This window comes from Amia ocellicauda, chromosome 19, assembly GCF_036373705.1.
Source record: "Amia ocellicauda isolate fAmiCal2 chromosome 19, fAmiCal2.hap1, whole genome shotgun sequence".
Classification (NCBI taxonomy): domain Eukaryota; kingdom Metazoa; phylum Chordata; class Actinopteri; order Amiiformes; family Amiidae; genus Amia; species Amia ocellicauda.
This window is the reverse complement of record NC_089868.1, coordinates 24,767,618-24,911,796: the sequence shown is the minus strand read 5'-3', so window position 1 is coordinate 24,911,796 and position 144,179 is coordinate 24,767,618. Positions and strand designations below refer to the sequence as shown.

The window sequence follows — 144,179 nt, the reverse complement described above, 5'->3', positions numbered from 1 at the left end:
TGCATTAAGCGCTGAACTGTGTGACAAGCGAGAGACCAAATTAGACTGTGGACGCCCAGATGTGTTTAAAAAGCACTTTATTGGTTTTTAAAAACCTCCTGCCTGCTGCAGCCAAAGCGTTCTGTGCCTCCGAGTTAACCGAAAGGCCGATGTAGAAAAAAGGGAGAAAAATGCAAGACAATGAAACCCAATGAACAAAATAAAAATAATCATTATTTAAGCTTTCATCGATTCTGTCTGTATCAATATCCTTCCAGATTATTTCCCCAAACTGCACACTTGGGGCCCAGAAAAGCAGATCTCGATTCCAGCTTGCCCTCCGAAGCATAAAAAACCATTTGTCCGTAATAATAAAGGAGGCATGTTTGAGGAACCCACGGGAAATCAACACCACATTCCAGGGGCGAGTTTGCAATGATAGTGGCCTGCCAACTTATTATGAGACTACGCAGTGACACTAAAATAGCCCGGCACAGGAGTTACAAATCAAATGTGAAAGAATTGCGAGAGAAGAGAAAGGACCCCTGCAGAGAATATATGAATCTGTGGAGAAAGAATTAATAATAAAAATGTGCTTTGCCTAGTCGCTGTCCTGACTTGACCAAGTTCAACAGGTCACTAGCTTTAGGAAAGGACTTTTTAAAAGCTTTTATAAATAAACTTTAACCTGGCCTCCATGCCAGCAAACCAGCCATGTTTTTAAATCTTATTACTGGTTAAGAGAGTAAAGTGTTTACGACAGCTACACTAAGATTTTCAAATGCATCACTTAAATATTGATGGGTACCTAAAATATTGATATCGAAATGTTCAGACGTTCGGAAACCTTGCTTTTGTCAGGACGCTGTGTGTAATGTGCCGAGAGAAGTGGGGTAGGGTAAGGCAGCAGGCTCAGACTCTCACAGAGGCTAGTTAGGGGGCTAAAGTTAGGTCCCACTGTGTTTCGCTCACAAATATACAGACATCCGTAAGCTGAGTCCTGGAAGACGTTGCCAAAAAACTCAGGTGTCTGTGTGGAAAGGCAGTGCGTGACCCTCGAGTGCTCTCCGAGGAACAGTATCGGGTATTATGTGTGTCCCCTCTGGGGCAGCCCTCCCTGCTAATCCTGCTTTAGTCACTGTCTGGTTATGAGCATGTGTCGAGTGGTCTGTCCATTCATAACCCTCTCCCTGAAGAGTACGGTTCCCGCCGGGCATTCTGGGACGGTGTGGAGCGGAAATACAGTGCCTGGGATGGGCATAGAAGTGTTTTGGGTTTTAAACGGACACACAGGATGGCAGATTTGTTTTCGGACTCTGTTGCTTGTATTGCAGTGAGCTTCCAACATGGACTGTTGATTGGCAGCGTCAGATGTGCTCTGTTGGGTCTGTTTAGGATGGGAACCACAGAAGTTTACACAGTGCTGCACTTTTCTCTCCACGATCACACTCCTGTCATTTCACATTACTCAGTAATACAGCTGCAGTCCATTATTATGACTGGATATGACTATGATATATGTGTGTGTCTGTATTTGTTCCCCTTCATAAAAAATACAGTATTCTATTATACTGTCAGATGATAATACGTGGACGTTCGTCTTCAATGTGGTGTTAATTGTTTATGGAAAACGTTTTTGCAGGAGTCTTGAATTGATACCTTGTCTGTTTTTGATAGAGCCAGAGCTATGAAGCAGATACAGTGATGAAAATGGTGCAAGGGATTCAATGTGCTATTATTGTCCAGGGAAGGTCACCTAGTGCTGAGCTGAGCAAACTGCAGTTTTTCTGGAGAACCGACGGAGCCAGGGCCCTGTCTGCGAGTTAGATGTAGTTTTTTTTCTGCATACCCAATCACACCCAATCCCCTTTCTGCTGTTTATTGGTAATTACCTATTTGATAGTCCAATATTTGATTTGTACCCACCAGTTGACCACCCAGCCCATGCTAACTGCTTGCGGTCTTCATCTCCAAAGCTCAGAATTAAGATCTGTGGAGTTGTTACAGGAGCAGGAAGAGACTAATGAAATGTCATATGACTGATAAGACGATGAAGACCGCCGAAGGCTGCCGTTACACTGCATTATGACTTACAGGTTATTCTTATTTATGAGCCTGTGTGCTGCAGAGAAATGTCCAAACATTTTCAGCTTACCAGAAAAACAGGCAGATTAATAGCTGAAGGATCATTTCAGTAATGCTACAGACATTTGAGTCTCTACCATTTGTCCCTTGTGACTAAAGTGCGGATATATTTATAAGGTATATTGTGGTAAATCTCACCCCAGAGCATGTGTCTGAATTTATTAAAAGTGAATTATTCCAACCTGAGCTCAGTGAAAATCGGTATAATGGCCCAGACTGGAGATGCACACATTTTTACTGAGGGACTGTCTGTGTTCTGGAGTCTGAGTGGTTCCTGTTCAGCTCCGAATGGGATGGTGAGTCCATTGTTTCAGTGACTGCAGGTGTAATGTGGCCAGCCAGGGAAATGGTTTATTTCTGCCTACTGTCAGGAGGACTCCTAAAATCCTTCTCCAGGTGTGTTTTGTGTTTCACTGAAGAGATAAAGATAGAGAGAGAGAGAGATGGGGTTGGGGGGTTAGACATTGAGAATCTAGCTTCTGCTTTGCTCCTTGTCTTCTCACCGGACTGACCCGGGCTGTGCAAGAGTCAGGTTTTGAACAGTACTACACTTTCGATAATAACATGAAGGTGTGATATCCTTACTGAGTTATCCATCTCTAACAAAGATCTTGATATGTGTCTTGTTGAGAACACAAAAAATCATCTGGTTTGTGAGAGTACGCCACACCGCAGCTAGACCGTAACACAAAGGTGTCGGCACAGACTTTAATCTGACAGACGTTTTCGTGCAAAGATCTTCAGAAGTCTGCATTAACAAAGGTTTTCATTTTCTCAGGGAATTAGAGTCGCTTGCTTCCCCCATTCACTGTTCACCGAGCAGCTTCTGAGCACAAACGCGCTTTACAGGACTGCGGCTATTAAGGATGTATCAAAGGGTGTTACTTTAATCAATATTTAATGGCGAGAAGAACCCAGAGTCTTTAACTGCGGAACAACCAAAGCACTAACAGATAAAGAGGTCAGAAAATACAGTTGTAAGGCGAGTCAATTTTTAAATGATGCTTTCCGATGCAAATTTTTTTAAATTTTTATTCTATTACAAACTGGAGGAAAAAAAAAAATCAAACTCTTGCTCAAAGTCTTTCCCATTGTGGTGAAATTACCCCTTGTCTTCCACTCCCCAGCTGTAAACTTGTACTTTATTATTTCTTCAGCAGTGAGGAGAGAATAAAAATAAAAATCAATGGATCTTATCCTGCATCAGACTGACACCAGATTCGCTCTTTAGTCTTTCACTCTGCGAGGAAGGTCTTATTACCGAGACAAAGCACATAACTACCCTCCTGGCAGAGCCGTCAGGGAGAGCAGTCCCCGCGGTGCCGTGCTCCGTCATCACATTTCATGGGCCCGAGTTGAGCAGCTGCCTGTAACCCAGCGATCAGTGCGAGAGAAGACCACTCGCTGAAGTTTATCTTTCAAGTTGAGAATAACACCCAAAGGGGATTGTGGGAAGGGCGCCAGCACGTCAGATTCCCTGAATATATAATACCGAGGCAGCCGATTGGCCCAGTGTGCTGTAGCCAGGCAGGGTGTAGGTCTTGCTGCAAGTCGCATAGCGTCTCTTGTGCGTACTTTGGTATTCTGTACCTCAGGATAGTGAGTATTAGAGATCTGTGTTCTAGTGGCTGTGCCAGTGCCAGGAGACAGGTCCACGCTGGCTGATGCTTTTTAGCCACTCTGTCGGTCATACTGTCGACTATTATATATTCAATATTAATATAATATACATGTATTAAATATTGTAATATTGTAAACCACTTGCTTTGGATGAGGATTCTTGGGCCCTGTTGATAGTCTCCCTCGCGCTGGCTGAGGTACACAGTACCATAGTCCCCTTTCGGTGTTATTCTCTCTTTCAGATAATCATTATCTTTCAATTTGAGAATAACACCCCAATAATTGACTTAGCATTTCAAGCGAAGGAGGCTGTGTGCTGAGGTCGTTAAAGCAGGCGACAGGAGGGGTTGCCTGGCTGCGGCACACTTTGGTCTATTATATTCATGAAAATGGATGTGCCGGCGTAGTCCCCACAGTCCCCTTTGGGTGTTGTTCTTTCAGATAGCTGAAGTTGCATCCGCAATCTATCGATTTCCGCAGTGCTAGCACGCTGACAGGGACAGCCGCACATGACGGACGCACTGCTTCTCTAATGTTGCAGGAGACGGATACTGTAGAGGGAGGCCTTCAAAATTAAAGATCTAAGAGATTTCTTAAGTTGTCATCCAGCCCTAGAAAGCTTCTGAAATTCTGTTTCTAAATGTGCGTATATTCTCTCTCTCTCTCTTTCAAATATCATTGAACAACTGATTTCCTTGGCTTATCTCTGTCATATGCTGCCTAACGATACAGCATCATTGTTTAAGCATTTATGCTATTTTCTCACTCCAGCCACTTCACTGTTCTTCACGTAAGCGCAGAATATGTAATTTATTAATAAAATGTAAATCCTGCACGTAAGTCGCTAAGAGGGACGAGTGAGTGCCGTGTCTTCTCTTTCCTGTTTCCTTGCGTCTGAACAATTGATCTGAGAGGTGGTTTCAGGAGGTGGTCCTCCTGTTGCTCTCATGCCACCCACACATCTCTCGATTGCCAAAGAAACAAGTAATCAGGACCTTCCAAGAAGTCAGAGGCCAGGCGAAGATGAATCTTGTCCATTTCCTGTCGCACCAAGCGGGCGCGCTCAGAGACTTTTCTTCAGCAAGAAAAAGTATTGCTGGTGGTTTGTAATTCAAGAATTTGCATGAGGGATTTTCAGAGCTTCTTTAGATCTGTTTTTATATGGATTTGTCTTGAAAAAGTAGATGACATATATATTAGTAAATCTTTCCCCATTCGCCCATTTAACACTTCTTGCAGCAACAATGAGTCCATGTTTTTATTTTGACAAGAATGTTTAGTTTTTACTTGTTGGTTCAAATCTGAACTGATTTCCCTCAAGAGACGCTCAATATTGTTTGTACTTGTCTTTCTGCCTATGCCTGATTACAGTATTGTACACAAGTTTAGGAGCTCGTGGTTAATGGAAAATCCTGAACAGTTCATTGCCGTGAAAGGCTGTAACAGAGAGAAAATGTTGGGAGTTTATTGGAAATGGGTTTTACAAGATGTACACCGAGATGACAATGACCTTTAAAGGGGGCAGATGGATCTCGGAGATGCCCTTGAGATCGTGCCATCAGTCAATGCCTGCAATCTCGGGAGGATGTCTCCACAAAAGATAAGGAGGTCTCCCAGGAGATAGGAGTACTGATCCCATTGATTTCTGCATCACAGACCAATGGGCATCTCTCGAAAGAGTCGGGGTGATTATCTCTTCAGCAGGGAAGAAAGCTGTAAAATTCAATCGTGCCTGTGCTTTGGCTCGGTTGAGAATTCGGCTTCATTAAACTCAAGCCGCCGCTGGAGACCATGAGATGGCATGGCTCCATGAGGTGCAAGGTTTGCCTTGTTTATATTCACTGCTGGCAGTGCTATGTCCCGAACAAGCCTCTTGAATTTTGTTTACACAGTCATTGTCAGATCTGACACATACACAATATAGGCAAGAACCCCCTAAGTAGACATTTTGTCTTTCAGATTCTTAGAACAAATTATTTGCTTTATATGTGTAACGTTTTCTTTAAAAAATAAATCACATCGATGGCAAATGGACCCTGCTATCAGAAGTCTATCACAGTTTTCTTATTGGGAACAGTACATCCCAAAGAATCCTCCCTGATGTAAAAGCTAGAAGCCTTGATCAAAGTAAGAACTGTACACAAGATTTCAGCAATGAAATCAATTTCTGAACTGACAGGCCATGGGTTCTTATGCACTTTGATTACTGAGCTTAAGAGCTAAATGGATTTTCCATTATGGAAATACAAGGGTACTAAATCTAGCACTGACTAAAATAAAAATAAAATGACATCTTAAAGCAATTTCATGCCTTCCGAAAACATAAATGTTGTGATCGTGTAAATGGATCAGCTCGCAGAGTGTGTGCAGCTATCAGTATTCCCTAAATGGGTGCAGGACGCGTGGGGGAGAGAGAGACTTTGACATTCAATAGGGTGATCTAATTGTGTAGCAAATTATTTTTCCAAACGTCTTCTCTGAAGTGGTTTTCAAATCACTGTGGCGGTTTGGACACTTAAGATACACCGTGACTCGCTCTCCTTAAAGATGTAGGGACCATTAAAGATCTGAGATGAGAGGATGAAGCATCGGAAATCCGCTCCGCCAGCATTTCTTATGGGGCTCTGGGGCGTCATTTCACGCAATTGATATGAGCAGGGTCACATTTGTGTCTGCAATGCCCTTGGGGACCCCAGCGCCATTCTGTAATTACCTTTACAGCAGTAAAGCAGTCATAAAACCACTGTGCTTCAGGCGCTTTCCAGCTGACATGTTTTCCTTGCAGTTAATTTGAGGGGGTTAAAATAGCCTGTTCGATTGCACAGAAGTTGCAAGAAAATGTCTTTTATCCCGGCTTCTATCTCCTGTTTGTCATAGGTGGGTCAATAGCCTTCTTATAACTGAACCATCACTGTGGGCGGAAAAACCAAACCCTTCAGTGCCGATATTTTGCAGGGAGGAATCTGTTCCTTCGGAAGAAGATCCCCACACCTGGCACCAAACGGCAAACCCTGACATTGATGTATTGTGTTGGTCGGCGAGGATGAGGGAGGTTGTGTTTCACAAGGGCGTTACTGGTGTTTATCACTCAGAAGAGGAGCTTTAGATGCATTTCTTCTCAAGAGCAAAATAAAAATCCTGCGCTTCCTTCACACTATCACATTTACTTGCAATATTACGAGTTAAGAAATCAACTAGTAACATTTTAATACTAAAATGTAATGTTTATGTACATAAAGGTTAAAAAATATATATAATTGTGAGAAGATATTTGTTACTTGATAGAAGTATATGCTTTCCACTAAATCTTTAAAAGGGCAGACATGTGTTTGTACTCAGTGCTCACTTCCCGGTACCCTGTGTTTCATGCCAGTGCAAACTGCTCTGTTGTAACTCAGCAGTAAAGTGAAAACACGATTTGGACGAAGGGGGGAGCTGAGGTCAACTCTCATTAAGGAGATGAATCGAGAAAAGAAACACAAACAGAGGTGTGGTTTTCATTTAGCCAGACGTCTCCAGCAGGCCTGCAAATTTGCAATGGCCCTGAACAAAAAAAAAAAGCAATTTCTTCCCATCTACAGCCTGAGCTCCAGTTGAGGAGACAGTTAGCTTTCTGATGGAGATCTAGTAAACAGCAGTCTGAGTCTCATATCAGGTTTTCTCTGGTATTACTGTAATTTGCTTCCCACGGGGCATTACTGCTCAAACTGTGTGGCTGCGCAGCACACACTCCCTGTCGCAAAACCATTTAAACTGGAATAAATGCCAGATATTTTAAGCTAAAGACTGTGGTTACCTTTAAGAATAAAGCTGCACCAGTGCTGGGGTTGATAGAGGCACCGCTCACAGTTCTGCTTAATAGCCCGTGATGACACTTGAGTTTGCAGGCCCTGCTATTGCAGCCGCCTCCATAATAAAATCTCACCAGCAGAGCGAGAGGTAGAATGAGAGGTCGGCTTTGGAGCACATGAAGCAGATTCGCTGTATCGGGTTCAACTCCAGTCAATTCTAATTAAAGCATTTAAGAAAGAGCTTTCCTAATTATGTAAAAGCGTGGGCATCTTGCAGCTGAACATAAGGTCATCGAGGATACTGTTTAAAGACTGTGTGAATACACACACACACACACACACAATAGCGACACACAGAACAGTATAGTGTAGTGTACCGTGCTAAAATCAGTGCGGTATGGTGAACTGTGATAACAACATGGTACAATGTACTGTCCACATGATACTGCGATATCTAAATAAAACCGTATAATATGGTGTGAGCTCCTGTCCGGGCTCAGGGGTTTTCAAGGTGTGGTGGTTGAGTGTATTGCAGACGTGAGCGGACGGATCGCTCGGCTCATTTCTTGGATCTGTGTTGTTTCCAAGCAACGTCATGCAATAATGCCACCCTTGAAATAGATGACATTTTGAGGCCTTTAGTGACGAGAGCTTTGTTAGCTCTCCCTGCTTGTTTCCAGTCACGGTTAAGTGCCGAGGCCCATTACCTGTCCCCGTTTGTGTGCGGCCAGACTTCAGATGTTAAAAAGTTTGTATAAATGCTAAGATGTGTAACCTGCATGCTTAAACCATGAGCCTGGCATCACAGGACTTTGAATTTGATTTTTTTGTTTTTTAAATGATCTATTCTATGATCTTCTCTATTTCATTGATATACTTTTAGCCATCAAATTAAATGTATCGTATGAAAAACAAATAAATAAAATGCCAAGGGGGCTTTTTTCTAAAATGGTTTGTAGTTGTTGTTATGCACGGCAAAGACACTTAAAACTGAAAGTAATGAATCCTTGCCAGCTGATAATGAGATAAGTGAGAGAGGGAGAGAGAGAGGGAGAGAGAGAGAGAGGGAGGGAGGGAGAACAAACCTCAGAGAAGTTCAATTTTATATTAAGTCTAACTTCTCTATATTCCAAATAATATGATTAAAAAAATGATGTGCAGTTTCTTAGATTAAAGCTTTGGCTAACATTATGCAAATTGCAAAAGAAGAATGTCCCCATAAAAAAAATATAATTCCAGTTTGTTTATAAAACCTGTGGCTAATCTGATGGTTTACCAAACATTGTATTAACGGAAAGACAAAAGTGACTTTCCCCATGACACACATATAATCTACATCTAAAATTAGGTAAATAAGTGTATGGTAAATGAAGACCCCAAGGTTTTTCAGTCGTATGGAAAGTAGTACTTACAATTTGATGGTGAGCGATTTTAACAGTAATTACTTTTAATTGGTACCACATGTTTTGTTCAGAGAAAATTAACAGAACGCTCAACTGTGAGTGTTTTGTTTTCATGTCACAGACTTCGGAAAACACTGACAGTTAATAATATTCTTTATCCTATGTAGTGGTAAATAGTATATGGCACACTGATGGACAAAAGTCATCACAAAGAGTGACTTCGGTCTCACTACACACACAGCATTTTAGCGAACATACGTATACATCAAAATGGTTAAAACAACAAATTAAAAAGATATATAAAGGAGAATTTGGACACTCCCTGCCCAGCACAACAATACCATTATTTTGGATTGATGTAAAACCTTTTTGATTTCAGTACTTCCATCGAAATCATTTGTGCCATCTGCGTATTGTGCATTGCCACGGTCACTTCTGTACTGTGTTTTTCAAGACAATGTGTTGCCGAGGTGGGAACGTTGCGGCAGAGGCTTGGTTAAACTTATTTTACTGGCAAATAAAGGAGTCTTGATTAAAGTTATAGACTTTGTGGGGAAGCAATAAAAAGGCTAGGGTATATTGTCAAAAGTGTAGAATTGAGAACAAGGGCAGTGATGTTCAGACTGTACAATGCACTAGTTAGAGCTCATCTGGATACTGTGGACAGTTCTGGGCTCCACACTTCAAGAAAGATATCGCTGCTCTAGAGGCAGTTCAGAGGAGAGCAACCAGACTTATTCCAGGTCTGAAGGGAATGTCCTACTGAGAGACTGAGGACCTGAACCTTTTCACCCTGGAACAGAGGAGACTACGTGGGGACTTGATCCAAGTCTTCAAAATCATGAAAGGCATCGACCACATCAAACCAGAGGAGCTTTTCCAGATCAGAAGGGACACACGCACCCGGGGACACAAATGGAAATTGGGCTTCAAGGCATTCGAGACAGAAAACAGGAGACACTTCTTCACACAGAGAGGCGTCACAATCTGAACAAACTCCCCAGCGATGTGGCTGAAGAGACAATTTGGGAACATTCAAAAACAGACTGGATAGGATCCTTGATCACTCAGTTATTAATGGACACCAAACGAGCACGATGGGGTGAATGGGCTCCTCTCGACTGGACACTGTCTTATGTTCTTAAGCAATCTTAAAGTGAAAACACAGTTTGGTTTCCATTTATCTACTGAAACAGTGAAAGAACATCCCCACATGTATTGAATTCATTGATGCCTTTTGACAATTTAATCAAGTTATAATTAGTCAGTTTTGCCAATTAAAAATTGAATTATTGCTAATGAATGCAATGCCATATGCTCACTGGATATGCAAATGCCTAGCAGCTCAAGAAAGATTGCACATAGTGAAAAAGGGTAAATTGATTGAATTACATTTAAAAACAAGTTCAATGTGTTCATAGTGAATAAGCAGATGACTGAGCCGGTGTTTTCTATTTGTTTGTTTGAAGCATGAAACGGATCATCTGTATCAGCCATGTTTGTCTCCTGTTTCTCCGCGTAACCTGGCGATTTATTTTTCAGTTTCTTTCCACATTAAAACCAGACAATATTCACAACATTTTGAAGTGAATCCTACTGGAGAACAGAACCGTAATAACGGCGAGTGATTCATGATTGAAAAATGTATTCTTTCTTTCATTATGTCTTCATTGAGGCATACTTGAGAAAATTTGAGAAGTTGCGTACGCTCATTAATGAGAACCACATCGAGGACATTTCTAAACTTGATACATTATTACACTGATTACATTTCCTTTCATCTCTCTCCCAGTAGGATGCTGATGTTTTCATGTTGCTCTTCATCTCGCAAACACTCAATGAAATCGTCCAGTGCACCGAAACGCCAGCGCACACTTATACGCTTGATAATAGATCGTGCTCTTCCTGACCTCTGTCAACAAACTACAGTGGGACGAGTTCACCGTACACACACAGACGTTTCTCTCCATCACTCTCTGGTTCTTTAAAATCTCCAGGTTTTGGAGCTCTTTTAACGGGAGAACGCAGTATAGTAAAATGTGCTGCTTTTCTCAGGTAGACTTTCCTATCAGGGGAAATTGAGTTCTGCTTTTTCCAGTCAGAAGCCGAACAAGTGCCTGATACCATCCTTTCTTCTGGGGAGAACCAATTTCTTCAGAATAGTGGAAATAGACTCAGTTTGCCTCTTTCAATAAATCTCATTGGCCCAGAGTAAGGCCTAGGAGTATTTCATTTAATAAATAAGTCTTGACTGGCAGCTATTAATTGTCATTCTCCCCTTCAGCTGCCCAGAAACTGCTAATCATTGATAAGTGGCGACTTAAGCTGTGTTATGTCCCCACAAATGCCCCCTTCTGGATTTGTCGATAACCCTGAAGGTCGCCCTATTGAGACAAACAGCTATCCGCCCAGAAAAAGCCAGAGTTGAGTAAAAGAAAGACACTTAAAAATAACTCGAGAGTTTATTTTACTTACAACAAGGACTGTTTGGCAGAGTAGGCATTCAAATAAATAAAGAAACCTAAACAGAACACAACAATAGATTGCCTATCTTTAGACAAACTGTAAAAATACCAAAACCTGAAAGAAAAGTCTTCCGGGACTGTCTGACCTACTCTACCTTTTCCTAACAAAATAACATAACAAACAACAAAGGCCATAAAGGTTACAAATGATTGTACCTGGTGTCTTCCTGTGCCACTCAAACCACTCAATTGGCACAGCTTCTTACGCAGCCCTCTGAATTTACACCTTCTTTACAATTCGGCTATTTTCTGTGCTTGAACGATGAACAAAGCCAGGATGCTTTAATTAGCGTTCTTCAATTAAAATCAAAAGCCCTCCCTCAGATCGGTCTTGGCATATCTTATTAGCCGTGGCACCTGCACAGATGTTAGCACGAGTGCGCATTATCCCCGCTCGGCTGTGATTCCTGCTCCGTGCCGTTCTCCGAGGTGATGTTGAACGCTGTGGGGGATCCTCGCCGGAAAAAGAGGGGCCTTTTCGAGCGTACATCTGCCACAGCCAGGCGGGGAGGAGCGAAGTCTGGTGTCACTTCCCATTGCTGCTTAGTGCGCACATCCCGAAATTAAATGCAAAAGCGCCCTGGGATGCTTACAAATGAAGACGATCGACTACAGATGTGGAGGAGGAGGAATCTGGTCCCTGGAATCAAAGGCCTCAGTTCCACCGTGGTGCTGCCTAAAGGCACGGAGAGGGAGAGCGGTGTTTGAAGTGTGGAGGTGGTGGTGGGCCAGGGGGTGGTTGGCTGCGCTCCGAAAGGATCTCCATCTGCCTTTTCAGGTTCTGCAGATATGAAATGTCCCCCCAAGGAGGCGCTGGAAGAGCACCTGTGACTCCCTGTGATTGAAATAGTTTCTCGCTGCATCTTCCTCGGTTTGCGGTTCTGCGTTCTGCCATCCTCTGTTGTCATGTGTGGTTGGAGGCGATCATTGCCCAGCTAACAAAGCTTTGAAAAGAGGAATTTCGAAACGCTCTCAGTGCAGCGTAGACTTGTCATACCTGATCAATGAGCTTCGGCGCCCTGTGCCACCCACATTTTCTTAACCCTTTACACATCCTGGCCATAGGTATTAGGGTCTCTCTTACAGAGGATGTTGGCAGTGCACTGGGGTGTTTAGGTGTCTTAAACATAAGAAACATAAGAGCTGGAATGTGTTAGATTTGGGTCCTGACAGAAACGGGTCCTGTCAGCTGCAGGAAACAAAGACAGACTCAATCATCCAAGACACGCACTATATTACTGTAACAGATTAAGACCGAAGAAACTGCCAAAGTGTGAATATATAAATGTCAGTCATTATATTTCATTTTGATATGGATTTGGTTCACAGATTCTGTACAAAGAGATCAAATAAAAGCAACTGCGTGCATCTGGAAAATAAGAAATCAAATACATTTTACACAAATTAAGCAATAGAAATATGGAATGAAGAAGCTTGTTTTTAGTTGTTGTCTTTTACTTTGATGGAATATGAGCCGATGCCTCACGTTATTTGTGGCCTGTCTTCGTGCGAACCCTCTGCACTCACATCACTTGTCAGCTATGTAAATATTTGATGGAGCTGTTCAAGCCAGTTATGGTCTTGACGATCAGGCTTGGCTCTGTGCGACTGAGGGAGCAGTGTCCTGTGAACAACACAACTAATGACTAAGTTTCATTTTTGAAAGTATGATTCCTTGGGGAGTCCTGAGTGGCACATCAGGTAAAAGCACTCGGGGCGCGGGGTGTTCTCTGGAACGGACGACCTAAGCAGCCTACACCATCGGTCTTGAGTTCCCAGAAGGCAGTGCACATCAGCTGAGCACCCCTGGGCCTGGGTGGGTAAAACGTGATGCTTCCAGATGTCCTTTTAGAACAAACACTGCACAGAATGTATTATTTTGAGTAGAAAATAAGACAAAAGACATGTAAGGAAGAGTAATGGTTTACGGCAGTCACTATGCTAATAAATATCACACACATGCATCCACCTATCACCACATGTAATCTCCTTTCCTTTTTTGGTTTTAATTCCTCCAAGACATATTCTAAAAACATCTGTAAACATCTTTTCTGGAGCAGTGTTATAAACCTCCGGATTGCAGCCCCAACACAGGAGAGCAAACCAAATCACAAAGAACACACCCCCACTTGTATATCAGATTACGCAGTACAGTATCACTAGAGGGAAAAAGATAGTGATTTAGTATTGACCTCCTTACACTTCCAGTAGGCTGAAAAAAAAAGAAGAGACAGAAAAATAAAATATCATCTATAAGTGCCCACAATAAAACCAGTTCTGAAATGAGAAGAGCAAAATACCTTCGGGTCTCTCGGCAGGGGACTCGAGAGTGAAGCCGTATCGAGCTGTTTCCCCATTTTCCCATTCAGATCAAACAGAATACGAAAACACTTTACACACGTGTCATCCCGAGATGTGGGGGGCCTTTGGCCGGACTCATGTTCCCACCTCCTTCATTAAAGCGGCGATATTGTGTTCCACTGCTCTCCAGACTTTCGCAAAATATCAACAAACGAGTAGATAAATCTATAAAATGAGCAACGCTCCTTGTCTCGTCAACCGTTTTCTCATCAGACGCATATGTCTGCACTGAACATGGAGCAAATTAAATCTCGATGAAGTTCCGTGCCATGCCAAAACAAGGAATGTGTTCAATTAAAATTAATCGCACGATGGGAGCGTCAACATAGGCAAGCACGGTTTAATACAATCGAGGTTGTAATGTCGCTTCGCCTTTTCATAGGCAGCGAATCTAATGTAATTTTAATCACAAAACAGCATGAGTTCCATGGGAGGAAACGCCATATAATGTTGGCCATTATAATTGGATCTTTCTTCTCCTTCCTGTATCGTGCATTTCCCTTTGTTCAGCAGTCACCCTGTATCTAATCACGGGGAACGCAGAGCACCGCCAGATGCTGCAATTGAAACAATATTGAGGCTTTTCGATGCATAATTTCAGAGCAGTGAGGAAGCTCCCGCTGGTTCTTCGTGTCCTTATCACAGGACATAAACCGTTTTCTGTGCCGAACGCGTTCTGCGCTGCCTGTCAGCTTTTGAAAAGTTGTAATTTGTGCCTTGGGACTGGGATGTGTAACTAATATTTACTGTCAACCAATGTAACACAACAGGCCAACGTGGTAATGTGGCGCTCAATGATAGCCCTGCAGGCTCATGGGAATCCACTGCAAACCCACTGTCCTGCTGCGTTTTGTGTGCCAGACGAGTTCCCAGTTACTTTTTAAACTGTTTCGCTCACAAAATGGTTTGGCTGAACATGCAGAGATCCATTTTAGAGGGGAGAGGACAGCTCTTTGACACTTGTATGGCAGGAAAGTGTAGCAACACGTGGCTCAGTGCAGGAACCAGCAGGACTGATGCTCACAGGACAAGATGTGCCCGAGGTGCGTATGACTGCTGGTGATGGCGAGAACAGAGGCTGGACATTTCTAATTTCTGGGAGAAAGTGAATCAACTGCAAAGGGAGAATGTTTAAAACGCAGTGCGTCTGTTGATTCGATGTATAGCCCAGCTTGCATTACTCATGTGATGACACCTTCACAGTCCGCCCCTCCACAGCGGTGCCGAGAGAAATCGTGGGATTGATGGATTGTAATGCAACACTTTTTTTGTGACTAAATGTTTATTTTTTATTTTTGACAGAAATATAAACGGCACAGACTGGAATGTACGTTTTTCATGTGGGAGGACTCCTGCAGTAATTATGTGCACCAATCGAAAAAATCTAAATGAAAAACACAGCCTAACTTATAAATTAGACAAGGGAATACACTTTCAGACCAATTATCGCCCAGCAACAGCAGTTGACAAACATTAAACAGAGAAACAAAGAAACAAATAATAAAAAAAAAACTACAACTACAACTAAATAAACTACCAGCCCTGACAGAAGTCGACAGATGCGGAGTATGAATTTCTGTGATCATAGAAGTGGTGAAGAATATTGCGTTGTTGATGTTCTGCCTCATTTAAAATCACCGTTTTGAATATATTTCGTATTATTATTCTGTAACTCGGCTTTGATCTGCTACCGCCCGCAATAAGAGGACAGCAGGATCTTGTCGACGATGAGAAACTGACGAACAGTTTGTGTTTCACCGCCATCGCTGTCTCGTTAGTTTCGTCTTACGGTACCTATTGTGTTGACAGTGTCAGAGTTTGATTTAAATTCTCAAGCATTAGTTTTATTAGATAAATCAAGACAGGTATGGACTGTATGTGCCAGGATTATATTCAATATATTCCTGATTTTACACTGTGAATTGAATTGATATTATATGTATGTATATGTATGCAAATCAATCAATCATTGTAATGTACTGGCAACTGCTCTGCCCTAAATATCCCACATTGCCCCCTTCACTCAAAGCTGCATCATTCAGAACACATGCAGAGACAAATCTGACTGATCTTCTTGCAGTGACAGTGCCGTATGCTGGGTAAGCAAGGATGGTATTAAGACATATAAACACTGTGCCACTGCCCTTGTGAGCTGAAGTCGCATCTAGCAAAGTGTGGGGGCCCAAGTCAGAGTCGTTGCACAAAGGCCCCCACCGCAGAGTACACAAGGTGGATAGAAGATTATTCACGTGCGGGACTTCTCTTCTCCGCTTTATTTTAAGCCATAAAATAATAATGGGATGTCAGCGGGGGGAGAGATCACACACAAGCGAGCAGGAGAGAGACGCAGCACGCGGTGAGCCTTGAACATCCAGTCAACAGCACAGAGACGCAGCCTGAAAGAACAGGGCCATTACCAGGTCTGATCTGATTATGCTTAGATTACTGCCACTAACAGGTTTAGAGCATTATAGGCAATTTATCTAATGGAGCCGAAGCCTGGGATGTGAAGGGGCTGAAGTCGAGCCTGGGATGGAGGCGCGGTTGGCTGGGGATGGGCCAAGGAAATACAATTAAGACTAATTCAGTGTAATAGTTTTTCAGATATCGTGCGCGCTCAGTGGGAGAGTGGGTGGGGGCCTGCAACGCTGTGGTGATGAATACGAGTTCATGCCGCCGTCCAACACTGTCCTCACTCTGAGAACACCAGATTCTTAAAACATCTGCCTTCCCGACTGTCTCCGATAAGTGCCTTCTTATCAGTTTCAAAGCCGCTTCTCCTGGCTAATGCAGTGCATTAAGACACTAATTGCTAACGGATCAGCCAATTTAAGCTAAATGAATGTCGAGGTCAAGGTCTCCCTTCTTTGGCCACGTCACGGCTGACACACGCTCTTTATTCCTCGCACGGAGTTAATTTCAGTGTGTTTAATCTCCATGTAACGGGAAAGATGTGAGATAGTGATGGCATGTGACAAAAGTGTATCCAGGTCAGATACTGCAGAGTCAAACGTGAAGCCTGGTGACCTCGATTTATCTCCACTTGGTCCAGAAGATGAAGAAAGGGAGAAAAAGCGAATGAATAAACGATCAGGGGGTGTAACATTATATGGCATGTGCCGTGTGTTCCTCCCTCATTATCATTGGCAGCCTCTGACTGAGCAATAGTGCTAAAAATAGAGCCAAGCTCCAGGGATGGCAAGTGACTTTTGCGTCGGATTGCGTCTCTCTGAATGGGAAGTGACTGAACAGAAATGAGAACAGCCTTAAGCGTCCCTTCAGAGCCAAAGACGTGCTCGGCCGAGCCCAGGCGTTGGGGGTGATGACTGCTCTGTGACGGGCCTTCTGTGGGGCAGCCGGAAGCAAGCGGTGCTCCAGACAAGCGGCTTCGTGCGGGGCGGTGCACTGAGCACACATATAGCGTGGTCCGTGATCGCACGAGACCTGTCGCAAAGCAGTACGACTCGACATTAGTACGTCACTAATCTGCCAGAAAATAATTAATAATAATTATATGTGTGTGTATAAACAAACAATTTGGATTAAAAATAAGACTTAAATGTCAGGTGTTCTATAATTCAAGTATCCAATCTGTTTTTCTTCCAGTGACCCTTTGTGTATCGGGCATAAAAATACCCAGAATGAGTCGACTCAAGTTTGCTGCTCATTACAGCCTCGGCTCTGGCTATTAGTGTTAATGGGAGTAAAATTGCCCAGCTTGCCGCTCCTTTCCCTGGGCTTATTCAGGAGATGCTGCGTGGGAAGATTAATGCAGGCTGTGTTTCTCTCTCCTGCTTCAAAGTTTGTGTCAAACCTGCTTGAAAAATGCTGAACTCCTGGACTTGAAAACAACAGTAAAAATAGCAGTGAGTCACATCCTGTTCTGAAGTGTGACTAATTCAGCAGGGGCCGCTGTCAGCGTTAGTGTCTTGCCGTCACGTGGCGTTTTGAAAGTCCAGTCTCGGCTGTGTGCGGCGGGGCTGGCGGCGTTAATGTCCCCGTTACGGTGATGTCACTTCTCGGCTGCTCGAGATTTGCATATGTCCGCTAGAATAGGGTGTTGAGTTGGGGGGAAAAACGAAACTGGGTTCTGTAGGCTGCTGGTCGCGTTCTATTGAAGCTCCACAAGATCAAATAAGATTGCGTTCTTCATTAACCCCTTGGAAAATCTATCGCTTTGCTGCCCTCGTTCCCATTTGAATTAGCAGGTTTGCTCAGCTGCTGTGTAGGAGAGACACACGCAGCCAGCTTCCTATGGACATTCGCTGCTCTGAGAGTTATTGATTCTGGCTGCGTTCCCTCACCACTCAGTAGCTTCTCGCAGGCGATGACATCACCAAGAAAAACACAGGCGGTCCCGTCTAATGCACTCAGCCCAGGGGCTTGCAACTTTGCCAGCCGTCCCTGCGCTCTCCATTAAATTCATGGCTTCCAATAATCTCGAGCTGCTTTGGGCCCTTTACGAGGGGAGTGACCCGTTGTTAGCGGTTGCCCTGTATTTCACCGCTGTCTCAAAATGTGCCTTCCCTCTCGGTGCTGTCAGAGCCAGCTTGTACGTGATCCAGGGGTTATATTAAAATGCAATTTTGGGTAATTGTAAAACTTAGTCCCAGGTGTGCCATCACTTCATTTTAGACTCTTCATTCGTGATCTGGATTGAGCCCTGCAGGGGGATAGTACCATTCAGATACACTTCTTTGTAAAGAGAAGTCTTGAATGATAAATGATCTCTCTTTTTTTAAATCACTTTTTAAATGTATTTATTAATTTTGTTTCTGATGAGTGGAAAACCCAAAGATCTAATTCCCCAAGTCTTAGAACTACAAATGACCCCTCTATTGCACCGAATGTCTCTAAAGTTTTACAGGTTCCCCCAGGTACATTACACATCATTGCCACCACGTGCGTTTTTTGATCGGAGAATCTCACCCGGACGTTTGGAAACACGCCCTATCACATGTTCTGAAGGAGGGGGCGGGAAAGTGATTTGATTAAAGACAAAGGAATCGAATGCCCCAGTTTCCCCGTATCGCAGACATCATTGAGACACATCTTTCCGACTGCACCGGTTCTTTTAAGACTGAATCGCAGCAGTTGTGACACAATATCCCCACTGAGGTCTGCCTTTGACAATGGGTTTGTGTACAATATTACCCCAGATAGTCTTCTATGTGGCAGACTGGATCATGTGCGTCTCGCCACAATGCCGCACTGATTACAAAGAAAAGCGATTGAATTGTGTTTGCATCGCGTCCGTAAGCTGCCAGGAGAGTTGAAAGCCTGATGTGTTTCTAGATATCTCTGGTGGCCTGTGAAGCTCAACGGGGGCACAGAAACTCACACTTTGATGCACTCTTACAGAGCATGGGATCTGATCCGTCTCTGTTTTTAAAGGCCTAGGCTGGCTTACAGTATTCAGTAGGGTGTGCATTGACTTGCTTCAGTGGCTTCATAATGGAAATGTTCCTGTATCTTATAATTCGTGCAGACAGGCATTTTTTATTTACGCCGGGCACAAATCATCGGCTACACACACTGCCGCCACGGAGGAGAACCTCCCAGGGCAACAGGGCGGTCAGCATCAGAGGGAAATGTGGGTGGGGAAGGAATGTATACATATTTATGACATAGGTATTTTCAAATTTTAGTGCTATCTGTGCAGAGTATTGAATTTCAGAAACTGCAAACATATTACACACGACATGTTGTGTGTATTGAGACATGGCCCGGGGGAATGTGTACCAGCATCGAATTTGGCCCTGTCCTGATTCTAAATTTTGCATTCCTGTCCGGGAAAGTCTTATTTTTTTCCGCACAATACTGCCAAGTTCCTGATGAATCGTGCTTATTTATTGTATTCCTCATTCCTCTGATCTTCATACAATAGAGCTCATTGTACACTGAATCTACTATTTGAGACGTGTGGTGACATCATCACAATCCCACGAAGTACAAACCTCATAACCTGCGGGGCCAGGCATTTTGGGCAGTGTCGCTTGGGTGGAAGTTCAAATTCAGGGTCTGGCTGTTTCTGTGACATGCAGACTGAGCTAGGAAAGACAATCCAAACTGACTGAGCAATCTCAGTGATTTATATTCCTCCTGAAACCCAGTGATGGCTCCTGAACTGTGCTGAACTGTGCTAATACAGGTACAAATACCATCAATTTAAACATGCCGTACTACCGAGGGCTCTCTTTGATTTTCCAGCACGCCTGCGTTTAGCCGATGTTGTTATTCGGGATGTCTGCCAAGATGCCTTCAGCAATCTGTGCAGGGCTCGGATACGCAGCCAGCTGCATACAAAGTGCTCTGCTATCGGCTCCCTTTAAAAAAAAAACACGATTTGTCACCAGTTTTGAAAAGAAATGAAAATAAATCTGATTTGTGCAGGAGAGGCGGGTTGTATAGAGAAGCAGGGCGTGCGGAAACATGAGAGGGAAGCTGTGTTTCTCTGACACGCTGGGATGTTTCTCATCATCTGCTTGACTGTGGAACGAATCGATTTATCTATCTATCGATCTATCTATCTCTATCTAGAGAGAGAGAGAGAGGGAGGCACTTGTGGTTATGCTGTCGGACCCATTTCCAACTCTTCAACGTATTTCACAGTTTCATGTTTACACTTTTCGCTTTTCTGTGTATAATCAAAAGCACATGTTCCCTGTGGCATGTTTGTGTGGTCCACATCATTTCCAGATTTTATATGCTCTTGGTCTGGTAGATAATACATTTGTACGGGTCTCTGTTCTCAGAGCGTCGTATGCGAGGGGCAATATGTTTTCCTAACAGATGCATGTCAGATAAAGTCATTTTAAAGCCAGTCTTGTTCCGAATCTTTGAATTAGGGGTTTGCTTCAGGGTAACCTATCATTTGGGAGACCGTAATCGTATACCAATGTTGAACACAAACATCAGCCACAGCTAACCAACGTACAGAGATCTTTAGCACATTTCCATTTTCTCCCTTTTTTGTCCCTTGCATTTCCCAGTTCCTTGTCTCTGATAGATATGCACACAGCAGGTGTGATACGTTAAATCAGGCTGATTAGACTGGGACTGCTCTTTCGGAGGGTTTAGTTTGTATCGATTACAGCTTAACTGCTTTTCAGCTCAGGATATTGATTTCTGCCACTTTGGAGTTGCATAAGCATTTAATGGTGTGCCTGGCTGTACTGGTCCCGGGTCTAAATGAATTACACACTTGATCTCTAGGCTGTGTCCTGTGACCCGATTCATTTAAAAATGCAGCAATTAACATTCTCACTGACGTGTAGGGCTTTATGAAATCCATTTTATTATTTTGAAATTTTTGTATTTTTCCTGATTACGGATTGTTCTGTTTAAAAAAAAAAAAACAGGGTGTGGGGTGGGGGAGTTAATGCGTTTGATAAGTTTGTACGTTCAAGCCCCCATTTTTATTCATATAGCTGTGGGAAACAGAGAAACATTAAGATATGAGCAGATGGACCTTACTTCCCCACAGAACAGGATTTTAAATGCCCATTGAAAGCCCAATACCCTAAAAGACTCTAACTATCCATAAACTATGTTATAATACCTTTCTAATATATAGGCTAATGCATTGTTTTGCGCTATGAATATAAGACAATTGCATTTGAAACAATTTTTTTGCTGCAAGAAACAACAATCAAGACTTCATCATTGACATCACAAGTGGATCACAAAAGATGCCAAAATAAGGCTATTTATTAAAGTTACATTTTTGAAAAAGTAAAAAGGATTTTCTCCGATCATCAGATCATTCTGTGATTGGGGCTCACTTCATCCTGACAGCTTTTTCGATTAAATCAAAACTTTGACCCACCCACAAATAGCAAACTACAAACCTGTACATCATAGCGGTTACATTTCTGATTAAGTGTCATCTTACTAAAAATGAAACCACAACTGAGTACAGTTCTGTAGTTTTCTATTAGAGGGTGAGAAAGAACCCACAGTCTACAAAATGAGCAGAAAACTCTTAACAACAAAACAAAAAGCCTGGAAAGAAGAGGGACAGACATTGGCTGTATTTGAAACCACATACTATCCATACTACACACCAACATTTCAACATTACTGACATGTTGGTATGTAGTACGTGTAAAGTATGTGGTTTCGAATACTGTCTTCAGTGCACCGCTGCCCTCCTCGCCAGCTGCAGAGAAGCAGCTGCGCAAAAATAAGTTTGTATTTCTAAGACATTATTGATTAATTTTGCTGAACTCTATTTAAATTATTAATTAATTATGTTCGTCACTGTTCAGATACATTGTAGTAGTAGTAGTAGTAGTAGTAGTAATAATAATGGTATTATTATTAATTACATGTATACAATCGTTTTCAATGTCCCATTACAACAATCTCTTTCAACAGACTGTGGTGGCGTCAAATTCAACCTGTGAGCGTCATGTTTTGTTTGTATGAATGTAAATTCTCATATAATGAAATATGATTTAATAGGATTTATTTGGCCACATGCTGTGTGTCCTTTCTTTATGTATGTATTGTATGACTGTACAGGATGAAAATGTTGATTCTTATCCTACAAACACCCACCACTTTTTCTTGCTAAGCCTCCCCTTTCAGAAATGCTTAGAGCATCAACAACAGTCCCAGGTCCTCACTTCTGTGCAGAGGCAGTAAGACGTCGCTCTGATTACTTCTAAATAGAGTCATTTAAGAGGGAGTTTGGACGCTGTTATGAATGATTGAAACGCAGCCGTGACTGTGGATGTTGGGTGTTTGACGGTGTGTCTTGCACGCTAGGCCGTGTATCGCAGTGCTGCACTGGAAGTGGTCTTCTGTTCATACGCTTGTGTTTAAATTAATTGGAAAGACGGTTACAGCAGTTGGAGGTGTGGTGAGCTGCCCATACTACTGCCCTGCTGCCAAGCTCTTTATTGCCTTCACTTCACTTCACTGACACACAAACACATTCTCTGACCAGGTACATGTTTCAGATTGGATTTTGTTTCCTTCACTCAAAGAACACATTTTCCCCATCAGCAAATAACCATGAATACAAGATTGCTCAACTATCTGAATTATTGAAAAGTTCTGCCCCTGGTTTGCCCCCTCTCCGTTCTGAGAACACTGAGAGGGATTATTCTGCACCATTTATTTTACCGTGACAATATAATATTTCCAAATGATGGCACTTGTTTTATTGGCTTTTTGCGTGCCGTGCCTGATTATTTTACAATGGAAGTAGAACTGATATGGATGGTTTGTCTAAGGATGTGAGGTAAGCAGGAATAATACATTAAACAAGCAAATAAATGAATACATACATAAACAAAGCCTCAATCTTTCAGTATTAAAGATGAAAACTTGCTACCAATGCAAATATCTGTAGCCATAAGGACTGATCTGTGCAGACCTGGGGTTTGCCTTGACGCTTGACATTTCCTATCAGTGTCCCAGTTTACCCTAAGTCGGATCAGTCCCTGGCCACACAGGGGAGTTAATTTGCTTTATATGATCGCTAATTAGTGTCTAGCACAGGCCTTTGAAACGTGAATGCAGATTTGGCTTGATAGCTCTTCTACTGAATTGGCTATTATGCAGCTACACATACTTCAGAAACTGTTTTGCAGAATTACCATGTGCACTGAAACACACACACACACACACACACACACACACACACACACACAGTCACCAGCAATAACACTGTTCACCTCCTCCTTCTCCCCAGAAGATAGCAAGTTTAACATCTTTAAGTCTGTGGGAAGCGCACACACTAACGATGTCCATCCTACCCCCTCCTAAGCCCTGTAACTGGAAGTTTGCACATGAAACACGCACTGTTCAGTCCATCCCATTAGCTGCAGCATTATTCCTCACACGCATCAACGCGTCCCACTCGGGCCCGTCCCTGCGCGCTGTACTCGGGGGTCCCGCCGTGGACGCCGCCGCGCACCCAGTCCGGCGCACACGGTCCGGCGCACACGCTGCGGCAGGCGAGCGGCTACACTGTAACACGCGGGCGCGGGGCGGGCTCTGTGACGTCACCCGTATAAAGGCGGCTCGAGCCGGCAGCGCGAGCGCTCGGGGTCTGTCTGCGCGGACCCGACACGGCACGAGCACTGCGAGCGCTGCAGCTGGCAGGAGTGGGCAGGAGTGGGCAGGAGTGGGCAGGAGTGGCATTCATCAGAGACCACAGCAGCGAGGTGAGTTGGAGTGGCAGCCGCTGCCCTGCTGGGAGTTGCCGCAGAAGTTGGCTGCTGTGATTCCCCAGTCTGGGGCTCGATGATGCGTGTATTCCCACGTCGTGTCTCGTTAAAAGCGCGAGTGCGGTGTATCATCATCATCATCATCATCATATGCACAAAAACGAGACATGTCAGTATATGTCGCACTTATGTAAAGCTTTATAATTGATTGCATGTCTATACATCTATGATGCATTGAGAGCTGTCTTTAAAACTTGCGTGGATTTTTAGAAGCACATGTTTATTCCATTCAACATCATGTGCTGTAGCAGAGATAATCATGAATATAATAGAACAGCAACTATACTGTGCATTGAAAGGTAATGTTTGAATATATATATATATATATATATATATATATATATATATATATATATATATATGTGTGTGTGTGTGTTATATGCATGTTTTATTTTGTTCTGCAACATCTATAGAAGTTTGCGGCTGCAGCAGTGCCTTTCTTAGAATAAACCAATTCAGTTAGCAGTAGTCATAATAATAATGATAATCTTTTCAAGCGTCCTGGTGTGAATCGAGTGGATGCTCCAGAGCTTGAGGACCGAACGAGGAGCTGGGATTCGTATGATTTGCATCGGCTGCATTTCAGTGATCAGATGGCCACACCTGTGAGGGACCTGTGAGGATGCTGTAAAACACGTTGCCTTACCATCTGTGGGAAGAACCCTGCAGAATCTAGTGCCAATCTGAGCACTGACTGTAGGTCACAAAAACTGGTACCCTTCTCTCTCTCTTGGTCGTAACATCCTCACCGGTTTCCGACACACACTGCCGAGCAGCTCTCCGTTCGCTCGAGGGGAATGTGCTGTGACCGTATTGCTTTCAGTGCTCTCTTTCAGTCACCACTCGCTCGGTTCAGCTCTTGGCCATGAGGCCGACCAGTTGTGTGTGTTCTCCAGAAACTGCACAATTCTGAGCTTCGCAAAGGAGTCAAAGGAGAGAAAGAGAAAGAAGGAAATAAATAAACAGCCCCTGCACTCGGACCTCTGCTATAGCATGGTGTTGGATCCCCATATGGCGACTTGACCGCTGTATGCAGACCATCGTTGCCTTTTGCACTGTCAATCACTGGGACTAGCTGTGGGAGGCAGGCCATCATTCCCGGGCGTCTCTGAAGCTCATGTGATCTCCACATCATGGGCTCTGAGGGATTCCACTACCGGGCACTGTTCGAGTACAAGAAGGAGCGGGGGGACGACATCTCCCTGCAGCTCGGCGACATCCTGACGGTCAGCAGGGCGGCCCTGGCGGCGGCCGAGTACCAGGAGGGCGACGAGAGGAGCCCCAGGGGGTGGCTGAATGGGGTCAACGAGAGGACGAAGGAGAAGGGTGACTTCCCAGGCACGTTCGTGGAGTTTGTGGGACCGGTGCGCGCGGCGCCACCGGCAGTGAAGCCCAGGCCAAGGCCGGTGCCCCCCACGCCAGGAGGGTCCCAAACCCCTGGGGCAGGGAGTGAGTATTGGCATTTTCATATATGTTGTTGTCACGTGCTTAAATTATCAATAAACCATATACAGAGATTGATATATCAGCTACATGTTTAAGATTTTCCCATTTCTTGGACACTGGAGGCCAACCGTATGTGGTTATACTTTTACCAGTTCACACAGATATAAATGATAATAATACTTTAAAGACAAAGCGAGCTCCTGCAGTCGATCTTTCTTTTGCTCTGTAGGGCGTCGTTATGAGTTGAGTCTGAGCACATCTCATTAAATGGACCGGGAGCGTGGCCAGCTTTACCAGAGCCACACGGTCACTTAATGCGTTAATGGCAGTGAATCAAAGACCGTGCCTGGGAGAGAGATGCTGTATTCTGGTCACCGCTGTGTCCTCACTGTCCCGGAGACGCAAACCACGCTAAACCGTGAGAGAATGCTTCTGCCCTCGACCTTAAACCTCTTTCTCGAGTGATTAAAGATTAAGAGATGAACAAGAACGTGTATTGTTTATCGGTGCCCTTCACGTCTGATTCCAGCATCCGACACATTCGATGTTGAGACTTTCTTGGCATTCATTGGGGTGGGAAGGGTCCTGAGGCTGTGTGTGGGGAGAAAAGAAAAAAAACACCATATGTTTCAAGTGTGTTCACAAGACAGCTGAGTCAGTAGCGAATGCAAAGCCTGTCAGAGATTTAGGGGAGACGAGGAAATGAAGGAGGTGTATGAACAGGGGAGAGTAGGACACTGTTGCGCAACACGGAGAAGCTTTTGATCAGATCCGTGTTTCAGAGGGATGAGCACAGAGATCCCGAGTCTGGGGTCTGGCAGCGGTTCGCAGAGGCGTGGCGAACTCTCAGATGGATTTCTCCTGCTGGGCAAGGATTGCAAACTGGAGCCGAGTCTCCTCTCAAGATGGCTGAGCAGCGCTCGAGGCGTAGCTGCTTTGGATCTGTAATTGTCTGGCTGTGTCGGCTTTTATTTTTACACTTGGGACAGGGAGTTGTTTCCTTTTATTTAGTTATTTACGGGTGTCTTCATTTATTTATATGTGAAAACCTCTCTGAGCAGTGCTTTGATGACACTGCCCGAAACCAGTTAGTATTGGCTACGGAAAAGTCCAGTAAGAATACCAGCAATTGATAAGAAATGCATAAAATGGCAGTTAAAACCATAAAAAACAGCTCCTGTCAAGTGCAGCAGAAAGTCACACACACACTGAATTCACTGGGAATTTGAACGCTTCTCGTGCAGCTGCTGCCTCTTCTGACGCTGCGTGTTTTGGAAAGCGTGTCGTCGATCGGATCGGCGAACTTGGTGGGACCGTTTTAAACGCACCACCCTTTTATGAGCCGCTGCGGTCTCTCTGCTGCTGGCTGCCCAGAGTGTCCTCCAGCCTGCGCCTGTGCTCGGAGGGCTGTGGGCCGGAGAGGCGGGGGGGAACAGTACTGTCTTATATAATGTGCTGCTAATGTGACATTGAGCTCTTTATGAAAGTAGGCTTTCTCTCCAAGAACGCCGATCAGCTCCATTTATTGACTTAATCTCCAAAAAATCTGGCACGCTGTCCTGACGGGTTTGGGAATGACACAAGGCAGCAAATGCTAAGCACGAAAAGCTGTTTTTGTCGGGAGAGAGAAGTCCAGATGGCTGCGTATCTGAGGGCAATACGCGTCGAAACGGCCTTTGACGAGTACAAAATAATTGCCACTTTGAACTTGTACAGCTTTGGTTTCAGAAAATGTTTTTCCTCTAATGAATTCTTGAGTGTTGCTGTTCTAGTGGAATAGCTATGAATAAGAGCTGCGATGTTGTGATGGGATATTTGTGCAGCAGAAGGAACAATTATGCCATTCAATATGCATTTTAAAATTGTATATTCAAATAATCTCCCTACTTATGAATATTTATCATCAACCAAGTAATTCTGGTGAGGTTGCCTTGCCTGCCGTGCTCAACACTGAGAGTTCTCCCTGTTTCTGGGGACCTGCAGGTTTTGTAAGTTTAGTCAATAATTGATTCAATAGTTTAAGTGATTTTGCTGCTCGGGGTGGAACAAACCAAGCAGAAGACTGTAGTCCTGGGGTCCCAGAGAGGCTCCCTCTGCTGTTCGGACTGCCTCGTTGCCTCTTGTGCGCTTGTTTTGGCGATATGGTGGCGATGTTTGGAGACTGCAGAACTGCTGTAAATAAACAGATCCCTGCAGAGAGAGGTTTCTTCATCGACGCACGCGTTCTTGGCTGTTTGCAGGCAGCCTCTCGGTCAGGTCTGTCTCTCACATGAGACTGAGACGTTGACAGCCTGGTCCTGAAAGAGCCACAGTCCCGCAGGGCTTCGAAAATGCCTCTCAGTACATGATAAAATAATGTTGCACCGTGTTAATTATTGATCAGTTAATGCAGATAAGAGACACTAGACCAGAGGGGGTCAGATGGGAGTCTGGTCGCTCTATTCTCGATGTCTCAGACAGTTCGCTCACTTTTGTGTGTGTGTTTTTCTGTAACAACTTAAGGTTTCAGAAGTTTCTCCAAAAGGTGCATTGAACCAGGCTATGTGATTTTGCTGTTGGTACTTCTCTCCTGTCACCCTCTCCTGTAAGTACTGTGGGACACACCCTGATCAGCTGACAGGTGTCAGTTCTCTCTGATTCGTCTCTAAACTAAATCCACAGGAGAGACACTCAACGTACTGGCTGATCATTTATCAAAGGACTAACTATGAATTCCAAAAACACACGTGTAATGTCTTCTGTGTTGTTGACACGATGGAGTTATAGCTTGGCCTTGACAAGGTCTGTCTTCTGTCAAAGTGTTTTGTAGCTGTACATGATTTTCTGGGAAACCCTGGTGTGCTGCACTGTATGAAAACAACACATTTGTCCCGTGCCAACACACCGTGGCCAATCAGACTGACTTTGTTTAGTGAAAAGGAAAGCACAGGCACAATTGTGCCTCGGACTTCAAGCGCTTATTAAAAGTGTCCCATTCACACATCTGGAGTTGTTTGTACACATGTTTATAGTTGTTTGGATTGAACTTGTTAGATTTCACTTACACCACAACAGTGTCTGCATTCAATTTAAACCCTATTAAATTTCACAAAATCATCATCCGCAGGATCCTTTGTCGATCCTAGTGGATGCGTCCAGCTGTTACACTCTACGGAGTATCTCTTCCAGGCTCCTCCAGCACATTCGATATAGAGAGATAGATAGATAGAAAGATAGATAAATATAGGGGTGGGACGATTAACATCTGCCTGTACCATTACTGCTGTGCTCCATTAAAGCTCAGGGCTCTGGGCGGGTCAGGCTGCTCTCTGGCAGAACATCCGTTGGCTCCGAAAGCCATTACTCTGCTGCGGCTGGAAATGCGGTCGGATGATTTCACATATTTAACCTTGAAGAATTGGATTAGTCGAGAAATATATTTCCATCTATCACTTAAAAGTTACTAATGCAATCGCGCAGCACTGGATTTAGCTGGATTTAGTCGTGAGTCAGTAATTTCCCTGTTTGGAGACTCAGCCACGTTCCTCGGGGGATTATGGTGTCTGAGGAGGCTCTTGTTCTCCCCGTGGCTCGCTGCACCCACCGACTGAGCAAAAGTGCAGTGTGAGGATAATGCCTGGTGAACCCGCGGCAAAATGTACAAATATCAGGGTTGCAAGTCCGTAAAACCGTGAGAACGGATTACGGAAGTCGTTGTAAACGCACAATAGTGTCAGACTCTACATCACACTTACACACACACTTCTATCTATATGTAGTTGTAATTCATTGTTACACATGTATAGTTTTTGCTGTCTTCCCTGCATTCAATTGAGTACTGGCATTTCACGGCTACGCTGGGATGTCTAAGTGACACGCACTCCAAAGTACATCTAGGTAATATTTCATGCAAAGAGCAAACACCAGCTCCATACATTTTTAAGATAGTCTTGCTGCAGAATTGTATCTTTGCAGAGTAACTGTATTGTGCTTTATGTGCACTTTAGCAGTTTAATGTGTTGTCTGCCCAGTATGTAAAATTGTAGAATCACGGATCCTTTTTGTTGCTGCCAGGAAGACCGTCCTTAAATTATACTGCGTTTCTGTAAGAGTATCTTAGAGGTTTGCCAGGAGTTTAAGGAATTATCCAGCAGCAGATCGGGTACAGTATAACAATATATACCTTCTCAAAACCAGACCACCCTGGGTAAAGCCACACAGGGATTAAATGTCATCTGTGTTTGCTGTTCATTGCATTGTTTCTCTCGTGGCACTTAAATTACTTCATTTGCCTCGAGTCGGTCCACAGAGTCCGTTCCAGCGGATAAATATCGGACTGCGCCAGGAATGCTCCTGCGATAAATCTCACCGTTCTTGGATTGAAACGCAGTGGCTTAGAACTGCGCTTTTAAAAGCCAGTTAAGACCTGTTTTTCTGTATCCCTTCCAATAATTTTATGCCTCCTTTAGAGAGTTGAAAATACTTTCACTGTGATTTTTTATACTCCTTGTAACGTTGTGCAGAGCTCCAATATCCATTTTGGGGATCCTTAATTGGCTTATATACCATGTCAACCAAGCCAATGGAATGAAGGATATGAAGGATTGAAAAATGTTTTTTATTATAATGTGTGGTGCTGTTCTAAAACAGTTTAGATCATGTAGATGCAAGGTAAAATTTTGTGAATTGTGTATTTCATTTTATCAAGCTTTATTATGGTTTTGGTGTAGACTAGCCCCACAAAGATGAATCTGTTCTCTAGTTGTTAGACACCTTTTGGTTTCTGTACAGCGTTTGGGCACAACAGTATACGTCAGACTGCAAGCTGGCTACACAAAGTTGTGCGCTGATGATTTAAGTGAGAGTCAATAGCAGTAATGCATGTAGAACAATAAATACCTCTTTAAAACCAATAAATGTGTTCTTTACTAAGGTGACGATGGCAAGAGATTAAGGTCACATTGCAGCTGGCTGGCTTTTCATGAGTCACGAGGTGAACATAAAGATCACATCTGAACAAAATGAACACGAGAGAGAGAGAGAGAGAGAGAGATGTGCAGGGGGCATGTTATTTGTGAACGTTGGGAGCCAGTCAACATTCCTGGTGGCGAGGGTGTTGGGTCTTTCTCCTGTTAGCCCGAACCAAGCTGTCTGGTACCTCACTTGACTGCACCAGGCGCCCGGGATGTGAGCCCCTGTCCTGAATGGGATCATTGTACTGGGGGATGAATGGAGGGCTTGAAGAGTGGAGAGTGGAGGGTTGGGGGGGCTTGCTGGGCACTGCGAAGAAGACCAGACCAGGCAGTTGGGGGTAACAGTTGGCACAACTGTCAGTCTGGGGTAGAGAGAGAGAGAGAGAGAGAGAGAGAGAGAGAAAACAAGAGCTTGTGTTTGCCTCCGAGGGGATGAGAATAAATCTCAAGTCCTCTGGCTAACAGGCTTGTAAAAGTGTCAGCGGAGCTATCCACGGCGGGGGCAACATCTCCAGACAGTTTATGTTTAATACGTTGTCTCCCCCCTCGGAGGAGCCTCGTGCATTCTTTGTCCATAATGTTCAGCGAAGGACAGACAAGGGAAGCTGGCCAATTTTAAACATCTACCAGTGTCCCTTGGCACAGAGAGCTTTTTTCTTGTCTGTTTGCTCTGTATTGCTGCGTTGGGTTTCTTAAGAACCAAATTGCCCATCTTGGAGGAGGTGGCAGAAAGCACTCTGGGTATTCTGCAACTGTGAGAATTTACATCACATGGAATTCTTCTGAGATCCAGAGAAAACAGGACTTCAAAGCGCTCCGGATTTGGGTTTGCCTCCCTCAGTAGCATGGCAGCGGGTCTAGGCTTTGCCCTCAAGTCAGACACATCGCTCAACCATTGATCTCCTGCCTAGGCAGCACATATGCAGTGTCTTCAGTAACTGATTAAGCAGATGCTTGCCCTGCCAGCTCCTGGAATAATTGATCACGACGCTAGAAAGTCTGCTGTTGTTGATGTAACTGCGCAGGCACGCGTCGTCCTATTCCTCCTCTTCCCAAAAACATCTGGGAATATCTCCTCTCACACCTGCAGTACAACACTTGTTCCTTCCAAGTTTTTCGAAAGCAGATGTGCCTAATTGGCTCGGTCACCTAATATCTGGCTGATTAACAACGCTACACTTTTGGGGAAAGATCACATTTTCGTGGAATAAAAAGTAATCTGATGTTATAATAACAGAGAGCGATGGTTTCTATGGAACCGCCCCCCCTCCCAAGTACATCACTCTCCTGCAGTCTTTAAACCAAATAATGTGTCTTTGATTTTCCAATAAACGAGGGTCCGCTCTTCTGGTTTTTTGTACCTGAATTATTTAACTGGACTGATTACTTGCTTAATGAGTACAAGTTGAACCGACCATCCATTTAAAGCAGTGTATAAAACCAGGCTGCACCACATTCCTGCAGACTCTCTCTGCCCCAGCGCGTACGTAGTGAATAGCCGAGTTCCCGGCACCTTCGCAGACCTCCTACATGAATCAAGGTTTGTCCCAGTCCCAGTTTAATTTACTGCGTGGTCTCGGCCTGGGACTGAGGGTGACCTGTTGTATCGGAAAATCAAAGCAGCGGATCTGCAGCGACAGTTCCGCTTACTCAGTCGAATGTACCAGGACAAACATAAATAAGACTGAGGGGTAATCCATTATGGTGGGAGATACTTTTCCCTGCAATGCCGATAAACATTCCCCGAAGGTCAGCGATTTTGCAACAGAAGACTTTATTCACGGCGCGATGGTAATCAGAGATCTTTCTCCCGAGTCTCCAGCCACCGCCGTTACTGTTCCTGAGCTATTTGTGTCCGTCCCACAGGTGCACAATCACGCGATGAGCGGAGCTGCTGTCGGGGGTGATCTGTGTCCTTGTCGGCATTACCGGGCAAATTGCGGAAAACCTGAAAGCCCCCAGCCAGCGCTCGCCGGATCACTTCCACTTTCTAAGAGAGAGTCTGATATTACATTACTGTGGTCTCTAGACTCGGGGTCTTGCATAGGTTTTTTTTCCTGCTCGTTCTGTGCCGCAATCTATCGTGGTGATAAATTCAAGCAGGGTGGTGAACGAAATCGGAAATAAATAAATGTTTTCGCTGACCAAAGTCCATTGTCTGTTAGTATCCAGAATACCCGAATCTTTACCCGAGAGTTTAGCAGAGCAGGATCATGCCTTACCTTCTTTCAGAGTTGCTCATTTTTCCTTTATCATTTGGTATTTGTAATATATTTACACTCCATGGTTCACTAACCAATGTATTGTGAATATGTCAATCCTAATATCACTCCAGTGCAAATGCCAACTAACATCAGGTGTGATACCATGCTCTGAAATACTTACCGGAGTAAACAAATCGTAATTCAGGCTGCCGTGATGCAGGGTGTCTGGATTCTGTGTGAGGATTTGATTGTGCGTGTTTTTTAAAAACCCAAGAGCGTTTACCCTCGTTAAACTAGCAGAAGGCAAACTACTTTTGCTGAGAAAATGGCTGTTCATTTGGATGGCAATCCTGCTTTTTGGAACATGTAATTAAATATAAAAAGAAAGTGTGGAGAGATAAGTCATGTTTATTGCAAACAAAAATGACTTCTGGGCAAGAGCCGGGCGGAACATTTTTATGCAGGGATCTACGGGTCGGTGCCTCTGCAGTACAATTAGCTGCCACTCCCTCCTAGCTTCTAGCTCCTCTCAGTTTTTCCACTCATTAAGTTGGATATAAAAGCACAGAATGTTTTTTATTAATGTTTTTCAGGGATCGCTCTGAACTGCTTTTGACCTGCGCCTCAGGTTTGGCCCTCCATTGTGCAGCCCTCGAAAGAGGCTCGGCACAAACCCCTTTTCTCTCAAGATATTTCTTGGCCGGTTAATCAGAGTTTTAAAAACAAAAAACAGTTTGTGCTGTATGGCACTCATTTCAGCTGGACAGGAAATAAGTGGGGAAAATTGGAAGAGTGGATGAACTTTCCTTTGGCATTTTTCTGACTATCGCCAGATAAAGTTAGGTCCACAAATATTTGGACAGTGACACAATTGTCATCATTTTGGCTCTGTACGTCACCACGATGAATTGGAAAGGAAACAATCAATATGTGTTTTAAGTGTAGAATTTCATCTTTAATGTGAGGGTATGGTGTGGGAGTTACACCCATTTTTATATGTGGTCCCCCAATTTTAGGGGCTCAAAAGTAATGGACAAACTAACATAATCATGAATTAAATTGTGAGTTTCAATACTTGGTTGCAAATCCTTTGCAGTGAATGACTGCCTGAAGTCTGAACCCATAGACATCAGCAGATGCTGGGTTTCATCCCTGGTGATGCTCTGCCAGGCCTGCACTGCAGTGTCTTAAGTTCCTACTTTTGAGCCCCTAAAATTGGGGGGACCAAATATAAAAATGGGTGTAATTCCTACATCGTTCACCCAATTTGGATGTAACTACCCTCAAATTAAAGATGAAAGTCTACACTTGAAGCGCATCTTGATTGTTTCCTTTCAAATCCATTGTGATGGTGTACAGAGCCAAAATGATGACAATTGTGTCACTGTCCAAATATTTATGGACCTAACTGTATATCCTTGAAGAAATCCAAAGTTACGTCTATCTTGGATGACACATCAGCGCAGATGGAGATATTCTGGAAGAAATCGGAAGAAGAGAAATGGGATGGAGTGCATTTGGAAGAAACGGCAAGTTGTTGAGAGGAAATTTGCCTGAAGAGAAAAGTATTTGTCTTCCGCTAGACGGTAGATTTCCTCAACATTTCTCCAAAATGAACTCCATCCATGATGATTATGATTTGTTGTGCAAGGTAGACTTCATATTTAAATGGTTTTGCTTGTGTTTGTTCTTCAGTAAGGTACAGTAGAGATAAAAATACTTTGTAGTCACCGAATCATTTCTACAGGAACCAGTAGGATGGGTTGGGCTGGTAAGCATTACATTGAATCAAATGGCAGAGATAACACCATTGAACACAATTTGAGGAAGAGCATTGGATTGGCATTGAAATCTCTATGAGAAGATGTTGCTTTCATGCAGACTTGTTGAGCAGAACACACAGAGCCTTCAGTATGTCCGAGTCTGCTCTCGTAGCTGTTTAGGACGAGTGCAGATGAGAGAGAAATGAGAACATCTCAGAGCTCCTGTGACTGTGGGGGCACTTGTAAGCACTTGTTCCTCTCGTGATGGTGTGCTGGCGGTTGCGACACAGGAGGAAGAGTCGGCGAGGGCCGCTGTGACCGCAGCATCGCTGGTGACCGCAGGGACACGGGCCTGCAGCGCTGGTTTCTTTGTGGAGGACCAGACCAAACCCTGGGAATCTGCTGCTCCACACTCCCGCCCAAGGTCTGCACCACCAGGAAATTCCAAGCAGTTCGCTGAAAATCATGCGGGTTTGGTGGCCTGGGCCAGATGCGAGGGGCAGGGTTAGTCTTTCAGTTAATGTCGTTTGTTGTTGTTGTTTCTGTGAATCCGTTCTACAGAGCACGGATTGTTCTGGACTCGGCTCAGATTCTTGTGTGTTCTCTTGCGAACATCACGCTTCCCGTCCTCGTCTCCGCTCTCGATTCCCCCGATCCTCATCCCCTCGCGTGCCACCCGTCGCAGAGTTGAAGGCCGTGGAAAAGCAAAAGACTGACATTTAAGAGCAATTTCCTAATGACAGGCTGAAGCAGGGCTGCGGAGAGCTACACAAGTCCAAGTAATGATGGTGTTTGTCAGACGACCAAACACACAAAGTGGGATTACTGCATTTCTCCATCATTTGTGTTGACGGAAAAGACAACGCCGGTAATTACCGTGGCAGTAGCATTTAAGCAGAAAGAATATATATACAGGTATGTTTATTCTGAGGTAGAATAAGAGAACCGAGCCTTAATGAAATGAGCAGCTTTGACAGGGAGATGAATGTAAAAGCCACCCACAGCACGCAGCCGACCCTGGCACAGACGCGTTTTGTTTACAAGGGCGTGGTTGTGTTGTGGGTGGACTGGACAATTTCACTGCTACAGGAGCCTTGTTTTAATCCTGCATAACGGTGCTCTGCAGAACAACACCTATCCTTACTTGACAGTCTCTTTGCAGTTTACCGTATCGCTGTCACCGTCTGTGGTACAAACCAAAACAATGCTGCGCTGAGTTATGCAAGAGACCCCCCCGCCCCCGCTGCGGCACTTGTGTTGCTTGCGCTGCTGTTTTGATGCAAAGCTTCTCTGGAGTTTTTTTAAGTTTACAGCCGAGTCTGGGCACAGCCTCATTACCAGGCAGAGCTGTCAGACTGCGTTTCAGGATTCATGAATCATCCCAGGTGGCTTTCTCTCTCTCTGTCTTTTAATTAGACCCGGTCATCCCCTGCATTCGTTTGCAGTTTTATTTGTTGATTTATTTTAATAGGGGTGGGGGGAGTTGAGCTGACACTTTGTGCATGCATGTTTTTAAGAGGACGGGAGGTTAAAATAAACCACAGAGCGACGGGTGTCTGTCGTCGGGTGTAAATCTCAATCTGCGCTGAACGTTGTGTGTTTTTGTGGGTGCACCGCTTGGGGGGGCAGTGTACGAACATCTAAGAGGGCTTGTCTACAACAGACGAATGTGTATTTGATCCTGTGGGAGGATTAACACCAAAACCTCTGTCAAGTTGGCACACGTGAAGACGAGACCTCTCAAGTGTGATGGGGAGGACTGGGTGTTGCATTTCAGAGGTGGAGACGGGTTGTGGTTTTTATTGGCTCATACCAGGGAGTAATTTGACTTTTCAAGGGCCACAGTCGGGAATAATTTCCCAGATGCCGCTTCTAAGCAGGGCAGAGATAAGTATTTCACAGCCGAGGAAGGTTGTCACTTCAATCGGACACGCTACAGCGGGTCCTGCATGCGAACGGCCCTCGGAGGAATGGGAATCTATAGGAGCCAGCGCCGGCAGCGGTACCTCTCTCCTCCTCGGCTCTCTCCGCCAAGCGCGGGATGAAATCTGTTATCGTTTTCCAGCTCTGTGGTTAATAGCCTGCGATGCCAGCAGTCGTCAGCTCAGCTCGGCGTGTCCGGGAATAGATTTCCAGCACATTACCGGGATAAAGATCAAAAACAACAAACCCTGACAATGAAGGCTTAGGGATCTCTGCTGGCATCGGAGCTTCACTCTGTTGAGGAGGGATGCTCGTCCTCAGGGTTGACAGAGATTGATTAGGGTTTCCTTAAGGAGTAGGAGTCACATTATTAAAAATGATCTGGCCGTGAGGTAAAACTCTAAGCTTTAATCCAGTTGCCAATCGCAAATAACAACTAATGCCAGCACACAATGTTGGGTCTATTCTGGAAGTTAAAACCCTCTGGAAAACTAGTGGCGGCCAAGTCAAAGATCAGATCTAATCAAGCCCTTTATCTAAATGAAAGGCATGTGCTGCTGATTGGCCAGACATCATGCTTGTCTTCTCTGAGATTGCTGGTAGCATCCGACAGTAATTGGACAATTCAGCTCTGAGGGGAGATGCACAGCCGTATGAAAACAGCCATTGTGAGCGCAGAACAATCTGGCAGGCAGAGCGGAGTGTATCAACAATACAGTGTTTCTGTTGTGTACAACCACGATTGTGGGATGGTTATGAGGGGTTAATTGTGACTCCTGAATCGTGAATTGTGAGGCCTGGGCAGCGAGCGCAGTCGGCCGAGCAGAGTGATTCAGCGCTTTGCATTCCAGTTGCATTGAGGTTTAAGTAATGAGCCGTTAACAGTTTTCAGGAAGAGCTGCAAAGAGCAAGAAAGGTCTCTTTTTATTTTGTAGGTTTCTGAATACGTTACTGGTCGCGGGGGTGGAAGCATGAATTCGCGATAATGCAAGGCTTGATTGCTGTGTACATTCTCCTTGTAATGATAGTGGTTAGTTGCTCAGGGAAATAATAAACGCCTACAAACCAGGCCTGATTTAAGTGTTATGCATTCCGTGGGTCGATTCACCCGAGATTCGCCGAGCAGTGGTCCTAATTGACAGTTTTTGTAATTGGAAGATGTACTGGAATGCTTCAGTTTGTGCGAACGTGCCCTCCCTGGCGCCCACACACGTGTAGCTGGGAGTCATTCGGCTGTCTGGGATAGAAGCACTTTCCCTCCAACTGTCTGCCGTCAGGGACACAGGGAGCTACAGGCTTCCATCAAGACATCAGTATATGCTTGAACCAAAGTGGGGAACTCTTTCAACTGCTATTGTAATTGGAATATCTCCCTTATCTCATTAAACGTGAACCACTTTAAACAACCAGTCGTATTATTCTCCGTGTACCGGTTTCTGTGATGTGGCGACAGTGTGATGCAATTAATCAATATCTTCCACACGCAAGGTTAGATCTGGCAACGAGCCGATGCAGTACTGTACCTCGACACTCGCGGATTCGCAAAGCCCTCTCTCCTCCAGGCACGCGTGGCACACAGTGCTTAAGTGTTTAGTGCTTAAGCAGGGATGTACACACTGTTTCGGCACGTTAATACCTCATTAGTTAATGCTCCTTAAGGTGACAATTGCCTCGTCAGCTAAGCCTAGAGTGCAGATCTATTCCTGAAAAGCGCTGAGCCAAGGAACTTCTCTCGGCCTGCCCTTGGCTCGGGAAGTCTTTAAACAGGGGGACACTAAGTGGAAGGCATCTGTGTCAACTATCATCTTCCATCTAACTACAGCGTATAGTGTAGATCCAGAGGCCTGATCAATTTTCCTGTTGGCACACTGAGCAGGGTGCTATGTTAAAAGGAGCCCCTTGAAACCGAGACGAATGCGACGGCCACAGGATCTTAACCAAGGGAACCACTGGTGCTTCTTGGCACAGCACTGCCCAACAGTAGTCCGGTTTTCCCATTCTCCCGTCTCCCTCCGACCCGCCACCCTTCCTTAATTCTATCCGTCTCTTTACTCACAGTTATCACATTAGCGGTAATCCTTCCTGGCTCGTCTGTATAATAACCCTCTCTCCGGTATTGATCAACGGCAGTTCGTGGTCCGCCGAGACCCCTGCGAAAGCACGTTCATTGTCTGACTGGGTTTATGAATTATTAAAACCCCCCAAATTCCAAAGAGATGCTGTGCTGTAATCTTTTTCCACGTTGAGTTTATCTATTATGTTTATAATGGAAAAATGTGCCCAAGCACCCCCCCACCCCGATGTTGCCGCCCCGTCCAAACGCTGCCAGTTACGCCTCTGTGTTCCCACAGTGAACTGAGCAATTACCGAGCCCCTGATTTTAATGTAAAATTCATTAACCAGGTGCCACCAACATGCCCTGATTATTCGGCTTGCTGAATATTTTCCAGTTCTCCGCCTGCACTTAAAGAAAGCGGTTTCATTACGCGGCGCAATTAACGTCCAGATGAATGATGCAGGATCTGAAACTGCATTTGCTTTGTACGAATTCGTTTTTAAAAAGGCACCTTGAGTTTGCCGTGGCAGGTAGAGGCCCAAGGACATCTTTGTGTTGTCTTAAAATAAATTCTGCAGAATACAGGGGAGGGGAGAGAGGGGGAGATGAGGCAGTTGGAGGTCAAAAGTCAGGTCTAGGGTCAAATCTTTCTCTTATGAATGCTATTATTAGTATTTGGAGGGGTTGGGTAATTGATCTGAGGTCATCACAGTCACACACTGCCCCAGAAACAGACAATTAAACAAATGAAAATACATTGTAGCATTTTCGTGTCTTGTTTTTACTGTTTTACCGACATAGATTGTGTAGTTTTCTTTCTCCTCAGACTGCATATGGAGCGGCTTACTAACAGACTGACTACAGACGTCTGTGAAAGCAACATTTCCTCTTGGATTTCTGCTAATCCACTCACACATCACTCGCCAGGCCAGTGATTACAGCGCCCAGACATGACAGCATTGCCAATCCAGTGCCTTGTGAGATATCCCATAATTCCTACTGTACGGTCAAACAGCTGCTCTTTTGGGGTTTTATTAGTTTAGCCATTAGTTTGGTACCAGAGTTGGTTTCCCGGTGAGTAACTCGTTAAAAACCCCAATCTGTTAATGATGGAGAGTATTGAAATTAAATCCCAGACTCTACAGTAAAATATGTCATTTTGTGTGTATTTTCTGTTTGATTACATAGCAACACTTTAACACGTGCTCTATGAATAGAAGTCGTAGTCGTCTTCTCAGCAGTAGAAGTCATAATAATTACACTGATGCTTTAGAAGCCCAGCTGGTCCATTTAAACTTACAAATATATAACGAGCAAATACCTCCAGAGGTTTGGGAGATTTGTGAGATAATCTTTTGCTTACAGATTAAGTTTTCTGTGAACGGTACAGGAATGCCAGGTAGAGTTGGAATTTACATGCAGATTAGGGTTTCCACTCTCTGCATTATGATTAATATTTTTTTGCCGAGCTGAATGTTATTGCAGACAAAGAGAGAAGGAGAGACACAAAGTCTGAGTCTGTGATCGTTGGAGACCTTTCATTATCTGTTTAATATTTTTCTGTCAATATTTAACCCTTGACCTGATTTGATTCCTAATGTGTAATTTGGTCACCAGGCTCTTTTTATGTACTTGTGCTCCAGTCGGCGCTGTGACCATATTGCGTTCTTCTGGTCCATCTGGGCGCACAGACCCCCCAGGAGCTGCCGTACCTGCGAGCCACAGACGCAGCCGCAGCAAAGCATTAAATTAAGAGGGAATTCTGCGGAAGGTCCCTGCGTGGCTGCAGAGTACAGACCGGCCCGCTGGGAAATCCGGTTTCCTTTGTGGGGGAACACGAATGCTCGCCTGGCATCCCATATCGGAAGTATAGAATTAAACGCCGGTATTAATTTGCGAAGATTAAACGTAGTTGTGTCGTGTCCACAGGGAGCCGTGTTCAGGATGTGTTCATGCTTGAAGAACACCGTGTATCACAAAGTGAACAAAGAGATGCCACGTTAAATGCGTTCGCCATATGCACGGGTGGAACGTACACGGAAATTTTATCTCCTCTGGCTTTTTTCGTATTGAGGTCAGAATGATAAAGGTACCTGGAACCCAGCGAAGGGTTTTAAACATCGTTGTGGTTAGAAGTGACACTGGGAAAGAGCTGCGCAACCTCTGTATGCTTTATCCGTCTTTATTCTGGGCCTGAACGGGGCCATTACGAATTGAACCCACATCAGACTTCCACTAATTGGCGAGGTGGGGACCGTGCAGTGTCTCCTTTGGATTCGGCTGGGAGCGCCGCCCGGAGCGATCTGTGGATGAGTGCGCCAGCAGTGGCGACGCTGAATACATTATTACCCTACAGGCGGTCTGGCTGCAGCTCAGAGAGACCAAGGGAATCGGCACGGCTTTGAACTATGGAGAGGTGTCTTCTCCTGGTGCAGAGGAAACCTGGTACCATTCTCCGTGGTGCTGCAATTTTTCTTAATGGTAGAATAACTGCATGGACTATTTATTAGCTTATTTGTCTAATATCTAATATGATCTCTCTGAGTGTGGTATAGCTTCCCCTTGTTTTTGATGCCTTGTGCTGTTCAAGCAATGCTCCGAAACTAGAGACTGTCAATTTCCGCCTTTTCGTTCCGTCCTTTCTGCTGTGACTCATGTAAGCTTGTCATTTATTCATATGTTTTGCCAAATCAACAAGAAGAGTGAAACCCCACTGGGGGCAAGACGCCAATACTGAATTATTCCAAAACAAAACGTATGAATTAGATGAACTAATTAAACTGTAAACACACGAGAAACGGAACCCGTGGGAGAACTTAGTGACTTCTATTTCTCCCTGGCTCTCTCTCTCTCTCGTTGTCACCGGATCGTTTTCCCGACTACGTTGCATGCCGCACACAATGGCCGAAACTCTTCTGTCAGCGCGACTCTAAGCTGCTCGGCGGTCAGGTACGCGCCGTTTATTCCCCTGGAGCGTGACTCATAAGAGCGCTTTGAAAGGGCTTTGCAAAATCTCATATGCAAGTCAGTAGTTTGGCTGGGGGATTAGCAGGAAGGCGTTGGAGCCTCATTCCTGGAAAAACTGCTAAATAGATAAGGAATAAAGGCAATGTCATAATGGGATTATTGAAGGCCACTACACCTGCTATCTCCCCTCCATAGTTGTTTAAAAGTATTTGAATCGTTGTGACAGATATCCCCTCATATTAAACATTCTTTTTAAATGCATTCATAGGTTATTTACACACACACGCTATATATACCTGAGAATGTCACAGCCTTAGGGTATGTTTTTTTAAATATTGTTTTTCCTGTTGCATTCTGGGAGCATCACTCTAACCTCCGTGCTAACAGAGTGCCTGTCAACAGTCGAGTACGAGTAGGCATAATTACCAGTTTGCTTTCCAAAGAATTACATCTCTGAAACACGTTTTCGAAATCGAATCCCCACTGCCGGGTTTCTTTCATAGAGCTCTTTTTTTCTTCTCTCTCCTTTCCTCCTCTCCAGAGCTCCCATTTTCTCCACCTCTTCTGAAAATAGCTGTAAAAGTTTAAAGGTGTGCTACTAGCGGAGAGACTGCAGGCGAGGAGGAGAGCAATTACGCTGTAAAACCAGATACCTCTGGGAAGAGCAGATGTACCTTCCTCCCTAATTGCACAGCCGTGTCTTCAAGAGCTGGCAGTGAGTGGGGCTGGCGCTATAAAAAGCACAGAGGGCAGGGAATTGGAAAGGGTGTCGTTATAAATTGGGTGAAGAGGGACAGTTGTGGCTTATTTGGCACCGTACGAACTGGAGCACTTTTTCTAAACATTTTAAAGGCCACTCTCCTACTATGTCCTATTAATTACCTGTGTGTCTTCTGTTCAGAGGAGGCAATAAAAACACAGCGCGGAACGTGACATCACAGGCTGTCCGAGTTCACCTTTGATATATTTATTGCTGAGATAATTAGTTTTATTATCTGTTAATAAGCCAGTCATCTTATCAACATTTAATTGCTTCTCAGCAGCCCCCCCTTTTAGAAAATCTTCCTTATAGCAATGAGGATTACATGTAATAATGTCTAATGAGATGCAAACTGGATTTATGTCAGATATTATTTTCAGAAGATGGTTAATGCATCTCAGAGCAGCAATCGGCTTATTACCCAGCTATCTGGGCTTGTTTACAGTTGGGCACTGGAGAGACGCCAAGAAAAACATAAATAAAATAATGTTGATCATTTTTTTAATTAAATGAGAAAAAATGAACTGGTGATTATTTTCCCCATTTTTTATTTTTAAACCGATATCCAACAACCCTCTGGGCCGTCTGCACGGTCGGTCCTCTGAAACGCGCCGAGAAGCCGTGCTCTTCTCTCGGCCCTATGAACCCGGGGTGCGAACCGTGCAGCTGTCGGGGGGGTAGGAGGAGCGGCGCGGCTGACTAGACCGCTGACACCTGCAGGCACCCAACCAGACACGGGGTTTTCTGGGTCATTCTCCTGCTCTGGAAGCGGACTGTGGAAGTGGGACCGTGCCGAGCCTGTGGGTGATTTGTTGGGAGACGGCTGCTGTGGAACAATGTTACTAATAGTGGATGTTGATTAATTAATTAACCAATTCCCAGCCCCCATGGGACATTGAGTGCATCAAACGCCAGGGGAGAGTATGAAGGAAAAAAAACACGAGTGATATAAAGAAGATGGGAATAAGCTCTCTAGTGGAAGTGACTCATGTGCCGCCGACTCCTGTTGGGATGCTTGTTTGTACTCCGGTTACTGAAGCACGCCACGCTGGGCCGATCGCCAGGCTCCTGGAAAGACATCTGTGGCTGAATTCATTACCTCATTTTTAAATATCCTCCCTCAGTCCTCTCTGCCCGCCTCCCACTGGGAGCGTGTCCTCGGCAGGAGCAGACCGCTCTCATCAGCGTCCTTCTCTCTGTGCGCCGTACGACAACACCACCGACGCGAGATCCGTAACTTACCAACGGCACGTTTTGGACCTCGGAGAGATTAATGGCTATTATGCGGTGATATCAGGGGTTTATGTACAGAGCAGAGCTGTGTGTGACCACAGTGTAGCACTGGCATGATCTCATACAAATTGCACTGCAGCACATGCAGATAACACGTATGTCCCTGAACAGCACTGCCTGTATATAGAGGCACAATTAGGCTTTGGTGCTAATTTGTGGAGTTTATAGGCAAAATGGGGAAAACACCAACAGGAATTCTAACGATGAAGATCTATAAACAATAACAAAGACAGTATAGATACTGCTGCTAATTATAATAGCAACTCCACGAGAACGCTCCATGAATTCCCCGCAGAGCCCCTCGACTCCCTCCATTCTCCAGAAGACAAAGGCCCCGGCCAGCCGTTGTGTCCCATCTCCTCCGCGCTGCCAGATTGCTGCCACTGAAAGCAGACGAGGCACCTGTTGCACTTTTGCAGCTGCTTTATTTTCAGAGGAGGGACGCACACGAAAAACCCTGCTCTGTGTATCCCTGCCATTCCTCCCTTTTGGGTGGATCCACTGTGGATTTGCACACAAGATCAGTCCACGACCGGACTACAGTGTTGGCCGGTAAACCACTCTACCACGGAGAAGTCTAGTGTAGTCTTTCTGAAAAACCTGAAATGTCTCTCTTATGAGCAGTTCTAGGATTTTATCTGAATTTATCGAATTTTGAATCATACGGAGATGACGGACACGGGAGACGACAGAAATGCTTTTATCTGCTTGATAAATAGTCTCTCAGTTCTATAAGCCTTGACTTTCCGCTTTCACACAAGTTTTGAATTATTGACTAGACCTGTCCACGGCTCCGAAGTGTTCAAGAAGACAAAATGCCTATTGATCCCGGCTGGCGAGAATAGAGATGTTGTTTTTTTTTACTCCATCTGCTTATTAATCCTCAGGGGTGAAAAGTAATTGTGTAACTCTGTTGCATCCTGATTTTGTTTTCTTCAAGCATCTTTTGTGTGCCATATTCACGAGAAAGGGATGTTTCTGATCTTAATGTTTTACAAGCTTCTCTATTATGTAAGAGGGTTACTGTTTCAAAGCAGAAGGCATTATTTGTGCATGCCTTATGCATTATTAAGCTGCTTTCAGTATTCTTATTGAAATAATGAGAGCAACGCTTTCCTTTTCTCCAAAGACTTATAACTAACCTAACAAAATAAGCATGCATTATTCAAAACGCTTTGGATTACAGCATCCAAGAAAACAAAGAAGAGTTAAGATTTTCTTCAAGTAGGATTTAATATTCAAACTCCAAGTAGTGGCGTTGAAAAGATCATGCCTCTTCACACACACGTGTATCCATTCACACACACACACACTGAGACGCATAGTTGCGTACACACACCACTTTTGTAAAAGTTGTGCTGGCAGAACATTTAGTCAAAAACAACAGCTGCCCCGAGCCACATGATTTGTTTTTTGGAAAGGCAGTTTGCCGAACCAGCCAACTCCCTGCTCTCATGTGTGTGTGGACAGGGAGACGACAACAAACAAACAGCGCCCTCCTGTGCTCTGCTGTAGCTCGGCTCTGCCCCAGCCAGTTTGCCTAGGTGCCTCGTCTTAGTTTGAGGATGCACGTGGTAGATATTTTCCTACGTGTCGAGGATAGATAGCCATGCACTCGGTTTGGGAAATGACCAGACGGTAAGATAATTATAGAGACTGGCACGGAGCTCGTATCTGAGCCGAGGCGGTCCATATGTGGGGGATATCTTTTAAATCTGCTGTCCTCTGTAAGCCATGACTTTTGCAGCCGCGCCATCACTGTGTACGACCTGACTGCAGCGGGTCTGAGGGATCCAATCAGCAGATAGCGCGGAGAGGGAAGCGAGAGGGGCTGGGGGGAAGAGGAGGTTTTGCTTTCATCGACTCCACGCCAGTATCCAGCAGGCATGATTAGAGACTTCACACTCCTGGCCGTGAGTACCTTGGTGAGGTTTTTATTTCAAACCCAGAACGACCCCCCAGAGACCCGAAGCGTTTTCCTGCTTCACACGGGCGAATATGCAGATCCGTCCCGGCTTTCGTGGGAGGAATCTAAGGCGTCTCCTCTGGGCTCTCGAAAAGACCTCTCTGTCTCGCCCCGGGAGGGGTGCGCCGAACCACACGGCTCCCCCAACGCTGCGTTTCATCATCCCCTCTCCTTGTCTGCCCACCTGCCGGGCTCCCGGTCTCTCGGCACCGTGCCGGAGAATCCCGTTGGCTACCTGACAGTCATTTTTCTTACGCCAAGCACAGCAGTCATGTGAAATAGGTCACTGCCGCCGAAGAAAGAGGGAAAACTAATGAACACATCCTCCCGGCTTCTCAAGGTCTTTCTCTCTCTCCGTCTCTCTCCGGCTCTGCCTCCCTCCTTCCCCATTTATCTATTTTGTTTAATCTCGCTTTCTGGATTTGAGAGGGACCTCGGGGACCCCTGCTCAGGGTGTCACTGCAGATCGCTCTCTATGATATTAATAGATTTGGTTTCCTAAATCATGAGTTCCCGATGCGTGGCTCAGAACGAGGCCACCTCCAGCCCGGCATCTCTGAACCAGCGAGCGGCTTCCTTCCCTCGTTAACGTCTGATCTTTGATGCACTCGACGCTTAAACGGACGATCTCGCAGCTTTGTTAGGAGCTTCCCCTCTCGCGAACCCCGGTGACGGATTGATCATTAGAGAGCTTAATGATCATCTACTTCTTGCCAAGTTTTTTCCCCCCTGCCCCATGCAGCTGGTTTACCCCCTCCCGCCCCACCGGGGTAAAGCACACCAAGAGGCTGCAGACTCCAGAGGACATCCGAACACAACCTGTTCTCAGGCAGGTGTTTGTGACCCCGCTAATGTGGGTTATGTCTTCCATCAGTGGAGAGTCAGCTGGCAGGAAACACGGGACCCGGGGGTTAATGGATAAGCACGGGCCCGGCTCTGACAGGATCCCGGTCTTTTAAAGTGGACTCGTGGACTAGTGAGACATCCCAGAACAATCACCTGGGCTGACGGATGTGTTTTGTGAAAGATGATGGAGTCTCCCCTTTGACACTCGATACACACATTGCACAGTGCGAATATAAATGTGCCGCAACATCACAACACAATATCAGCTCCAATTGTTTTACACAGCCTCGTATTTGGCCACATAGTGTGTCCACTTAATAGATTTCCACTACACCACTGATGATGATTATAATAATAATAATAATGGCATGGCAGATATTAGTGGTAAAGGACGCAGTGATGTCTGGTGATTGGCATTCAGTCAAACCCTGTCCCTCGCCTTCCCGTTCTCTCCTGTTATCGCTGCCGCGCCATCAGTAGAAGAGACCTATTAATTTCCGAATCGTTCTCTTCTGTTGTGAGAGATCATTATATGCTAATAAGAATGCTCATCTGGAGGGTTTTTAATATAAACGGTCTTATTCCTGCTGATTAGGGTTCGCATACAGGCTCCCGACTCGCAACGCAAACACTGCAACGTTTAATTAATGTCAATATTTATTATGTCGGAGAGGGGGAGAGAGAGAGGAAGTGTAGGAACTATTTCATCTCTACAGCAACATTTTATCGTGCTCACATTATGCCAATTTAAATTTAATCTCGGGGTAGGTTTGTGTTTGTTTCCCAGGGCTGACGGTACGTGTTTCGTGTTTAAACTGTGGCATCCAGACGCTGGCTGTTGATGGTTCATTTCTCTCCTAAGAACATAAGACAGTGTCCAATCGAGAGGAGCCCATTCGCCCCATTGTGCTCGTTTGGTGTCCATTAATAACTAAGTGATCAAGGATCCTATCCAGTCTGTTTTTGAATGTTCCCACATTGTCTCTTCAGCCACATCGCTGGGGAGTTTGTTCAGATTGTGACGCCTCTCTGTGTGAAGAAGTGTCTCCTGTTTTCTGTCTTGAATGCCTTGAAGCCCAATTTCCATTTGTGTCCCCGGGTGCGTGTGTCCCTGCTGATCTGGAAAAGCTCCTCTGGTTTGATGTGCTCGATGCCCTTCATGATTTTGAAGACTTGGATCAAGTCCCCATGTAGTCTCCTCTGTTCCAGGGTGAGAAGGTTCAGTTCCCTCAGTCTCATCAAACATACCTCCCCTGGTTGTACAAGGTATCGTTCTCCAGCTTCACGACAATGGTGTGAGATCCTATTAAATCTGTGTATCTGTCGGAACGCATCCGTCACCAACCAAACATCGAATGCCTCAAACGGGTTCAAAAAGTCTAGTCTTGGGCAGTCCGCTAGTCTCCATGGTTGCCGTATCACAGTACTGCAGAGCCAGCCAGCTATAGAAACAGGTTAAAACATCGAAATTAAATCGCTTAACGTTCCCTAATAAAGGAAGGCCAGCAGACTCTTTTAGCGGGACAGATGTCGAGAAGAGTGTCACCTTAGTTGTGTGACAAGGATGGCAAGAATCCAAAATGCTTTGCTGTCAATTCGCTAATGTGCTTTGCCCATCCAAAATTGTTTAGGTGGTTATGGTTATTATGGTTCCAAACACAAGTTTTGTTTTTACTGAAAGGTGGTAAGATGGTGTGCATGTGTGTGTGTGTGTGTGTGTGTGAGTCTCTGCGTGTGTGTGTTTGTTCAAGATCACGCCAAGAACAGAGATGCGAATCCAGCCCACTCAGACTCCAGATATTCTGAAGCAGCGTCTCCACAAAGGGTGTCTGTAATCACCCTGTAATTAACTAAGTGTCTTCTGCATATCCCAACCAACAAAACCCATTTTAATTAATTAATGAGGAGCTTGAAGCACAACGCATATATTTCTCCTGGGTGGGGGGGAGGTTACATTTGAGGAACCCAGATCAGAGGGATAATTAGATTTGGAGGCTATGACAGCAAATGCCTTCACCAAAGAGTTAGCAGTTGAAGCTTGATTGCGCTAATAATTACCGCAATGTTGCAGATTCGGCTGCATGCAGACTTTATTGTCAATTAAAACAATTAAAAGCATGCCGCTTTGAGTGGACAGAGATCAGACAAAAGGAGAAGGAAGTTCGTTGTGAATGCATTTCTATAAAACTGGCTACTGATAGAAGAAAACAAACACACAAAAAGGATTGTGGGAGGATAGGACTGGCGGTTTAAATGGTTCCTCACGGGCTGCAAACAGCTGGTGGAAAAGTGATGTAAAACACAGAAATTACTTAAAAATTGCTTTACAGACCTGCACTGCATTCCCTTCCCAAATATTCTACAAACACGGCTAAATTATACAGCAGCTCTCAGCGGCCGTGGGACTGAAGGATATCAAGCTGTATTGGAGGATGGCTACATATGGCAGGCATCCCTCTGAGACATACCTGCACAGAAGAGCCATCTTGAAAGTGATGTCAATTCTACCACAATTTTCCAGGCCATTGCCTCGCCTGAAAACCCTTTACAAATGATTAATTCCCTTCATCTGGTAGGGGGTGAAATCACAGGGTCTCAACAGGGCAGTGTGTTGTATCTGATTCAGTTTTTATTAAGGACGGCCATGTGGAGTATCATGCTTTATCCCAGATGTAGCATAAGGCCGTATAATTCGTTTGTGGATTTTTGCATGTATGGAATCTCGAATTTGAATTTGGGTTCTTCATAAAGCAGAAGATGCATCAGATACAACGTCCACGTAGTGTCTAGAGAAAGAGTGAGAGGGTAGTGTGATTTCTGTATCACTGATATTCTTGTCCTTGCCAAATTGAGCACAAGCTTCTGTTTCTCTGTTCATGACTGCAAAGTTTGTGTCATATCAGAACATAAGAAGAACATAAGAAAGTGTCCAGTCAAGAGAAGTCCATTTGCCCCATCCTGCTCGTTTGATGTCCATTAATAACTCAGTGATCAAGGATCCTATCCAGTCTGTTTTTGAATGTTCCCAAATTGTCTCTTCAGCCACATCGCTGGGGAGTTTGTTCAGATTGTGACGCCTCTCTGTGTGAAGAAGTGTCTCCTGTTTTCCTGAAAAATGCACTTGATGTTTCAGATGCGTCTCAGGAGATACGTTGGCTGACCAGGGTGACACTTTTGCTCTCTCTTCCTCACTCTGCTAGTTTGACCCTCTTGGGTGTCTCGTACACCGACTATGGAGTCGCCCCCCACCAGCTTCGTCTGAATAATCTGGGATTCGAACAGGAATGTATTTTATGGAAATTGTAAGAATACTGGTGCCCACCCAACAGCGGTGTCTTTCCCGTGAGGCGTGGGTGGAGGAGGATGACACCATGCTTTTCCCATGGGCCGCCATTTTGACAGAATAGACACGGTCGCACTCTCCTTCACATGCCAAAGAGCCAGGACTGTCCTCTCGGGAGCGGGGGGTCGGAGCGCAGCTGAGCACCAGAACCTCCCTGCAGTAAGAGAGTGCGGGAGATTAGCATAATCTTCTGTCTCCGAGTCTGAGATGCATTCCCAATCCCCTCACACTCGCACCTCTTCATTTTCATATTCATATTCGTGGACAGTGGCTTCACTACCTTTGGGCTTTCATCAGCGGGAGAGCCTGGAGGACTGCGTGTCTGATCTGACGGAGGGAAGTGGCTTGGGAACGTAGGCGCCGTGACCTTGGCCACCAGGGACATGCGTGCACAAACACACACACGCACGTACAGACAATCTCACATGCATGCATGTACACACACACGCACGCCAGTTTTAAGGGTAACATATTCACAATCTGGGAGCATGCCCAGATCTGTTCCTGGAAGGCCAGTCCGCAGCCAGAAATGTGCAATAATATTCCAATTCCGACGATGATTTTCTGTTGTGTGCATGTAACTGCACCTTCCAGGCAGTAATTAAATGAATTCGGCTTAAAGAAGTCCCTGAAGGAGTGATTCGAAGATCTAGCACAGAAAATAATAATAATCCGGCTGGCAAACGGGGCTCCTCTCTGTGAGGCAGCCGGGTTTGGGTTTGTTGTCTTTTGGAAGCTAAAATTCGCAGGTGAGATTTAATTCATAATATTAGTTTTTGATGAAACCCTTCCCAAATCCCATAATAGAGTCCGGCTGCTCAGGTTGAAATGAATCCATGAAAGGAGCTGCGCTTGTCACATTTACCTGTTTCAATTGGTAAAACGTAAAACGCTAAATACCTCCTGAGGATGGATTTGATGTTTTTTTTAAGCAGACCTATTTTAATGTATTTCTGCTGATTGGTTGCTTCATTGTTTCAATTGAAAGCGATTTGATTTTTTCATTTATTTATGGTACTTGCTGTATTGTCTTCAGCAAGATCTTTTCCCGCTTTCAGCCTCTGTGAAGTGGCTCCATTGTGCTCCCTGCGTTTCGTTTGCGCTGGATTGTAATTATCCTGTGTGCTTAGATAGCGTGTTGGAGCCCATGACTGCCTATGTCTAATCCTTTTCATTTAAATTCATTCTCTTTGTTGCTTCTCGATTGTTCCCTCTGAGCTCTGCAGAGAGGTCACACAACAAGCAGGCGAATATAGTCTACTGGACTTGACTATATAGCCTGCCATGCCACATCAGAATGAGCCAGCTTTGACGTTTGAGATGTTGAGACCGCGACAAAACACCAAGCACATAACGGAGCACGCACCACAAAACTGGAGAGTGACACTGTTTCCAGGTAGTGCTTATACGAATACTGCAGGTGAAATATACCCTTTTAAAAATAATTCTGCGGCTGTAAAAGACCCTTATTATGCCCCTCATACGGCTGAGCTATCCCAGCGCTCTATTCAGACCTCTCCTCGTCACTTCCCTACAGTTCGCATCCCTTACAGCTGCCAGCGCTGCGGATAAACCAGAGAGCGGATGACCTACTTATTCCGGGAGAGTCGTTCCCCCGTCATCTGCTGCGTTAGAGACCCTATCGCTACATCTTTTCCCGAAAGCTGGAAATCTATCTGCACAATTAGCTGTGTGCAAAAAAAACAGTTCAAGTGAATAATATAAACTGCTAATCTTAATATTTGCTTTTTTATTTGTTTGATGGCGATCAATTACGCGGCTCTTTTGTACTGCGCGTGTCTGCAGGCCAGACTCCTGATTTAACCTCATTTAAAAGGCTGATTTGGTGACCTATTTATTTAATCGCAATTGATTTTCAGTTTTCATTAGTTTGGCGTTTCTGTTGTTCTCTGTCCTGAGGCGGTCAGCTGACACGGCCAGTTACGGACTGAAGAAAGCAGGCCTGGTTTAATGGCAGTGCATTCTGGGAGCAGCCCTCTGCTACTCTCAGCTGAACTTCCCTGGTGTGTCGGCGTTGTGCTGATCTGTGTCGGAGGCGTCTCTGTGATTGTTGACAAGAACCAGGTTTTTCGTGGCGTTTCTCCGTTTACAGTTTCGCTGCCTACATTGAGACACCATGACCTTTTCCTGATGGGTCTTCAAGTGTTGCTGGGCACTGAACTTGTCAAGTCGGTTCACAGCTTTGTGTAATGAACAATTGTATGTGTGGGCCTGGCCAACCTCAGTGAATTGTTTTGCTATATAGGTGAGAGGGGGAAGAGCAGAGGCAACAACTAGGGTGTTTGAAATAATCCCTTCATGTCAAAAACCAATTAATCAATCAGTCAGTTAATTGTATAAGGAGTAAGGAGTTTGCTCAGTGTTCTCCATAGTTGTGAGAGTTTAGAAGAACAGACCACTATTAGATCTGAAAACACAAAACACAATCTATATTTTCTGGAAATATCTATCTATCTATATCTATATTGTGTGTGTGTGTGTGTGATTTTTTCTCTTGGTTATGACTAATCTGTGTTATTAGTTGGAAATTCATGATTGGCTTTCCCCTCTGAGTAGCCAGAAGACGAGATTCAAATGAAAAATTGTAAAAGACAGAAAATCTATTTCCGTTCCTTTTTCCATGTGAATAAAACTGAAACCTGCGAGACGTATTGATGAGTCAGCACTGTGCACGTTCGTAAAATAAATTCAGAAAACGTCAATACATTCAATCTGTGAAGGAGGGGGATCTGAGACCGAGACCGAGAGGTTCCCCGTCAGGACAGATTCAGTTGCGAAACGAAGAGCGTTTAGGGCGTCTCCGCTTAATGCACAAAGACAGCGATCAGTCAGTGTCTGTGTCACACAGGCCTCCTGCGCAGAGAAATCCGTCTGTGAGCCTCCGCAGCTCCGTGTGGATTACCTCAGCCACCTGGGAGAAATAATAATAACCTTGCACAGCAGTGCAAGATAAAAAGGAAATAATTAAAAAACAATAGACATGGCTGGAGGCTAATGTCACGCAGAACGAGGATGTTTAATGGGATTTCAGTCTCTGTTTAGAGCGAGGATCAGCTTCGAGGGTACAAAGGTCTTCCCCTTCTCACCGATGTTATAATTTTAGCGGCAATGTAAAACACAGTGTCGGTGGCCCCAACTCACCGAGGAGCAGCTCTGTGTGACGCCCGCAGGACGCAGCTGGGGCCCGTTAGTCACAGATTCACTTCTGGTCTGAAATGATCGGTGGTAAATGATGTCATGCAGCCAGGTCACAGTTTCAGAGATCGTCCCGCACTGAATGTAAACTCTGGGCACAACTTAATGAGCGCCAGTGCGTTAATGAGGTTGAATATCCTGAAGTAAACAACCTCAGATGCCTTTCATGTCTGGGAGTTTATTCTCTTTATTAATGAACGTTGAGCATCAGCATAAGGTTGACCTGCATCAACGCACAACATCAACATGCGGCAGCTCAGCAACGTACAGAGACGGTTTCTTGGAGGCACTGAAGACTTAACAATATTTGTTTGTCTATATATAGACTATATAAAAAGGTATACCAGTCCCAGGCGATCACTGTTACTTTTAACTTGTGTTTTCCATGTGTGTTAGTGGGCAACTGCAGTTTCTGCTCATGTTTCTTCAGCCCCTTTGTATCAGCTTGCGTTGTGTGTCTGTGTGCGGCTGCAGCTGCGTCTAACTCCTAGCTTCATGCATGCGCCCGCCGTTACATAACCGCATCCCGGGCACACGGCTGAACTGGTCAACTCAGATGACATTTGTTTCTCTCTCCCTGTTATATAAGTCTGCAAAGACACGGAGCAGCTCGGCGACTCATCCTTTATTAATAGAGTGCTGGCTTACATTTAGATTTTTGTTAACTACGCCAAGCAGACGCAAATAGTTTCAGTCTGCTTTTCATCTCAGCCTTTTTAATTAAACATGCTTCAATTAACGACCGCCCCATGCCATGTGCAGCGCGGCGCGTGCGTTCGGCGCCCTTTCATTTGCAGACGCGGAAGTCCGGGGACGGTCCATTATTTAAGACGCAAACACGGTAACTCCCACAACACTGAATGAGAGAGGAGTGCCAAGGTGCTGGGTTTCTGGGAAAGTCCTGCTCTTGGCTCCTGTGCCAGGTTTTGACTTTGGCACCTACCTACCTACCTGACACAGGAGCCAAGAGATCTCGATCGGGAGAAACCGCGATCCTCGGGCTCAGTTAATTTCTTTTTTGGGGGTATTCTTTCCGTTCGCTCTTTTCTCTTGCTTTCTTATTTGATCCGACCACAACAGCAGCAGAGTTCAGCCAAAGGCTTCTCAACACATTCGCAGCAGACCCACGGACGACCTCTCACTGCAGCAGAGAGCCAGCTGGCCAGGGAACGAGCGAGTCTGCGGTGCCAGGATGAGAGAGCTCTCTCAGTGGTCTCTCTCTGAACTCGGGGCACGACCGCCAGGCCCCTCGGCACACAGTCCGCTTTACACAACTGACTACCCTCGGGGTTTTGGCGTTCTGTAGCCGATGAGAGAGAGGTTTTTGTATACTTAAGAACATAAGAACGTAAGACAGTGTCCAGTCGAGAGGAGCCCATTCGCCCCATCGTGCTCGTTTGGTGTCCATTAATAACTAAGTGATCAAGGATCCTATCCAGTCTGTTTTTGAATGTTCCCAAATTGTCTCTTCAGCCACATCGCTAGGGAGTTTGTTCAGATTGTGACGCCTCTCTGTGTGAAGAAGTGTCTCCTGTTTTCTGTCTCGAATGCCTTGAAGCCCAATTTCCATTTGTGTCCCGGGTGCGTGTGTCCCTGCTGATCTGGAAAAGCTCCTCTGGTTTGATGTGCTCGATGCCTTTCATGATTTTGAAGACTTGGATCAAGTCCCCACGTAGTCTCCTCTGTTCCAGGTTAAAAGGTTCAGGTCCTCAGTCTCTCAGTAGGACATTCCCTTCAGACCTGGAATAAGTCTGGTTGCTCTCCTCTGAACTGCCTCTAGAGCAGCGATATCTTTCTTGAAGTGTGGAGCCCAGAACTGTCCACAGTATCCAGATGAGCTCTAACTAGTGCATTGCACAGTCCTTGTTTGCCCCAGTAACAAATCTGTCAATTTTGTGGCATTATCCCTTCGAGGGATTCATTATTTGATTTGGCAGAGGTATTGTGTATCATTCACTATTTTCAAGATACCATTTAGTCCATGATTTATAAAAATGCAGGCTTGAACACACTAGGGGAGTACAAATCTGCCATGAATAAACCTGGCATTTTTGCGTTTGTGTATTCCCTCTTTACCTGTAGACGAAGCAACAAGCATGCTTTAGCGGTGTGATTAGATTACTGGTATCATTTTTTATCCATTTAGATATCGTCAGGTGTGGAATAAAACGGATCTGCCTTGCGAACTAAATAAATAAACAAACAAATACAATTTACGTCCTGTGCCGAGCTGAGGGGCGAACAATAGCTCAGAGTCAGACTCAGGAGTCTCGGGTTGTTGTGTTACTTACATTAATACTGCTGCTCGGCGGGGGAGCACAAATAGCCGACGCGGGAGCAGTCAGCAGTCTGAGGTGATCAAATAAATCAGATCTGATTTCAGCAGAAGCGGAGTGGGGGATGGGGGGGTTTTGCTTGTTCACAGGAAGGCCGGGGAGCTGCGTTCCCTCGCGGTGTGAAGATGTGAGAAGTTGTGTAGGGATGCGGGGGTGCGGGGGGATTGCTGGAAGGCGGAGGGTGGGAGTTGTAGGACAGCCGGGGTCGTTTATCTTCCCGGGCTCTGTCACGCACAGGGTCGCAGGTTAAAGAGTATTTATTGACAGGAGAGACAGTGGGGAGGCGGCCGGAAACCGTACTTTCAGTTTAATCAAATTAGGGTCGATTGAGCCTCTCTGTGCGGCTCCGGTGTGCCATCGATTAGCTGTGTCAGGTCCGGGAGGAGACGTGATGGAGGGAGCCTGACCTCTTGTCCTCCTGCTCACACCCCCACACCCCGCACTGCACCCCTGGGGCAGACGGAGATCATGTCGGGAGACCTCAGAGTTAAGAGAGCACTTGGACCACAGTCCTCTGCACCAGCCTGGCTGGCTCCACACAGCGCTGAAGGACGGCCGAGCTTCAGTCTTGGTGTTAGATGTTCCAGGGGAGACATTTCTGCATGTATGGATGGATGGAGATTGTATGACGTAATTAAACGTAAAGACGAGCATATTGCCAGAGCAGTTAGTGTGTCGTTCTGGAGGCAATGAGGAAGAGTCTTCACTCCTTCCGGGCATGGGACGTTCAGTCGCTCACAGGGTACCAGGAAGAAGGCACACATTTTTTACCCACAGTTCCTTGGTGCAATTTGATCTGCAGCATCAGAGAACTGAGTGGGAGACGCTCTCTGCTGCAGTCCTGCAAACAAAGGAAAATACATCTCTGCTCTGTCCGGCAGTTTTCTCCACAAACCCTCCATGGCCTTTGTGATCGTCACAGAGACCGACGGTGCCCCCTGGTGAGAGTCTGCCGAACTGCAGCCCTTTTTAAAGTGGCCGGCTGTAACACATGGATGGTGGCAGTATTAATCAGGATGCAGTTATTCTGATGCACCCTGGAGCAACTGTCACGACTTTCCTGCACTGGAAATATGATGAATATATAATAAACACATCCATAATAAATTCCTCTTCTTGTTCATTAAAGCCAAGAATTAAGCGCCCTGAAGTGAGAAGGCAGACGAGATCATAATGATGACGATGATTTGAGTTGTAAAACAAAGCTTCTGTGTGCGACGCGAGGATCGCCTTGATCTGAGATTTTTATATGTTTTTATTACATTTGAGGGAAGACGTTGATGAAAGACATTACTTACATTCACAGGTGTTGCTTCCCTTTAGAAGCAGTATTTAGGTTTAATTTGTTGATGCAGATGGGACACACACACACACAAACAGATTCACACACATGCACACAGAGACACACATACACACACGAACAGAGATTCACACACGCATGCACACACATACACATGCACACAGAGACGCACCCCATGCACACATACACACAGATATACACACACACGCATGCACACACACACACATGCACATAGAGATGCACACACAGACACACACACACACGCACACACAGACAGGCATACACACATGCACACAGACGCACAAGCACACACACCTCAGTACCCGACACACGTGCACTTCGGGTGAAGCTTAACTACTCCCTGGCAAATTGAAAGGCTAAAGCGCACACGTCATAAACCTGTGGCCTTTCAGACCCCTGATCAATAAATCATTTTCAGGCGACGCGGCTCATTTTAAAGCAGTGCGTTATGTGTGTGTGCGAGCGAGTGTTTGTGATGCAGACCGCCAGAACGCCTCTTGATAGCCTGCCCCCGAGCCCCTCACACTAAATAGCTTCCTGCTAAAATGCTGATCCCCTCAATACCGCGCCGCCATCGTGCGCAGGAGAGCGTTCCCTCGGCATGAAAGACCCAGAAATTGGTTTCTGTCTTCTTAATAGAAGGGGATCAGATCTAAAAAGCTCAAGTATTCTCCTTAAGTGACAAGGGGTGTTGGAGCAGGCGTGGGGTTTTATGGAGGGTTTTATTTACCCTCGGCTGAGGTGGTCAGGTACCATCACAGGACTGTCACTAGAACAGTGTGTTTGGTTTCTTCTGGAAAGGCTCGACAAGACTGAACTTTTGAGATCTCTATCTACGGCTAAGTTAACAGTTAATGGCGTAAATTGCATGCAAATCGAACGCAGTGGGGGGTACAGAAAGGGCAAGAGCTAACTGTCCCGGCTAAACACCCAGGACTGAGACAGAAAGACAGCATAAGAGGCCCCCAGTGAGAGGCGCTTTTGTTCTCTTGACTACTTCACTGTTTTTCCGAATAAAAAGATCCTGAAGTGAAAGGCGCTGCACTGGTATTAACACGCAGCCCTGGTGTGCATTTAATCTGCTAATTAAATACCTGGTGTGTCTCTGTTCTCCTCTCTTCACTTCACTGAAAACCATCCTTAACCTAAAACCCTGTCTGATCGGCTTTTGTTTTGTCCTTGTGCTGCATTTTCACGATTGAGTTTTTTGTCGCTCGGTGGTATACATGTCACTCAAACAAAAAGGGAATATATGGATAGATAAATAATTTGTGTGGCAACAAAGGGGACCAGCAGGCAAATTAAAATTCCTTTTCTTCTCCGGGCTGTTTTCACATTCATAACCTATTCTCCGTTCTGTATGAAGCCAGAAAGGATGTGGTTTTTGCAATTATGTGTGCAGCGTGTTTTTTGAATACCAATGTGTGTCCGTTACACGTGTAATCCTCGCAGAGTTGCTCGGCGCATCCGGGAGTCTTTGTGTCACCTGCATCAAAGGCAGCCCAGTGTTTACTCGCACAGTTTCATGTAGTCAATACCTTTTTCTTGTTGCATTTTATATTTGGATTTATATTTGCATATTAAGCTCTGGGATGTCGTAATTCAATACCCATTTTGAATACAAATCTGAAGTATTGTTGCAGGAATAAATATATATATTTCTTAATCTACTTAAGCGTCCGTCTCTGCAACCCAGTTCAGCAGATTAATCTGCATATGGTTTCATAGTTATTATAAGAAAGTCTAACCCGATGTCACTCTTATTAGCACAGTTTGGGACCAAATGTGAATGTACAGGTCCCTTAATTAGATATCCACTGTGCACGTAATTTACACAAACGAACGAGGCAATCGTGCTCGAACATTGGGTGGGAAAAACACACAGAAGTTACCAGTAATGACAGTGCTGTATCATATGAGAACATGTCACTCATACAAGACACTGGCCCTCGGCAAAATGGAGTCTAAATATTGGGGCCATTGAGCAACTTGTGCATATTTACATACATGCAAACAAGGACGACAACTGTGTACGTGCAAAGATGACAGCTGCTCTCAGAGTTCAGGGTCTGCAAATATTTAATGATCATATATCATTAATCATCATATATTTGCTGAGACAATTTGTCATTATTTTCCCAGTGCAAATGTTATGTAGATAAAATAAATACATTAATATATATATATATATATGCATTTATATTAATTTGCAATCACCATTAATACGTTTCCACCAGTAAATGAGAGAAAACTGAACAGCGTGTCCAAGTACAAGCACTGTACATGTGTTGTGGGAGTCAGTGTGTGTCTGTGTTGCTCTCTGATTGTGGTTCAGCCACAGTTCACTGGCACAGCTGTGCGTTTAATAGCCAGGAGGAACCTCGACTCTCTGAGCCGCCGCGGTCAAGGTCTTTGCCTGAGGTTCCTGCTACTTCTCAGGAGTTACGTCCCAGAAATGAACCACTGCCTTCAAATTCCAACACAGTAGCAGTCTTCGCCGATCACGAAAATTTCATATGCATGCCTACAATTTGAAATACAAATCTTACTTAATTAGGATTTGATAAAGGAAACTCAACTAAAGGGAGAATGGGGGGTGTTTTCTCGGAGCAAAGGACAGCAAAGCAAAGCTCAGTAAGGCAATGCATCTGAGTGTGCCTGCTCCCGGTGCTAATGTAATGCCCCGCAGCGCTGTGGTGACTCACGCCCGTCCTATCGCCCGAGAACACGTTGCTGCGCCGCCCTGCGCTCCATGTGGGAAGACGGGTTTGTGAATCCAGCTTTACACGCCGTAAATTGTGCCTTTCATGCCGGATTGCATAAAGGGGACGTCTGTGAAGGCAGTGTCCACAGGCGGGCACAATACTGCCGCTGCACACCGCTTTAAATCCCATCCACTCCTCTGCCAGTTATTTCAGTACTGGCATTGTTGTGTAGATGTAGAACAGTGTGTGTTAGTGTTCAATCCTTGCATAAAGGGGGCTGGGAACTGACTTCGTTTAATAATAATTATAAAACTTATCCACAGAATTCGTCAGGCAATCTTCACAGCATTCATTGCTAACAGACGCCCGATTTTCTGGCTGGCTGAATGTATTACTTAAACGTATAATGAATCCAGTTATGGATGCTATTGTGTTTTTTAGTGGGATTGTTGGTTTGAAAGGATTTATTTACCCCTGAAAAGTGAAGCATCCATAGAAGTGGAATATTGCATAATATTCTAAACTGATCCTAATCTTCTAATCTGCTCTGTGATCTCGCCCCTTGTCTCTGTGAGGGGTTTATGTTTCCTACGTTAGCTCCGTACTCCGAGCAGATCAGTGTCACACATCAGAGCAGCGCCGTGTCTGTCGTGTGTGTTTGTACTGTGTGTGCTCGTACTCGACAGCTCTGCTTCCTCCGGGGATGGATGGGGGGAGGGGAGAAGGTTGGAGGGAGGAGTAGAGGGGGGTTACACACCATGCAGTTAATCAGGCACGTTGGTGTTAGTAGTGGGATTTTCTAATCTCTGTTCTTTCCATCTCCTGGCAGCGTCCTTGGGGCAGGCTGATCTCCCGGAGCCACTACCCCTCCCGGACCTCGTTCCCACCACCGTGATGAGACTCATCGAGGCCATAGAGACACAGGGTAGGTGTTCTGCTCCTCTGTCAAGTGCCAGAGCGTGAGCAATCGAGCGCATGCCAGCCAAAACCCCTCACACAGATTGGAGCCTCTGTGTACGGTCTCAGATTACTTGTTTTAGGTGGCTTTTTTTATTTTGAAAGGATTAAGAAGCCATGAATTGTATTAGGAAAACAGAAAAAGAAAATAAGAAAAGAGAACCTTACTGTTTCAATGTGATCTTGTGCCAAACCTGCAAACTGCTTTGCTATTGCTCTGCGGTCCATGATTATAAGAGATTTTCTGCCAGATATGCAATAAAATTCTTCCACCAGATTGTCTTTGAGGCTGATATCTTTTTGTTTGTTCTCCTCCTTTAGGTTGGGAGAGCGAGACCCTCTACAAAGCCCCTCTAAGCACCTCTGGCCACCTGGAGCTCAGACAGGCCCTAGAGACAGGTGAGTCTCACAAAGATGCCCCGGCATTTCTCGCCTTCTAGGCCTCTTTCAAAGTTCAGCAAAATGGTTGCTGCTTTTTTGTGAACCATGGATGTTATTTTGTTTTTGTGTACATGCCCACATCATTTAGTTTTCATAATTATTCATAGTCGTGAGGTGTTTTGTGATGCTGAGGTTAAGGAAGAATCCTGGAGTTGCGTTCAAAGCAGACCTATTTTAAGAACACATGGGAGACTCTAACACCAGCTGTGCGTATGAGTTAGATGTGACTTTCAAAAGTAAAAGTTGGGAATCCTTGGTTCAACTTTGCCGTGAAGTTCATGTAAAGTACCACAAGGGAGTGCTGTGGATCAACAGTTTGTAGACGCACTTTTAGGCACAGCCGTTGTGAAGCCAGTGTTCGGGTCCAAATTTACAAAAGGGTATTCATTATGTTACTTCTAATGGAATGATGTATCAGCATGTATATAACACGTAACATACACGTCGAGAGCAGAATGGTTCTCCGCTGAAATGGATGTCTGTATTGTTGTAAAGCCCATATTCTCACCAGAAACAATGTCCCGCTGTTTCTCCGCCACCATCCATATTCACGCAGGAACTTCTCGAGTGGCTTGATGACAGTAATTGAACTGTTCCGTTCCGTCGGTATCTGATAAGGAGGCTGAGACTCCAAACCGCGGCTCCTAAACAACCGAACGACAGTCCCATTAGGACAGGCGCTGGAGCTCATCATCGAAGGGCTACGATTACAGCTCGACACGCGTGTACGCAGGAGGAGTGCACGCAACTTAACATCTCGGTGTTAAAACAGTACTGGTTTACTCTTGACGAATGCACTAGCCATCCCCTCGGACCACTTGGCTGTTTCTGCACCACGTGTTTTTATTTTACCCCGGCACCCGAGACGAAACAATCTGGCATAATAATATAATGCGCTTCCGAAGCCGAAAATAGTCCATCGATCACGAGAGCATGGATGCAGGTCTGGAGAGGAGATGAAGAGAAACAGAGGACGACAGTGCCTGGATGTCAGAAATGGTCGTTTAAACATCCGCCGAATTATTGTCCGTTACGTAAACCATTCTCTCTCTTGGCGAGCTTTCGGTGTCTGGCCTGGGCTCTGGGGTTCCTCAGGTGGTGAAGCACGATTCGCTTGATGTTTCGAATACAGAAAAAAGTAAGAGTCGGGGGAATCTTGTGATCTTGTACTTTGCATCACCTACACCTGCAGATGACCAACATCCCAATCAAGTGCAGCCCTTAGACAAGCAGAAGCCCATGGACCAACCTGTGAACAATTATTGGTTGTCTGATCCCTATGTAGACAACACAACTAACACAGCTACTCTACAAACATTTTACTTTCACAGCTCTCCATAAAACTGTGTTGTGCAGGACCTAAAACAACAAGAAACAAGAAACTAAAAGAGGGAATATACATATATATATCAGTTTTACAATGTTTACAAGTGACTTTCAGCAGGACAACTGGTAGGATCTCTTGTGATGCTGGGAATGAAAGAGTGTGTGATTTTCGAATGAGAAAGATGTGGCTGCAGCTGCACAGAGGGCTGATCAGGACCTGGCCGGACTGCCTGCCTGTCTGCCTGTAGAAAAAAACTGCACAGAATTTCCGCACCGCGTCTCACAGTCAAAGCACAGCGTGTTTATTATTATTATTATTGTGTTGCTGCTGTTGTTGTCATTTCTCTTTCGTTTTTCTCAATTGTGCTGCGCTCAGCACAAAAACAAAAGAAGAAAACGATGCTCAACCTCAGCACCCCCCCCCCCCCCCGCAATAATCGGTGCTGATTGGCCACAGGTGATGTCATCGCATGTGCAATAGTCAATAACCTATTAGAGCTATAGATTTTACAATCATCTGGGGAAAATGCACTTTTGCTGCCAAAGCTGATTTTTATTACAGTAATTCACTGAGCGCTGCGATTAATAGACAGGGGCGTTTGTCACGAAGCTAATGTAATCTCAGAGCCGAACGTGACGGACTGTGAATCTGCACCGCGGGAGCGAGGGGTGGCCTCCTGTCAGGACGGGGGCTTTGTTCCTCTCCGCTTGCACTGTTTGTGTTATTTAATAATTTGTGTCAGCTCTGAAAAACGTTTTGCTTTATCTCCCGGAGCCTGAAGTGCTTTTTGTTTCTTCTTGAGCGCACTTTAAAACCTTCCACTAAAAGCTCTCTGGACTCGGGGGTGACTTGAAGACTTATTTCGGTCGACGTCGAGGTTTTAATAAATTACTTATAAATCTGCTTAAGGCTGTTAATGGCTTTTTAACTAAACAGATTTGGAAGGTTTGCTGAGGTTATATATAGACATAAGACAGAGATCTGTGTGTGTGTAGATAGATAGATTGAAAGAACAGTGTTTATATTATCAGCAGAACCCGTAGCCTTTCCATGCTATTCAGTATGCAAGACTGCTCTCTTACAATGAAGATATTAAGGAAGCTTTCCTTAGCAGTGAGTAGCTATAGGGCTGAAGGGTTTGTAGAGGCGTTTAACTGACAATGGTATTATAGCATCGGATGCATTACAGTGTTTTCTTAAGTGGCCAATGTGTGAAGACACTTTTTTATATATAGATTCATATAATGTCTATTTGCCACCTACTAGAGCTGTGTGGGTCTCTATTGCTATCCCAGTTATATCTGGAAGTGATGAAAGAAGCTGACAGGTCTGATTTCAGGCTGCAAGGGGTCAAATTGTCTGTCTGTCTCACCCTCACTTTCTCTCTCTCTCTCTCTGTCATTCACATGTGTCATGAGCTCTTGGCTGTCCAAGCCACTCGTAATCCGACACCGAATCCGACAGCGTTCATTGCTCTGTGAACCCCCCTCTGTTTCCTTGGCTTGACACTGGGTTTAAAACAACAAACACAGAAACCCCAGTAAAATGTTTCACCCGGCACCTCCACGCCCTCCACGATGCTCGAGAGCACGGCTGTGCCCCTGTCCAGTCACACGCTCGACCCGGCTGACCTGTTCGAGACCTGTGGGAGATCGAGGACACGTCTCCACAGCATGTCGGCGGAAAACCACCTTGTTACAGTGCTGGTTACTGGTTCTGCGAATAGCCCTTGCTGAACGTCAGTCAGAGAGGCTAAATGTCAGAAGATTCCCAAGACAGAAGTAACTCTGTTCTTCACTTGTCTTTGATTCATTTTCTCATTATCCTCTCCCATCACAAGGCTGACCACTGCAGCTGGCGCCAGGGAGGACACGGGTCAGAGATGAGGGTGAGGGTGTTCCACAGCGGCCAGGGTGGAGACGGCCGACACTGCGGCTCTGACGGTCTCTGTGGTTTCTGCGAGGAAAGAGAGCCTGTGAACCAGAGATATCTTTCGCTTCGTTGACTGTAATCGGCACGTCTGCCTGGCACCCTTCCCCCTGCCGGGCCGGGGAACACAACCGCACCGCGGAGAACGCAACGGCCGAGGCTATTCATGTCATGAGAACCAACATGCTTTCCTCTTATTCTTAAGAGGAACACATACGTGCATGTGTAATCTAACGTCCCTCTGCTCACATGAGACGTCTGTGCGTGTGCCAGACCAGAGCTCTTGAGGTGAAGTTACCGGCACGTATAAATACGTCTGCTGACCCTCACAAACTGTAAACCTGTCACCTGATGGGCGTCTGTGTTCTGTGGATGCCAGTCGTCCGCGGGGCTCAGCTGCCACCTATTACTGACTCCGTCTGCTGTCTGGTTATGTGCGTGCCCCTATTAAAAGAACCAAAACAAAAACCCCTCCCAGAGAAGCAGAAACGCACCCTGCACGATCACGCAGGCGGCCACTCTGAAGCGCTTGACGACAGGCCTGATTTAGAGCGCAGAAATGCAGACTGGGGGCGGGCGGGGGGCAGTCTCTCGGAACCCAGTCTGTCTCGGCAGGTTCTACTGAAATAACCGCCGCGGATCGTGTTTCGGCACTGCTCCCCCGTCTCTCTCATGCACACACACTGACCCGGGCGATTGGATCAGGTGATCAGGCTGCTCCCGTTGTGCTTCAGTGTCACGGCCACGAGACCATCCCCTGATGCACCCCGGGGGGAAGCCCTGACAGGGGAGGGGCCCGGGGAAGGCGTGGTTCTGCCAAACATCACCAAAATAATCAAAAAAGAAGTCCTTTGCATCCATCGAATTATTTTCTTTCATGATATGTAATGATTGATGTATAGTTTTTTTTATTTGTAACCAAGATAAATACAGTCACATGTTTGTGCAGATCACAGAGATGAGAGAGACAATACCAACGTTACCAACAGCTCATTCCTTTCGCAGTCTTTTCTGTTTCTATTGTAGCTTCATTACCGGGGTCTGATTGTGTTAGTAGGTGTAATTATTGATTCAGTTTTTACACTGCATTGTTCTCATTATTATAATTTTTATCATTAACAGTTTGGTTGATGAAGGAGTGAAATTGATCCTAATGAGCAGAACGGTGCATTCAGATATTGTTTTAAAGCCCCTTCGGACCCTCTCCCTCGAACGTCAAGCCCGGCCCGTCGCCATGAATTAGCATCTCAGACACGTGCGTGTTTACAAAACCAAGACTCCCAAGTGTGCACATTTTATCACTGTAATTGTGTTTTTTTCCTTCTTCTGTGAAGGAAAGTGTGCCTTCAATAACTGGTAAGGATTATTAAAAGACAAAATGAAATGAGGTTTAAATTGATACATTAAGCAATTTATTCCTGTGTTATTAACTATGCATTTGGCTGGGAGGATTTGGGGGGAATGTTCATTAATAAATAAACATGAAGAATGAGGGGCTGTTCCCGTTTTGATTAAAATATCAGTGATAAAGGAGCGTCCTTCGCCGTGCTGCTGAAACATGTTGATTTGCTTTTCGTGTGTTACTAATGAGTGAAATTAAAGATCAGTTTAATTGGAATTAAAAAAAGGCACAAAGGGCGGATCCAGTTTCTCCAAGCTTTGATTAGTGTGGCAGTAGCTGCTGTACGCCACATGTTGTATCATAACGAAGCCCACGGTGCGATAGTGCTGCTCCCGAGAGGAGACACCCGATATCAGGGTTTGAACGTACAGCTGCGGAGCTGAAAAAGCAGCGAGAGTCTCAGAGACGTTATTAAATACTTTCATATGCATTAGGACAATATTACAGTGTCACCTCAGGCAAAGTATCGGTTGTTGTTCAGTTAAATTTTTCTGCGGAGCCCGAGTTTATTGAATTTCCTGCGCAGCCGTGCGATAATTACCCCAGCGTCAATTATTTGTGAATCATGTTATTAATAGAACGTGTAACAGATGTTTTTACTGATAGATGTCATTGCATTTCCATAGGCTAGCCTCAAAGTGGACGTGTCGGTCCTTTTGTTTGTTTGGCTGCCTGCTGTGATGCCTCTGACAGAACCTGTAACATCTACAGCAGGTATTAACCCTCTCAGGGCTGGAGAAGAGAGGTGGATATCCAAACAGATGCCAAAACCATAAAAACATACATAGCTTACACTTCCATGACTCTCTCTCCACGGCCCGGCTGTGTTTCCAGCTCCACTCTGCCGGGACGAACAGCCGAGCACGTCTTGACTGTGCACTGCCAGATATAAAGCCACACCAAGGTCAGAGTGAAGGAAAAAAAACAACGCAGGCGTGTATAAGTGAGGGCTAATGTTCGGTCCTGTAAACAAAACAAGATTAATGACGGCTGCGTGTCACATGCTCGCCTGCGAGAGTGAGTGAGAAAGCCCAGGATCTGTCCTAGGCACCGAGCTGAATTATTCATCTGAAGCCAGTCTCATTTATCTCCTTTCTGATTTTATTTTATTTTCCTGCTCAGCTGGGACTTCAGCCAGTAGGCTTTTGGTTTGGACCGGAGTCTGCGGCTCAGGCTGCCAGCGGTGTTATTACTGGGAGGATGGGGGGTCGGGGCCGTGCATGAGCCGGACTAGACTCCTCTGCTCAGAGGGAAGGGTAAGGGGTGGTTACTCTGCCCATCAGTGGCTTCACGAATAGGGCCCGCAAATATCAATCGCACCGCCTCGGCCTGGACACGCACGTTCTTCACAGGAAAGGCCCGTTTATCCCTTGAAGTCGTTTGCACGAAGCCGAGCGTTTCTTAATCTGCAGGAGAGATCTCACCCGGTGACTTTGCAATCTGTAGTCAAATGAAAAAGACCGGCCGGGGCATCTGTCAAGATGCGCCCACGGTAAACCCGGCGCCGCAGAAAGATAAATCCATTAGGGGAGCCAAGGGCAATGGCACACGTTTCGAACAGGGGGGGGATGCTATGTAGATAAATAGATAAACCGAGGGGGATCAATACTGTATGCAGGGGAGATCGGTGTATAAATTGACAGTGAATTAAATTGACAGCTATATAAATGGATTAAATAAAAGGCGGATGACAGGGGCATGTAGCCAGATTGACAGGATGGAGGACTGTCAATATAGAGGGGAGTTTCTGAAAGACAACTATCAATACGCCGCCCGGGGGGCTGAAGAGATTGATCACCAGATAACTAGAAATACAGGGCTAGTAAAATGTGTGCATTGATTACATGGACAGATGGACAACAGATAGATAGATAACTTTATTTAACAAATCCAAAAAGCAGTTAACATCTTGAAACTTTTTACACCAAACCATATACACCAAAACAGTGAATAGAAAACAACAGACAAGAGAGATCGACAGATTCATTACAAACATCTGTACAGAGATTAATAACAAAGATGGAAAGATGGGAAGCAGGGCCTGATGTGAACGAGACAAATAAAGAGAAATTACAAGATTGGATAGACAGATCGATAGACCCGCTTCTATGTAAGAGTGAGAGAAGGATGGACAGGGAAGCGGAGGGGCGGGGAGGACTGTACGATGCTGTTGTAGGGAATTCATTCGAAACTTGCTGAATGTCACAGAGACCAGGATTTTCCCAGCAGGAACCAAGTTCATCCCTCCATCTGTGTTCAACAATCGGCAGACCAGCCGCAGCCGCTGGCCGAGGGACACACTTGACCCCGGGCTCCTCTCGGCCTGACCTCTCTGCCGCCTGGCTGACCCCCGTGACATCAGGGTGACGGATTAGCAGCCCCCTCTAATCCTTCTGGGAGATTAAACAGCTGCCGGTCATTGGCTGCCCCATCCTCAATGAGACGAGACGGCCCAGCCTTCCGAGTTCGGACGGGCTAAGTCGGCCCTGGCTCTGAATTACAATTGATTTGGGGATTCCCCCTACGAAGCGACAAGCATCTTATCGGGGCCCCCGGCTGAGAGTTCCCGTCTCCCTCTCCGCCCCCGCCTGAGGCAGCAGATTACATTCGTTAGACAATGGGGTTCCCTGATGTCAGGTTTATGGGAGAAGTGCTTTCCCATAATGCTTCACCGCTGAGGGAGGCTGATGGACAGTGTTGTAGAGAGCGATGTTTCTGGTGAATCATGCACAGAACACATTCCCTTTGCAACCGAATTCACATAAGTCAAGTGTTACGTAACCCAGGGAGTGCCAGTTTACTTCTAGTTATCAATATGCAATATCAATCTGTCAAAACTATTTGCACCGTTGCAGACCATGCAAGAGAGACGTTCAGCTGTTAGTCATAGCTATAATCGCAGGTGTGTAGCATAACATTGGACACTCTCCACTGTGTTAAACAATCATACGTACCGCAGAAAAGCCAAACGAGAGAAAAGGAAAACACACACACACACACACACACACATACAAGTCAGCATCATTAATAGTCCTATTATCAGGCCCAGTAGGAGGTCTGCTGAGGTATGGAGAGTTGAAGCTCAATCACGGGCTTCGTGCGTGGTGTCAGCACATTCCCCTGTCCGCCACACCTGCGCCGGGGCGAGCAACACCGAGGAGAGCCGCGCGCCTGACCCCGCACCGTAGTGCAGCTGCGGCAGCCCGGCGACTCCCCGGTGAGTAATTGTATCGGACAGGGATAGGGTCGTAACCGCGGCTTAATGAGCTTCTGATCTCTCAGCGCTTGACGAGTGGAAAGTTTATTAAACAATTAATCAGGAGTGAATCAATGTCATTAACGGGATGCCGCTCTGGGGCCAGACACACGGAGGGGAAGGAGAGGCGGAGAGAGAGCAGTGAGGTTTGAGGACGAAGGGAAGACGGGGCTCGGAGGACAGGCACGGCCGGCCGGCGCGGACAGTTTTACTGAGCCTCCGGCAGGTTCTCTACTTCCTGGCCGTGCTTATCAGTGATGGCACATGACCAGGGCTTGTTATGTCTGGAGAGAACTGTGTTTTGGTATCTGGGAAATGATTTGACTGTCCCCGTAAGATAATTCCACTGTTGCCTCCCCTCAGCTGATCCCTGGAGCTCAGAACGACACTTTATTTATATGTAGTGAGAAAAAAACAATACCTTCCATGCCGAGCTTTCGAAATGAAAAGACATTTGACCTCACTTGAAAGCAGAGTATAATCCGAACTGCCTTTTTACTCCATTATTGTTTTGCTTCCTGGTCTTTGAAGGTTGTTCCTCGGCCGTCTCTGCCAGCAGAATAAAACGTTAACACAACCGCACGGCTGGAGGGCGGACACTGACGGAAATGTAATGCAATAAAGAATAATGTAATCATTGGAATGTAATATACCGGGGGAGGTGGAACGCTTTGTTGGCCCCTTTATTCTAAATACACTTGACATTCGTGACAATCTAACCAAGTCTCTGGTTCTCTTTCAGCTCCCTCCACCGTGGAACTGGATCAGTACGAGCCCCCGGTGTTGGCAGAGGCCTTGCGGACCTATATCCAGGACCTGCCCTCTCCTATCATTCCCGCCGGCATCTACAGTGAACTGGTCTACACTGCCCAGGGTGAGTCAGCTCTGCAGGTCCATCAGAGACTATTGTCCTGGAGAGGTACATGCACATGAACAGCCAGTACTGGCAGGACTCAGACCGCCAAGTCTGCTGGTCCGGTGTAGAAGACTCGATTAGGCTGTTTTGTGGTTTGGTTTGGTTTAAAGACAACGAAAGGCTTTTATAGTGCATAATAAATCCATATTTGTGATATAATTTAAATGAGTGTGTCTTTGCAATTCTGGGTATTGCCCTGACTGAAAAACAGCCCCATTGTTTTGGAGAACATAAGAGCGCACTGTCGTCCGAAGACACACACACAAGTTGCTGTCTCAAAAGGAATGGTATGTGCTTTCGTTCGCCTCTTGCGTCAGACCGCCATCTTTTCCTATCATCCCGCTGTCCTGCTCAGTAATAAAGGAAAGTAAAGTAAACAGAGTTTTTATTGCCTTGTTTTGGACGCCCTCCAGTTTAATATCGTGCTCCGGAGCTCCGCGCGAGAAGTTCTCGGGTCTGACATCGCCGGCTTGTTAAAGAGCAGCCGGATACATATTTTATCACCGCTGGGCAATGTCTCACTCTGGGGCTGCTCTCGGCCGGCAGTGTGGAAGTGTCTGCCTCCTGCCAGGCTGGGAACGGGGGGGATGGGGGGCTGAGGTTACTGCTCGGGTGTTCGTCAGTAAGAACTGTCTGCCTACAATCCTTCAAACGTTTAAATTAGTTTAGTTCAGTTTTCCTCAGGTTTCTCTTGTGATTCGGGCGATTAGATTTAAAGAGTGACAGAATAAAGCAGGGCTCCCACCCCTGAAGGCAGCTGTAGTCCTTTCTTTATCGAATTATGATGGACAGAGAGATTCACTTCACGGGCTGAGAGGCACCTTGGCCTTGACCTCTTAATCTCGGTCTCGGTCTTGGAGGAAATGGGCAGGATGCCATCAAAGAAACATCTCTCGCACAACAGTGTTTCCCACTGCTGTCAAAGTGCATATTTTCTCATTCTTTCTATCTGTTTAGTATTTTATTTCCTTTACTTATTAATATTACCCCTGCTCTCTGTTTTGTCTTCTTCTCATTACTGTCTCCCTCTTCTTGGGAAGTCAGGTTACTCTTACAGTATCTGCAGCCGGAGTCTAGACGTCTTTAAATATAAAACGGGCCTCTGCCGAGGATCTCAGGGAGCCAAATGGTGCTCTTTCTCTACACACACTCGGCTTACAAAGGCCCATCTGGCGAGCCGGGCAGCGCAGGGAAAATGCGAGGAATGTTGTGCGGTGCTGGGAGCCGGGTGCTGGGGGAGGCAGCTGGGATGGTAGAGTTCAATGCTCTGCCCTATTGAAAGGAGGTCAGGCCTCATCAATACCGGCCGGGGGAGCCCTGGCGGGGGGTGTGCCTGTGAACGTGGGCAGGCAGAGCGAGATGAAGGTCAACGCGCTGACCGTGATTAGACCAGGTCTGGGGGAACATGCACTGTCAGCAATCCATCACCGTCACCGGGCCTCCGCTGACCTCCGACCCGGAGACACTTATCTTATATCAGCATGGAAACAGGCCGCTCCTGAATTGCTGGAGTCACAGGGGGTAATTCTTTAAGTCCTAACAAACTAATTAGACCTGCAAATCATTGAGAAATAAAATCATCACAAACCGAAAGAAAAACTCTGTCAAATATACAGACGGGTGACAAATGAAAGGAAAAACCAACATAAAGTGTCTCAGTAAGGTGTTGGGCACCACGAGCCCCAGAACAGCTTCAGTGCTCTTGGCACAGATTCTCTGGACTCTACCGGAGGGATGAAAATTCTTCCAAAAGATATTCCCTCATTTGGGGTTTTGATGATGGTGGTGGAGAGCGCTGTCTAACACGTCGGTCCAAAATCTCCCATAGGTGTTCAGTTTGGTTGAGATCTGGTGATTGTGAAGGCCATAGCATATGATTCACATCATTTTCATCCTCATCACACCATTCAGTGACCCTCGTGCCCTGTGGATGGGGGCACTGTCATCCTGGAAGAGACCACTCCCATCAGGAGAGAAATGTGTCACCATAGGATTAAAGGTGATCACTCAGAATAACTGTGTCATGATTTGCAGTGACCCTTCCCTATAAGGAGACAAGTGGACCCAAACCATGCCAGGAAAATGCCCCCCACAGCACAACAGAGTCTCCGGACCCCCTCACTGTAGGGGTCCAGCAGTCAGGCCTGTCCCGTTCTCTTGGTGTCCCACACATGCACTCGCCCACTTGTCCAGAACACGAGCCAGTTGAGCGTCTGTGTGAACTGCTCAGCATTTGTATACATGCACAGAGCATGATTGGATGTTAATTGTTTAATTGTATTATGCAGTGTACCTGTTTGGAGGCGTCTGCATTCGTTATGTTCCTCCACTCATTTATTCAGGTTTTTCCTTTAATTTGTCACCCTTCACCCGAGAGCCCCGTGTCTGTCTGTGGAGACAGATCCCTGGAAGCGGCGCTAAACCAGGCGTTGTGACCGGGCTTCCCCCCCCCACGCCGGGTCTGTTTGCGCCGATCACATCGCGCTGACGGTGCAGTTTCACCTCGAACACACGGCCACGGCAGCAGCAGCGCATTTCATCACAAACTGGCAAACGTCCCTGCCTGTCTTCTGAACCGCGGCCAAAGCCCACATTTGCCTTGTAATGATGGACGGCCTCTGGAAAGTTAACACACTGACAGACAAAGCGTAACAAAGCAAATAAAGCCGACAAACAAGCAGAGGCCGTGATCTGTTTTCCCTTCGTTACTTGGCAACGTAATCTCAAAATTAAACAGGTACCTACGCTCAGTTGTACTTTTTAAACTTTTTATTATTGGCAACTTCAAATGCTATCTTTACAGGGAAATATTAGTCTTGTTAGACATAACTTTATTCAGGACAGGGAATCCGTTTAAGGGTGGCCTGGTTGTGTTTTTTTGTGAGCTGATGCACAGGGGGTTGTGGTCCGATAACCTGCCCCTCTCTCAAAGTGTCAATGATGGTTGAGGGGAAACATAACCTCCGTCTCTCCATGTCTTTCAGAGACCCAGAGCATGGAGGAGTGCGGGCAACAGCTCAAGAGAATCCTGGAGTCTCCCAGCGTCCCTCAGCCCAACCACCTGCTCCTGCTGCACCTGACCAGACACCTCTGCCGGGTGACTCAGAGCGGGGCTCAGAGCCAGGCGACGGCAAGGCTTGTGGCCCAGGCCTTCAGTGAGGTCCTCTTCAAGCACTCGCTCTCCAGGTAGGGGCTTCCCTGTTCATCTGTGGGTTCGTCGTGGTCCAGGAAATGAGCCCAGGGTGGAAATGTCAACACCAGGACAAGTTGGGATTAATTCATGCCCGAGTAACATTATTATTTAAGAGGCAAAGCAGTGAGACATATCTGAAGTGTGACTCTAAATTGAGTCAATGCAGTCACACAGATGTCAGAAAACATGTCAGCGACCTCGTACGACCCTGGTGTCTGGTTTTAGGAGTTTTAAACCTCTCCACCAAGTCACTGTGCTACTTATATTGAGCACATTTTGAGTATAGCGCCCATGATACAATACCCACTTCGCTCAGACCACACACAGACAGGCATTGACTGCAGGCGTGTCCAGAGGTCATACACCCACGTCTGCACAGAACACGAGGTTAGCAGCGTCTGTTTCGGCGCCGTTTACTTTGCAGTGTCTGTAAATAAATTAAAAACTGTTAATGACTCAGAACGGGAAATATTTATTTAAAGGGCTCCGGCAGAGCGGTTATTGTTTCGGCTTTATTATTTAGATGTCCCGGGACATTTGCATAACTATACCAGTACAGGAACGTTTCCCCCGGAGAGAGAGTTTGATTCGTATGATCCCCTCGACTCCTGTCTCTGTGCCTGAAAGCAGATGTAGAAGCACAAGAACACCGAATACCCATAATCCCACTTAAAACCTGAGCTTCAGGACTTGTGAGAAAGAAAGCCCAACCTGATTTGAATTCTGTTCTCGGAGCAGACGACTGCCCTACATCACTGTCAGCTCTCTCCCGGGTCACACAGGTGTCCCCAAATACCGCAAGCCAGTAATGATGTTAATTGGGATTTGGCTGAACGCACGCCTGGAGGATGATGGGAGGCAATTCTTCCGGAAAACGCTGAGTCTTCGGAATACTTCCACTGAAAATAAATAGATAAAATAACTCTGTATATTAGTTATTTATTGTTCTGGGGGTGAGTAGGGGGTAGCAGTAACCAAAGCATCTGTATATCTGATTCTGGCATCTGCTCACAGATTTCCTCCTCGGTACAAATGTCTTTGCCTTCCTTCACTTGCACAATATCCCGGGGGCTAGTCCAGCTGTTTCTTGAAGGATCCCAGAGAGTCTGTGTCAGGGAACAGCTGGACGAGATCCTGGGATCGCAGAGCCAGTGGTAAACAAAGCAAGCGTGACGGTCTGGACAGTCTCGTCTCGTCTGTCATCTTTCTCGTGTTCTTTTGATGTTGATCTTGTGCAAGAGAACTGCCTGCCAAGGGGGGGATAAAGCAAGTCAGGTGGGCAGATACTGAATGTTGATGCCCCAGTGCAGTGTGGGTAACTTGATTTGTCTTGTGTCCCTCTGGCAGCTAAACAATTGTAGTGGCCTTTGTGTTTTTACTAATCCAGTGTTTTGGATCTAGGTGGAGCCACCAAAGGAAAAAAAAAAAATGTGTATGTCAAACAATGAGTCAGTCAGAGGTGTTTCACAAGACCCAAACACATACCTTAAATACCACGGGACGAGGGAAAATAAAAAAGACAAACAGCGACTTACAACCGAGCAAACCGAGATGGTTTCCAGTTTCACGCTCGTAAACCCCCCTGGCCGCCTCCGTTGTGAGTTCCCTCGGCTCAGTTAGAGATACATTTGCCATCGTAAAATAAAATGTATAGCTTTTATATACAGAAGAGGAAAATAAACTCCTTTCCATATGAGAAATGCCTATTCAAGCATCGTAATTTGGTCGTTTTATTGATGCACTATTTCGAATTCTAATTATTGGCGGTTGCCCCACCCATCCCCGTCTCTCACTGTGAAAAAGCAAACTTTACACTAGGATTCCTTCATTGATTTTCATCTAGAAAAATACACGCAGAATCCCAGTTGTACTATATTTAGACATGCATCCTGCAGGAATTTTACTGCACCGTCTACTGTGCTCCCTTTTAAACATTTCGCCTGGTAGGTCTGCATTCTTTCTGTGTTTATGCTTCACCGTGAGGCCCCTCTGTCAGGTAACGACTGCACTGGTGCCTCAGTACCCAGACTTTACCACCGAGGGCCTCTATAGCACTGCTCCTCAACGTCCCCCCTCTCTCTGTTCGCAGCGCCGACGTGAACCCGGAGCACCACCTGCGGATCGTGGAGGCGCTCATCGCGGCCGGGGGCCTGGCGGAGATACAGGCGGCTCCAGGTAGGGCCCCACAAGGTTTATCATTCCCTTTGCTTCTGCTGCTGCTGGAGGCCCTGGCACTGGGCCATGGGGTGAGGGCATCTCCGAGGTCCCTAGGATGCTGTCAGGGAAGATGTCCCTCTCGGCATGACTACACATCCTCTCAAACTCTCCGGTGCGTTTCGGTTGTCCGTGCCGAGCGAGAGCAGCATGGCAGAAGGAGCTGTCATTTCTTAATTGTTTAGTTTTTTGTCGTGTGCAAGAGATGCATCTGTCTCACGTGGGGTCTCGTTTTTTAAAGCGGTCCTGACCGGAGAGTTAAGTTTTCATCATAGCAGGTAAAGTTTACTCAGATATGCAACTCTTTTGAAAGTGAAAAGGTGTTGCGCTCTCTGAGGCTGACGTGAAAACGGGAGACGGGCGCCAAGACACCCCCGCAGTAATTCCATCGCCCGCTGCTGTAAATGGAAATCGCGGCTTTAATAGAAACCTGTGATGCGCCCTGGGTTTTCGGTAACCGGAGTTCTTAGTCATACGGGCAGGAAACAAGGTATTAATGCGTCTCTCCATTTCAGTCTCCGGGGGTGCAGAGAGGTGAAGTCAGCAGTCGCTAAATTTAGATGAACTATTCTCAGGCAGAGTCCCCCGTCTCTCGTTTAAACCCCGCAGGCGGCCGGGGAAGTTTCTGGAAGTTTATTCTCGCTGGCCGGAGGGTCGGGCGGCCGTCACTTGAGGTGGGGAGGAGTGAGAGGAGAGTAACTTACTGCTGTGGGTGCGAGGAGTGAGAAATCTCCACAGTCAAGGACAGTTTTCATTTGTAAGACTCCTCAGGGTCTTGGCACAGCAGCGGGATAATGAATTGTTGCCTCTCTGTGAGACGTATTGGCAGTAGGGGTTTGTTATAGGTCTATTTTGTGGTTTAATGAATAGAATTGGAAAGGAGCCCGAAGTTTTGCTCCATAGTTTATTTTGTTCAGATGTTTCTCTCTGGGAAAACGAGCAGACCTGTTTTCCAGAACTAGCTTTACAACAACAGCAAGAACATATAAAAACAGTGATAATAAAATACAAATCTGTGTGAATGCACTGTACATGACAGCGGTTTGTAGAAATGCTGTGGTCCTTTTGTTGTTTTTGTTGGGTAACAATTGCAGGAAATTCACCTCAATAGCTCTCTCGTGAGTCTCTAACATGAAATCTGAGACCATTCATTTATCACCTAACATACAAACATATAAACCCTGTGTCCTGTGAAAACCAGTGTACCTGGACGATGTACAATAGTTGAGTGCTGGGATCAGTTCCTGAGACTGTGTCACACACGCGGGGTGAGAGGCAGTAAATCCAGGGGCAAGTTCTTGTGTCGGAGACCGTCCCGCTGGTGTGATCGAGTGTTATGGCAGCAGTGATGACCGCTGGAGGTTGTGAATTAATGGAGCGGTACGGGAGGGCACGACAACACCCCATAACTTAGGCGCAATCAGGCAGTGTCAAGAGGTTGTGTACAGATTCATTTATAGACCGGGCTTGGCACAGTAACCTGGCCCGTGTGCTGGCAACCCCTGTGTGCCAGGGAACGAGCGCCTAGACCAGCCATTTAAATGCATCTTGAGTGCTGCTCAACGCTGGCACCGTACATACAGGGCTCCTCTTGTGGAGCTGTGGTTTGTAGGATTGCGTGCAGCTAGGGCAGGAAAAAGCTTGAGACAAACTCCAGCCCTGGCACATGACTCTCTCTGTCAGCGTTTGCCAGATCGTCTTTATTTGCTAAAACAAATACTTCCATTAATTTCTGTGTGAGAACTGTCTGTCTACTTGCATTGAGGAGAGAGAGAGATACTGTTTAAAGTATGACAAATACTCTTCACCAAAGAGCGTCCAACGCACGCTGGGAGCACGGACAGCTAGGCTCGTCTCCAAGGCCCTTCCTCGGGACTTTTAATTCAGAGATACAGACCCGGCTGGAGAGAAAGAAAATGGCACCGCCGCCCGAGCGCTCGCTGCCGTGACTGAATTATTGACTCTGGAACATAAATCAATCATAAAAGAGTATTTAGCCGGAGTCTGCGGTGTGTCGTGGCCAGCTGCCCAGCCGAAATGAGCCGCGCTTCCCCAGGGGCCAGGTGACTAATTATGTGCGTGAACCTATTAATTGAAAGTGTATTAGTCAAAGTAGATTAATGACTGTGGGAGACAATGCCCTGCCCAGCTGCCGGAGGCTCGCGTTCCTCAAAGACGGGCACTTTGTGTCGGCAGTGTGACATAGACGCGCTCCACTGTCACTCGTCTCTCCCCGTGACATCGTCTCCTTGTCCGGCACTATAAATCATCTGCTGCCGCGGCATTTAATTAGCCGTCACTGTCTGCCGGACGGTTTTTGGGGGTCCTGAGCACAGAGCGTCCATGCCTGTACCTCCCACAATGCCCTTAGCCCAGACCCCGTTGCCCCATAGTCTGTTGGGCGTCTCCTGTTTGTGAAGGTATCTCTAAGGAAGATGGAGTCAATCTAGGGTGGGCAGTTCTTACACAGTAGGACTCAAACTCAGAGTGTCAGTTGTTGGCAGATTATCTTTGTGTGTGCTTCCTTGTTTTTATTTCTTATATTTGACCCTGTGCTCTAGAGTTTGACAGACCTATTTCAGTATCTGGTGTTGACTATTCCTGGAAAACCTGCGGACAAGTCTGTTCTGTAGGATCGCCGTCTGAGTGCTGGGTATATGTGATGCGTTCACTTCACCAGCATGGCTCCTGTGGTTGGGGAATTAAACACACAGTTTCTTCCTTAGCCGAACACTAGCAGGCGGACGAGCCATCAATAAGGTTGATGCAATAAAGTGTAAAGCGCTTGTTTCTTCCTTTCCCATACTCCTCTTTTCATTTTGTTATTTTTTATCTCTCCCCAGAGTCGTCAAACCCGTGCCCACGGACTTCCATATTTATTGGAATGCCGGAGGCCGTTTATTTTACATTTAAACTAAGCCAACCTAGGAAAGTATGTTGGTAACGCATTGCATTAACAGGGAGATCTTCTGGGGTTATGTTTGACTTCTTTTCTCTCCTCGGATGACTGCGCCTGTCAGAGTGTGATGGATTTATTGTGGCTCAAAGCCATTAGCATTTGCTGGGGAGAAAAAAAAAAACTTAAAAACCCTCAAGCAACTTTAAGAGAGGCATCTCATGCAAATGCGATGACATCATCCGTTTCTCCTGGTGCTATTTTTAGCACTCTTAATTTACCGGGCTCTGCTTTATTATCTCATGCTGAGTCTTTCATCCCGGCCTGTTCTGCATCTCAATCGACGAGAGACAGAGCGGGGACCTCAGCTGAGCCGTCGCCCCACTTCTTGCATCACCCCGGCCTGCGTGAGAGGCTCGGTGATTTAATAAATAAGTCATGAATCGACGAGGGAACGAATGAATGAATGCATAAATAAACAAATATAAAAGCACAGTGAAAATAGATCCTGCATTGAAGTGAAGGTTTGCAGTTATTTGACAGAATGGCACTCCTGTTAGGCGTCTAAGGCCGTGAATTGTTCTGTTCTTTGATATCAGCTTTGCTATTTATACAGTGGTCCTCTCTGTTATCCTCCAGGTGACTCAGCACTTTTGCGTGCCCCTCGCTCACACATCCATCTCAGTGGCAGCAGACTCGGCCGATCCCTGCTGCGTTTTTGCCTATCGAAACCCCGGCCCCGGCCGATGTCACGACTCTGCTGCGCTCGTGACATTTGCTACGTGCCTGCCGTGTGGGATAGTGCATTTCATTTCGTGCGTCAAGTTGTGTTTGAAAGACAAAGGTGGCGTAGGAGAATGGATCGTGCCAATAATACGTTAATTGAATTTATTCAGGACTGAAGGACTCGTATAATCACTTCTTGCTGTGCTCCTCTTTTAATGAGGAATAATCTGCTGTGGGCTTGAAGGATGCCGGTGGACGTGGGAACGCGGAGAAGAAAGGCGCTATTCACGTTGTGGTGGTGATCCTCCATTTCAGAGGTTCTCGTCCCTCTGCTTCACACGTCTTGAGACCCTTTGATGTAATTTTGTTATATTTTGAGTTCAGATAGGGTTCATCCGAGTGGCTGAGATTGTGTCCAACACGTGAAATACTGTCAGACTTTGATGAACCCCACGGGCACAAACTGGGAACAAACTGTGTGATTTGTGGGTAAACGGGAAGTGAGTCAGGAAGGTGTAGACCACAACTGGTTTGAACGTTTTATTTTTACTATATCAAATGCCTCACTCACTGTGCCCCTGGCGGCTGGAGCGCAGTTTGGATCTCCTCCAGGTGATACGATTAAATACATCTGAAGTCTAATTTACATGATTAAATTCAGTCATTACTGTATCGGCTTCTCAACTGGGGAGAAAAAAAAAAAGTGTCCTAAACCCTAAATGAAATACTATCGCTTCCAATTAATTAAACTCAATAAATGTAAAAACTAAATCATCGAGAACCTGATGTTTCCAAGCTGCCAAACTTGTACAAACTTGCACACACAAGGTAAGAAACTCTCTCCCACGCGCTCCAATCTGCCAGTACCCAGGTCGTCTATTCCTTTCTTTCTTGGTCCTGCTTCCCTAAACCCGTCAACTTAACACCCCTGTGTATCTAGACGGATCGTTACGGAGTGAAACCCATTAGCTGTAAAACAAACACGTGCACAACCAGAGTGGCGCAATACGACACTTTTAGGATTGATTTTCTCACAAAGGGGACAGGGGAGCCACCGGGAGCTGAGAGACGCGAGAGGGGATTTGGGATGTCTGGCTATGTGGTATGGAGGCGTGGCCGGTCTTTTAAGTTCCTCCACTGGTCCCTTTGTCTCTTTTGGGCCCCCGTGTGTTATTCAGTATCTGTGTAAGTATTGTTTCAAGTGTTGTCCACTTTTTAAGTATCCGTCTGTACCCTCCCCACTTTGCCAGCGTTTCTGCACAATTCTCACCCGACTCCCCCTGTCACTCGCTGCCCTCCCCCAGGGTGATCCCCCGTCGCCCACGCTCAGCCTCGGTGTGAGGGGTCTCCCACGGGCCGGGGGGTAGCGGCTGGGCAACGATGACTGTGAGGGTATCGTCTGTCTCTCGTCACACGGCCGCCGCTTTCCAAACCGAAACCTGATCGCCGATCCCTTCGCGTGGAAAGGCTGCTGATTTTGATCCGGATCTTTATTTTTCTTTGCTGTTCTGTTCTTTGTCTCAGAAAATATAAAATATAAATATATATGCAGGTTCAATAAGAGGAAAATGATTGAATGTATTTGGAGAGACATCTTAGACTTTATGAGCCCTTTAAATAAAAGTGGCATTTCTGAGAGAGAGAGAGCGAGAGAGATGCTTCTTTCTTTGTACTATTTTTAAAATGTCTGAATGTCTTTGATTGATACCCTAATTAACAGAGAAGTACTGATCTCATTGTCACTATTTAGTGCAGGACTTACACCTTTCAGACCAGTTTGACCCATCCGCAAACCAATTTACACACCGTTTAATAACCAGTCGCTTCCTGAGTCCACAAATCCTTCTCCTTGTCCCTCCTCTGTGGGTAACGGTGTCGTCCCACTGCACTGCGCTCCACTTGCACCACTTTCTTCTATCCGTTTATACCTTTCTGTGTTTGTCTGCTGCCAAAGAGCGCCGTATCAAAATAAAATAAACAAAATAAAAGGCTGTGTCCGCTAAACTCAGGTCTGCCTGGTAGAAAAGCCCGGTCCGCTCCACACGTATGCGAGGTAATCAGACGTTAATCTTTTTAATCATTTGTAAAAGTGCAGCCTGTCTCTTCCTTTAGCAAATTGCAAATCTCTAATTAATGTGACGTCCGTAATCTTAAGCAGTTTACACGGGTCACGGTCTCCGTTAAGACCATCTTTGTTACACCGTGCCGGAGCCTCGCTGGATGTTAAGCCGCATGTTCATCCGATGTCAGTTTAACGTGCGTTATATAAGCGCTGACCTTCCCCGCCGTGGAAGCCGGCGATATTTCAGCAGCACGAGAATGTGGGGCAGAGATTAGACTCATCAGCTCAAGGGTGAAGTAAAGCAGATACGAAGCCGTCCCTGTCGCTGTGTCAGACCGTGTTGGTCGGGGACCCGCTGAACTGCGCCGAAGGCCCGTTTCATCACACCTGCCCGAGTATGAAAGCGAAACCCGGCCGGTGAGAGAAGGAAGAAGGGAACCGTATTAGTCACGGCCGTCTCTCGGGAGCTGTTTCATTAGCAGAGACAATTTGAAACGGCAGAAATCCTGCCGAGCATAAAATGACAATTAGAATGTATCGATAGCAATTACGAGGTATATATTAAAAAAGATGATATGGAAATATGTTGCGCAGAAAGTTGCTCAATTCAGAGACTAGTATTGCGAAGCCCAGCGAAGGAACGTGTATTTAAAGACTCGCTTAAGTAAACAACATTCATATTTTCTCCGCAACAATAACGTTTTCTCAGTTACGGATTGCTCCACCAGCGGCTTTGCGTAACATCGAGATTCTTCAGTGTTTTTTTTTTGGGTTTTTGTTTTTCTTTCTGTAGACAGGTCCTTCTGGGAAAGACAAGCCCACATTTCTCCGGGTTTATCCAAAGTAAACTCCGGCGAAGTTAGTCTTAAGAGTCACACCTCAATTGTCAAAGTTGGCTGCGACTCATGGGGGGCCTAATCTTAGGCAAATATTGAACTCAAACACCCGTCACTGTTGACAAGATGATAAACCCAGACTGTTCTCATTACACGGCTAGTGCAGATAAGTTAGTGTTAAATTAATCATAAGACAAATGCCTGCGATGGATGGATAACTAGTAAGACGGACAGACCGAGAGACAGAGAAATCCTGAAACAGTCTTTAAAGTTCTAATATGCTTTTTTATCCAGAATTTATTATAATACTTTTAGGAAAGACATTTAAGACTTACAGAGGGCCCAACACAGAGCCACACACACAGAGCCACACTCACAGAGGGCCCCACATAGAGCAACAATCACAGGACAACTTTGTAGCTCACATACAGGACACCGGGCCAGAATCCAACCAATTAAAAACTCCCTAACGTTTTGTTTGTTTGTTTGTTTTATTTACCCCTACCAGGTGCCATCCATTCTTGACCCATCTGTCCACCAGAAAGATCGACCATTGCCCTCCCCTGCCCCCCACAACACACACAAACACACACACACTCGCCAAACAAAGCCAGCCCACCAACTGGCCCAGTGCGCTGCTGTCTGCTACCGCAAGCAACCAGATGCGACCGACAATAGGAGCTGGCTTACAGATTGTTTGAGCAAGAGGGGGCTGAAATTCAAATTCACTTCCCCCCACCTCTCTCTCTCTCTCTCTCTCACACACACACACAGATACCTCTGACCGTAGTTGTGAACTGCACAAGGACTCTGGAAAAACGCCACCGAAAGACGATATCCACCAGACCAGGATTAGAGTGGATCAGGGCTCTGTCAGCTACGCTCTCCTGGGCATGTAACTCCAGCCTTCACTCGAGACAGGTTTCCTCCCAGATAACCCTTCCCGGGCCGATTCTGTGGACAGGATGAGGCCTTCACACCCCCCCGTCCTCCTGCCTGGAACATGGTGCTGACTAATACTGGAAGAGAAACCTTACATGGCTTGGCACTGGGGCGAAACAAAAAGAAGGAATTAATCTATTTTCTGGAATTTTGAAACGCTTTCATTACATAATTCATTTTGCGGTCAGGAACACAATCAATTTAAAGATGTGAGGGAAAAGAACTCTTGGTGTTTCTTGGCAGCAGGACTAGGAAGCACCTGACTTGAAAACTCGGTTATTTCGAAATACAAACTCTCTGAGAAGCAAAGCGTTTTTGAACTCCAGCACAAGCGCCTGGAACGAAGCCCAGTTTTTTTTTTTTCCCGAGTCCCGTAACTCAATGCCCTAAACCAAACAGAAACTTTGGCCTGCCCGCAAATCGCACATTACACACTTGTGCCCACCCGCGGCTTGATTTATTGTCAGAAACCAGTTTATAAAGCTTATAAATCAGAACGTGACAGTGTGCAGGTTTGTCAAGGTTAATGTTTCGATTTGGTACAGGCCAATTATTGTAAACTCTCGAAGCCAACTGAATGTCAACTGAAAAATGAATCTAAATGAGCTTCTAAAATGTAGTGTACAACACAAGAAACACATGGCAAGACTCTTTAAGGTCTTCTGGGAATGTGATACAGCACTGACAAAAACATGGACATGGCATGGACAGAAATGATGGAACCACTGTCTTTAAAAGAGAAATGGCACTGTCTCTATATTTTTGTCAGTATTGGACTCATCGATTAGGTAAGTTTTTGGAGAACTGCTCAATTCCATCGATGCCAGAGTGTAATCTCCCCCAGTGGGAAGTCCGCACATGTTTCCGTGGGACAGTCTTGCCGTGTTTCATCTTGAAGAGCTCTTCGCCGGGACCGAACGAGAGAGAGGGCTTCCGAGGACCAAAGCAAACTCAACAGGACCTCCTCGTTTGCGGGAAACATCTTACAAACCAAAGAAAACCCTTTCCCCTACTCCACTCTCGCTGCTGACCGGGGCGCCGTGCAGCGGGATCGGATTAATTGAAACCCCCGACCCCGGCAGAGCGGGGGGCCGCGCGCTCTCCGTCTCTCCCCTTGAAGAGCGCAGTTCAAACAGACTTGAAACGGTTCCCGCCGTGCCGAGAGGACGCTCCCAGGCTTTGAAGGTCCAGCGGCGAGGATCGCCAGTAATCCCAGCTATATTTAATAGACCTGTCTGAGGAGCTTTTCATTTGACTAGGAAAAATAAGTGGGGAGGGAGAAAGAAAGAGTATTCATTCCTGAGTGCAAGAGCGAGGGAATCGAGGAGATACACACTGTTGTATTGTGCCCAGTGTGAGAGAGAGAGAGAGAGACCCATCATCACAGCTGATTTGTATTGCAGGCACATCCTTTGCTGTAACCTGTTGTTATCATTAATAACCTTATTATATTATTCACAACATCGCCTTTATCTCGCGCCTGGCTCTCTCTGCATTATTTATGAAGGACTCTTACCGCGCTGTAGTGCCGAACTGTCGGTACAAAGTTTTTCACTGAATGACAATAGTCCTCTGCCGGGTATAAAGCAGCTCTCTCTGCCACCTCTGATCTCTAAACTCTTTCAATCAGACCGTACTGTAGCAGCTCTGGTGTATCTGTACGGGAATCACACGATGTTTCCTGTATTGCAAGTCACAGTTAAATGGATGTATATATCCTATAGCTACAGAACAGGGTTTATTGGTGGGCAGATCGTACTTTTACCCCGTGTGCAAGGCTGGTCTTTTCAGGGAGATGGATGGGACAATAGAACCTAAAATATAAGATTAATTTATGTATCGATCCGCCAGAGGATGTATACAATCTCAACATAAGTGCTAAGCAAGCACGACACAAGATGCATTGCACACTCAATTTAGCTCGTAGTTAATTTCCGTCGATACTCCCTTTTATTGTGCTAATTAATCTGTTGATAATGGTAATATAGTTAATCTGAAGAAAAGAGATTATTAAATGTATATTGCTTACCACCAGCTAAAGCGATTGCCTAATCGTTGCTGTGGGTCAGGGTGAAACCCAACAATAGTGATGGACGCTGCTGATTTCAAAATGGCAACTGTGACGAACAGATTATCATCGTCCCCTGCCGTAAATTGGACCCTTTCCTAAACCCATCGCACCTCCCACTAGAAGACACTGCTCTACCTGTTTATGCAGAGCTGTGACCTCCGACCCCGGTCTGAGCACTTTGTTCTGTAATAGAAAGATGCTGCCGGGATCGAAAGTTAGTCAGTCCACGCCGTCTCTCTCTCTCCGTCAGCTGCCGAGTGTAGATTTCCCTCAGGGTTGAATAGTTGGCAACAGGAGTTGGACATATAACTGGATACGTATGTGTATTTATCAGAATGCTTGTCATTAGTGAATTATATATATATATAGATAGATAATTCTCTGTTGTTTGTTCTTCTCATTCAGATAAGCATGAGGGAATTTCCATCCCTCTCTCTCTCTATATATATATATATATATATATACAGTGAGGGAAGAAAGTATTTGATCCCCTGCTGATTTTGTACGTTTGCCCACTGACAAAGAAATGATCAGTCTATAATTTTAATGGTAGGAGTATTTTAACAGTGAGAGACAGAATAACAGCAAAAAAATCCAGAAAAACGCATTTCAAAAAAGTTATAAATTGATTTGCATGTTAATGAGGGAAATAAGTATTTGATCCCCTATCAATCAGCAAGATTTCTGGCTCCCAGGTGTCTTTTATACAGGTAACGAGCTGAGATTAGGAACATGCAAATCAATTTTTTTGAAATGCATTTTTCTGGATTTATTCTGTCTCTCACTGTTAAAATACACCTACCATTAAAATTATAGACTGATCATTTCTTTGTCAGTGGACAAACGTACAAAATCAGCAGGGGATCAAACACTTTTTTCCCTCACTGTATATCTATGAAGCATGACAGAGCAAATTTGAAATTTTAACAAGATAATATTTCAGCCACCGCAGTTTTATGTTTTGACACTGTAATGATGAATACTGATGACGAATCCAAGGTCCCTGGGTTTATTAGACAGAAGATTTCCCTCCATCTGTTTTCGTCTCCGTGAGTCACCCAGATGCATTAAAACCAGAGAATAGGGGGGAAATAAGTGTTTTACAACCAATCACAGTGTCCCCCACTTTGCTCCCAACATGCCAGTACTGAGGCAGAGCGTTCCTCGTCCAAAATGACTTCAGCAGAGTGATAACAAATAAATACACACAGTCAGACGGCTTCTTCTTTCACCGTAATTGCACGACGCAGACCTGGCCGAGGATAACCGGGCTCTCTGCTCCGTGGCCTCGCCGCTCCAGGCTCTGTTTTAACGCACTCAGCAGAGATAAGGGCTACAGCTGGGAGAAGCTCACCGCCTGACCTTGACTCTCTCGGCATGAGCTGGGCTTGCAGAAAGAATCAGAGGCAATTAATTGAACAAATTAAAGCCCCGCGTAACTCCAATTGTCACATGCAGATACGACGGCTGACTCTGACGTTGTTCCGGAGAAAACGAGCCTGGCTGAAACAAACATAAAACACACAGACTCACAACCCCTTCACACACACACACACACACACACACACACACACACACACACACACTGTCTCTGACCACCGAGCTAACAAGAGGATATATGAAATGCAGAGAACATCTACAGTGCATGGCCATTATTTTGTATTATTTTTGTATTTTGTTTATGTATGTATGTATGTATTTATCACAGAGATGCCTGCTGTGTTAATGCCTAGTATGAGAGAGCAGCAGTGGAAGTGGCGCACTTGTGGAACAATGTAAAAGTGCGAAACTCGTCCCACAAAGCTTCAGTGGGCTTCGCAACACACCGGGCTTTTGAGTTTGCCCCTGTGGTGGACCGGAGCGCAGAGGAGGGAAGCCTGGGTTTAGGGGCTGTCCATCAGCGGTCCACACACACGGGCAGAGCGATCGAGGCAGGAGGGGAAGCCGTGAGATAATTAATCCACCAGGAGCGAGGCCCCCGTGTGGCCCCTAGGGACGCATAGTTCTCACAATGCGTCGTCAGGATCCCGGTACCGTCTGATATCAGAGGGAAGAGGGGAGGCAGAGATTAGAGGGATAGAGCTGGAGACAAGCGCCCCTGGGCAACCTAATCCCGGAGAAGAGGCCCCGCTCTTATCTCGGTTGTAAAACTGGTTCATTTACAAGACAGGGACTGGATAACTGTCTCTTCTTTTCAGCAGAAGGGATCGGTCCCGGGGCTTTGGGGAACAGAGAGATATGTCAGCCCAAATGGGGCTTATATTGATGGTATCAGTGAAGGGATAGAAAATCAGGAGAGAGAAAAAAGGAGAGGTAATACTAATTGATCTTGCAGTATTGTGGAAGGGTTAGGTATTCAGAAATGTGTATTTTTCTATACATACGCACAACCAGAAATGCTCTTGACTATTCCAAGTACATCGACCTAGAGAAGTAGAAGAGGAATAGGGAGTTAAAGTTCATTAATTGAACCCAAAAGAAAGATGTTGGGTTGTCTCACTCATCGTGTCCAGCTCAGTGTCCAGAACGATCACGGGATAAAGGAGACACACTGCAGGCTTTTCCTAGGATGGAGCTGAAGGTCAAGGGCACATGATGTGGAGAGATGGAACCGTTTTAAATTCGCAACGCTGGAGTGATTGCTCTTTGCATGTCTATTAATTTTCCTTTCACCTTCGGTCAGATGGAGGCGTTTTATGGCCAGACTGAGGCCTGTAACTGTGGTATGGAACGGTACAGTTTGTTGTAGGAGCTCTCCCCTGTCAACCCTCTCCCCCTAGATATACCGGCACCGTGGACACATTTCATCGCATTTCATTCCCCCCAAGAGACAACCTCCCTCCGTAATGTGTGCACCTGTGGTTTATACAGGTCCCCCCGTGGGACAAGCCCCATCCACAGTCATTTCGATCTAAGCAGGCAGAGCATCGATTTCCAGCTGGTTGATGTCAGTCCGGCCGACACGTCTGAGCTTCAGGGGAACTCGGGAGGAGAGCTTGGTTTCTGAGGGGAAGCCAAAGGTTCCTTTAGATTCATTTAGATTTTGTCCTGCGTTTCCGCTTAGCGTGCAATTTCCACTTCTGCCCAATCAGGGATCCCACTAGTTCAGTGACCTCTCAAATCCACTCGCAGTGCAATAATACCTCCTAATGCAATAACCAAAGATTGCACTTGGCGATTGCACACTTAATTAGTGCGAATTTAATAAAATAAACAAATAAACTAATCCATCAATCAACTAACAAGTTCTTTTACCCCCTTCCTGCTCACCTGCCCCCCGAGGCCCCCTGCCCTCGTTTCGACCAGTTTTGCTTTGCTGCTGTGTTCAGGTCCCCCGTGGGGCTTTAGCTCCGTGCTTACGAAGGCTGGGGGCAAAGGCCATAATTAATAAAGTAGTCAAAATCATTGGCTATGGGCACAGCCGCTAAGCCGAGGTAGGCAACCCTGACTCTTGCCATCCCGCTGCAGCACTTCGATCCGCCTGCCTCTTCTCTGCACTCACCTGCTCCTGCTGCCGGAGATCAATTAAGTAATTAAGGGTAAGCTGTAACAAAGCCTTGGCAGGGGAGGGCACCGGGATGGGATTAGAGTGGGTCGGAGGGGCCACAGTTACTGACCTGCCCAACACGCCCATGCTGTGGCCGTCTCTGTGGCCGAACCGCGAAGCCCCCTCACCGGCCGAGGCCTGGCAGGACGTTCTGACTATGGCAGGGCGGTCTGAGTGTAGCAGGGAGCACTATGATGATGTCATCACAGCATGGTTAATACCGGGGCACCGGTCTCTTGGCGTAGCAGGCGGGCCGAGCTGCGGGGCGCAGAGGAATCCATACACTAAGTGAGCGAGAAGCAGCCGCTGCCCGAAGCTGGAGATTATGTTCAGACTGATTCTGCGATCCCTTGGCTGTTCAGAGCTCCTGGCTGTGGCCGCCGTCCTAATAAGCACAGAATTTGAAAGATGTCCATTTCAAATCAACCGTTAAGCAATGATTTTTCCGAGAGCCAGAACCTTTGATCGGTCTCCGCGCCGCGAACGGGACCTAGTTAACCGCGTACTGTTCTGATTACCGCCTTCAAAGATCCCCTTGCCCTTGTAGACCCCATGACAGCACGGGGTTATCGCGCTCGAGATCGAGTTCCGATACGGCGACCCACAAGCGTGTGCGAGATCCTCAGAAGTTCACAGGCAGCGAGATGTCTCAGATGTTAAATTAGTTGATTAGGATGCATCCTTCAGGGCATGCCAGCTTGACTTTCAATGATCATTTTGCTCGCTGGGTAATACAGACACTGAGGAGGACTCCCGGTGGGATTGATCGTTGTTGTGTTCACCAGCAATGTGTGTGTAACTTGATATAAAGCGTTTAGCCGTTAATTGGGAGCAGAACAAAGGCAGGCAACTCCCCTGCTTTTATTTAATGATTACAGCGAGAGACTCAGCAGGGTTTTACTGTCCTGGTCCGCTGTAAGGTAGGGCCACGAAATTACATCTATTGACGTATTGATGGGTTTATTCATTTGTTTGGTTGTATGTGGGATTGAAGCGCTAATGGAAGACAAGGGAAATAACCTTCTACTTTGTCTACTTTCACGTCCAGTATACCTCACCCCTGACTTGGTTGTATTCTGTTGAGAGACAACCTACTGAACTGTTAAATTAGGTCATTATATATATATTTTTCTAATTGATTTCTATTTTTATTTTGTCCCCACCCCCTTTTTTTCTTGAAATAGAAACTTGATTTCAAATGTCATTCATCCTCTTAGAACTGCATAACTGCCTACCAGGGTGAGTGGGAAATATTGTGTGGGTTTGATTTACTATTTTTAGATGCAAAGACAAATGCAATTATTATTATTATTATTATTATTATTATTATTATTATTATTATTATTATTATTTCTAATTAGTATTCTTCATGCCCATTAAAGTTGATTCACAGAATTGTATTTAAAGCTCCCAAACCCTCAAAATAAGTCCTCTGTCAATCTGATTATTCTCTCCCGAAAAGCAGATTGGTTAATTATACATACGTGTGTGTGCGTGTGCGTGTGTTGAGTTGATTCCACCCACCAACTCCTACAACACAACTTAACGTACTGCGTGGACTTTTAATTAAATTAGAAAATCAACGAAGGGATTTAATGCCGGGACTAAGCTCTCGCTTCTTTATTCATAATCCGATCATGTTTCCAGTGGATCTTAGATTATTAGGTTATGGGATTCCCTGCCAGTGAGTTTTTATTGCATTACTTAAAAGTCTGAATGAGTCGGATCTGACGGGGCGGTGACCCGTACGAGTTTTGTGCCGTGCCTCCCTTCCCGATTTGTAACAGCGGCGCGAATATAATCCATTGGACTCTGTCGCTGTGCTTCTTTCTCCGCAGATGACAGGTTTGAATTATAGTGTGGTTACCTGAGAGGCAGGCTGGGTGACTATCAGATCTTGGAATATAAATATGAAATGTATCGGTTGTGCAAAGGCCCGGTGTTTCACAGTCAGCCCTGGACGACGCTGGTGGGAAGAGGAAAAATTGTGATCGCCTTAATATGAGCACCAAACCAAAGCTGAATAGCTTCCTGCTGCCAAAGCTGTGCCGCACTCCTTGCCAGTTGTCCGTGGAGTTAGTGGGGGGTTAATGGCAGCCTGGTCCTGTTTTGTACGTTCGTTTCTTTCTTTCAAAGTTATTTAATTATCAAATGTACTGGTTTCAAAGGGTGCAAATGCTTCCTTTGCATGGGGAACGGGATGCTGTCTCGCAGCGTGCGGCTGTAGACGTGTGAACAAGGAAGCGGTGCCACTGTTGCCAAAGGAACCAACGCACACAATGGCAGCTCATCTGGCGCTCAACAAAGGGCATATAGTCTCTTTCATAACCATGCCTGCCTGGCCACTTCAGCACCACCAATTACCTGAGATCGTAAACTGCTTTATTAAAGCCCCGCAGTCTTCTGGGCTTCTATTTAATACAATTAAAGATGTCCTTTTCCCTTTAATTTTCCCCCGGGCTGCTTAAGCATTTAATTCGATCAGCGTATTAAACTTGACCACTGTGTGAATTATGTGTTTATTGTCAGTCATCTGAGAAGTGGGACTTCATATTGAAGATTTGGAGAGGAAAAAAGTGCAGCATAAAGCAAAGAAAGAGGGGGAAAAACAACCCACTCAGTTCAGCGAACCTGGATGGGGAATGAATGTGTCCAAAAGAAGCCAGGCACTGTAATCAATCTAGCGCAAACTCGCCACTTTGTTGCGCGTGGTTGAAATGCGTAGTCTGTTGTCTTGTCATGCACGATGACCATCTTGTGAACTGTGGAGGTTTTTTTTTCGCAACACTTGAACAGAATTTATTATAACACCTTATAAAAGCATGATTTGTTCAAGCTGAATAACATGAATAAGATCAGACTGTCATGATACGTCCTTGACATCAGCTCAGATAGTATTAGACGCTCATATTTTCGATTGTTAAAAGCTTGGACGTGGCACCTCTTAAATTGCCCTTAAACACAATCATGATGGGTTGTTGTTGCTGTTGTTGTTCTTATGCAGTACATTCGTATTGCCATTAGACTCGTCTGGCACTGCTCTCCCCAGTTGAACTTGTCCTACATTCCTATACACTGTACTGCTCTTCCACACCATAGTAACAAAAAGATTTATCAGTAATAAAAGTAAGTGGTCAAATGATACTTACAGACCTTTGCAGGGCAAAATACATGCTGCTGCTTGGGTCCTAACCAAAACAATAACGTCTCTCCAGCGCTGGCTTCACTGCACTGGCTTCCAGTATGTTTTAGGACAGAAATGTATTACAAAGCACTAAATAGAAAGTCTCGTGAGTATTTAACAGAGATGTCTACATCTGATCAGTCCACCGAGGTCAGCTGACAGCTCAGCATCTCTGCATCCCAGAAGTTCAATGCAGTAGAAAAAGACAGGATGGATTTGACTACAATGCTCCGAGGTTGTGGATTTCTCCGCCATGTTGGATCACAGTAGCAGCATCACTTCATACTTCTAAGAATACTGAAGACGCAGTTTTATAGATTAGCATCTTCAAATTGATTTAGTTTTATCTTATGCTTTTATGTTTTATTCCTTCCTCTCAAATTGTTTTATGGGATGATTGTTTTTTTATGTGTTTGTTGTAAATTGTCCATTATTTTTACCCTTTTAATTCCATTATTTATATTAATGTGAAATGTAAATTCCCTGTTAAAGTGCTTTGAGTTGCCTTTGGCTTGAATGGCGCTATATCAATAAATAAATAAAAACCCAGGACAATCAGCGGCTTAGCAGTGTGCCGTACTACGCCGTATTTCTGTTCTTGATGGGACGTAGTAAAATGCATGGTTTACTGCAATTTGAACATGCAAATTTGTTGTGCTGAGATTGTATTCGGGATGTTTAATACATGGCAAGACACTCCGCCGATGAACTCGGTCTGATAATGTACGAGATATCTGTCACCCGCTGCATTTTATTAGAAAATTAAATCATAATGGGATTCCCAAACAGTCCCCGGGCCATAAAACTGTTTCTTAATAACCATTAGTTTTCTAGCAAATAATTACTAATTTACTGCAGCTATGGTAACAAGAATTAAATTACAAGATGACGTCTCCCGATGTAGGACTGGAGCTGGCCATTTTGAAGCCCCTGGCACAGACTGCTCCCGCTTAATAACATTAAAGATAAAAGCAAAGTGTCTATTTTTATTAAAGTCTTGTTAATATGCTAAATAAAAGACAAGTCTGTTCTTATCATTTGAATTATACTTCTTCTGCAGACCAGACAAAATAGGACACTCGATTGTTTGATGGCTCCTGCCAGTCCTGTGGAGATTTGGCAGGATTGGGATTCGACTGCATCCCTGATCGGGCCTGGTGCGTTACTGAGGCCGGTCGATCTTTTGTCAAACGGGAGGCATGAGCGGAGAGAGAAAGAGTCGTTATCGGCGAGGATCATTAAAACTGCAACAGCTGTTCCTGGAAATCACAGGTCCACACATCGATTAAAATCAATCTCCAAACACCATACAAGTCAAGCCGTAATACAGCGACAATAGAGAGCCGGACCCACATCTTACAGAAAGAAGGAATGGAAGTGCTGGAAAAAATAGTTTTGAATGAAAATAATGAAAATACATTATTGCTCTGGTGCACCTGGGAGCCGTCCCAGTGTGGGGTGCCTTCCCCTTTAAGAGAAGATGGGTGTGATGGGATTGGAGTGGGATGCCTGGCTCCCCGCACGCAGGCCGGTCCCAGCAGGGAGCAGAGGGGCCCTCGAAACCAGATCTCGGCCACAGAGCTGCAGCCCTTCCTGGGCAGGCATTGGCAACGGTCAATATTTACTCTACTGATAGAGACGCGCTCTCTCGTGGGATTTCATTCCCCATAAAACAAAAAAATAATATTTCCACAGAGTCTGCTGCTGCCAGGGGCTCGAGCGCTGATTGCGTTTGGAATGTTGGAGCTCGTTAAGCTGAACTGATTGAACAGTTAGGGAAGAAACTAGAGATCTGAATGTGTCATATTCTCCTTTGTTGATTTTGATTATAGTTATTGGTTGTTGTTTTCTCTTCACGTTACTAATTTTTCACTCTAAACTCGTCTTCCCTTGATGTGTGCGTTGCTCAGCTCGCTTCCCTGGTTATGCACAGCTGGACGCTGAGTCCTCCTCTCTCTCTCCTCTTCCTTATAACAGCTGTGATCTACATGCGTCCCACGTTTACATTCGCCAAACACAGCGCCGCGATGCTCACAGTTTAAGTTTGTAGGCGTCAGTACTTTACCAAAACAATGCCCACTTCCTGGTGTCGCAAGAAAGCTTCCCTTCCGCCGAGTTTTCATCCGAGTCGATTGGTTTCATCTCGATTCGAGCGTTTCTTTCAGGAGAGCCAGCGTCTCCGCAGCCCCCGGGAGTCTAGTGGTGTCCACTGCAGCCCGGGAGTGGGCAAGAAGAGGAAAAGAGCAAATTGGATAAGCAGTGCATTGTGCAGGTTTGAGGGACGCTATAGGGGGCGTGTCTTGAGGGGGTTAGGAAGGGGCTCGGTTGTGATGCACGTACAGATGGAAACGCCCCCGTGGTCTCAGCTGAGCGATGGGTGGGATTCCTCTCCACTGGGTCCAGTCGATCCACGTGCTTCGTCTCTTCAGGGCTTGCTGACAAATTCACAGATGAAGGGAATTTTCCTCTGGATACCCACAGTGGTGGAACAACATATAGGAGCAGGCCTGACTTTACAAGGCTAGTGTGATCTCTCTCACTCTCTCTGCTTTTTTCCTCCCCTGTTCTTATCTGTTTGTCTGTATCGATTCCCCTCATTCGTTTATTGATGAGTAAAATCTAGTGGAGGATTAGATGTGTAGTTTGAAGATGAAATACATTTTCAGGAGTGTGTAATACCTCTGTCACCTGTCTAAAAATGTCTGAGCACACAATGTCCCGGTGGGGGAATCTCTGAGCTGGACACTAGCCGAAGATAATATATTGGATATTAAACATTCGTCTTAGAGCACGTCAGGTTGTTTGTCATGAAGTCTGCAGTTCTGCTAAAGTGCCAGCAAATCAGAGTCTTCCTGGATCTGAAGTCTGTTTAATTTCAAGCAAACCTCACTGTATCTATCTATGGACGTTTGACCGATTCCCTGCCGTCACAGTCTTGTGTGTGTCACAACACTCGCACCCCGTTTCACACATTTCCGATGCACTTGACATAAAACCAATATTCATCCATATCAGCCTAACGAAACCAGATTTACCCGCTCCTTAGAACAAATCCCAGACCCTCAAAACATCCCTAGGACCCTCAATGCCACCCAAACACGTAATGCACTTTTATGATTAGGATTTGAATCCATCAGGATCTTGTGGCTAATGAAACTGGCCAACTCATCGATGCGTTAACGAGAGAATGTGCTTCAATGACGGAAAGCAAACGATCTTACTCTGGCGTACCATGTCCCTAACGACCATTTACTACCAACCTACTGCAGAGCGAACAATGCTTTTGCGTGTGACTGAAATGCCAGCACAGAAAGGAGAAGAATAATTGAATTGTAACTACTAACATGAGATGTACGCACTCATTAAGCACGTTACAGTGTTCATGCAATTATGTAGTAAAATCAACATGAAGGAATTATCCAGGCAAGCTGTATTGTTTATGCGAAATATATAAATTGTGCAATTAGACTTTTAGCAGTCATTAGCATTCATAATTGATTGTTATGGGCCATATTTGCCTGCATAGAGCATCTTTTTTTCCTCTGTTTGTGTGTGTGTGCGCAGGTCTCCTCGACTGGCATCTACAATGATTTACGGTTGGTTGGGAAATTGCTGCTTAGGGCTAGTTAGTGAAAACAGGTCAGAACACGGACTGGTGTCAGCGAAGCAGACTGCTAAAACAAATGCAGAGAGACAGAGCTTCCCCGTACACAGACTGTGGCTGAAACGTCGGATTAAATCCCGTCTGCCCGTTCCAGGTGCCTGGTGCTGTCCGAGACCAATAGCACCGGGACCGCCACCTCGCTCTGCCTCTCCCTACTAACCACGGCTCGCCCCCGTGTCCCCACGCCGTGCGATGCAATCTAACACAGAAACGGTTCACGAAACGCTCCGCGAAGCTCCAGTAGCCCGAGGCAGCGATTATGTTAAAACATGCACGCCTTTTCACTTTGCCTACCCCGATCTCCTCCAGAATTTCCATTTTGTAAAAGTCACGGCGATGCAGGGTGTCTCGCGTTGTTAGCGGAGACCTCCCGGCTCCCGGGTTTGGTTGCGGGGGGCTAGTTATGGGTTCACTGAAGGGTCGGGAGCATGCGGTTAATATTGTGTTTTTCACAACCCTCAGCAAACCTGTCAGAACCGTTGTCATAGTCTGGTAAGCAGGAGTCGGCGTCTGGGGCTTCCAGACACGCCGGCCGCACTGTTCTTGAGGTTCAATAGGTGCCCGAGCTCTACTTGTTGACATTGGAGTCGTCAGCAACTACACATTGATTTTGTCTTGAAATCTGTACCTGCTGGGCACTTTCTCTTTCCCTGAGTGTCCTTCAGCACCGAGGGGTCTGAGTGAGTCTGGATTTTAATCCAAATGCACTCCTTTATGTCCGCAGTGGATGTTTAATATCTGGAAACAGGGTTGCATCTGTACTCGATAAGTGTCATTAATAACCGTCTGATTTATCAAAACCTATTTTAAAACTCTTAGACAAGTGCTTGTGCTTTTCCACTCCTTTCTGAAATCTCTTTCATTGACTTGTTGTCTGGTTCATACCATCAGAAGTGTCCAGAGTTATGTGCTTGTTCTGCATCATCAGGAGTTGTTCCACCGAGCGTCCCAGAGAGATGAGAAACGCACAATCGCACATCCAAAATCGCCCGACTGACGACCTGTGTGCCTCTGCCTGACAGCTCAGGGGCCCTACCGTTACCTGCCACGGCTCGTGACTCCCGCCCCCCGCCTCTCGAGCCGCTCGGCTGGTTTGCGTGTCTGGAGTGTCGGCCCATCGGCCCGGGGTTCCTGTTTGCGTGCCTCCACGGCCCCTCTCTCACGCTATCCCGCTCCATAATTACCCTCCGTGGTCACACTCGGCCGCGCGGGAAGGTCCTCTTGTGCCAGGGAGGAGGGGAGCCGTGAAAATCCCACTCTTCTGTCTGCCGAGAGACGGTTCTAGCTCACTGCCTCTTCCCTTCTGGCTGACTCGTGCTCTTCGCACGATAGAGGCGTTTTAAAATATCGACAGCCGCGATCTCTGCTCCGGTTCTCTCCTTCGTGTGGCCGCTGACCCGTTTGTGAAAGCCCACACCGCCCAGGCAGCGAGGAAAGGCATTTTAAGCTTGAACGGCATCCAAATCAATCCAACTTTAGCAACCCAACTTTGTGTGCAATGTTGACATGCTGTTTAGAGACAACACAAGCTTCCATCTACATGTTCTTCTTCATTTCTCCTGCGATTGTTTTACATCAGTTCAAAAACCTCGCACTTCCGTTCCAGTGGCCTGTTAATTCAGCAGCACAGTGTGATCTGCCACAGCTTTAGAGGACAATGAACTAGATTGATACAGTAGCCCAACACACACAGCCCTGGGTGCTGCCAGCTATGCCCCGGACGAGGGCTCCCTAGGAACCCGTAGCACTGAAAAACAGGCCCGTGTGACATCTCAAAACAAGCGAGGGATTTACCAGGCAGAAAGGAGAAGTGTGGTTTGTCTCTCTCTGGGTAATAAAAGCCATCCAACAAGAAGCAGTTGTGTTCCAGTAAGTGACAGTGGATCAGCACCCTGGAATAATGGCTCTCTTGTACAGCCAGGCCATCACAGAATATGTACATTATCCTAAACCAGGAGGACGATGGGTGACCTTCAATTATCCCATGCAAGATCATCTTCCCGACGTTAAAATAATAAATAACAGTAACAACCTCCCCTTCTTGCTTTGCCTGCAGTGCTTTGCTCAGGACTCTTATACTAGACTTCGGGGGGCATCAGGTTACCGAATTATACAGATTGAAATTCCGGGAGTCGGTGTGTCTGCTGAACAGAGGCTCCACTTCCTGAAACAGAAAGGAAAGTCCCCTGTTTTAGGCAGATTTATCTTCTCCACTTCTCCAGTTTATGACCGAACCCGTCGAGTTGCCAAGAATGTGTGCGCCGGACGAGAAAACCCACCAGATTCCCCAACCCGGCCGCGAGTGTGGAGACGGACGCTTTTTGTTTCTGAGCAACCGAGGGGGGGGCGCAGATGTGGCCGTGGCTTTGGGGTTTACTGGAAGATAGATGTCCTAATGAGAAGAGGGTGATGTTTCCGACACACAGAGGAAAGGTTCAATCATCGTTTTCATCTGTCTCGATTCTCCGGGGGAGTGCAAACACACCGTCCCAAACTTCGATTCCGAATTAAAAACACAGATTTAAACACCAGCCTTGATATCGGACTGTAAAATTGTCCTGATCCTACAGTTCCTAATTTGAGAACCAAAGAAAAGTGTATTTTCTTTTTGTGTTTACTTTTTCTTTGTTTTGGTCCAGCTTTTTATAAATTTAGAATATATTCATCTGAAAATGACCCGAGGGGAACGAAGTAAAAATGGATAATCCTTTAAACCGCTAACCTTTTTATTTTTTATTTTCTTTACTGCCTGTTCCAATAAAGCACAACAGAAATAGGGGCTTTCTAAAAGACTGTTTAATATACAATGTGTCTGGCTCTGCAGCGCTGTATTGTGAAGTCTGTTACAGCCTCGCTACACCGAGCTACAGCCTGTCTCTCCGTGAACTGAGATGAACCTCACCCGGGCTGCTCTCTGCTCGCCATATGGAGGAAAATATGTGCCGTGCAGGAGAATTAAATTAAGCAACAGCCAAACTGTAATTCCACACAGAATCATTACTGGAAAAAATGGGACGCACCCCCCAAGAAACCCCGGTGTGCCATTTCTCGACTGCTGTGCGTGTGATTTATTTGTGTGCGTCTGTGTGAAGTGGCTGGAGGGTGCTGCTGTACACACACACTTGTGTATATATGCTCCAGTCTTATTAAGGTGCACTCAGATCAACGTTTCGATCTATTCCAGATCTTCACGGGGCTGCCGGTGGGTTGGGGATGTGCGTATGTGTTGTAATCTTTTAATACGGTTGTGGTTTTACCCTGCTTCTGCCGAATTGATCTCCCTACCCTTCAGCAAGGGCTTCATCCCCGCATGTCTGTCCCAGAGCGCAACAGTGGGGACCTCCGGGGTGAACAATGGCGTCCTTTAGGCGGGGTCAGGCAGGGGTCAGGGGATAACGCCGATAATTAATTTACTGCCCTGCTGAAATCAGAGCTGCGAATTTCCTGGAAAAAAGAAAAAGAGAAAAGCACATCTGGGGTCCCATACCGATACAGGAAGCGCAGGGGCAGGGTCCGGCTCACAGAGGCTGGGGGGGCAGTGAATGTGACCGCACGTGCAGACCCAGCATAAAGGGGTGTGAATAACTGAGCTGTGTTTTATATAGTGCCTCCCATTGTGCGTCCGATCTGTAGCGGCTTCTGGCACGGGTGCCACACGCGACGCAGTGACTACGCACCCCGGCAGCACAGCACACACACAGTACCACACGTGACGCAGTGACTACGCACTAAAGTATTATATTATTATATTATTATTATTATTATTTATTTGTTAGCAGGCGCCCTTGTCCAGCCCTGGCGTGTGTTTTGTTTCAGCACTGCAGGTTGTGTTTTTTTATGACGTGTGTGTGTGTGTGTGTGTGAAGGATGGACCTCGTGGCTCTGATAAAGGGAAAAAGCACCTTTATGTTGTTCCTATGATAAAAGATGCTTCTGGTGTTGATTCATTTCACTCCCACACCAGAATTAATAACATCATGCAGAGCCAGGTCTGAACTGTGTGAAACCACGTGGCTATGTGTCTGTGATATTACATCTGAGTGAAATGGCATCTGTGTCCATGCAGTGCAATCTTAGACCTGTACCTCGTTTGTTTGTGTCATTAGTTGTGAACAGGACTGGTAAGGCATTCAGGAAACAAGGCTAATCATATTAAAATACAGGGCAAAGGAGCTTCTCGTGCAAAATCAGTAGCCGTCCTTTTATTTGTGTATATTCGTACATCTGTACTCTTCAATAGAGTAGGCGTTTTGTGCAGAAGAAGCGTTCTGACTAAGCAGTGGGTTTCAGGGGCCGTGCTTTTATGAACAACGCTGTTTTTGAACGATATAAACTCGGTGTGATGAAACTGCATCGGGGGCGCTGGGCGCAGCAGGACGGGGGCTGAAAACAAAGCCATATCTTTCCATTAGAGATCGGCCATCTCGGTCCCCGGGATTGAGCAGTCTCCTCTCAGGCTGAGTGATGGAGCGCTTGACTGATGGAGATTGGAAAAAAAGACCTCTATATGTTAAAACTGAACGGACAGGATAATGAATCTCGAACATGAAGCTTAAACAGCTCTCAGGGCCCTTTTAATGTTATCTGGGAGGCTCCAGTTTGTTATCCCGGCTAACGGACATGACACACGGTCGTCCTAATGAGAGCTCCGGGTTAATATCCTCTCCGAGACGCCTGCCGTCGGTCTCGGCCAGACGTGACCTTGCGGGGATACCGAGAGGAGCCGCGCAGTGATGGTTTTGACCCCTGCCCTACAAGGTAATCACACACTGACACTGTCATCTTCTCTCCTTAACAGTGATAACAAATTAGCCTCCCACAAATCAGCACGATAGCCAGAGGAGAGCCGGGGAAACGGTCGCATGAATCTTTAAGGCTTTTATAACCTTGCCACTTTCGCCTGGAACTCGGCAGTTAAGTGTGACCGGAGAGGAAGACATAAAGGCCCCTATTGAATGCGGCCCCGGACCACCTTTGTGACACACAAGGGGTCTGCTAGGCCCAGGAAGCGCGAGAGAGGGGTGCCTTGACCCTGTTCAGTCATTTGCCTAATTCAGTTCTTATTTTGGCTCCTTTTTCACAATCATGCCAAATAAACTACTCCAAGCGTCTCGGGAAGCAGATGATTTTCACCATATTATAGGCATGTCAGTGTATTCTTTAGTGTAATGATTATAAGTATATTTTAATCTGCACCTTGGCACAACTTCACCGCATTCGGGGCCCGTCTGTTGTAGCCACTGACATAGTTTCGCCTGTTTGTTTGTTTTCCGCTCTACGGGATGTTACGTAACTTCGACAGCCTCCTCCTCCGACTGCAATGTGTAGCCACGGCTGCGTCTGCTCCCTGGAGTGGTGGTGAGAGAGTTAAAGGGCCCCGGCGCGGCGGTGACGTCAGGCCTTCACCTGATGTGAACCGCCTCCGCCGGGGAGTTGGCCCACTGCCCCAGAGACTTAAAGCTGCAGATCAAAGCCTTAACCTCCTTACGCTGAGGATCCCGCGCTAAAAAGATCAGGAGACACTAATCTGTCAGTGATACTGACGTCCTACCCTCTCCTAAGATCTTGCGTCTGGAACTATTAGACTCCCTTTGATCTCCTCCGCGAGACCCTGCACAAACTTCTCTAGCTTTCCTCCCCTGCTTGTGTGCTTGCGTGTTTGTGTGCTTGCGTGTTTGCGTGTTTGTGTGCTGGACGGCTAGTTCTTATGATGCAGGACACCGGGAAAGAGATATCTAAGCACGATGGATACGGCTTTGTTAAATTCACTTTAGACAAAACATGAGGACACAGGAAAGGAGTATGAGAAGGAGGCGATTGGGCACCTTTTGGTCATTAGCTAATTGATCCCAGAATTTCACCCATCTATTTCTGGTCGGAAATCCAGGAGTTGGCTTCAAGTACCTGCAGGGAGTGTCAGTCCAAATTCCTGTGATTCTCTGTGTGAAGAAGGGCCACTTATTTTGAGTCCTAAATGAAGAAGTGGTGGAAAAGGAAGTGGACTAATACAAAAGGGGAAATAATTAAGATGTGATATTCTCGTTAGTGTGGAACTAGCCCAGATATTAACGAGAGTGCTAAACAATGCCCAGTTTATGTATTTAGTGCACCAAACGAGCGGAGAAAAGCTCATTACACGAGGAGGATAAATAGATGACCGGGAGGCATTTCCCTCGCTATCTCTCCACATGTCTAGTGACAGCACTCCAGCTGTCGGAGAGCCATCCTTCATCGTCGTTATACACCAGCCTCGCAGATTGGGCCGCAGCGGCTGCAGGGCAGTTATGCATCGCAGCCAGAAAAGAGAGAGAGAAGGCAGTAAAATGAAAATGAATGACAATAAAGAGGATTCCTGAGTGGGGGGGGGGAGAAAAATTGAGCTTCAGCATATCTCTCGGGCCGAGCGTGGGGAATAAAAAGCGAGAGAGATAAAGAGAGAGGGGGAGGGGAGGAATACAGGGAGATGCGTTTTTCATCATCGGAGGAGACGCTGCTGGAACTACGAGATTGCCGGAGGGGGTCAGGGGTCACGCAGGCTTTTCTCAAGGGTCCGGTGTGCACGGCTCAGACCGCGGGACAGGTTTTTCCGTATTTTCTAACAAAGCTGCCTATAGGTCGCAGTGCGCTGTCACTCAGGCAGACTCCTCCTCTTTCTGTGTTAACTAGTAACGCACAGCGACTCAGCATCTTTTGGGTCGTATTGATTACGGAGTATTAATAATCAGTCAAAAAGATGGCGAGTAACGAGCGATGTCCCACGACCCCACATCCCTCTGGGTAGTATTCTCCATTCGAGAGATAACAGCCTCCTGTAATTCCACTGGAAACCCAATAAAGTTAAAGGTATTACCGGAGCCGGGGTTAATTTGAGCACCGGCAGAATCCTCCCTTCTGCGGTCCCCCTCCGAATTAATACATTTAAATCGCGGCCTGTCAATGAGGTCGCTGGACCTTGAAAAGAGATATTAAAAACAACACGTCTTCCAGGGAAAAGCTCATTATTTTTCCCTACGGGCCATCTTAGGGGATTGCCAGGCTCCGTCAGGACGTGTGCTCAGAACTGCGTGCAAGACCGCACTGTGCCGGATTAATAGTTTGACGGCGTTATTGATCTTGTTCTCACGCTTAAGAGTCTGTTGTACAAATTCGCAGTATCTGCCTGAGTAATTAGTCACCATTAACACGGGAAGCGCGCAGCGACAGTGAAAAAGCTAAACACAAAGTCCAAAAAATCAATACTGCAGTGTGTGTTTTTCAGAACTACTCTTTAAGCTGGGTTTAGTTATTTTGCTTGCTCGTCTGTTTTTTAGTCGGGGGGTTTGGTTAAAGGGTGCCACACGAGTCCAGTGTTTTCTTCTCAAGTAGTGCGTTTGCTTTCAGACAGGATGAGGTAAATAAACGCTCAGACTGTGGTGAAAGGTACCGGACGGCTTCGCTCTCATCAGTCTTTGCTCGGAGCCTCTTCTGACACGGGGGACTCCGCGGCTCCTGGCTGCACGGGGTGACTAAACTGCATTGGCAGGTTCTTCGTGGGATTTAATAGGATTTAATGAGTCACTGGATTGGCAGACATGCACAGCCTCCTTCCTCCTGAGTCCGTATAGGAAGAGTAAAGGATAGATCAGTTTTATTTTTACCCTGATTATTATTATTATTATCTGCTGATGAAGAGAAAGCAGAGGCCCGTGTGTCAAAATGTTTCTGTTGATGCCGTTTTCTCATTTTGATCGGGATCGCTCCGGTCTGAGCCGCAATTGTGTGGGTTTAATCGAATCAAGCCACATATCCCGGTAATGAAAAAGCACTTAAATGTTTGCAGTGCCCGTGAAGCCAGCCCAGGGATTTACATTATTGACCCTGTATCTCTATTGTGTGTTTGATTGGAGGGATTACTGTGGCTGTTCTGGAGAAAATGGCCCTGTCCATCAAGCCGCTAAAGCTCACATATCGGCTGAAACACGAGCTGGGGGGAGATTTGCAAGGTTAAATGTCGAAGTGCAGCCGGGGTTTGCTTCAGAGAGATCTTCCCCAGGAAACTGGATTGTGTAAATCCGTGAAATCTTAAAGGCACAGTTCCAGTGCCGGAGACGTTTGCCCAGGCCTTGTTCTCTGCCACTCGCTGTAAATTTGGGACAGTGGGTACGGGGGGCCAGAGGGTTCAATTCACACTGGCGTAAAGGCTCAACCAGTTGACGCGTCACTCCTTTAGAAATGCCAGTGAGTTATGTATGGTTTGTAATTAGATATTAGATATATATATATATATATATATATAGATATTATAGGCTACAAAGTAGTGCCCGATCACTTTTGATGTTTAAATAGCAGGAAGTGGATGTGTGCCTTACGATTCATGGGGAGCTCAGAGTTAAGATCTGGTCTAGCCCTTTGTTTCTTGAGTCATCTTAATTGGCAACCCTGGCCTCTGACCCCCCGAGAAAGATGACCAGCTAGACGCAGCTCTGCTTAGAAAAAGATTGAGCCACTGGCACACATCCGCCCAGCCCCCTCAACAAAGCGCCGCAGTGATCTAGTGTGGAGGTAAGCGATCATTTGTAGCACAGAAGCCCGGAGAGAAAAGAAATCAAATAGGCATCGGGTGGCGAGTCCAACAAAGTCAATTTCGAAATCAATTTGTATCCCTCTGCAGCTCTGAACTAAGCCTCTCAGCGAGGCAGGATTCGGCCCGGAGAAGGACCCGGCGCTGCGGTGCTCGGAGGCCACTTTGAGTCCCCGCTATTGTTCGGGAAACAGTGGCAGACATCAATTACCGAGCCGAGAGATGGCCTGGCAGGGCGAAGGCCACTGTGCGTTAAGTATAAATCCTGGGCCGGTAACAATGGGCCTCCCCTTCTCTATAAATAATGATGCCATTGTTGAGGAAATTGTGCAGTGTGTCCGAGCGATAAGACCAATATAGTTACAGCGCTGGTTTAATAGTGGTGTGTGGAGGCGCATTATCCTTTATCTGTGTCACGGCGAGTGCTCCTTTCTTTTTTAATCATTAATCGCTGCCCTGGACCGAATCTTCTCCTGTCCGTGCCGCCTCCCTGTTGTTTCTTCTCCTGTCGTTTGCATTCATTTCTGATCTTCCAAGGAGGATCGATGATTTATTCATCTGTTTAATGCGATGGGAGGCTTTGGTTTCATGTCTCCACGTGCGGCGTCTCTGTTTGGGTTTGTCGGTTGTTGTTCTTGCACCACTGGCAGTTTTTCCATCACAGTTTTATGAAGCCTTATAAAGCAAGAATATTAGAGACTGAAGGGACAAGGAAAGAGACGGTCGCTTTGTTAGGGTTTCACTTGTGTGTGGCTTACAAGTAAAAAAGTACAAGTACTTGGTTTGTCTTTTGTGGGTTTTTATCAGTTCATTTTATAAGAAAGTGATGACTTACGATTAGAATTAAAAAGTCTATTTACTCTGTTGGAAAATGTCCAAAAGACACCATGATGACTTCCTAAGAAATTTCCATCTACAAGGTTTTTTTTCCTTCTCTCCCCGCCCCCCCCTTCCATAAAACGCTAAGTTCCCAGACCTGGCTATTTCTAGTTCAAAGCCATGTTTACTGCTGCTAAGCGTTTTATGTTTTATTTGTTTATTTTTTAGCTTTTTTCTCCTAAAATACCAAACGTTGATCAGACTCGAGACCCAGGGGCTCCCCACCATGGCCCTGCCACTGCACACGAGGGGCCTCCAGCCACAGGCAGACAGACCGGGGCTGAAAACGACGCTGGCCTGCTGCTGACGGTGTGGGCAGGCTGTGTTTGTAGGGGAACAGTGTGGTGGCCCCCCAGATCACATCTGCTTTTCAGAGCTCTCCCCTTGGAGGGAGCGGAGAGATGCAGCGGGGTCCCACCTCAGCTAAGCACCTCGACCCGGCCCAGGGTGCGCACACCCACCTCGGCTCCCCAGTGAACAGTTACCTGGTGATGTCAGCTTACCAATAAAGATCCGGCATCCTGGATGTGCAGTGTGGTTCAGTTTGCATGCTTCCTCCCCTGGAGGTCTGAGATCTGAGAGAAATGAGGTTTGAGATCTCAGGAGAGCCTAGACACGATCGATAGGGACACAGTCTGAGTTGCTGCCGTTCCTGGGCTCTCGTGGCCAGAACCCACCCTGCCCCGCTGGTCTCCGATCGCAGGCTTATATCGCACTTCGGTGGAGCTTCGGTTAACGAAGGCACTTCTCCATCCCCTCTCCTCTGACAACAATGCGATTTCATTCACAATTACAGCCTAAACTAACTACACAGATAGAGAGATAAATTACCATCAAAGAAAAGCAGGGACATCTTTTACCTGCTTCTGAGGGCATAAAACAACAAAAGAAGATAAATATGGTGATTATTTATTGTCGGCAGCCTCTACATGGCTCTTGTTGGCTCAGCCTTCTTCTGCTGCTGAACAGTGTGGTCAAATTTAAGTTGAATTAATTACATATGATTATGTTCAATGTGTGTATTTACATATATATTAATCATTTATTAATATAATCTTTAGGGATTTCCTCTCCTCAGTCTAGTCTCTGCTCTGTGAAGGAGGCAGCAGCTGTCTTCTCACACCCTAAACCTCTCTGTGCTGAGGCTGGGGCCGGGGGGGGCAGGGTGCGGCTCAGAGATCCCCTCTCCGCAGGGGGGGCTTAAGCGGCCGTTTCAGGCTGGCTGGACAGCTGACCAGGGGCTGCACTAACCGGGTTAGAGATAAACCCACTCACGGTCCCCCCAGGCCCACACAGCCCCCCGGAGTGCAACAGGGACCCCCGCTGTCCGCAGCCATAGAGCGCGCCAGCGGGGGGTGTGTCTCTGAGCCCCAGACGTCCACGGGAAAGTAAAAAGGCAGCTCTTTGTGTCAGCTGGGTCCTTTCACCGGGCCCCAGCGCGTCTGAATGAGCTCACGCCTCCGAGGAGAGATTGACGGGAGAGCAGAGCGCAATCTCGAGGTATCAGACTGGAGTCTCTCTCGGTGTCAGTCAGGCTGTGGGGGTCCGCTTCGGGAAATCAGGAACAATACCAGGGTGTCACTCTCCAGAAGTATCAGTGCAGCGTGGGTTCAGGCTCCTGAAATAAGTGAAAACCTCAAAAAGGAGTGCCAGCCTATGAGACCGATCAAACCTGTCCCTGTAAACGAATCGAGCGCCGTCACAGTTTGACACTTCTGCATCAGAATAAGACTTCCCTCCGTCTGAAAAGGAAGCACACACAACGACTTGAGTCTGCTTGTTTTTACAGACACCTGAGCAGACACATTTTCTGGCTGGGGGGAATCTGCGTTACATCCCTAGTATCTCGGCGCGGGGAGAGTGGAAAATAAACACACGGGACGTCCCCCGGAGCCCAGGGACCGGGACAGGGACATTCCTGCACTGCCGTTTGAGCATCAGATTAAAGCAGGAAACTGGGAGTCGAGTCCCCCCTCCCCGTGCGCTCAGTGGCAACCCTGTGTGAATTTCCTCTGTCACAGCGGGAGGCTTGTGCTGACAATGCACTGCTTCTCCAGGCCAGATGCACCAGGCGGGGGGTCCCGGCGCTGGGCAGAAGGTAGAATAATTTCCCCGGGACGGAGGCTCCTCTCAGAGATGCCACAGATCAGGGCCGAACAAAGGCACGTCGGGGACACGGCACCCATTTACTCGCCGTCGTTCCCCGGGGACAGGACACAGTGGGGGGGGTGTTGCTCTGTTGTACAGCTTGTGAAGCACAGTAGACAGTTTTTTCTTTAGCTGTCTTTAGCATTCGGCACGAATGTGTGGCGCGAGTGCAGGGAGGATGTGATGAAGGGCAAGAAAGTCATTTTATATCTATCTATGCTTTATGTATTTGATATGATATGGCAGCTGAGGGAAAGACAGTAATCAATTAGGACTAAATGCACACTTTGAGTCAGCTGTACGACCGGGATCGAGCGATCGCAGCATCTGAAGCTCATAACACCAGAGAACACCGTCGTTGTTGTTTGTTTGTTTTAATGGTGAATGAAAGCCGTTGCAATAGATATGTGTGTGTCTACTATTGGCCCGGCATCTCGTTCCCTTTCTCAGTAACTAAACAAGAGAAAAGTTCCCTCCCTCTCTCCCTCCCTCCCTCTCCCTCTCTTTGTGTGAGCCAACACCGGGGGGGTCAGCTGACCGCGCCGGGCCTGCCAGGCCTGTCTCTCTGTATCCCCCTTCACACGGGGGTCAGCCCCGGCCAGCCTGGCAGGTTAATATCACAACTCATTTAGCAGCCCAGCTCACGGAGAAGGAAGAGGATGGCCGGCTATCGAGATGAGAGATTTATCCTCTGGTTGGCTGTGAGATGGGGGGTAACTGGCTCTGACAGGGAGGGACAGCGGGCATTACAGCAGGGATCTTTTATGGGGGTGCCTGGAAGAAACCATGGCTAAAATATATGTTTGTCCTTTTGTCTTCTTTCTAAGCCTGGTGTTTCAGCCAACTCAAGCCCAGGGGTGTGGTGGATTAAAACGCTGTTGTGTCCTGTGGGAGCGTTCATTTTTTAATGACCGGGCTGTGTATGTGGGAACCAGGGCCGGTGTGCACCAGTGTAGGAGAACGAAATAAACTCTTGACACGGAAGCAAATCCCTGGAAGTCACAACCACTTTGTGTTGTCTCGGTCAGTAGGTCTCGACTGCACTTGTCCAAAGGTTGACCAAAGTGGGTCCAAAAATGACTGCAGATTGTAACTTAAATGAGGGGAGCTGTATTATTATTGTTGTTGTTGTTGTGGTGGTAAATGTTGTGGGTCAGTAGAAGTGCTCTGAGGTTGCGGTGTCCCGAGTGAGTGACTCATCCCCCTCGGCAGCGAGGAGAACATAGCAGCTTCGGAATAAAGCCAGATTAATTTACAGAGATCGGGCTTCATTAATCCAATCAGGGCTGCCTAAATTTGGAGGCTATAGAGTCAAATCTCCTCTAACTGCTCCCAGAATCTCTCTCTCTCTGTGTGTCTCTCTCTCTCAATCATTAATTTTTCTCTCTCTTTCTCTTGTACTTCTATTCTCCTCCTTCTCTTTTTCTTTGGCTGTCTATTCCATCTCCCCCCCCCAGTGAGCGTGCGTCTCTTCTGAAGACACAGTAGATGGGTTGATGTTTAAATAAGTTTAAAATTTAAACAACCGTGTCAGATCTTCATAGACGGCATCTGCAAATTTGATCTCAAAGTTGGGGGGTTTTGAATCTCAGCCTTTTCATATATTATTCTCTCTGTTTATCCGCAGAGATCGTTTTAATTCATGAGTTTATTTGAATATTTGCAGCCGCAGAAAGCAGGCTCCTTTGTGAATATCTGATACGGGAAAACAAGTGTTTATCCACACAGGACTGCCAGGGGTTGACAGAGACGATCAGCCAGGGGGACCGACCTGTCAGGTGGGTAGCCCTGCTGGGGTCCAGGGTCGCGGGCAAAGGGAGTGGAAGTCAGGATGGGTGGGGGTCTCACTTCTCACATCACTATCGCTCGGCCGGGCAGCTTCTCATTGAGATGCGTTATGATCCATTATTTAGTAATGGCTCAGTTTAAATCCCGATTAAGGAGCCTGTAGAGCTTCCAGGTTGGTGTCTCCCAGGTGGTTGCGGTGTGGGTTTATGTGCTGACACCAGGGGGAGAGAGGGAGGCGGCGCAGATTAGCGACGGGAGCTGTAGGGCCCCGCGCTTCCGTAGTCAACCACCCCGGAGGAGAATCTGTAACGAAGCCCTCGGGGACGGGAGCCTGGGAAACCGCGCCCACTGCCCACAGCGCGCTCGGCACGGCGCGGCTTCCTACCTGCTGGCGAGCCCCGTCGGGGGCGTATTGGCTCCTGCAGCTGAGAGCTGAGAGAAACTCCCCACACGGGAGAGAAGGGCACGGCGGGGCGCGGGGAGGGAGCTGCTCAGACGTAGGATTTTCACTCCGAAAGAAACCTGACGTGACTTTTCGTGATGAAAATGTTCTGTTTGGTGTCAGATTGTTTTTGTTGCTGTTGTTGTAGAGAAGCGATCGCCCACTGAGGAAGCGCCGCGGAGGTTTCTGTGTTTTCTTTTGACTATTTCTCCCTTCCCTGGGGGTGGGTTGTCTCTCTATGACCTTTAGGTGTCTGATGACTCTGGTTTCATGCACCTCGCCGAACATGCGCTTTCCTCTTCACACACACTCAGACACACACACACTGGTCAAGATAATTGACTTTTGAACCACCTTGAATAATTAAAGATGGTCTAATGATTTGATGCTCAGTTAACAATGCACAGAATGAGCGGGTTAGCTGGGCCGGTGTCAGATGTCACGGGCCACGGTGATGTCATAATGCATTACCTGCTCGTCTGTAACCCACCCCCGCTGGCACTGGCGCTGGCGCTGGCGTTGTCAGTGCAGTGTGTGTGTGGGGGGGGCATTATGTGGACCTGTCTGACGCGGCTGGAAAAGAAAACATGCCGGGGGGGCAGGGATGAAAGCTACACACTCCGAAGTGCCAACGCAGAGACACAGTCGAGAGACGGTGCTAAATAAGTGGTTGTGTCTCTATTGTGTACATTGACATTTTCCACAGTTTACTCTTGTAGTAGTAGTAGTGGTAGTGGTAGTGGTAGTAGTTATGGTAGTTGTAGTGATAATAAGTAATTGAATTGGTGGATCTTGAAAGAGAAAGTAAAAACAGTTCAAACAAACTTTCCTGGCTGCTTCCACTCGGATAATAAAATAATTTAACTGGATGAATATCCCCCCCCCACCCCCAAGTAGATTATGAAGCAATCACAAGGAAATCACACTCCTTCTTTGGGAGCTGGACGTTTTATACTTTTTTTTTTTTAATAAATAGAAAACCTGGCAGGGAAGCAGCGCTGGTCTGATAGCTGAGCAATCCGTCTGAGTCTTATCATGTGCCTTGCGGAGCAGCTGGAACCCCCTCGTTTCCAGTAAATTAAAGAGGACAACACTTTCATTTTCCCTTTCCTCTGGGTTTGCAGCTTAATGAAAGTACCTGCTTACGGTTAACGTCAGGGACGTCTCGATTCCACACCACGTGGGTCAGAGATTAGTCACTGAACAGGTGCAGCCCGGGACTCGGGTCTCTACAGGCTGCGAGGGAATGATGGGAATGATGTCATAAAAGCTTTTGCATACAAACATCTATTGCAGATTTTATACATTAAAATGTGGGATTGGTATTATTATTATTGTCAATAACATAAATACATTCATGGCACACAAAGGCAGGCATTCAAGTAGGAACTGAAAGCGATCGGTCCTTTATTTAGCAAGACCATAGGGAATTGCATCGCGTTGTTTGTGTGATTGTTTCATAAGGCCGTGCTTCAGGTATGCTGAGTAAAACAAAAGAGAAGACAGATGAGAATACTTTTTGCCTTACCCCCATCCCCCATCCCCCTTCCTTGGACAGACAATGCCATGTACGACTGCTTGGAGCAAATATTTATTTTGCTGTTGTCAGCAATTGTGTAAACTCCAGTAGCAGCGATCTGTGAGTGGGGCGCCGCTGTCCGGCCTGTCCCCAGTGTTTGAGAGGCCATTTCGCAAACGTTTGAGCAGTCTGCCTTTCTCAGGGGAGCCCTGTTGACTCACCTGTTTCCACAGATTGCCCTGACAGCAGAAGACGGTGCCGAATGCCTCCTGTCAACACAGGGGCTCTGCACGGCCTGTTTGCCCGGTTGCTGAGGCTGCACACGGCCCATGTGCTGTATTTGTTTACAGTTTATCTAGGCAATCAGACGACTGCCAGTGTCTGTATAACTGCGTACAACCTGGCCTGCAGGCGCCCCGGCCCGAGATCTGCATCCTGATAGTGAAAAGTGCCAGTTGAAAGTAATCAGTTCGTATTTGCATGTTTAAGGTCTGTTAGCCGGGATGTGAAAGTTGTGGTTCGTTCGGCAGCGTTGAGGTTGGCCTCCTCATTTGTTTTTAAAGAAATAAACTCTATTTTCATGGTGTTGTTTTGCGACCCAGCACACAATATTCTATAGTTAGTTTTGCATAACTGCGCCACAGTTAGCAGGGCCTCTATCGTATTGTATGACATTGTTGTTTTTTTACTACAGATCTGCACAAATAAGTACATGCAGGAATGGCTTTCAACAGTGAGGCCCGGATTTTGCATACTGTTTCATTGTGAAGCCCTTAAACTGGCTCACGTCTTCCACTGAGCGCCAGGTATGTCTCTTAAGGGGCAGCACTGTCACTCCTGAACCCCAGGGGAGACGGCGTGTGACAGTCACAGAGCCGGTGCGTTCCTTACACTGCAGCGCCACTGCACTCCCACAGGTGCTCTACCTGCGCCGCGTGAAAAAGCGCGGCCCCCCGTCGGCCCCCGGGGAGCTTCCCGAGCCGGCCCTCCGTCAGGCCTTCAGAGCCAGGCGGCAATCGCTCACGGGCCTCTCTGGGCGTAATTGTGCTGAAAGACAATGATGTATTAATCAGGCCTTGCAGACGCTCCTCGTGGAATATCATTGTGCTTTCCAGTGGATTAAATATTATTTTTATTTAAACGGTCTCAGTCATTTGATCATAATGGCTCTATTATGTTTTTTTGCGGGGATTAGATAACAAGGCACCGTGTAAGCGCCTGCCATTACCGGCGTCATGTGCCTGACGCCCATGCCTGTGCTGCAGACCTCTGTGTGGGTAAGACTGGGACAGCGGGAACCGGGAGCCCGTTCGCTTTTAACCCACACGCTCACCGGGCTTGGCTTTGTGCGTCATGATCTTAGGAGTCATGAGTCTCTGGCAAGAATGGCAAGAGAGAGAGAGAGAGGGAGAGAGGAATGAATGGCTTGCAATCAAAAATGCTGCTAGGAAGGGTTTTCCTTTGAAACACAAACCCACACTTATAACAGTTGGCGCTGCATTAACACTTTGCATGAAGATGAGCGGCAATACTGGCCATTCGGGGCTTTTTGTGTCTCGGTTTTGTCTTGCTTTAGTTAAAATGGTTCCATGCATCACCAGACATCCCTTTTCTACATCACTACACGGTCAGATTTTTTGTTTGTTTGGTTTTGGACGAGGGAGACAATCTTCCAGTGTGGAGGTGAGAACAGCGGCTTCAGAGAGGAGGATCGGTTTCATTAAATATTTATCTTCAGACGGCCGAACGGAGGCTCCTACTTCATTCTGGACAAAGAGAGCCTCTGTGATTTCTCTGAGACGCAGTATCGTACCGCTGCCAGTTATTCACAGCCCTGCGGAGGAGCACGTATCCTCTCCGGGGTTTCTCTGCAGGACGGTCCACTGTCTGGCCAGACGCTGTCATAGACGCAGGCAACAGGCCCGGCGTCAGTCATATTAAAATGAGCACCCCTGGTGTGCATATCTACCGTGTGCCTGGGTGTCCTCTGCAATACACAAGGCCGCGGTACCACAAGCTGCAGAGTTTTGTCTCCACGGTGTCACGCACACATCTTCCTCTTCCCCGGAAAAGATGGAAAGTGCAAATCAAATGAAAAGACACGCGTATGTGTTGTGCATGTGCATGTATGTGTTCCTTTCCAGCCTAGGCCCCTGAACTGCCTTCAGCGAATCCATTGATTGACTTTGCATGTCACAGTAATTTCCACCATGATAACCTTTTCCACCACTAGAGGGCAGCTTCCCACTCCCACCTCCTTTGTTTACCCCTGCAGTAAAGTGTGAATCACACACTGGTAAATAATGAAATATATATATGCGACTTCAATGGAAAGTTTATTGGCTCATTCTTCATCAAAGCTCACCCACATAGATAGAAATAGGTGACTCTGTCAGCTTCCCTGTGGATGATCAGTAAGTGACTCCACAGCATCCTCACAGTTTACAGCCGATACCTCTCTACAGTAAATCCCTTTGACCAGATTGTTTAACAACGCACAACATGAAGGGGCTCGTTCTGAGAGGAGCTCTCTGCCGTCCTTTTCTTGTTTTCTTCTGTGCTTTGCCTTTTATTTGTGTTAATACCTGCAGCAGTCGTAGCTGCGAGCTCATTTGAATGCCACACAAATGAAGCAGGACGCCATGCAAATGAAGAAGACTGGTCAAACGAGAGTTTGTCTCTTGGGTGGAGGAGTGTGTGAGTGTATTGGAGAGAGATTGCTTTGAATTGTAAAGTAAGGGTCTCTGCACATCCTGGCTGCAGCACAGCGATGTCATGAACACGGAAACACTGCACCCTGTTGCCTTTTGAACCCACCAGGAGCGACACAGAAGGCAGTGAACACCTGTAAACGTCTCGCTCCCCAAACCTGCGACCACATACTTTCTCACAGGCTTCTGCCAAGCGCACGACTGCCTGGCCGACACCTGCGCTCAATTTGATACGGCGGGGCTCTGTACTTCCTGTTCCTAGGTGAGAGTGCTATTCCAGTGAGATTAATTTGCCTGCAGCGTAGTAGGTGTACAGCTCTAGCACAGCTGGAGCAAGATGTGATCGGATCTCACACACCGGACTGTGTCGACTAAGACCCTGTGATTTTCCACCCTTCACAGCGGCCCACCCAGACAACACACACACACACACACACACACACACACACACTGCAGGGAGAGAAGGGGTTAATGGCATCGCCCTCTTGTCCCGCAGTCGGATCACACTGTTAACGAGGGGCACTTTGGTACAAGAAGCCGCAGCGGAGACCGAGATCGGGGCGGGCAGCAGTACAGAGGGACACAGGGGAAAGAGGGGAGATGGGGGGCACGGAGGAGTCGGGAATGAAGGGTGGAGAAATACATCTTCGAAGGGAAAGAGATCGCGAGATGAGGAGCGAGGGAGGGTGGGGGAGAGACTGAGGGGAAAAGTGAGGGCAGATTATTATTGTTATTGTTTATTTTTAAAAGCAAGGAAATGTGATTGAGAATAGAAGAGAGGGAGGGAGGGAGGGAGAGAGGGAGAGAGAGAGAGAGAGAGAGAGAGAGAGGCTGTTGCTGGCTCATTACAGATTGTCACTGGAGTATTGCATCAGTCCAAGAGGGATGCTCACGTTGCAATGGAGGATGACATCACCCTGCTGGCTGTGCGGACAGAGGCACTGTGTGTCTGCAGCCCCTGAGAGCGAGAGAGAGCGAGAGTGAGAGAGAGAGAGAGACGGCTTCCTCAGCCCTGCTCCTGCTGGTCTCGCAGGCTGATGCACCGAGAAAGATTGCGAGAGGGAGGGAGCAGGGAGAGGGGGAGTGTCCTTCATTCTCAGCGAGTTATTAACGCTTTGAAGTTGTTCTCAGGGAGCCGTGGGGTGGAACAGCGACAGGGCGCCCTGTCAGATATCTAGACATAGCGGTGGCCCTTTCTCTCTTCCTCAGGATAAATATACAATGGCAAGTCTATTCAAATCAGCAGACAGAGACCCGTCGGCACCGGGCATTTTGCCTGGTGATCGAATCCACTGCTCATTTTGATCCGTCAGGGCTCTCTCTCTTTGTCTCAACACCTGTGCTGTGTCCCTGCACTCCTTTCACTGAGGCGTTCGCGATGCCAAACAGATAGGAGTTGAACCACGTTTCTCGTCAAATCATTCATCACATGTATGTCTGGTATAAAATTTCGGCATTCAGTTAAAAAAACAACAATGACTAAAAACTCCAGTGTTTCTGCGACTTTGACAGGATTTCATCAGATCGTCTCTTTGGAATCACTGCTGTTCTTTTCTCGGGTCTAAACCACTTTAGGCAAACTTGTCTTTTCTGTATTATTGATGTCCGCCCCCCGTACCTGAGAGAAACGTGTGTTTTTCGGTTTGTTCTCTTAACTGGACCAGTGCCAGTCTGTTCCTCACCGCGCTGGGAAGTGTGCGGATGTATTTCTCACGTAAGACTACACGGCTACGCGCAGGCGGTTCTTAATGGGAAGTGTCACTTTCTGTACAAATGTAAATAGGACATGAATGCAGGCAGAGCTGCAAAGTGGGATTTGTTTTTCTCCGAATTCTGGAAACCCACGGTTGTTTGCATGCGACCATATGTGCTCTCACAGGCAGCCACATCTGAGTGGGACGGCAAGCACCATTACACAATTACAGCGCTGTAGACGAACCTTGAATAGGAAACATACAGTGTGTAAACTTTCCCTTCGATTCACCCCGTGGTTTTGAAAGAGAGGCCTATTAGGAGGTTGCAGGAGAGCCAAACCAAAATTGCTCCGCAGTGCCAGTGATTATCGCGACATGCAACCGGCAGGACACACATGCGGTCTGCAGGGCATGGAGGAGTACCGGATGGGCACGACAGAAAGGACTTCACCAGTTCCTAAAAAGACGGCCTCTTTGCCTAGCGGAGTTTGTGTTGGTTATAGAGTATCGGGGAGAAGATTTTATCACCGTATTCCCCGCTTTGTGGGGAATCTGTCCCCACCAGATGTCCAGTCATGTGGCTGGGAATCTGAGTCACGTTCTGCATCCCAGCAAGGCGGACTGGAAGGCTTAGTGTCACAGTTCGATCAGAGAGCGTGTTTTTGTTCTTCTCTGCAACCAGAACAAAACAAACAAACGCAGAACGGAGCGACACAGACACAGTGCACAGTCTCAGTGTAGCACATTTCAGTTTCTCTACATATATATTTTGATATTGGACTCGTAGGCCTATGAGTAAGAACGGAAGGGAAGATGGATCATGTTTTTCGTAGGCTTTAACAGAATGACTGTTTATTAAATGCTTTTAACTGTTCCTAAGGGTGTTCGACCTCAGAAAATGGAAGTGTTATTTTGTAGAAATATAATAATCTAATATGAGGTCCTGCTGTAACTGCAACACAAATGTCTGACCCTCTGAATACTGTGAGTGCGAGGTCAAGCATCGTGGTTACAACGATTTTATGAAACTGGTTCTATAGCTGTTTCTATGTTATATTACATCGGCACACTGTGTGATTCAGCTCCAGGACAGTTGAATCTGAGGAGGAACCTCTTTGCTGTGATATTTAAACTGTAATTTCCACTGCTTTCACTCCAGTCACAGATAAAACGTTAAAAGGCTGAAGGCTGTAGATAATCAGACCATAAATAACTCACTCAAAAATTTGTCATGCTGCAAATCGGCTGTCAGCACACAGGGGCACGGCGGTGGACTGTGCAGCACTTTGAGGAGGCAGGAGTATGTGCTGACTATCTTAAAATCCGCAATAGTAAACTCGATATTGTATCTTTAAAACTTAGACAGTCCTCTTTTCTCGCATTTTCTCTGCATCAGGCATCGGTTAGCTTGGTCTTGTAGCCAGGCAGACTAGGATCTCTTTATCAGTTACTCATGCCTGCCCCTTGGGCATAAGCACAAATGCAGCACAATTTACATGAAAGTCTCTTAAACACAATGAACAGTAAGCGTCCGAGCCGTTAAAGTTGCAGCGTTTGTGATTCCTGCGTTTACAAGGGCGTTGTGCAGACAGACAGCCTTCAGTTGCATTCTTCACTCAGGATGAATGCTCTGTTTTTTGCCATCAATGAGTGCATGACGTGAAAACGAAACCAAGTACAAAGAGAGAATGAGAATCTGCAACTTCATGCAGATGTAATTGGTTCAATGTGCATTCTGTTCCAACTGGCACAATTTATCTTTGTTAAGCACTTTTCTCATCTTACCACTGTTCTCCCTAATCTACAGATCTGGAACTGGAGGGGTTGAGCTCAGATTAAATGGCAGTGGGCTCTGGGCACATCTGAGCATTATAACAGTGACCTGGAAGCTTTTAGCAATAACATAATACCTAATATATTGTTAGGTTGTGTTTTGAAAGTGTAGGGAGAAAGGATGGAACTGTTACTCACTGTCCTTTGGTAACTGGGACAGAAATCGGACGGCATAAATCTCGCACAGTGTAGATGAGGGCAGGCAGTCTCAGGTGCTGGCGGCTCCCGGCTGCGGTGGCACACAGTAAAGAGTGATTCAGCAGATACGGTGGAGAGGAGAACGACAGAACCTGTGAGGCAGCGTGGCCACTGACATCACATGCATCTCCAAAAAGCTGCAAATTTCTACAAATGTCACAGTGTAAAAGAAGAGCACACTAATCAAACTTGGTGACGTATATTTTGAATGACATTTACATTGAGTTACTATAGAACACCTGGGTATTATTTCATAGAATGACTTCCTCATATGACTACAGCTGAGCCACACAGATCCTGCTGGTGTTCAGTGTATCTGTGACTTCACAGGTACATAAACTGTAACGCCACGAGACTTGTGCTTCTTTTCCTTGCGTTAGTAAAGTACCTCGGAGACTGCCCTGATGACAACTGTATCTAAAACATCCACAGCGCTGTTGCATGGACTCCTGAATCCCTGCGATCACTTATTCCACTGCACGGGTGCACAGTTGTCCCGTGGTGTACCTGGTTGTTACTCCCATGGATGCATGTGGACTAGGCAGCAGATCAAATCTGTGAGAATCGCACGTGCTTCTTCTTGTACGCTTCCTCGTTTGGTCCCCAGTTATCAGGACAGCGCGGTTTTGTTTCGGGTCTTTTTCTCCTTCCGGGGGCTCCCCTCGATAAGACTCGGATCAAATCAGGTCCTGGTCATTGTTATGGATCCATCTGTCCACGGGGCACTGTGTTACAGTCAGTGGTAATTAGGCACGTTTGACAGAGGGTGCGCCGTGGGTCAGGCACATGCCATCTGGGTGTCTCTCTGCCCGTGTTGCTCTAAGTAGATTCATTCATTGACACCTATGGCTTAATTGACCGGGGAATCTTCCTATTCTGATGGAAAGATTAGACGCATGAAAGGGGGGGACAGCAGACTGGTAGCCCACCAGACAATCATTATTGTCTTGTGAAGTAGGCCACCAGCCCAAATTAATATACCATTAGAAGATAACACATGTTTCTGTGCTTGCATATTTTACTGTCCAATTATGCAGATTATTCAGACTACGCAGCCGTGAGAAAGTCTCTTAAACTCGGCATTGTTACAAATGAAAGGATGAATGAATGGATGGATAAATAATTAAATGCATCAATCGGAAATCCACCAAATACAGTTTTCCAAACGTACAGGTCTGAGGACGTGCTACAAACTTAGGAGAGATGGTATGGGAGGCCGTAGCAGGTTGTGTATCTGCTCCTTTTTGTGCGTTCATGATCGGTATCCATGCCCATCATTTTAATATGACAGGGCTCAACGTTATGCCTGTTTTTGTGTCCAGGCTCTGCACTTTACAATGCCGAGCTGCACGTCACAATATTTTAAGTAATGATGACGAGGGGGCTAAAATCAAATCACTTGCAAACACATGGTTCTGATAATATTAAACTAGTCACCATAAGCTCAGCTTTAAAAATGTTAAACTGAATGCTATTACTGTACACTTATTACTCATGTGTGAATTCCTCTCCAGGTGGTTTTGTCCACAATAATCAAAGATCTTCCCTTCACAAGTCTCTGCATCTACACTAAGGGTTTATATTGTCTGCACTGTGTCGGGTTTTAAGTGATGGTGTGACTGGTTAGCACACAACCTCCAAAGCAGGGGAAAAAACGTGATTGCACCTTTAAAAAGGCCCGTCTTTCTATGCAGAGCCCAAGCATGACAGACCCAGGAGAGAGAATGGGGACCTTCTGTCACTTGACTCCTTTTCCAAATGGCTCGTCTCCCTTTGTCCCTCATAGTAACTATCCCGGCCAATCACGGCCTCGCTTCTGTCTTTCCCGCCCGCTGATTGGTCGAGAGCAAAGCATACGGCTCTCCATTGCATCTCTCCCGGTTTCAGGAAAAAAAAAAAAATGGGAAGACAAAGACGCAAACTCCCGACTTGGGCAGCAGAGCTCAACTCATGCGCCTCTCCGATTGGCTGCCCGACAGCGCGCATGCGTGTTTGCGCGGCGCCTAGCCTGGGCCAGCCACCAGCGCTGGAAGCTACCACTTGGCAGCGCGGAGGGGGGGGTGGGGAGAGCGAAACAGGATGACGTCACTCTCTTCTTAAACTAGAAAGAGCGATCTAAACTAACACGAACTGTAACGCAAACGAGGGGCACTGTCTGTGAAAAGACGCGCCATTAGGGCTTTATGTTCACCGGGGATAACGGGCAGGTTGTAGTGTTAGCGCAGCCGATCCCGATCCGCCCCCCCTCCGTCTCCGTGGCGCGCAGTGGTCGCGCCCAGATGATGTGAAAGGTTGCTGCTCGGCCCCCGCAGCTCTTAAAATGAAGCCTACAGCCGCGCAGGACAGCGGGCTGGAAAGTAGAGCTGGTTTCTACTTCCTGATCTGGAGGACTGTTACGATTTTGTAAATGTAGAGCAGGAAGGTTTTCTTTTTAAAGCCTGGTGCTTTAATTTTTTGTTTTACAGTTTACTCCCCTCCCCTCAAAAGAAATCCAATTAATCAATCAATCAATCAATCAGCCGGCCCATGCTATTTATTCTGAAGCGGGCTTTCAGAGCGCAAGAGTGACATGCCGTGCTAGCGGGAGAGCCAGTGCTCCTCACCCCGGCTCTGTGTGTCGTTCCTGGGGAGAGTCCAGCGCGCCGGCCGCTCCTGCCATGTATAACACGGTGTGGAGCGCGGAGAGGGACGAGCGGGACTGGCGGGAGGTGGTGATGCCCTACTCCACCGAGCTCATCTTCTACATCGAGATGGACCAGCCTCCAGGTACGCCGCTCGCTCTTATTCCCGTCTTCCAGCAGGCAGGGATGCTGCTCTTCCAGGCGGCTTTATGTGCGGGAGCCGTTTGCGGTGCCACGCAGCGCTTCGCTCTCCTGCGTCTCTGTCTGTATGAGCACTTTGCGCACATTTTGCAAAAGCCCAATTCATGGTGGCGCCGCTTTTGTTACCGTTTCTTTCTCTAGTTAAAACTGCACCCGATCCCGTGTTCGTTGTCGCCATTGTGCGTCACTTTGTTTCGCTTGCGAATGACTAGACGCAATGTGGGCTTCAGTGTATGGGGGGTCGGTCTCTGCCTTGTTTTAGCGGATGAATGCAGGTTGATACTGTAGCAGTTGCACTTCGGCGGTGGGGGGGTTGGTTGCATTGTGCAGCAACCATTTTAAAACAATGTTTCTTTTTTCTGAGCTGACTGGCAACAAGAGTTGAAACAAAAATGCAATCTTGGAAGTGATGTCTGTTTGATGTAGCTGCGATCCTCGGGATGCGTCTGTATTGTGATCGGTACCGTCCCCCCTTTGTGGCCGAAAACGAATGAATCGTGGAGGGAGAGAGAGGTGCGGTGCTGGGTCCTAAATTATAAACCTCCTCCTCCTCCTCCTCCTCCTCCTCAGTTCTGCTGATTAGAGCTGCCCGTCTGCTCCACGCAGGGCATGCGTGCATTTTCTTTATGCTGCTGAACTCCGTCTGGCATTGCATGGTTAAAATACGTGGGTATTGTCTTGAGCCATGTCTCATTTGTTCACCTGAACACCTGAATGCCATCCGGATCTCCTGCCGTGATGGCGTGGGGGAGGGGCGGCGGCCTCCCCGGGCGCCCGCACGTCCGCAGGGCTGGGATGATTCAAAAGACCTTGTCAAAGTTTCTCTTCATGTGTGAGTTATGCATGTATGTGTGCAGGCACGCACAGGCGGCTGTCTTGCATGTACCGAGTAGAGGGACTGCCTTATACAGCCGTTATTTCCAGCCTCCTGAGGAGCGTTTTCTTGTTCTGACGGTAGACGCGGCCCCGTCCACAGTGGTCTAACCCCGCCGGGTTTCTTTGTCCGTTTTTCCTTGCCTGAGCCCGATTATAGTTGGGGTTATGGAGTATAACTGCAGTCCTCTTCCCAGTCCAGATCACTGCACATTTAGACCAAAATGGCAGGAACCGAGTGCCTTGTGCTTTTAGGAGATAAGAAGCGCTTGCAAGTTTAGCCTTATTACTGTCATTTCTCTGCCATAAGATCATAAACTAGATTATGTTCACGGTGGTCGAGGATGCATGAAGCCACCACTGTCATACAGCTGAAGTGTAAATCCAGCTGCTCTGGCTGAGCGCTGCCACTGATGGCTACAGCACTGCTGTACCCTGAACATACCGCTCAGACCCCTACCAGGAGGCTGCCTGGGGCAAGCTGTGTGTAGTTTACCCTTAATGATGTAGGTGTTCCTATGGATCTTGATTCCTCCTCAAAATGCACTGACTTGTCCGATAAACTCAATCTGTAAATAATGGCAATGGAGAGGCTCTTTTGGCTCAGTATGTAAGTGCATAGACCAATTACGTAATGCTTAAGGCTTCATTTTGAGCAGAAAGTCTTGTGTTTACAAGAGAATCACCATTTGTGTGGAAACTGGGCTTCAGTTCCTTTCTACAGTTGTCTTTTGTTTTCCAATGCTCTATTACGATTCTAGTTTTATTCCTTTAATTGTCCCCTCCATAACTTCAAATTTGCAGCAATCTACAGAAGCACGTAGTCGCCTCATTTGTCTTGGCAGGGCTTTAAAATGCTATGTTCTCTATTTGACCCATATTGCCTTGGAATAAAGCCGAATTAAACCGCTTGTGTATATATAGTCTTTTGTTCTCCTTTGTAATCATCCTTTGACACGCATCATGTATAAATTTGAATAAAGCTCGCAATGCATCATACTTCATTAAAAGGTGAAAACCTGTTTTTATTCCCCCCCCCCACCTTCCTCTGCCTGCTAAACGTAATCAAATGGTGCATTCATCCTCAGTTCTGTTGGATGTTCCAGAAGCTTCTGCCTTTAAGGATGTGAAACAGTTAAATGAGAAACCCTCAGGATGAAACCAATTCCTTCTGTAGACCCATGGGCTGATGTGGAGCTTGTTTCTCTGCCAAGCTTTACCCCTGTTTGAAATGGGGCTGAAGGTGGGGGGGGGTAAGAGGAGCAATCCAATAGGGACCAATTGTGTCCAGCCCTCCTCCTTGCATTTCTTCTCGCTCTCTCGTATTTGTCTTCTCCAGGAATTCTGTGGCTTTCTCGAGAGCTCGGGGTTATACCTCACCGGCCACAAGAGAGCGAGGGAGCGTGAGAGAGGGAGCGAAAGGGAGGCAAGCTCCTGCAGATGTTCATTAGAATATTTATTGCAGTGAAATTGAAATCTGAAAGGCACTGGGCACCCGACGGGAATGTAAAGGATGGGTATGAGCTAGGAATTGATGATCAGCAGGACGGTGCCAACGACGCCAGGACGCCTCGTTCGCAGTGCCGCTGATGCTCGGCACAATTGGAAACGCTGTGCTGTGCGACGGCTGCTTTGTTCAGCCTTTCTGTAGGTGTGTTGGTGATTTAGCACAGGTGTACTCCAGCCCTGGGGGAAGGTGTCTCGCACCGTGTAACAGCAAACGGCAGCTTTCATTGTTTCTGAGAGCAGATTGTGTGCGTGGAGGTACAGCAGCCTTATGTGCATGTAAGTGTGTGCATATACTTGGATCTAATCCATACTGTAAAGACTACGAGGAGTTATTTAGTATTCCTCAAATGCATTTATTGCTAGTGTGTGGAAATGCACCAACCAGTCTCTTCCAGAACCAACACCTTAGTGTTTGTTGTTCGGTCTTGCAGGTCAAACGACTTAGGTTTGACTTGCAGAGTCTTTCAAATTGACCGATTTATTCCTCGGGGCTGAACGCGGCTTTGCTTGACTTGTCTGTTTGTGTTCTGACGCTCTGCACGACTGCGGGTTCGTGTGCCGTGTTCTTCCACCTTGTTGCCCCATTGGAAGCGTTCTCTTGCTCTGGTGGTTTAATTGTCCTCGTAGGGATGGTCTATGGATGATATTGTGCCTGCAGATCTGGTTCCAGTTGTGGAGGGGTGTGAGTGGAGTCTGAGACCTGTTACTTGTTCAATTAATTCGTTACGTAAGGGCTGTTTATCTTTTTGTCTGGATCTTGATGGCAGGACTGCCACTGCGTTTTTCTTTTTAATAAAATCACACCAGTCGGTAAGGTTTATATTTGGCTGTTTTCTTCCTGTGCTCAGATCGAACTACATGCACAGTCCGGTCGTGTCGAGCAGATGTCACGTGGATGTCATAAATCGCAGTAGTGGTCAACGATGTTCCCCTCTTGCCCCTCCATTTCATTTGCCCCTCCGTCCTGTGAATGGTATTCATAACTCGCCCCATAGAGCCCCACCTACCCCCCCACCCCCTCTCCTCATGTGATCTCCTTATCCCCCATTTTTGTGCTTGGGATGTGCAGACCCCTTATGCCTGTCTGCCATTGGCTGGATCTGTCTCTGTTCAGAGATTAGTTCTGCCAGCACTGTCTGAATTTAGGATCAGGGATTTTTTTTATAGCCCCCCTCCCCAAGGCTGGCAGGGAAGGGAGGAGAGAGGGCTGGGGTTACCAGCAGGCTTTTTGCAGACACAGGCACAGTCTGAGTGCAAACACTTGCCCGGCACTTGGCTGCTTTTCGGAAGCGCAGCTCAGGAGCAGCTCGCGGTGCTCAGCGGAGACCACATCTGGTAATGGCAAGGACTGGACATGTGGCTTTATTCTTATTGCTTTTATTCCCTATTAATTCATATTGTGTATATATCGGCAGCTTTTTTTTTTTTTTTTTTCCTTCTCCTTTCCTGGTCTTCAAAGACTGAACTGTCTTTGCCTCTAGGCTAGTATGGCAATAAAACATACATTTAATATTTATATCAAATCCGGGGTCATGTGTTTGAGTGGCTGTCTGTGTGATCAGCAGTCAGTGAGTCAGTCTGGATGTACTGGAATACGAGTGCAGATATAAACTGGGTTGTGCTCTCGCTTATACCCGTAAAGGACCGGATTAAAACATTGCCGATTTTGACATCCTGCTCTCTTGCGTGATGAAAGACAATCTCGGCATAGAAGCTGCGCGGCACGTTGGAGGTCTGCAATTTTAACATTGTTTTGTAGCGACCACTTGCTTGTGCTGTATTTGGGGTAAATTTATAATGTTAGGAATTGCAAAGATATGATGCTTGTTAGAGCAGTGAATGTTTTGTTGGTTTTCCTCCGCGGTGGGGGGAGGTTAAGTGCCACGGGGGTCTGCATGGTCTGCTGTGCGCTGCAGTTTAATGCTGGGTCACTTCATGATATTTAATTTTCTCTTGACTCTAACATCTGTCTGTAGTGGAGTATGCTGAGCCATTCATTATATTAAGCCCTGGGAAATGTAGCCTACATCCTGGCTGCCACAGTGACCCTATTTCAGTGGGCTGTGCCATTGTAGCGGAGATGGTCTCCGAATCGGTCCGCGTTACTCTTTCCTAAATCGATGCTTCATTTGTCTCGGCTGGATAGTTTTCAAATGCTAATTTGAGTGTTGTAATGTAGTTTAATTTGTCAGAAGAACAAGAACTAAGGCCCTGTGCACACTCACTGTTTTCAGGCACTCTGTACTCTCTCCTTCAAGCGCTTGCTCAACACTCGGGGGCATTTAAGGGCAGAAACGATACGAGACTTGCGGTGGCGTTGATTACTGCACAGTGGAAGCTTTAGTCTGTGTGAATGAATATTCATAATTAAGTTTTCCCCAAAAATGCAATGCAGGTATTTAAAGGTTAAGAGCATTTGATTGTTTTACAGTTTTATTCAACGGGGCTTTTAATGTAGAGTGGCATATGAAAGGGCTTCCATTGAAGACGACGGGGGAGGGGGGTGGAGGTTTATCGCGTCTTGGTGTGCTGTGCTCTGGCCGTAGCGTTCGTTGCCCTGGTTTGTGCAGCTGAACTGCGATGCCTGCAGGCCGGCCCAATGCCAGTGGGGCTCAACGGCTGCAGGGAGCGCGGTCTCTGCAAATTCCTTTGTTCCTGCGAGCGTGTGAAGGACTTTATTTTGCATCCAAGGACCATTAAGACCAAAAATAAACATCTTTTCTCATCCTTGTGTTTTTCTAATGTGATCCCACGCTATTGTCACAAACTTCAGTAAGCAGTCTATGACCATTGCCCAGTGTAGGTGGTGAAGAGTAATCAATAGACAGTGAATTATTTCCTGACTTGTTGTGAGATGTGATTATCAATGAGGTATTGGCGCTGCAGTGTGAAGTGCATGCATCCACGAGGAGCTTTCACCTCTCCTGTCACTTATGCTCTCCTTGCATAACGCATCAGAAATCCCGCTTGCTGTATTTCCAGAGTTCTCGACAGTAGTCGGAGTTGTTCTGTAGGGCTTTGAACGTCCTCCTGAAGAGAAGCATTTCAGCTGTTCAGGCACATGTTCTCTGCCAGATGAGTTTCTCTCTCGCTCCCTCTCTCAGTAGTGCCGTTGTGGGGGGAGGGGACTGAAGTGAGAATACAGAAAGCGCTTACACTGGGAAACTGATCGAAGAGTTTTTTTTTTTTTTTTTTTTTTCCCCCACTACTAGGAACTACTTCTACACCTGCTTTTGGCATGTTGAAAGAGGGGGGGGGGGAAACATCTGTGCTGGAGTATTTCCCCTCCCATGGGCTCTACTTTCTGATCAGATCCTGAATTATTTTGGGGTTTTCCTTTATGGCCTATTTTCAGCATTCATACTTCATTAAACCTGGAGAGAGAACTTTCTCCACCTTCAGTTAAAACGGTGTGTGATCTTCCCAACATTGCAAGTTAAATGAGGATGTTTTATATTCACTGCTGTGCTACAAAAGGTTGCCGTAAGTCAAAGTATTGCGGTCAAAGAGGTGTCTATAGAAATGGTGACCAGCTCTCTCCAATACAGTTCCAGTACTGGAAATCTCCCCCCAACTTCCCTGGAATTGATGGCACGTTGCTGCTGGGGATGTTTTAATGTTCCTCCCCTGGCCGCCCACTCTTATTTCACTTTCAAGACCGTCTCTCTGATCAGCTGCTCCAGCAACATGTCCTGGCATGTCCTGACCCTGCGCGGGGGTTTCCCTGCTCATGTGTGGCATGGGGGCGGAGTCTAGAAAGTATTGGTAGAACATCTGTGGAATCCCCCCAGCTGTCCCATTGTGATGCAAGTGAACGGCAAGGCTAGTGTGACTCGTGTGAGCAGGATGGCAGGTTCATACAGCGGTATTGCCTAAGTGAATGTTGAATGTTTGCCTTGTGCTGTGAACGGCCATCTGTGCATCTGAACTGTTTTGGTGAGGTTTGTGGGGGGTGCCGTTTGGGGAGGAAGGGGGTAGGAGCGAGTGCATTTCGGTTCTTGTGGTTCTCCTGCATTCTGGCCTACTAGACAGCCGTTGTTGTGTGAAAATGTCAGTTTGCGCTGGAAGTTATGATTTACTGAGGTACCTCTATTGGTAAAGTAGTGCGATTTACTATTTTAATGCTAGTGGTTCGAGTTTGATTGCAGAGCATGTCGGTACATTTTTCCCTCTGAAAACTTCAACTCCTGTGAATCGAGTGCTGATGGTTGAAGCTCCCTTCAAAGGAATCCAAACGGGCCGAGCTGCAGCGCCTGCCTTAGTCTTGGTAGCCTTCACAGAAGGGTCTTGGCATTCCCGCAGTAACGGGTTAGACGCGTCCTCCAGCCAGGGCCCCCCAGTTCCTTGGCTGCTGCAAAATGAAAATGCATCGCAGCGCGCCTTTCTACTGCTGGCGGGTGCGACTGCGAGTGTGTCTGGGTCAGGGGCAGGTTAGTTTGGTTTGGGTTGGGGGGGGGGGGGTGCTGTGGTTACCAAGCTGAATACAGGAGCTACTGTCGGCCTGCGGGGTTTTTCCACAACTGCAGCCGTATCGAGCCCGGCACCTGGACAAGCATCTCTCATCCGCTTCTTCCTTCTGGGCTTTCTGGGTGGGGGCGTGTAGGGGCGCAGCAGCTGTTAACCCATTGCTGTGAGTTAATTTTAGCCCAAGAAATGTTGCATGCAGGCTCTGTTTAAAAGGTGGTTGTAATGTTTGCTGTAGCGGCTTGCCCGTGGATGCTTGCGTTTTCCTCCAAACCCCCTCATTATTTTAATTGATTTTGCATGATTGCAGGGGACATTTTAAATGCATCATTTTGTGCCTTTTTGAAGGTATGACCCGTAAGTCGAATCAAAGCTTGGTGACCTGAAGGAATCCAAGTGCCCCAGAGCTTTTGTCAGTTTTTCTGCATCGCCACACCGTTTAAACGCCCTTCCCTGACCCGGAGGTTTTGCTTCCTTTACAGTAAAGGCCATTGCGCCCGAAATCTGCTGTCAGCTGGTTAATTGCGTTTGTGAAAATGGAGACGACAATGCACGGCACGTCGGCAATTAGAGGCTGCCCAGAGCTGAAGCCTGCCTTGTGTACTGTAGCATGAAGTGGCGTATCTTCACCAGTCTAGCCCACGTCTGCCATTGTAATATTGTCTACTTAGTGTGGATTGGTGGTCCGATTTTTAAATGATTAAATACTATTTAGCTTTTTTTTATAGGACCCTCCCTTTCTTTCCTAGAGTGTGCGCTCTTTTGCCTACTGAATCGAGCCATCTCAAAAATTGAAATGTCCGCTACAGTACGTGTGCTCGTGTGGCCGTGCGTTAATTGGGTGCGTAACTCCCCGTCACAAACGGGAGACATGATTTCATAGGTCAGTGCCCATCTGAAGTCTCGGTCTTGTTTTGACGTTTTGTCTAAAACACGTGGGGGATGTGGTTTGATGGGTTAGTCCACTGATGCATGTCTCCAGCCCTTGATGGAAGCAGTCCAGAAGTTTATATTTTAAATGTAACTGCTTTAGACATGGGGAAGCAGCTTAATTGCTTCAGTGTAGTAAACTTTTACTTCAGGTAAGCAGGTAATTAAGACCTCAAACACGATGTGAACCAGCACCATTTGTGGCACTTGGTTCAGCCCGGAGGTGACCAACACTCGTCTTCTCATGCTCTGCTGGTTTCCACAGGTATAAAGTTAATGTGTATCGGTGGCCTGGTCCTCTCCCTTCATCCTCTGCTGTCCTCATGCACGGGCTGTATTCGGTGCATTCATACTGCCGTTTGCTCAGGTTTAATGGGCAGGAGGTGCCTGTGCAACCGCTGCCTCCTCCCCCATCTGTGCGATCGTGTACCTGCTCAGTGCTGTTGCTTTGTATAGTCGGGTTGAACACTTGTTCTAACTACCTGCTCTCCTCTCTTCTCCCCCAGCTCTTCCTCCGAAGCCACCCAAACCCATGACTCCAGTCAACACTAGCAGCATTAAGGATGCGTCCAGTGTGTCCCTGCAGGAGGCAGAATGGTACTGGGGAGATATATCAAGGTAAGATTAGGGATTTTATTTTTGATTCTGAATTTTCTCCAGATTTGCTAATCTGCATATTTTTATGGTGGCGAAGTGTCTGTGCCACATTTAGTTTGTCCTTTATTATAGATTATACTAGTATTAATAGTCATCCCCACCAGCGCGAGTGTTGCAGATCTTGTATTTGGTTAACACATTGACCTGAAGTCTTGGGTTATCGTTTTGCGCTCCCTTCAAATTATTGCTACTATGATACCTTCTTTAAAAAGGACAAAATCAATAAATAGTTTTCCTGAGGTCTTGTCCTGTGTGCCTGTGTTGAACTCGCGTTCTTCAGAGTAGACCATTCTGGCACTCCCTAGCCTATGGTCTTTTATTTTATTTAGTTTTGGCAGCTGCTTTAGATTAAGGGAAGAGGAGGCCAAGGGAAGATCCTAACACTCAATCGGCCAGGACTATTTTCCGAGCAAGCTGGTAAAACTCTCGGGTTTAGCAGATTAAAGTCCTGCTTAGTGCCTGGCTTTAGTCCCCATTTGATGTAGACATGGTGTAAGTACAGCTAAGGCCATCTAAAGCTGACGCACATATTTTAAAGCATAAAAAGCTCTGCCTCTCAAGCCCAGTACCTGCTGAAAGTGAAGAAGTGGCGAGTCTGTGGCCTGCTTGCTGTAACCTTTGTATGGAGATTGACGGCGTCCGTGTCTAATGTGAGCCTGGGCTGAATTGCTCATAATCCGGCAGCGTTTATTTCCTGGGCTCGGGTGCGACTGTCTGAGCAGCTTGCCTGTGGAGACGGGATTGGGGGAACTTCCATGTCTGAGCTTGTAATTTTTTAATAAATTGGTATTGGTGTGTGTAGTTATGCCAGATGCTTGACACTCCTTTTGTAGCAGTGCGTTCATCAGATTAAATGAGGGAACTTTTATTTAAATCGAGAGACTCTCCAAAGGCTTCTCCGATGGCAAAGGAACTTCACGCCCTCCTTATGGAAAGACCGGATCTCTTCAGTACCGATGCTGCATTTTCCCCTCTCCCATCATCTGGGCGGTTGTGGGTTTAGAAGCCGTTTCGAAGGCATGCTGAGAGTAGCTGACGGGAACCGTGGGGGCAGACACTCCGAAAGCCCCACAGCCGTGTCTGTTTGGCTGGGCAGCCGGAGGCGAGAGGGCAGGGGAAAAAGCAAAAAAAAAAAAAAAACTGCGGTATAAGCCCACAGGTTTTATATTTTGCTTTTGCATTTCCAGTTTTTCCACAGAATCTTGGAAAATGTAGTGGGTATCGAGCAAATTATAATGTGCGGCGTTGGAGCCGAGAGGGTGGCTGATAAATGCGTCCGTGCGGTAGCCGCTAAGCAGTCACCCCCACTCTACGGGTTAGTGGTGGAAAGTGGTTGACTTTTAAAATAATCCCAGTATGTGTGCAGCCCACGGTTTGCACCTCATCCTGGCTGCCAATCCACTGTGAAGCCAAACCTGTAAGACACCCTGTGTTGCTTTTTACTGTCCAGGTTTTTATTTTATTCATTTGTCTCCTCTGGTATGATGTCATGAGCTCTGCAGCTGCAGCACCCTGGCTCGTTAAATCTGCTTGCCTGTAGAGTTTATGGAAGGTAGTCATCACCCAGAGCAAGCCTACCATTATATGAGGGAGAGAATCTACAGCAAATTACTGAGTAATGCAAATCGGATGCTTTCCAGTGTCATGGGTCGCACGCGAGGTTACAGCCGGCCAGGCAGTGGCAAATCTGGACACTCGGGACTTGGGACATAGCTGGTTTGTTTAATTTTGTATGTATTTTTGCCTGCCTCTCCTATCATGGATCTGAGGTCTTCAGGATCTGCCAGGGCGAACTAGTTTGCATCCCTGCAGTAGTTTGCGGTGCGTGTGGGGCGCGGTTGTGGATGTTTCGCTCCGGTTTAGACTGGAATTCCTCTGTGGGCCATTCCTGTCTCTAGCCCTGCAGAAGGCTGTGCCGTTCCATGGGAATCCCCCTTGAGGTTCTGGCTATCGCCCACGGCCAAGTGTCGCCGCGCAACTCGCACGTCACGGCTGCCTGGAGGAATCTGCCCATACAGCTGCTGCCGCTGCTAATTTTAACTCCTCAGACTTCATGCGTCAGGTCGGCTGAGAGTGGGCTGCCGCTCTGAGACCAGGCGTGCCCAGACTCTTCCCATCAGGCTCAGACGGATCGGGGGTGGGGGGAGGTCTCCCAAGCTGCTCTTCAGACACGCTTCAGCACACAGAGCTGGGCTCAGGGTCTCTGCTTTGCTAAAGCCCGTCTGCGGGGAGGTGGACACCTCATTGGACACAGTGAATTCAGAGTGCTGTTAGAGAGGCAGCAGCTGCGTCTTTGAGAGGGAGGTGACTTATTGTTTTTACAGACGTGTTTGTACACTGGGGACATGAATTTAGCAACTGACCGTATGGGTTCACATGAAAGCAAAATGCACACTATACACTTTTGTGGACAAATGACATCTTTATCCGATGACCTCTTTGGTGGCCATGTTTTTTTTAATTTTTGCCGCAACTGTTGCCAATCCCAGGCAGAGAACCGTATATTGTAACCTAGATGGTGCCCAGAGGACCTCCCAAAGTCCTTGGGGCTAAGCAGGGCCTCAACACTATCCCTGCTCAGCACAACAGAGGGCCCTCGTTGGTTCTGACTGAGCTGTTCTTTCCCTCACAGGGAAGAGGTGAATGACAAGCTCCGAGACATGCCAGACGGTACATTCTTGGTCCGGGACGCCTCTACTAAGATGCAGGGCGACTACACCTTAACGCTAAGGTATGCTGACCGCTGCAGTATGGGTTCTGGTGGTTTGTTAGTGGGGGTGGGATGAGGGATGGGTCCTGTGTGTAGTTTCAGTTAATTAAGTAGTCGGCCTCTTCTGTTTATATCAAGATCCTGTGGCTTTGCATCCAAATTAGAATGTCGTTTTTGCCCTGTGTCCGTGTCGGTATGGGCAATTGAGCTGAACGTGTGCTTATACACACAAGGCTGCTTTGGGCATGGGAAGATGTCATGTTGTCCTTGTTTGTGTTGCAGGAAGGGTGGCAATAACAAGCTGATAAAGATTTATCACAGAGATGGCAAGTATGGTTTTTCGGACCCCTTGACCTTCAGCTCTGTTGTGGAGCTGATCAGCCATTATCGCCACGAGTCCCTGGCCCAGTACAACCCCAAGCTGGATGTGAAGCTCATGTACCCAATCTCTAGGTACCAGCAGGTATGAGCCTCATATTTTTTTCCTTCTCCTTCCCTGTGGCTTTATGCTCTTGAGGGAGCTTTTCTGGGGGTACACAGTCAAGAGCCTTCCCAAACTCTCTGAAGTGCCAGTAGTGTATAGGTGTTGAAGAGATTTGGTTAAACCGTGGCTTTGGGTAGGAGCTTTGGAGGAATGGTTACAGGCCACCACTGCAGCTTTCCAGTGCCAGAGCTGCCCACCATTGTTCCCTTGTGTCCTCTGACCAGTGAAATAACTTTTTCCTTCAAACCAGTTCATACTGCTTTATTGGCATTTTATATTGGTTAATGGTAACGTGGCAAAGTGGAGGCACTTTTGGCAGCACATCAAAGAGGCAGTTTTAGTGTTTTTCCATGAAGAGATCTTTCCATTCTAAATGTGGTTGCTTTTTTTCTTTTGTCCTGACAGGATCAGCTTGTGAAAGAAGACAATATAGATGCTGTGGGGAAGAAACTCCAGGAATATCATAATCAATATCAGGAGAAAAGCAAGGAGTACGACCGACTATATGAAGAGTACACACGAACGTCGCAGGTATGCAACTCTGCATCCCTTAGCAGGCTAGATGGGGTTAACGCTTCACAAACCATCTGCATTATTGTATAATCTTGAGGTTTTTGGATTAAACAGTCTTTTCCTCCCACCACGACAGGAAATCCAAATGAAGAGAACGGCAATCGAGGCTTTCAATGAAACAATCAAGATCTTCGAGGAGCAGTGTCACACGCAGGAGCGCTACAGCAAAGACTACATCGAGCGTTTCCGCAGGGAAGGCAACGACAAGGAGATCGAGAGGTCAGTGCCAGCTCTGTCCACAGGCAGGGAGAGGGCCGTCCTGCACATCAGGCCAGTTTGACCTGTAGGGATCTCTAGCAGAATATTACTCTGATGCAATATTTGTAGTTTTATAGTTACAATTTGCCAGTTAGAATAAATCTTTCCTCTCCTGAAGATTAATTTTTCCTCTCCGAACCCTACCCCCTCAGAATCATGATGAACTACGAGAAGCTGAAGTCGCGTCTGGGTGAGATTCATGACAGCAAGGTGCGCCTGGAACAGGACCTGAAGAATCAGGCACTGGACAACCGGGAGACGGACAAAAAAATGAACAGCCTGAAGCCCGATCTGATCCAGCTGCGCAAGATCCGGGACCAGTACCTCGTGTGAGTCGCATGTTCTGTCCTTGGGCGATTCTCCATTTAAAACAACAAGCCCAGAAACTCCATAATGCCACTCCCCCCCGAGACCCCGCCACGATGCCGCGTCCGCATCTCCTGTGATGCGTTTGCGCGTTTCCTGCTTTTTCTTTAAGTTTGCTTTTCTTATTTTCCAAGCTGTGGCACGAAATCAAACCATCCCCCGGCCCTTCCTTAACCAGATGGTTCGAATGAAGGTTCACGTCCTCATACTGTGGAATGGACTTCAAAATTGTTCCATTTATGTAGATTTTCAAAATCGGGAGGTGTCTCTATACAGGGATAGTAAGTTCAGGTGCTGATTTTTAGGATTTGAGTCTTTTGTATCATTCCCCTGCAGCACAAGGATTTCCACAGTTTCTCTAATGGCCTCTTTCTCCCTCCCCACAGCTGGCTCAATCACAAAGGCGTCCGTCAGAAACGAATTAATGACTGGTTGGGAATCAAGAATGAAAATATTGACGAGTAAGTACATTACGCTGCGCTTTATTCCCCCCCATGTTAATCACTTCAATTTCAGGTTGCTCTGCAGCTATATATAGTGCTGCTGCTAGCCAGGCTGTGTAAGAGGGGATTTTTATTTTTACCTCCCTCTTTTACAGACTGCTTTAAAATTCAGTGCTGGTCACTTATTTTGTTTAAGTTGTGCGCTGCAAAAGGTTAGGAACTTGGTTGAGTAAACGTCTAATATCTGTACCGTTGGTTCGTCTGCAGCACCTACTTTGTGAACGAGGAGGACGAGAACCTGCCGCACTATGACGAGAAGAGCTGGTTCGTCGGGGATCTGAACCGGACGCAGGCGGAGGACCTGCTGCTGGGAAAACCCGACGGCTCCTTCCTAATCAGAGAGAGCAGCAAGAAAGGGTGCTATGCGTGCTCTGTGGTGTAAGTACTCATCCCAGCTTCCATCACCGTTTAGTATAAGACTTGGTTGAGTTGGAGGAGCTTGTGGTTTGATACCCAGCAGAGGTGGAATCGCATGATCACGGTTGCGTTCTCTTCGGCAAATATAAACTGATCCGTCCCCACCAATTGGCTCTCGTGCTGCGGGAAACAATGTGATCGTTCACTGAATTTTACAAGAGTCCAGAATCGCCACACAACTCGTCCGTTTGGTCTTGGATCTCGGTTTCGATGCTCCAGAAGGTCCTCCTGCTCTCCTCTGATCGCCTGAATTCGGTACTTAAGTACGAGGATTCAAACCTAAAATCTCGCCAACCTCGTTGGGATTGGGGGTCCGTATGTGCCATTTAAAGCAAGGCACCCCACTATTTAATTTGGAGATTCATGTTTCCTTGCCACCGTTTACCAGACTGGTTCGATGTGTTTTGTAAATCGGATCGCTGTGGCTGACAGGCAGGCTGATGGAAGCACCAGAACGGTACAGAAAAGTTTTAATGAGCTTAGCTAAAGCCACTCCTGATGCTTGTACATGTGACGTTTACATCACCTTTTCCATTGTGCGATTGCCTGTATCACAGTGAGGACCTCGGGGTCAAACTCGCGCCGCTGTCTTTCCTGTGAGAGTACAGACTGAGGTGCAGGAGTGTGGTGAGGTGGGCATTAACAGATTTAGTTTTGCCACTTTGCTCAAACCACAGATTTTATTCTGCTCTTCTGCTTTCAATGAAATTTCTTGCTTTTCCCACGTCCTACTATTTTAATCCCCTTTTGTCTGCCTATTGTGTGGCTCTCTGTGCCATGCCCGTTTTGGGAGACGCTGGCATCAGTGTAGACCAGATTGGAGACCCATTGTCCCACTGCCTGGCACCTAACCAGCTCTCAGCAGGCCTTGAGTTTTTTTTTTTTTTTCCTTTTTTTTTCAAAAAGGGCAGTTTGAAATGGGTCTTTGTCTCTGCACGTCCATTCTTCAGTGCCTCACAATGAGACCAGTTCAGTAACTCTCCCCCCCCCCCTACAGTCTCCGCTCCGTCCAGACACCCTCTATCCTTCAGGGGTCACTGGCCGGCTGGAGAGGGTGTGCACATCTGTAGAGGCGTCTGAAAGCCGTGACTTCCTCCATACGGCTGTCCGCGTCCTGACCTGCGGTTGCACCCTCGTCACAGAATACAAGATGGTGTTCATGCCTTTTCTTTACCGTTTGGGGGGCTTTGAGTTGCATGCTGGTGATCAGTGCTGCACATAGTTTGGGTTTTTGCTCTGTCTAGATCTTGCAAACGGTGTCTGTATTTAGATTTGAAGAACTTTGCTGTTGGCTTTGCCTCCAGGGGAGGGGAGTGTGATGCATGAACCTGCAAGAGGGAAGGTTTTTTGTTGTATATCCTATGTAGTTCTTTTTTCACCTGGGATCAAAACAATTGATGTATACATTCATATAATAAGAGACTCCACTACAGAACCCCAGCTATTGACATGTTTGTCTAGTCCTAAATTCTTGTTTTAAAATGGTGCCATCTTATTTCTGGATTCTGCAAACAGTGGTCATTATCAAAGTTGTGCCAACTCCACGAATTGACCCTTTCATGCGAGAATTAGTTTAACGCAGCCCGTTTTAAAACTCAACTTCTGGACTGTTGGCCACAGCTGGCTTCTTGCACAGCCACTGTGATTCAAAACCTCTATCCAGAGCTAAACTGTTTCAGTGCAGCCCTTGGTTTGGTCTCGCTCCCTTGTCCACATGGTATTAACATCTGTTCTCATTTCTTTGCCCCCTCTGCAGCGTGGAAGGCGAGGTGAAGCACTGTGTGATCTACAGCACCCCCCGGGGATTTGGCTTCGCAGAGCCTTACAACCTTTACAGCACCCTGAAAGACCTAGTACTGCACTACCACCAGACTTCCCTGGTTCAGCACAACGACTCTCTCAACGTGCGGCTGGCATACCCCGTTTACGCACAAATGCCCCCTCTCCGCAGATGAATCCTGGGAGAAGAAAAGGGGGCTCGGGGGAGAGAGAAACGAAGAAGAGAAACTTGCTGCGACACACGTCAGCCACCTTGGAGTTATATATATTTTTTACTAGAACAATTTGAGGGCATTCTTTCTAAAGACTGCTTGATTTGCACAAGGAAGTTTTAATGTTCTGAATGTGAAACAGAAATGAAACGTCGGAAACCAGAGGCGGATTCGTCTCGACCTGAGTTCAGGTGACCAGGTGCTACCTAAACTCCAGCTGTGACTTTTTACACTGTTTATTTTTTTTTTTGTACACTTTTTTTTCTCCATCCTTCCTTTGGTCTAAATGAAAGGAACCAGAAATGGAAGTAATTGTTTTTCCCTCCATGTTAAGAGGGGTGGGGTGGGGGGGGGGGCAGGGAATGTAGCAAACCATCGCAGAAATGTGCCGGTTGTCATCCGAGACGCTGCCGGACTGCAGCGGGGGAAGAAGTTTTGTAGTCTTAAAGAAGAGCTCGCTTTTTAAACTGTAAGGACTCAAGCCACAGGAGGTTGTTTTTTTTTGTTTTTTTTTGGTATGTTTTACTTTAGTTTTCAGGCTTTTAGTTTGGCTGGACTTCCAGAACTGGCTAGTTTTCCTACAAAGCAGAAAAAAAAGTTTCTGTCCCGTAGAAACCGACCAAAGTTAGCCTTGGAGAAACTCCACTTAATGAATTAAGAGAAGAAAAAGTAAACTCAAAGATGCTTTGTTTTGTGCCACACATGAAAACCGTTTGGGTTCGCTCTTGTATAACACTAAAGCTCCAAAAGTGTATTCTGAACCAAATTGTACCCACTGAAATTCAGTTTGAAGCACTTATTTAAAAAGTAAAATGTCTACAGCTGCACATTTCAACACCAAATTTTGGAAAACAAAAAACCCTGAAACCCCTTTGTTTTGTGTGTGTGGTGGAAAATATAAGCGGTCCGTTTTAACATTGGGATGTTATATGCGATTGTTCTTTTATGGAACTTTAATAAGCTTTGAACGATTAAGCAGGTACAGCAGTTTTGCGTTTAAGAGTCAAAAAATGTTTTAGCAAATATGAATGGAAGGAAGTGCAATCCGATATTTATTGGTGGGATATACAGCTGCAGTATCCCCTGGTCAGTCGCACAGACAAGGCCGAAACAAATAAAAAAAATTCAAATGCACAATATACCCTTGAAGAAAACTGATTTTTATACTGGTCCTATTTATGGTGCTTGACTTTATAACCAGTCATCTCATTGGCTGCCTGTTTGGGATTTTTAAGTCGCATTAATAAAATAAAAGTTTTACATTCACAATGGCTATTTAGAGACTTTCTTGCAGGATCCTATCGCTTTTTGCCAGGTTTGATTGATATTTGCAAAGAGGATGGGCAACAAAATTCCTCGACAGCGTCACTGCGCTCCACCGAACCCCTAGCTGACCCCTTTTCTATACATTTTAACCACTGTTGTGGCAATGGTACAACTCAAGGTTATTCCATTACAAATGGGCCAACGCAGCAGCCGGGTTTGCGGTAAAAGATTTTTAAACCGCTTCCCATTCAGGCTTAAACTATTGGCTCGGCCTTCCCAATACACCGGATTATTATGGGTTCTCTTCATGCCAATTGGCTGCTTTTAATGCGTGTTATTTGAGAAGGAAAAGGTGGGGGTGAATCTAATCCAGGTAGTCACTCTCACTGATTTACCCAGAAGCCTTAAGGTTGCAGGTTTTTTTTTTTTTTTTGGGGGGGGGGGGGTGTCTGCAGTTTATAAAGTTCTGTCTTGAGATAATCATTAGTGCTAATCCAGGTAAACTGCAAATCTCTACAGTCCCTGTGGTGCTCTTTACGTGGCCATTGTGTGATGTTAACTTCTCCTGTGGTGTCTGTATAAAACAGGCCTGCAAAAAGGAGGATTGTAATTGTATACTTTGCAGACTGGTTACAAAGTCAGGCATTGATTAACACCCTTCCCCCTCCACACACGTACACACACTGAATAAATACAAAGTATGGAGGTAAAATAGCCAGTGAATAGGGGGGGTAGGCCATATCCTGTCTGTGGCTGCTCATAACCAGGAGTTTTTAGGTAGAGGGGGATCTAAAGCAATGCTTAGAGCTGGATCTGTCCTTCAGGGTTCAGTTCTGATGACTCCCAGGCTGAGACAGATGAACCGTTCCCCATAAAGCAGTTAGCCGACAGCCTGGAAACCCAAACCATCCAAACGCACTGATTTGCCTCCAGGCAAACCTGAGTTTGGGAAGCTGCACGGATGTATCTGATGCAAAGGTTTGTTATACAGAGCATCAACTTATACTTTTTTTTTTTTTTTTTTTTCCCCTTTACTCCCTGCCCCATGGCATACTGCACTATTGAAACGATACGAGTGGAGACGCTGGGCACTGCGAGAGTCCGGGCCGATGCGGGGGCCTGTTCAGAGAGAGTGCAGCGGTTTAACCCCCACGTCCCCAGCTGGTTCTTGGGTTCTTGAATGTTCTTGTGCTGCGAGGTCTAGGTCTTAGTCTTGTCAACAGAATAGTTAGTTTCCGCTTTGGGTTTTAAATCGCGGGGATAAGCGGACGTCTCTTGAATGTACGGTGGGATGCGGACAGACGTTCTTTTAGGGGTCTGCTTTCGTCACACTTCAGTGGCCTCTGCAAGCATCTGAAATCAGTGCATTCAGGGTATAGTTTGTGTGCTTTGCTGACGTTTTAACCACAGGCAGTCGTTTTGTGCTGGTAGTCTGGATTCAATTTGTTTAAACGCATCTCTGAACATCCTGGAATAAGCTAGGCTATGAAAGTGAAGCCTATGAATATTTGATGCATTTAAGATTTTTAATCCATTTTTATTTTATTTTTTAAATTGCAAAGACACTTGCTGTACCTGATGACTGGTCTTGCGGTTCAGCCCCAGTCCGGCCCTTTCCACAAGGCTGCGTCTCTGGTCAGAATCTCTTATACGGGAAAATCTCTCACTTCCTGGCGTTTTTATTTAATTTTTTTTGGTTAAGATGGTACATTCTTAATCTGTTTTTGTTTTTTTTGCTCTCTTCCACATCACAAGTATGTACATTTTTGCTAAGGTTGTAGGGCCACCCCCTCTGCACAATTTGTTTTTTCTTTTTTGGAGGGGAGAGATGCCTAAGCCGCCTCTGGCCCATAAACCTCACCCAGCCCTCTCACACCAAGCCAGCATGTCCGGACTGACTGAGGGAACGGCTCGACCGCGCTTTCCTCGGCTGTTGTGCTCCAGTCTATAAACTGTAAATCCATGACTTTATTTGAGTTGATCCCCATTCCCCCACAAGTTGTGTGAGGAACTAATCAGGACTTAAACGGGCCTGTTTCTATTACTTGAACTATTATTGCTCACTGTTGAATGTTTTTATGATGCATATATACAGGTATATAAAATCCTTTTCTGATGATATGGTACACAAGATGGGATTTAAATGTCTGGTGTGTGTGTGTGTGTGTGTGTGTGTATATATTTAAAAAAAAAAAAAAAAAAAAAAAAATCCCATGGGATTTTTCAATTCTTCTGGCTCAACAGACGAAACGGTCCGTTTTAGAGCATTGGTCATTCTTAAAAGCAACGTTTTGTTTTGCGTTTAATTTTAACACGGTTCGCGTGTCAAATGGTCACGTTAGCGGAGATAAGACCGACACTACACTTTGGTTTAGATCCCAAATGATGGTTTGAAGGAGGATTTTGTGTTTTTTTTTGCTTTTGTTCTGGCATTGAGACCAAAGATTTAAGTTGAATTTAATTTGAGACCGATAGTTTGAGGGATATTATTGAAAAGGTTCTTACAATAAAAAGCGGACGTGCTTTGTTTTTCTGAATGCCTTTTTGATAAATCCTGTAGTTGGGTTGCCACTTCAGTTAAACCCGATTTTAAATGGTGTTGGGAAATGCCAGCATGGACGGGGTGGTCATCCATATCTGTGCTTTAGATGAGGAACGATGTCTGTGTTTTGTTTAACAGACACTTTTCTCAGATTTAACTGAAGGCTGCGCTTTTCTGAATGCTTTTAACCTTGTAACTGTGCAGGCAAGAAGGATGTAACGAATGTGTTTTTGTATTTTGAGTTTTCTTTTCTGAATTTTCTTGTCACTTTTATATCAGTGTTTCTGTGACACAACCAACACTTGGTTCACCGGCAGAGCGTTTTTTTTGTTTAGTTTTGTTTTTTTGTTTTTTAACCAATATATGCATTTGTTTTCTTCAGTTTAGTCAGTATTGTATTTGCACACGAGCTGGTGCAAATGTCTTTCTCCATTTTAAATGCCTAAAGTCCTCTGTCCCCGGGTACTTGGGCTCGTCTCTCACAAAGTGATTGTCGTTCTCTGCAGGGCAGAAAGCGCTACGATTTGTACTGATCTGTGGGTTCTTGGTTCTTTCACTACAGATGAAAACAAAACCAAACAACGCAATATCCTTTTGTCTGTTCGCATTTCCAGGGTCAAAAGAGCATTGCTTGTGGTTCAACCAAGAAACTGGCTAAATCCGTGAATGAATGCTGTTGCTTTTTATCACCTGAGGAAAAGACGAAACCAAGCCGAGCAAACCTTGCATAATTTGGGTGGAAAATGATTGATGGTGGATAGACCAAAAGAATATAGTTCATGTTGACATCTTTCCCCGAGTGGTTTCTCTTTAAAAGACTAAGCCGAAGCTCCGGACGGCCAGAGTTTGGCCGATCCCGAACTGCAGCTAGAGCGGTCTGATTGAGGGAAATTAATTTTGAAATTTTCAGTTTTCCCCGCATAGCCCTGCAAAGTTTTATTTGCAGTTGGGTTTAATATGTTGAATATTTCACCAGGAATCTTTTTCTTCTGTTCATATGACTGCTGGCTTGCACAGAGTCCTGGCCACAGCTTACTAAAGGGATACTGCATCTTTAATGAAAGAAAACCCTGGCTCACCATTTTTCTTCCCCCCTTTTGACATATTTACAAAAACCCAGCATGCATCTTTGGTACTCTTGACTGTTGTTTTTTTGTGGAAAAAAAAAAAAAAGTTATTTGTCTGTTAATGGTGTATACAAACTGAATTTAATATAGCTGAGAATACAAGGCACTGCTTAACGCTGCAGCAATTTAGGACCCTGTACAACTGTAGTGGTTTTAAAAAAGATTAACATATATACAAAATTAAAAAAAAAAAAAAAAAAAAAAAGATATATACTGAGAAAGAGGCTATTGACCAGAGCAATACAGACTGTTTGGTTGTAATTGTTTCACTTTCCCTACATTTTCTTTTAATAAATAAACCAAATCCTTTGCCAATGCATATTTAAAGCTGTACACACCAAAAAAAAAAAAAAATACATTTCAAAACTTCCTGCTTTAAATGTTTTATCATAGTGATTGGCTTCGTTGAATATTCAATTAAAAAAATGCTGTTCTTTGTTGCACCTTATTCAGGTCATTTCAAGGCCTGCTCCGGAAACTTAATTAGGCCAATGACATGACTTTGTACTGTATTTGTCTGATCACATTAGATTGGATTATTTAAAATACAGTATAAGCAATAACACATTGGCTCTTACAGTCCATCTGTGGACAAAAGTAACTGGTGACACAAGGAGACTAAAATCTCAGTCTCATGCAAATGTGCTTCCATCTTCACTCGGTGAGTTTGAAGTTCACGCTACGTCTGTCCTTTGCTCTCCTGGAAAGCCCCGCCTGTGTCCGACTTACAATCCGCCGATTGGTCGTTGTTGTTGTACAGGATATTACAGACCCCGTTTTGTTATTGCGTTTCCTTCCTTCCTTCGTACATACGGCCTCTTTCTCAGTATCGCAACAATAATTGCTTCAGGCTTCTAGGTATCATTCAGTTACATTTTTCATCACAGTACAAATTTTTTCTTGTATCTGTTGCAATAGTTTGTATTGGTTGTAGAAATCTCCATTTGTTATGGGATAAACTCATGTATAACATTGACAAAACTCCACAATACTCATTTCTCTTGCAGAATAAAGAAAAATATTTTGTTCAATTGTGGTTGTTTGCATTGTCTTTCTTCCTGTAAAAGTCTGGTTACCTTTATTTAAAAAAAGAGACCAATGATTAATATTGTTTTTCTCAGAGTCTGGAGAGCCAATCCAGCAGACGACAGGTCTCTAAAGCTATGACCAGTGCATTAAACACCACTACCATCACAAAATCACTGCTATAACACGGCCCACCGCATTAATTACCGAGTGATAATTGTATCGCAGACTATGCTCACTGCCCAGCTACAGCTACAGCTCAGTAGATCACAGCCCAGTTACAACTGCAATATTATACTCTTCTCCATTTAAATTAGGCGTATGAAACTACATTTCTAAGCAAAGTCCCATCTGAGTTACAGCTACACCAGCACTTCTTGTGCCATAAAGCACAAAAGAGAAAGAAATTGTTGCAATAGCACTGCTTAGTGCGACTCAAATGAACCATGAATCGAATAGTACACAAGTGATTCATTTCCCAGATTAAGACAATGGTATAGATCATCATGAGTCCATTAAAACAATACAGTGCTGATATAACAGGACTGTACACGTGTTGTAAGCACACACGACCTTTTACACCATCATCATTAAACATGTCATGATGGATTGTATCCGCCGCCATTCCATCAAATGAGAACAGCGGTAGAATTTAAAAAAAGGCAATTCATCAGACCAAAATATGTTAAAACGTATTAGCAATTATTTCCAGAGCACAAAAACAGTTTGTCCTTTACAAAACTGCTTTCAGGCAAAAGGTTTCATTTCAACTCAACTCAAAAATTCTTATCAAACCTACGACATGAAATGAAAAGCAGTACTTTGAGAGACTTTGACCTACAGTTGGCTATCGATCAATCCATCAATTTGTATTTGTATAACACCCTATAGCCACAGAGTGCTGTACATACTACAACAAAATGAAACCTAAATAAACCTTTAACTTTAAATGAATTAAAATAAAGTAGGGCTGTCGGGTCAATTTTTACCTTCGAAGGTTCAAAGCTTCGTTGGTGCTAATTTGCATAATTTAACTACTAAGTACACAGTACTAAACACGACCATACGTTTCCATTATATTGCACAACATTTTGCTGTAAAGATTGCAGATAAAGAAACAATAAAGCAGAATAACAGGCATGCTGGCAAATTGGGGATAGTGCTCTTTCAGAAGAAATCAGTGTAATCGTATAATTTCAGTGTACAAATCAAATGTTTTAATTTAGATAGGCTATGTGGGGTCTTGATTTACTATTGTAACACTTGCGGGGGTTTCCAAGCAGTAGACACAACCCATCCTTGCGGGTGCAACAAGACGACAGCCCTAAAATGAAGTAAACCAACATTAAACAAACCATTAGACACGTAATATTTTAATGTATTTTTTCTACTTTCAAATACTTACATTTAGCAATAGAACATACTGCAATTTTGTTCATTGTTAACAATCCAGTTAAAAAAGAAAAGTTTAAAATTGTTGTGGTAATTATGTAAATCATACATTTACAAACAGATTAAATTTGCTGCTGTTAGTGGATACCATATACCATAGTGGATATATAAATAGCGGATTATGTGCTAATGTAACATAGCAGATATTAATAACAAATATGCTTAAAATGTATGAACTTAAAATATATCTATGTATGACCTATGCATGCACTTAAGAATTGAGCACAACAAGATATTCTAGATCTATTTAATACTAAATAATAATACAAAAAATACACACTAGATTTTATTTAATCTCCTACTGACAAGTAGAAAACTCCAAATCAAACACAGTATCACTGAATGTACTCAAATTAAAATACAGCCCATTAACAGTGAGAAATTCCATCTAGAAAGCATATTTACATTTTTTGAAGAGGAATAAGACGGATACCCAGCCAGCAGTATCTACGATAAACATGATCAGTGGTTAGAAAGACAGAAATAATCAATACTTTTCACGCAGCAGGTGTATTATGTGTGTTTGTGCGCTCAGGGTAAAACCTGTGTTGTTTAAGAAAGGTGGGAGACGCCTAAAAACGTTGTATTTTATTCGTTGTGTTAATATATCTGTCAACAGTGCGGGGCAGGGGAGTCGGGTATAAGCTTCTGCCTGGTTATTTGTCCAAATCTCTCAAATGGCTGTAGTCTACTCCTTTTTACCATCCCTCTCTAAGTACTTCTACGACACTCTCTGCCCCTCTTTTCGTGTGGTCCCTGAGGGCCACTCAGACCAGTGTCAGCCTGGTGGGGCGGGGGTGATCCCGACATCGTCCCGACATTTTAAATGCCGCTTCCCAGAGGTGCACAAAGACCGAGTGTCCTCAACAGGGGGAGCCCAAGAGGGTCATGGCCGCTCAAGAGTGCGCGTGCCGACAACGGCAATAAATCTTCCGACCGAGGAAAGACTCAGGCCGAACGCATCCCACAAACGGCAAATAAAATGAATTGGGGTAATTGCAAGTTTGGAGGGAAATCAAAGCACCGCAAATTAGAATCACAGGTTCCGTCTCCGGCGATGTGGTTATCTATAAATTGACACCTCATTACTCCGTGATTAATGGAGCTGTCCACCGTCCCGTGCCCACTGATCTGCAATCCTTAAATATGACAGGCAGATACAATGCTGAACTCATTAGGAGGCTCTGATAGAACCCAACAAACCAGGGCAGGAGATAGTGTTCTGTGGACGACTCCGGTTGGGGCTGGTTATACATATGGAAATTGGTGTAATTAAGACATGGCTTTGGGGAGACACCATGTGAATGTGCTTCATAAGTGGCTGTCAGTCCTTGAATTGGTGTGGATAATTGGAGTTTCTTTAGCACCAGAAGTCATTCCTGAGACACGCTTTATTATTCATTAAACCTCAGGTACCAGATAAAGCCTCGGAGGAATAACACTATCGAACATCTCCTACATTTGTCAGTCTTCTTTAACTCTTAACAGTTAAACGGGCAGAAAGACCCCTGGCAATGATCCCGTTGCGCGTTCCTGATGCAGGAACGCTCCAAACTTTAACTGTAAAGATGTATATTTCAATATACGCGTTTGGGTCTGCTTTCACACACCCAGGCTTGCACTCTCCCAATGTTATTTTTTAGGCAGGGTAGGGCCAGGCTTTGTGGTAACTGAGGTCATGAATCCAGCTGTTTGCGTCTTAACGTAGCAAT

At 46.1% G+C, this 144,179-nt stretch overlaps 1 protein-coding gene and 1 long non-coding RNA gene across 2 annotated transcripts; one reads left to right on the top strand and one right to left on the bottom strand.

Moving 5' to 3' along the window:
* Positions 1 to 24,559: 24,559 nt before the first annotated feature.
* On the top strand, positions 24,560 to 141,020 carry pik3r3b (phosphoinositide-3-kinase, regulatory subunit 3b (gamma)). Its single transcript, XM_066692538.1, has 15 exons — positions 24,560 to 25,514; positions 59,992 to 60,087; positions 60,441 to 60,518; positions 69,217 to 69,348; positions 72,375 to 72,576; positions 74,673 to 74,758; positions 127,602 to 127,713; positions 130,385 to 130,483; positions 130,745 to 130,925; positions 131,352 to 131,477; positions 131,596 to 131,738; positions 131,930 to 132,106; positions 132,530 to 132,604; positions 132,854 to 133,024; positions 134,820 to 141,020. The coding sequence occupies exons 1-15, from the start codon at positions 25,199 to 25,201 to the stop codon at positions 135,016 to 135,018; spliced, it is 2,193 nt and encodes a 730-aa protein (XP_066548635.1). The 5' UTR covers positions 24,560 to 25,198; the 3' UTR covers positions 135,019 to 141,020.
* Positions 73,503 to 82,329, bottom strand: LOC136714912 (uncharacterized). Its single transcript, XR_010805068.1, has 2 exons — positions 82,096 to 82,329; positions 73,503 to 73,830 (listed from the first exon to the last, which is right to left on the bottom strand). It is a non-coding gene; the product is annotated as an uncharacterized LOC136714912 (long non-coding RNA).
* Positions 141,021 to 144,179: the final 3,159 nt, after the last annotated feature.

Bases quoted from the DNA above. Each gene is read 5' to 3' on its own strand.
- pik3r3b (XM_066692538.1), top strand. From the start codon at position 25,199: ATGGGCTCTGAGGGATTCCACTACCGGGCACTGTTCGAGTACAAGAAG. The intron at 60,519-69,216 runs GTGAGTCTCACA...GTTCTCTTTCAG, and splicing joins CAGACAGGCCCTAGAGACAG to CTCCCTCCACCGTGGAACTG. The intron at 132,605-132,853 runs GTAAGTACATTA...GTTCGTCTGCAG, and splicing joins AAGAATGAAAATATTGACGA to CACCTACTTTGTGAACGAGG.